We start from the raw sequence: 134,746 nt of genomic DNA on the forward strand, positions 1-134,746 counted from the left end.
AATGTTTTCAGTTAGTGTTTAAAAGTAAATGCAGTGGAAATATCTTGATCAAGTCACTGTTTAGGTCAATTACTGTATTAAAGGGGGACACAATGTGCTCAACTCCAGGTCCATGTTTTAGTTATTGGACTTTAATAGAGTAAATCTTCACAGTTTACAGTTCAAAACGATCCTTTTTGCCTTTTCTGTCCCTTCGACTGGCTGGCCTTCCCAAACAAAAGACTTGAACAGTAAATGGTGGGTCTTCTGTGTTCATACTCAATGCGTGTATGTGTCTGTCTGAGACGACCGTTTAGGGATGAGAGCATTCAGTGACATCATACAGTGCAGAGAGAATAACCATCTGAAACTGAACATTTCGAGCAGTCTAAAGCCTGAGGGTCTGGACCACTGTGCAAATATTGGCCTCATTATTTGAAACTTTGGCCATGTTTAAGGATCCACCATGGACAGCTCAGGTTGAGTGCTTTTGAGACAAAGTTAGAGGGGCATGGTTGAGATGGTTTGGACATGTGTAGCGGACGGTTAGTGGATATACTGGATAAAGGATGTTGAAGATAGAGCTGCCAGGCGGGAGGAAAAGACGAAGACCACAAAGAAGACTCGTGGATGAAGTGAAGCAGGGCATTCATAGGGTTAGTGACAGAAGAGGAGGAGGAGGGATAGGGTGAGATGGATGCAGATTCATTTCTGTGTCAAACCCTAAAGAGAAGAGCTGAAAGACTAAAGAAGACAGACACCAACGTATAAGCATATATGTGCGAAAATAAGGAAAAGCATATCAGGTAACCCTTAAGTCAACATGCAGATTACTAAGTAACTGCTTTTACTGTTTTGCCCAGGCACAATATCATTACCATTAGTTTGGCCTCTGGAAACTTCAAAAAAAGTTAATAATTTAACACCTATCAAGTATTTACTTCCCAGGGAAGGCCAAATTGTTGCTGTCTACCAATTATTAAAAGCACATGATAGAACCTTGCACTGGCTCTCACGTGTACATTTATTACAAGGCGGTTTATTATAGTTCAGTCGACATACATCACGCTGCTGCCGTAAACGATCAGCTGAAATAAAGAGTCAGAGCTGCGTTTATTGAAAATAGTCAGCAAGCAGTGGCGCCAGCAATCATAATCTTGACCTTGAGGTGCCTTTAGAGCTGCATCTTCTCTTACGACGCACATTTGAAGGGCAATAATTAATGTTAACATCAACAGTTGTAAATCACTGCATGGTTGACATTTCTAGAGCTTAATCGCTCTGTTTGTTGGATTTTTTGCTTATTTTGTGTTTTAGTAAGCAAATAAATAGTCTTTCAAATAGAAAGACAGCTGTTCTGTGTAGTGAAAAGAGTAGAGATAGTCTGAAAAAGTGCTGTTTGAATTATTATGTGGAGCTTGAGCCACCGAGACTGCCATCACTGGCATCTGCCATTCTCCTAACAATGGTCATATCTACTTCCATTGCTGTCAGCGCTTTATGACACTGAATATATATTTCAGGAACATGACAAATGAGGTCATGCTTACTAAATATACTCTGGCCCAGCACCGCTATAAATTATCAGAAAAAAACAAAAATGTTTTAAAAATGAAGCTTTATTTTGTGGCCTATTTTATATATTTACATCTTCACTCTGAACCAATGAGTGTCAATAAAGTCACAAAGATCCTCAAGGGACTTGTTAACATTTATTTGTTGGCCTTATACTTCTGTCATTTAGCTGGCCAGTGCTTTATATAAAATAAATAAGTTGCAGTCGTTGTGCACAACATTTCTCTGCAGTCAAAGCGTTAGTCCTCTGCAGTTGCCCTTGTTCAATGTCTACGCTATCAGTATGCAGTGTGAAACTCTGCAAGTTGTCAATATGTTTGTACTCCAATGTCACCAAGGCAAATCAGTCACTGTTTTTTAACTCTCCGTGTTTAAAGCGCATCAATAAAGTTTAAGAAGAAGACACTATTTTCTAATGTGTTCTTGTACAGTATGTGTGAGTTTGACACCTCCACAGCAGATTTCTCCTTTTGGATGAGCACCCACATCTTTTTTGTGCTCTATCACTTTGTGTTTAGAGCGGCAACATGATCAGTGTGTAATTGTCCAAAGAGGCACATTTGACACCTCTGACACATTCACAGCAAAGAACAATGACCATTATTCAGATATGAAGTCAGCACGGCATTTACTCTAGCCAGTCTCTGTGTTTGTCTCAGCACTACAAATACGAGTGTTGACCTCTGCCTCGCTTAACCCCACCACATCAAGCACTCAAATAAGAGAGCAGGCGAAAGTTTCACAGGAGGACCACATAAAAGTGGAAAATAAAAGCCGTCCTCCTCGGTTTTTGTTTGGCTCCAGCAGAGAGAGTGGACTCCCTTTTATGTGCGCACGCTATTAAACTAGCAGAGATATTGGTGTTTTGAACCCGGCTGTTCAATGAAGCTCAGCATCAGCCAATGAGCGTCAAAAAACAAACAAGACCAAACAGCCGCCTCTATGCCTTCTTGTCCTTTTGACTCACACTGACCTCTGCTCAGAGTGCTAGTCCACTAACTGAGCTAACTATAATGCTTTCAATCAGCTCCTCTCGCTTAGCCTTTCTACTCATTTTCCTCTATTACCTCCCACCCTCCTTTTCTCTAGCACTGTCTGTTCCTTTACTTGGCTCCTTCTTTCCTGCCATCACTCCCACTTAAACCCAGTACGCAGGGGGCCTGACCGAGCGGATTGATTTCCAGTAAGGCGGTGTCTGGAACACATTTTGGAGCTTTCCGAACGCGTTCATCCTTCTTTATTGCACTCTAATCTCAGGGGGCGACCGTGTCTGCTCCTTAGGCTTTGCTGTAGACATGTGCACATTCCCAGATACGCACACACAAAATACATATAAGCCTATGAAGAGAGCCACATACACAGGCACATGGAGCCCACAGGACAGTAATTTCACATTTTGTGTCTACCCTCCAAAGAGTCCTGCTTAATAGCTAAGTATTCTTATTGCCTTCCCTGTTTTAATGGCCCTTCACAGTCGATCTAGTCTTATTGAATAGATAGGCATTTCATTTAATAAATACTACAATCAGTATCAGCACTCGAGTACAGCAGGCTCGGATGCAGGTTTCACAGATTGGGTAACCAGAGAGTGAAAGGAAATACAGTCTACCGTGGCCAAAGCACTGCAGCCATGAACTCTGACCCGTCAGTCCCCTGGTACTCTGCCCACGCTCCCCACCAGCTGCAGTGGGGAGGAAAATCCCTCGCAACAAAATCCCTCAAGCTCTTCCAGTGCAGGCACCCAACAAGTCATGCCCAATTAATGCTGGGGTCAAAGTTTTAACACGCTAGCTGGCCATTATTATTCAGACCGGCATGCCAAGATCAGGACCTGGAATAATGAGATTTCATCGCACCTGGTGATTACACTGAGCAGTCAGCTAGAAACAAAACACATCAGGACAGCAGGACATGCTCACTGATGGGCTGGTTGCTTAGATCGACCCTCCTAGGGCCGATCTATTCTTAGCAGTGTTGTGCAATTTCCTCCAGGGTCAGGGGTTTGGGGAGTATTACAGACAGCTTGAGGTTTCTTCCTTTAAGACACACTCTGTACGACACTGCAGAACAGACTAAAGAAGGAAGGCTTCAATTATCTCCCATTTTCATTACAGAATAATATGTTGATTACATTTTGGTAATTTAAAAAAAGGCTAACAGATTCCCAGATCCCACGCTAATATGTTTAAACTGCTCAGGTTAGTTCCTTCTCTATTAATCTTGTCATTAATTCTATTTCCAATTACTGGATTCATAGTTTGATTTGTTAAGTAGAATGCTTAAGATGGCTCGTATATTTTATTGCAAAAACTCACTTAAAGTTTGAGGTAATATTTACCAGTTTAACAAGTGGTACTACCAAAGACAATTTTTACCACCAAAACCTATAAAAGCAAACTTTTTAGTCCAAACCTGAGAGAAATTTCTTGTTATCATTCCAAACACACTGTGAAGAGCCTTTCATCTAATGTCGCTGTGTCTGATCCCGTGCACCATGGCTGAGTGAAAATGCTGGCAGTGTCACATGGGTTGATGGGGTGCCGGTTCTCAGCAGCTCAATAATGATGAGATAGATGTATGACAGCCAGTCACCGGAGAGTGTCAGCCTATTTGTCTTTCTGTCTCCACAGAAAGATGGATGACCCTTCAACCTCGCGCCAGTGGAAATATTCACAGTGCTGCCATGTCATGAGAGGCCCATCATCCTTCATCCTCATGCCAGTCACCTCTCAAGACTTCAGGACTTGTTTAGACTGAATTAGTGAGTGGATTTTGACATTTTCTGTAGTTTTAAAGTTACTGACATTCAACGGGAAGTGTTTTCAGGAGGATATTCTTTTCCTTTTTGGATACCAATAAAGCTGAAAGGAAATAAAAAAGACAGCGATGGAGAATGACATGTCACCAAGGTCCCCAGCTGGAGTCAGACTATGAATGCTGCTGTGTATATGACCTGTGCTAACCCTCCCTGGCCTCCAGGATGCACATTTGGCTCCATAGTCAATATACAAATATTGATAAGTGCAACACCCTGACATTTGAAACTGCCATTGGTTGGCATATGTCTTCTCCCTCATGAATAAACTGACAAAATAGTGCATATTTGACCACATTAACCACATACCCTCTTCAGGCTGAGATATAGGCCACAAAACCAAATTAGTAGCAGGAGCACATTAAATATTACAAAGCATATTCTTAGACAGCACGATTCTGCCTTCACTTGTAAAGTTTTGCGACTGACGCACGTTAGGCTGTGATGCTGTAGTGCTGACAAAATCTGTCTACAGACAGACATAGAATATAAAGACCTGCCTAAACGCTCAAATCTGCCTTTGAAGAACTTCCCCTCTAGAGGAGGGATCGTTGGGATGGCGTTTAACCACGACGGCATTCACAGACACGCACGACACAGATAGGCTCACTCACAGGGTGACAACAATATCAGCCAGCTCTCGCATTAGGCAGCATATTTACCTACACAAATATAACCTCTGCCAAAACCTTTATATTAACAGATGTATAATACTATGCAAATATGTATTAAATGATTAATCACTGAAGAAGAATTGACAGGAATTACTGAAAACTGAAAAATATAAAATATTGTAAAAATATATATATATATTTTTGGTAAATGTAGTAAATAAAAACAGTATTTTACGAATTACTTTACTTTTTTTTTAATTATATTTTTATTACATTTGCATTTGTTTCTTTAGTACCAGTACACATGCAGTGGAATATGTAAAGAATCTCTCTGTGTTTCTGTCTAACACAGACACACACACACACACACTGATACAGTACATACATACAAACACAAATAGCAAACTGGCAAACCTCTGGGGAGCGGAGCCTAGCCAGAGATGGGATGCAGAGGACCAGGGAAATGGAAAGACCGGAAGAATGGAGGAAATAATTATCTCTATACCTTTCAGTCCCTCATTTCCTTCGGGTAATGCAACACTATCATTCACAGCCTTTATTCTACATGTTCACATCACATAAGAAGGCTTTCAGCAGCGGCCTTGTTAAAAAAAACATCTTTTTCTCCTTTCTGAAATTTAGGATTTTAAATTTTTTTAAAAACTGCACCTGAGGAAAGTTTCAGTTGTGCATCTGACTTCAGTGGCTTGCATCCTGCTTGGTGTAGTCTCCTCTGATGGTGTACTATACTCCAGTGGTTACCTTGGTAACAGGAGGTTGCGCCAGAGTGCAGAGAAAGTAAGAACTGAGTTTGTTAATGCAGTCATTGCAACATTTATTAATGAGATGCACGGTGGGTGAGTTTCCTCGTCACAGATCTTCAGCCTTGACATGTCACTGTGGCATCCAGTGCATCATATTCATATTATTCAAGTATTTTATGAATAACTTTAGTTTGGTCGTGTCATTTAATCAGTTGTTTAAATTCATCAAGCAGAATTAACATACGAAGTGGTTACATTTAGTAGCACTGTTAACTAAGGGCTTATACTCTATTTAAAGCCTCAAACCTGTAGTGTATCTCATCATGCATTTGATCTTCTTAACACCATAGGCTGCACATAAAGTAAAAGCCCACTTGTGGCTCGATTTGCCTTTCCCTCATTTGATTCATGTTTATATAGCTAGACAATGTCCTTCCATCTCTGGCACACATTTATGATCTAACTGTCACGGTCGATGCTGGCCGACCGTGGAGATGTGAGGAAGGAGGACCCAGGCGCGGAGCTCTGAATGCAAGCAGTGCGTTTATTTACAGTGAATGGAAAACATAACAATAAATCCTCCATGCGTTCCCGACTTCTGTGACATGTCCTCTTCCCAGTGCTAGTGTTCCTTGTCTCCGCTCCTCAGTGTCTGAGCACCCCATGCTCACTGCCCTCTCCTCTCCACGCTTCTCCTGGGGAAATAACAGAGAGACAGCCATAAGACACACACAATGCAGCAGACTAACCGTACTGACTGGCCGAGAGACTAATGTGAAGTCACGCAATGACCTAGCATCGGAGAGAGCTCCACCGCACCGTAGCTCCTCCGATGAGGCTTGATCAGCTGTGTGATGGTCTTCAGGTGTGGTCAACCACCTGGCAGGGCCACACCCACCAGGCCTTTGACTGTACACCTGTAACAGGTGCTTTCAGTCTTCAGTCTCATTCTTTAATGAAGAGGGTACAGCACAATGTTGGATTCTATTATGAACTTTAATTAAAAGTTACATTCTGTTTACAATTGTACTTTTAATTTTTCACCTGTATGACTGTACATCAGTTTCACATAAATCAAGAGACTTAATGGAGCAGGAAGCACACTCTTAAGGGCTTGTGACCAAATTCTCCTTGATTCTATGCCACTTAAGACCTGATTATTTTATTATTATCTTATATGATACTTATACCTGAGTGTCTTATTCTTATTGTATTCCAGTGTTCTCTAACTTTTGCTATATAACTTTGCACTGTCCACTTTCTGCTGTGACAAAACAAATTTCCCACATGTGGGACTAATAAAGGTTATTTTATCTCATCTTATCTCATCTCATCTCATCTCATCTCATCTCATCTCATCTCATCTCATCTCATCTTATCTTATCTTATCTTATCTTATCTTATCTTATCTTATCTTATCTTATCTTATCTTAGTAGGGTTTGCCTCAGTCAAAGTAACATAAATTTCACTATCAAACAGTAAGTATGAAGGTTGTCCAATAGTTTTTTGAGACCGCTATGGAAAATGTATTTTACAATGCACCAAATACAGATGCTCCCCTGGCAGCAAACATCAAAGAAGTATAACAGGAATAACTATACTGACTGTCCATGTCTGTGTCTACAATCAGTCTAATCTGTAATTAAGTATGAACGATGGATGACAAACTGAATTAGGAGTATGGTTAACTTTCTGTGACAGACGACTGAAATATGAATGAGTTTGGGATAAAAAGACAATTAAAATGGTAATGGGATGTAGACACTGCTCATGGAATCCTTTTCTTTCTCTCCATCTCCTCATTTCCATCCTGTTTCTACTGTAAGCCATCTAGATTAAAACACAAATCCCAGCAACAAGACTTGATATACAAATCAATAACTAAGGTGGCGTTCAAATTGTTGCCTAAAACACTAAAAAAAAAACACCAGCAGTGGTTAAAGTGTAGCAGCACATCCTTTTTTTCTACTGTTATTTTGTTTCTGGGGTCTCCAGTCACCCCAGCCAATAGCCTTTGTACATTTAATACCTGAGTGGGATGACGGTCAAACGTAGATCACTCATGGATTGATCTTTGCTTTTATCTGAGAAGACCACAGCTGCTTTTAATGAGCATTTTAAAGAACTTTCTTCCTTTTAGTACAATTTTCAAAGTGGACTGATACTGCCTCCACAGCGTGTTTTACATGGTTTAGACCTCAGGAGGATAGAGTGCCCATTTACTTCCAAAAAAAGCCAACTTGCAAACGTGACAAAAATTCGCACGAATCCCTCCATCCCACCGACGCTGTAATATGGAAACTTTTTCAGTCCTCCGTGTGAATCATACAGTTTGAAGAGCTGCCATCGCTCAGTAAAACAAAGCAACTTTTTGAATAAGGAATAACTTATTTCACACGTGTCTCACTGAATTAAAGGATTGTGGCTTACAATGCTGCTATGAACTCCAGAAAGATTACAGCTCCAAGAAAGCATAAGTGAAGTTCTGCACTGTGTGTTGTTGACGAGCCATTTCCTGTAAACAGAGGTAAAGTCATGACATGGTCTTATTTACTTGGGAAAGATTTGCTCATGTTAACCTTTCCCACATTTCATTTTAACAGCAACTTAGAGGAAGCAACATAATATACATGAAATTCACCACAAAACTATTTCTAAAGATCTGGGTTTAACTTTTACACTAAAACTGTCTGAATCAAGGGATTTCATCAGTGTTGTTACTCTGCCTGGGAGTGAGCTAACTGCAAAGATCTTACCAAGAACTTTCAAAGTGGTGTAAAGAAACCCAAGAGAAACACCTGAAGCAGTCAAATCCATTACCTATTGTTCCAAAAACTCCAACGTGTCCAGAATAAGAGAAACACTGAGTTAAAATACCATTTGTGGAAGTTCCACTTCATTACTTGATTTGTCTTTTGAGGCAGTTGTTTTTTGCTGCAGTGGGATGCTGAGACATGAAAATCATAAAGATTACAAAAGGAAAAGAAATACAAAAGTTTAGATGAAAAAATAGAAACCAATTAGCATCCTTAAAAATATAGAAAACAGATTAGTTAAATTTTAAAACTTAACAACTATTTATTTAGGAAAGAAATGCCATGAAACTAGGAAGAAATGACTGAACATATTGGTTTTAGTTAGTGGAACTCTTTGGAGGGTAGCAGTTGTAAAGAATAGGAACAATCTGGATGGATATTGCTTTCTTATATAACTGTTTGTTGTAAAGATCCTGCAGGGATTCTTCTGTTGAACCAATTGTTTTGCTGCAGATATCGACCGCTTCATCGAGTACATTTGTGTTTGACCTTGAGATACTAATGCCAGCAGATAAAGGTGAAAGTGAGAACAGACTCAATAAAAGATTGATAAAACATTGTCCGGAGGGTCTGATCAAACAGGAACTTGGAGAGTTTTCTGAGACAAACTGTAAGAGACACCGCTGACTTTTTTTGAAAACCTTATCAATATTACAGTCAGATCTCAGGTTATTATCCAGCATGATTCCCACATACCATTATTTCTATATTTTGGCCATCTATCACTGTCAGGATAGGCGTGAGAAAATTTAATCTTGGTGTGCACGGCCTTAGTCTTTGACACATTCAGTACTAAAAATTACTTTTGACACTATCTGAAAAAAAGAAAGCACCCCATAACAAAAACTACTGCTCTCTTAAAGAAAATCATGACGCCACATCTTTTGATAACAAAAGAACGACTGCATAAACTTCAGGATACAATACTTGGGTATTTTAAGCAAAAATACTATATGATATTCACTGGGAACAATTATACTATTCTTCAGGATCCAACCCCACTCTGCTCTCCAATGACTGGGTGCGTTTGAGACCCCGGGGCTTCCAGGTTATACTCAGCACAGATGTTTCTGTATACTATGCCGGCCACTTGGTTATGGTTAAGATCCTAGCAGGCCGGGCATACATGGAACGTATGCCCTGCCTGCTAGGATCTTGCACCCTGCTGTTATGTGCTGGATTGTTTCAGGGGCATCTTTACACAGCCTGCATCTGGTGTGATAGACCCCAGCCTCTATGGATCTTGTGTCAGAACTTGTTCCTGTGCTGCGATAATTATTGAATCTGTGCTGTCTTTCAGTCCAGTCCAGATAGATAGATAGATAGACAGACAGATAGGCAGCAGGAGGTATGATTGATGTTTAAGTACAGACAATATGTAAGTATCCCAAGTGTTTATCAGAATCACTGGAAATAAAATTAAATGTAAACAATGCTCACTTTATACTATGGGACCCAAAGTGTATCCCCAACATTACACTACCAAATTCTGATCCATCTGAATTTTGCAGTTGAAATTGACTCATAAATCCAAGCAACATTTTTCCAATCTTTTGCTGTCCAATTTTGCTGTTCCCATTTTAACTGTAGCCTTAGTTTTCTGTCCTTAGCTAACAGAAGTTGAACCCGGTGTAATATTCTGCTGCTGTAGCCCATCTGCTTCCAAATTAAACGTGTTGTGCACTCAGAGATGCTCCGCTGCATACGTTGGTTGTATCTGGTGGTTCTTCCATGCAGACACTGAATTTGACTTTTGTGTATATTGGAGTAATGCATTAACACAGCCATTATTCAGGGTGAGCTGCATCTTCTAATGCATCTATGCCTGGAGGGGGGAAAGAGTCTATACATCACAAAATTTGTAATTACAAAATCTGGAAGATTTTTCAGATGGTTTGGATAAATCTAATTACGCTTATAATGAATTTGTGGTAAAGCATCCTTGGTTAAATTCTAAAGTTGAGATAGGAGTGAAAATTATTGCTCTAATGCTTAAAATTAATATTTAAAATGCAGAATTTGAATAGTTAAAAATCTGTTATCATTTGCACATTCACACATAACTGTATTTGATGAATTCCCGCTCAATCTGGATGCACCTGGGGTTAAATACATCATAACAGTAAACATATCCGATTTCATCTTGTGTGTTATTGCTGTTTGTTTTACTAAGAATTATAGATCTGTTCGAAAAATGCTAAGATTATAGGACTAATTGTCATTTTTCCCCAGTTTCCAATGACACTTTCTTTACAAGTAGCAATATTTTGGGTTTATATTGAGTATTGAAGTTCTTGGTAATAGCAGGTCACAACACATCTATCAACATGCAGGTGATTGTTTTTTTTGTTTTTTTACCATTTTTACCCTTTTCACTGTAAAAATTAATAAATAAATGTTAGCTCAGGAAAGCAATTTCCCACTCAAGTGTTTGATCACAAGCTAAACAGCCAATTCAATAACAGATTTTGCCACAGCTGGAGTCTTGCCAGACTTTTATATTAAAATACAATCCCTCTCAGTCAGAGGTATTGTTGTCATAGTTGCTCCAATACTTTGCCATTCACATCTTTACAGTCTATACAGTTAAACCAAGTCTGTCGGAAGATATGAAACTATTATTGGCAGCAAGGCAAAAAGACATCACTGATCACTAAGAGAAGTCAGCAGAAAATCTATTCTACATTAACATTTACCAGCCTTATTGAATAGATCGTCACTCATCAGAAGGAAGGCAAACACAAAAGTAATTGGCTAGGTTGCTTTAATAAAGTTTCTAAAAGTACAGCTTGGATCTGCTTTCACACTCTGGGGAAATATTCTCTCATTACGCTGGGTGTGGGGGAGGAGGGAGGCAGCAATAAGGTAGATTTCATTCGCGGCTCAGGAGAAAATGAAACCTTCCGATGACAGTAGAGCATGTAATGTTTTCATCTTGTTCCACCCATGGAGGAAAATTAAATGAAAATTACCATTGCATGGTTTTTTTTTATCCTTTATCCTATTCTTTTTTACTCACACTGTAACTGATTGTTTGCTTCACAGTACTGAAAATGGAGTATGATTTCTGCCTTAATAGTTTTTAACGGTACGACCACCTGACGTGCTTTGAAATAACTGCTGCCTTTTGTGCTGAATGTATGAGAATAATCATTTAGCTTATTTCAGTAATCATCGTCCACAAAACTGAATGAGTGGTTCATGCATATATTAATAATCTATGATTTTTGGATTCACAACTGACAGGCTATCAGCTAGGTATTAGCTAAATAATTATATATTTTTAAAAAACAACTGTGGCATTTGAATCAACTAATGGACTAATATATTCATTGCTGTTTATTGTCTTTATTTATTAATTTATAAATAAATTTGTCTGTAAAATATCTGGCATCAAGCAGACTATCAAAGCTACATTTTCAGAAAAGCTTAGGAAAACAAGGAAAACTCTGAAGAGTTTTTCTGCTTTGTGAGGGGGAAAAAAGCTGCATCTTTGCCTCGTGTTGTAGTTTCATCTGATGATGTCTACACAGACATAAAATGTGAACTGATCAAGGTAGTACTACAGAGCTTTTGGCTGCTGTTTTCAAAAACTGCCTCACTGGGGCAAAGTCCTGAGGGCAAAACATTTGAACTTTTAACAAGAAACACCTAACACATTTAGGGGAAAAGAGATTTGGGTTTAACAAGCCAAGATGGTACATCGACTGCTGGAACAAAAACATTTTAAGACATTTTTAACACAAACTATTTACGCTTTAAGATGCAGAAATAAAACACAGTGTGCGCTAATTATTGATCAAGCGGTTTCCTGTCTTTTATTCTAGTGCAGGGGATATACCTGCAGTTGTTTATTAAGAATCCTGCAGGGTAATCCTGATCAGCCAGATCTGACTATAAAAAATTGTTCTAAAATAGAATTTTTAGAAAATTCATTTAAATTTTCTATTAATTTTCTGAATTTTGGATTGGATTGGTGAACTGCACTAGTAAACCGGTCTGCTATTTTTTTCTTTCTACTCAAGCTGAACACCCAACATACTTTTTACAACAAGCTACATTCATCCATTCACACAGAGACAGACAGATAAATAAAAATGCAATACACTCACTGCAATAGATGCATCATGGCCAATTTAGAGTCCAGCGTCTTACACAAGGACTCTTTGACTACAGGGAGGCAGGGATCAAACCCCTAAACTTTTGACTATGTTTTTGTACAATAACAATATCTCAGTCAAGATCCAAGTTTGATGAGATTTATTATCATTCCAAGAAAGGAGGTAGTATGAGATAGAATTAAAGTAAGCAATATTATCCAAGCTTAACTACTAAGAACTATTTTAACAGGTACAAACCTCCAGCAAACCCATGCTCAGGGAGGGGCAGTAATCTGCCACGACTGGCTGGGGGTGAGGGGAATTTGTACCTTTCTAAAATACAATTTAGAAAGGTACAAATGAATAAATGACATACAAAAATTATCTAATTCTATATTTCAAATTTGATGTTATCCATCTATCTATCTATACAAGTGAGCCGGTGAGGAACAATACAACAACATCAACTGAGTAGAAGTTGAGAAGCAAAAAAATCTTTGGCAGAATTGATAGTGTCAAACTTCATGTACTTTTGGAGAGTTCTTAGGTCAGCCCTTTCAAACTCTTTCTTTACCCAGTCTGACAATGCGATACGCATAACGTGTTCCTTTTATATTTGTTGATATGAAAACCTGTGTTAATACATAATAAAAACATTTAGAAAAATCTCATCTCAGTTGAATCACAGTTGCAAAATAGCCCTTATACCAAGAGATTTCTTCTTCTAACACCTCTTTACCCTAAACAGGTTTATGGAGCTGAAGCTGCACTGGGGCTTTTTATGCACCAATATTTGGACACATATATAACCAGTTTTGAAACACACTTGGGGAGTGAAATCTATTTCATACATGTTTTCAATACACCTGAATGTCAGATTAATGTTTTTTCTCATTTTCAAGAGTTCCTCTCTAAGTCCATACCCATTAGCATAATGTTATTCTGCTAAACACTGAACAAACCAATCCTGCGCATCTTCACATGGCTTCCATTGGCTCCTCATGTATCTAACTCATCTAACTCAAAGGTTTTTTTAACATATTTAGCATATCAATATAAGCGTCCTCGAATTGAAACCCCTTTCTATTTTAGGAGATTGCTTTCTGATGGATTCTCATTACAGGAATGTTGCCTGTGGGTCAAAGGAAAATGTCATCACGGGCTAAGCAGAGGCCCTTCAGGAGGAGTCCTCTTGGATACAAATGTCTCTTTGCAGTTAAGCCACCTTCCTGTGGGAGATGAATCATGGTAGGCAGCACAGAGGGCACACGGTGAAGGGAGGGTGACAAGAGGGTGAACGAGCATTTGACAAGGTGCCACTCAGCCAGTTTGTGACAACCTGACATGCTTCCTATGGTGTTACTCACAAGCCGTAATCACTTTAGGTTTAAGAGTGTTATGTTCAGACTGTGTCAGACTTGCTTCTTGACAAGTTGTCACTAATACAAAAAAAAGAAAAAGAAACCAGAAATACCAACATGCCAAATTTCTAACTTGAAAACCCATCACATCTAAAATATGCAATCTCCTAAAAACATATTCAGCTGTGGTGGCCAGGGTTGAAGAAAAGGAAAGACTTGCCAAAACTTTGAAATGTTCGAGGATTCTCTAAAAAATCAAAAAGGAAAGGAAAGGAAAAAAGTAAAGTATTAACCCTCTCAGGCTCAAATTAAACTTTTTGTTGCTAATGCACAACCAAGTCCTGCAGTGGTACTTCTGAGTAAAAAAAACTCATAAAATATGTATGTGGGGTAATCAGGTTGGAGCCAATCCCAGCTGTCATAGGGCCAGAGGTGGGGTATACACTGGAGGTGTCGCCAGTCTATGGCAGGGCTAACACGTTTGTGTTTTTGCTTGTTAACCTAACATGCAAAAAACCAAATCCAGTTATTTCTCATTAACTCTTTTTCTGTTACTCGGTCTCTATTTGCAAATCTTTAATTAGAGTTGTTTTTTTTTTCTTTTTTTCTTTTTATTTTTGCATTTGGTAGCATTACACTATTCCTTTCTGTGTTAACAGTGTCCTTGCATTTTTTGGCTATTTTTCTCATTATAACCAAACTAAATGCTGTCATGCTTCCATAAATAATGATAATGTCACTTATGTCCCATTATATGACTCAGACGTGTGTGCTTTCAAGCACAAAACCAATATATGACCTTTAAAAAAAAATCACGATTTACTTAAATTAACCATTATTTTTCAGTATACACAGGAAAAAAGGAAAGCTAGCTTTAAAGGCAGGTCTTTCTAGCTGACAACAACTGGTGCACTACCAAACTGTTTTAGCAAAATGTTACAAAATTATATAACATATATATATGGTGTAACAGAGGAGGTTTCATATAGATCCAAATGTCCTGTACCAACTAGAAATGAGTTTCCAGGTATATCTAATGTGGGGCTAACGTTTAAAATGATGAATGGGACACCAACAGTGTTGCATTGTTAAAAACTGAAATTGACTGACCTAGATGGTTCATTAATCTTCTAACTGATGGACGGAGAATAAATGACTAACTACACTAAAGTGTTTAAGCAAAGGAAATTCAATCTATGTACTAGGTTCTAAATATTGGTCAAACAAATTGATTGGCCCAACACACTCACTCTGATCAATATTGATGGACAGTTTTTGCCACTGACTGCCAGAATACATGATCAATCAACTGGAAGGATTATGAACAGCCTAGCTGCTAATGAAAACAATGATCTCCTGACATTTTTGCTTTAAATAGCTTCAGCAATGAGCTTTAATAATATTATAAAGAATGTAGTGAGAGAGAAATATAAAAGCCACTTTTTTTCAACAATTAAGATAATAAGAGTGATTAAATCACTGATCGCATATATAAGCTACGCTGTTTGGTTCAGTTCAATTCATGTTTATATCAAGCAATCCACCTAGGAGAAAATGAAAACTTGTGCCAGTATTTAACATAAACAACAGCTGCTACAGAGTAAAGATTTGCACCTGTTTTCAGTTTTGTAAAATTAAAGGTTATAGTTAAAGTTTTGGACTTTCAGTCAGGCTGCAAAACTTTGGGCTTCAGGTAAAAGTGATGGCCATGTTGCACTTAATGAAAAAAAATTGTAGCTGCTCAACAATAAAGCAGCTTAAACCTTTATGATGTAGTACCTTTCTCTTTGTTCTATATTATATACTATATTATAGCTCAGGTCTTTTAAACTCCCTCCCCTCTTGGTGGCATTGAGCATTTGAATAGCGTGAACTCACCGAATCATCTTTTTATGCCTCTTGAGCTGCACATTAGCGTTATCAGAGTCAAGGTTAGGAGCCAAAACATTTCAGTAACTTCACCTGAGTCTCCGTGGCAACGCTTTTACTGTTAACGCAACATACAGAGCTGCTGCCTCCAGACCTTTCACATTCCACAGCCGAATGCTGGCTTCAGGTATGCAAAATATGAGAAATAAAATGTATATCTGCTTGAATAGCCATTGCTCTGTCATATATCTGGCATGATGAGGAGTTATGATAAAAGGGGGGAGCCAACTGCCGATGGAGGGGTTCAAGCCGCAAAGAGAAAGTCAAGCAATAACGAGCTACCTGTCGCGTCGTGCCGCACGAGTCTGCTTCTGGAGTGTCAATTCAGTAATGAGCTTTTATTGTGGCAGAAACCGTTTCAGGACATCAGCCCCTTGTGTGTGTACCAGTGTCTTTGTTTGGAACTATGAACTCTGTGTATTTGTGTTTGCGGCCTAATGATGAGCAGTGCTGGAAATGAGACAGAGAAGTGGGGGCGTAATGAAAAGGGAGAGAGGTGGGGGCAGCAGTACCGCACACAGTTGTTCCAATCACTCATTAATTAGATCATTATTCTCTCATAGCTGTAATGTTCATCTTTGAGTGTGTGTGTGTGTGTGTGTGCGTGCGTGCGTGCGTGCGTGCGTGCGTGCGTGCGTGTGTGTGTGTGTGTGTGTGTGTGTGTGTGTGAGGGGGGGTCATCTAGTGTTTCTGGAGCTGAGGTCAGATGGCCGATGTGGAGCTAGCGTGCTAATGCAGAGAGACATTAACCCCAATCCCTCTGAACGAGAGACCGCTTGGCGAGCATCCGTCCCCAGAGACTGGTGGCATGCTTCTGTCTGTCTGCCAATCTTATTTCCCGGATAGCTTGCACACTTATTTCATTTTGGCCTGTTTCACAGCCCCATATTGATTTTTGAAACATCATGTCAGTGTGAGAAAGGAGGGCAATCTTTCAAACGCAAGATTCTCTAATACGTTTGTTGTGTCTGGTGTTTCTGTGGTGTTTCCTACTCTGCTGCTGATAAAAAAACAAGTATTTTCCATAATGTTACTTGATAAACTGCGGAAAATTAATTTAAATATAGCCGTTTAAATTTCTTTTCCACTTTTATTTTGCTGCACTCCTACAGCAGCTTTCTCTGCACTTTAAAGCTCTTTTATATCTATTTGTCTAACCTTTCTCTTTCCCAGATTTTATTTCCCCTGCTGATTTTCATACCTCGTGTGCTTGCTTTGGCTGTGTCGAAAACCAGCGGATATGAGACAGCGGGCTGGGTATCAGACACGTCACTGTCTGTTAGTCCCTGTGGTACATTAGCCATCCCTTACCATGTATTATTGATTCCTTCTCTCTAATCACTGTCTCCAGTGTTGAAGATTAGCCTTTACTGCCAACAGCGTCTGCACTCTATAGAGTTTATGGCAACCCGGCTGAGGCGCATCTCTGCAAAATAACAACAACAACAACAATAATAGGTGAGGGATTCTGAATTCATGACAACACCTAACAGTTAAGCAAAATTCAAGCATTTTCTGCCTGGACTTACTCATAACTCTGGCGCTTTGATTTATGAGTTCATGCTCATTTGCACTTGCCACCTCTGATATAGAGAACTCTGGAAAAACACTGTGTGTGGTGCCAACCAGAGTGAGCTTCCTAGAGGTTTCAAAACAATAATAATTTCAACAAAACTCTTTTCAAATGCTGGCCCGAGTCAGGCAAAATGAAAAGCACAAAAATCAGGTTCATGGGGAAGTTACTCTACCTAAAGCATACAGATCAACTCTAAGGGTAACATACAGGTTAACCAGTTTTTCCTTCCTTTTGTCTCCAAATGCTTACTCATGGCAGGTGGTCTGATTGTTAGTGTTTTCTTTTATATTATTGTAGGGTCTTTGCCTTACGACATAAAGCACCTTGAGCTGACTGTTGTTGTGATTTGGTGCCACATAAACAAAACTGAACTTGTTGGTTTGTTTTTGGCTAGGTTCCCATCTCCCTTATTAGTGTTTTATCTTCATAAGTAATTGTTTAAAGCTTTAATAAGATGCAGCAATGCAGCCCATGTTTTGGTCTCCTTTAAGCATTGGGTTTAGGAACCTTAACGCATAGGCGCCATGGCATGATTTATTGATTAAATCACTTCTTCACCAGATTGGCTAAGCTGCTTAAAATATGATGGGTAGTTCCAAGGATTGAAATAACAGTTTATCTTTTCTCAGAGCTAAACCTTAAAATATTTCTTTCTTGCAGATCTCCAAACATTTTTCTGAAAACAGTGATTTTCGTTCTGACAAGCATCACGATCAACTGTGAGATCTTATATAAACTAATATCTTACCTGGGCCTGGGTCGTGGGGGGTGACAGTCTAAGTGAGGGGAACCAGAGACTCTTTCAAGCTCTAGGACATAACCGAAACACCTAATTTAGGAGCCACCCAGGAGACATCCTGGTCAGATGTCCAAAAAACATCAGCTAGCTCCATCAGGGTTACCGGGACTCCGACCATGAACCCAGGCTTTAGGGAGGGTGCCTGGTTGCCAGGGCTTAGTCCACGAAGCTGGCCAGATACAGACCAACAAGTGGTCTGTATCTTGTTGGTCTGTATCTGGCCAGAGAGTCCACAGGAGGTGGTCGAGAGTCCACAGGAGGTGTGTAGGAGTTTAGTGCCTTGTGAACTGAGCGGTGGTCAGAGCAAAGCGAAGACTCTGGCTTTCCAATCTATGATTGCTGATGAGTGTCTGCCTTTTTAATTATTTCTGGTTAGTTTGAGTATTTCCTGCAGACTTGCTTGAAGCAAACATAACCCATTTCTAAATTAGTCTGAAAAATAAAGTATGGAAAACATGAAAGGGTCTCAGGGTTTGCAAAATATACTGCAAACCTTCAGTAAACACACAAGGCAAACCAGCACATCCTGCATCTTAACTTTGACTTCTGTGAGCTTGTAATACTGTTTAAGAATGCTATGTTTGAATTGCTCTGGTTGTTACTTCGGTAATATAGAAATGCACAGTAGGTGGGAGATGAGGAGATTTGTTGTCAGTGTAAGATTCAAAGTGTGAGGCTGTCACAATTTCCTGAAAACAAGGAGAAACGGTGCAAATGCAGAACGTCTCTGATTTGTTTTTCTTATTCAGTATTTTTATTGTAGCAGTGTTTTTATTGCTCCATGCATCTTTTCCTACTGAGCTCTATATTTTTATATATATTTTTAAGACCCATCTGTTCCTATAAAAATAGACCTTAAATAAGCATAATTTGCATACAGCTTTATCAGAGAGCGATGTAATGACGCTAAGATGTCTACCCAAAGGCCATGTGTGATATACTTTGCTTGTGAGTTTGACAAGGATATGCAAACAGAGCTTTGCGATAAAGCCCAGATTTTCTCTGCCCTTTCAACTATTCAGCCAGCGTTTGTTCTGTGATTCTGACAGATTCCTCACAGCGGGAAATCAATTACATTCACACCAATATGGATCAGAGACCACTGGTTATCTGCATTTTCTTTCCTCCTCTTCTCTTCTCTCTGGGCCTAGCTGAAAAGTAGTCATCTTTTTGAAAAAGATGCCTACTTTTGTGTAAATCTCTGCTGGGTGCTTTGGCACAGAGTGAGACACTGCACACAACGGGGGATGTGCTGCAGGGGAGGAAGAGTGGGGACACTGATGGAATATGTACGGTAAAAGGAGTGGTGATACGCAAAGTGGGTCATAGCATTACGGGACCATTCTGACATCATCACTTCCATCTCTCCTATTTACAGAACAAACATTTACTTTGAGTCATCGCGCAGCATAAGATCAATACTCTACTTAAGTCATTAGAAAGACTGACAAGCATAATTTTTAACTCTCTCAGTCTACCTCAAACTTCATGTCCAAACAGGGGTGTCTGCACCAAAAAGAGTCACGCTCTGCTTCAAGTCTGAGGTGCAACCAAACTTAAGAGAATGTGTCAGATTTTTTGGAAGCCTGTATGCCTTTTTCAAGAAATGCTGCGGCATTCAAGCCAAAGCTCAGGGTTACTTCTTTTCTCACACGTTTGCACAAAGCACAGATGGAGAAGTGTTTGTTCCCTCTGAATAACAAAAGGACAAACTCTCAAATAGGGTTGCATCACTTAGATCTGATTCAGTCCAGTCCTTGAATACGTGACATTAAGATGGAGCGTGTGTCTGCCTGACAAAGCAGTGAATAGAAAGATAAAGAATTTAAAACATGAAATGAAAACATTTAAAAGGATGAAAGGTAAAAGACAGAGATGGACTTTTTGCTTTGATTAAAACTCCTTGAGAAGTTTAAGAGATGTCAGAAAGACAAATTTCTCAGTGTGAAAAGATGAACTTCATCAACTCGGATAAAGAAAACTAGTTGGCTTCGCTGGAATTGACTGCTTTTTCTTCCCTATGTGAAGTTCAGCCCTATGGTTTTTACAATCAAAGCTGCTACAGTAATCTCCTGTGCATTTGTCTAATATAGTTACTGAATCCTGGACTTCAGTACAGGTTTGTGAGTAACAGCCCAGTTAGACCACTGTAGTATTCTTTTACTATGATCAACAAAATCAAATATTACTCTTCCTTGCTCAGTCTAGTATTATATTTCTTGTTTGAAGTTTCCAAACAGGGCAAAAGGAGTGTAAAAAAAGAAAACCCTGTATAAATTTATTTCATCTACTAATATATTTTAATGTATGAAATGCAAAGAAAACATCTAAATGGATGAAAGGTAAAAGGTCGAGATAGACTTCTCTCATTGATTAAAACTCCTTGACAAGTTTGAGAGATGTCAAAAAGACAAGTCGCTCTATGTCGTATTTGTTCTAAACATAAAACACACAATACATGAGGAAGCTTTACAAGAAAGGGCCCCCAAAGTTACTTAATGGAAAACAGAGTACAGCGCAATCCTGTGAAAATGAACTACATTCTTATTGCTGTGTGGGAATTAAGAGGGTAATCACCACCATCGAGTGCATGTGATGATGCTGCTAATCAGTTGCACTTCATTAATTGATCATCAGCAAGTGTGAGCACCACTGTAAAAGCAGAGGCTTTGGCAGTTGGTGGTTTGCAGCATTGTGTGAAAAGTAATTGTTGCTGTCCATCAATCAGTGAAGAGCCATGTTGAAACAATCCGAGCTCCATTATTCTACACTGTGAAACATTATTCACAAGTCATAAACATTCACAACAGTTGCCAATCTTCCTAGGAGTGGATATCCAAGTAAATTCCCTATGACATGATGCTGTTCTCCTGGGCTTTTTTCAGTTTCTCTGAGCATTGCATGATCTGACTGCCAAACTGCCAAACATAGTGATGAAGGGGTGATTTGGGTTTGAATCTAGGCTTGCCCTGCAACAGTCGACTTCAAACTCCTCTGTATTATCAAAATATTTGAGACTCAAATGTGGGGCCATCTGTCTGACAGCTAAAGCCGAGCCAAAATTGGGTCATACAACAAATAAGCAACAAATCAATACAACAGAATGGCTAAAAAAAGAAAAAATAATAAAGGTGTTGTTTAACAATGACCATCTTAAAGCGAGGCAATATTAAAGTCTGAATATATTGTTCTGGTATTCATTATACAATGTCTATGTGTATAGCACTCCTGCGTGATATGGTCCAAATCAATTACAAGCACAGACAGTAATATTATTGCAGAATTATTCATTATTCACTTTACATCCCTCAGGGAGAAGTTGTCAGTCAAATTCATTCGGCAGTATAAGACAGCAGCCCCACAAATAGAGTCAGGAGGAGTCCTACAGCAAATGGTGTGAGACCCAGAGATGCCTGATCACAGCATCATTGAGTCAGTCTGCAATTACATGAAAAGCCACATATGGGTACAGGCTGTGGTGGGTTGTAGAACTTGCCACAAACAGGAACAAGTTACCTCCCTAACTTGAAAAAACTGCATGGGAGTATATCAGGAGGAAGTGGAAGTGATTTATTTATTTTTCTCTCGGTATTGTATGACCTTAGCTGAAAGAAAACTGATTTAAACTGTTAAATGAAAACAGTTAGTCTTGAAAGGCCAAAATGTACTTTGATCACAAAACCAAATAAAAAGACTTGTGAAAAGAAACAGACTCCGAGCTGGTGTTTCACCTCCAGGCTCTCAACTCATCCCTCCACCACGAGCTCAGCGCAGTTCACTAAAGATTACCAACCCTACCCAAAGTCACATTATAGTCAAAGCTTAATGCCAGCCAGTGTGTGGAATTCACCTTGTCCTAGTTTAACACAGGAGTGTGGGGGACACTACTGCGCATCTCAGACCACAGTGTGACTAGTATTTAATGAACACTTTCTATGAGTGGGCAGAAGCCAAACAGACCGTACAGAATAAACAACCAAAGAACTTTTACATGTGCTGGAACAAAATAAACAAATATTTTAAAAAAACAAATTACAACAGCAAGAATTTTCCTTTATAGATAGATTTGCATAGCTCTCCCAGAGGACTGAACAGAGGAGTGAACAAGAGGCTTGGAGGTTTAGATGTAACTGGGACACAAAGCAGCAAGCAGCCACCGTAATCCCATTATTGAGTGGAAAAAAGTTCCTTCATTGTCAAACTAAATGTCAAGTGTATGCAAAAAAAATGTGATTGTCATAGTTCATCTTGAAAATGACAAAACTTGGTATAACCATATACTCACAATACACTTAAAGATGAAGAAAGCAAAAGAGACAAAAAACACCCTAAAAACAACAACAGCTAATTTTTCATGAAGCATATTCACACGAGTGTCTGCATTAATCTGCCAGCTAGCTGTAACTAACATCCATTACAGCAGTTAAGCCAATTTCATATCCTAAAACTGTCTTAGAGAGATGTTGTAGAGTATTACAGCTTCTAATATTTTGTCAACCATTTAAATAAGGAGATGTGTGGACTCTGAAATGTCTTTGTGAAGCCATCACTTATGCAAAACTGCTGAATACGACTGCTCTTATTTGAACAACTCATGCTTAATAAACTGGCAACTGAGTCTGGATTTCACCACAGGAATAAACCTTGTCAGAGTCAAGCAACAACTGAAAGAAAGATGACCTCAGACAATCCAAATTAGGTTTTCAGAATAAGCCAATAGTTGAAAGGCAATAATTAGCCACTAACACATATAAAACCTTTAGGATGAGCTAAAGACCATGGCTCATGTCTCTATTCACTAACTTGTTGTATAAACAGCAAAAACTTGGATCAGCAACACAGGAAATCTCTGCTCTGATATTATTCCACATGCTCGCTCTTCCACAGAGCCCTCCCTAAGCATCATGAATGAACTTTTAACAGGTTACCTTAGGCAAACCAGAGGTGAGTGTTCATAAATGATAGGCCTGAGTTGGCTAACAGGAGCAGACAGACAGTGTGTTTAAGAAATACACTCACCTGCCACTTTATTAGGTACACTTTTTTTGTCATTCGAGTACAAAAATGGATTAGGGATTTAATATTTTACTGCTTTGCTTTCTTTTTCTAAGAAGAACCATGATTTTTTTTCTTTCTTCTAATCCTAAATCCAAAAACAAAAACAAGCGTATTGTAAATATTAATCGGCTATACTGTAGGCTATACACGTAGCTATATTATGAGACTGGCCCCTTGGCGCAGACATGAAAGCACACCCCCAAACTCATACAGAAAGACTCAAAGAGACAGAAAGTCGTTCTGTGTCTCTGTGTAGTGGAGCTGGTATCTGTTTTTTTCAGTCTTTGATATTCCGTGTAGCGGTTTGATCTACCTTTGCAACAAAACAAGCTGACTGTCACTCTTCACTGTACAAAGACTCTGGCCAAGGAGGCCTCCTGTGACTTTTGTCCCCTGAGAGTCTGTCCATTGCAGGCCCAATTAGTAATCAATCCATGTGTATACAATTAGCGTTTATTTAATTCAGAGGCAGACCAAGTCTCATTTGCAGTGGGACTCAAGTAGTGTCTAAACAAGCTTGCAAGTTTATTTCTGCTTGTTATAGCAGAGCGGAGCAAAAGATTTAGTCAAGAACTGCTTTAACCGTGTTGTGTTTTGTTTTTAAAAGCGCAACTGAAATTTGACAGGACTCTGTCAGTAAGGCTTGTTGTTGGATTTCACGTTTCACTTTGACACAACAGATTTTTATGACAAGCTGATTTTTAAATATCATTGATTAACCCGGCCTCTCCTATAGCTGGCATTTCAACTAATCAAACACAGATGCAGTGAATTAATAATTAACTGATTGGCTCACCGCTGCCCCATTCTCAGCCTTGGTGTTGGTGTTTGACATCCAATTTTAAAGTTGAACTCAAAGTGGATTAATCAGGATGGAGCCTGGTTAAGGTACTGCTGAAGGCGCTGGAATTGCCTTACAACAGTGACATATAGCAGTTGCCTTCATTCTGGACTATTTTAGAGTAGAGTGAAACTGTTTTATCACTCACTATTATCACAGATCATCTCATTTTTACATTCTCCTAAGTAGTAAATAAACACTAAATACTCCTTCCAGTCAGTCAACTAGTACAGGTCACTGTATATACAGGCTGGTGGTGGATAAAAATAGATCATATTTATCATTTTCTCTCACTATTGCAGCATTTAATTCTCACATTACTATTCATTAATTTAATTACTCTATAACCAAATGGGCACGACCCATCTCAGGTGCTGTCGGCCTTTCCTATTATAGTGTGCGTGGAGGGAGGATGGTGGCTGATAGTGGCTGATGGTGGGGGTGTTGGTGAATTCGGCTCATCTGTTGTCTTTGCTCAGTAGCTCACAGAGACCTCTTGGCCCTGACGCAATCTCACCTCATTAACATTTTAGGTGACGAGCATGTCAAGGCCTTAATTAACAATTCATGAGCACGGCTGATAGCTATATTAACATTTTACAACCAATAAATCAGCTTTTCCAATCTGCTGTGTGTGTTTGCGTGCACGGGCCCATGTCTGTGTGCATGTGTGTGAGAGATTGAATGGGGGCTTGGGGGGGGGGGGGGGGGGGGAGGATTCTGCGTGTGTGTGTGTGTTTGTGTTTCTGTGTAGGGGAGGCCAGTGAGTGGGTGGGTGGTTGCATTATTTGTGTACATCCACAACAGGCAGCTTTGTCTCTCTCCCTTTGTCTCCGCGCCTGTCTCCCCGTCTGTCTCAGACCATGACATTTGTTTGAACTTTCTCTTAATCTTATGTTCTCATCATGGCTCTGTAGTGAATCATTATGCTTTTCCTCAAAACAAGAAAAATCCAACAACCTCCAACCTGATCCGGAGGAGGTCATTCACAGTGTTATGCCAATTAATAACCTAAAAAGATCAATCGGGCTAAGCGCCCACAAATGTAAGTGTCACACATAATGGAAAGGTTGACTAATTAGGGTGCTATTTTCGTTTAGTCAACCATTACAAAGTGACAGTGATACAAGTTGGTTTCTGTCAAGTCTCCCTGTCTCTCTCTGTTTCTCTCTCTCTCTCTCTCTCTCTAGGAGGTGGAATGGAAGAGAAGGAAATGGAGAGATCAGGAGACTGGAGGGGTAATTCTGAAACAATGGGGGAGGAAGATCAGCCAGAGCTGAATCGCCAAGGTTTCATAACTTCTATGTTCCTTACAACGAATCCACATTGAAAAAGCCTTGGAGAGTGGGAGAGAGTAATCATCTGCTTCACTGTGCCAAAAAATACATTTATGTGTGTTCACGTGCCTTCTAAAGGGACAACTCCCGAAGCATCTCTTCTTTTTCAAATTCTCTTCAGCACAAAACCACCCAGGAGTGAGAGAATCTAGTAAACTGTGTGATCTGAAACACTGCATGTCTTTCTCTCTGTTTCACTGTGTGGAGCGCAAGGGAGAAAAAGGAAATTTGAAGCAGCAATCCCACTACAGCACCTTTGGGCAGCCCCTTGACCCCACTTTGAAAAACACCTGCGTAGGCAGTGTTTGCAGGCCTCGGCTCTCCCACTGAGTCACCCACTGGTGTAATACGCGTGGTACATAGCTGCTGCTTGCTAAATGAAAGTGATCTCTGCACCACTGCTCACTCTCCCTTGGTGACACAAAAAGCCAATGTTGTTGTTTTTATTTATTCTTTATTACTTATTTTTACAAAGATATTTTAGTGTAAAGACAAAAAAAAAGAAATCCACAGGGTGCCTACATGAACAATAGCGCTGTCTGAATTTAATCTGACCCACGTGCTTTGAAGCAGAGTGTTTCAGGACACGAGTCTGCAGTGGAGCACGCATCTGATCCTTCCAGTGAGAGATCTGCTTTGTGTTGCCTCTGCAGCGGCAGCCCCGCCCACAGGTGCACCGCCGCATTTATTATAGGTAAAGGAAAAGATCAAGGTCGCATCTTCGGTGAGTTTAGGAGGATTCAAAAGGGGTCACGTGATGGGTTGGGCCTGCAAAATGCATGTCTCCGTGACAAATGCATCGGCTGTAAATGATCCTCCCCGGATTCAGTGGCGGCTGTTCCATTTCCAATCAGTCCTCCAACTTCGACAAAGTCAAAAAAATAAGAAATTGATCCCGAAGAGGTGCAACGAGGAAATATCCCAGGATTTATGGGTCTTCTTCTTCTTTTTCTTCTTTCTAATGAAAAATGTGGCTTGGTATTCTCCATCAGTCATGACCCTTCATACTTCCTGTTCTGTATGAATGTCAGGGCGTATATGAAGTTAATGACTATGAAGGTGTAAGCCTTGATAATGTCATCATGGAAAATGACAATAAGCACGTGCTCTAATCCGCATACAATTAAAGCAGTGAAAACAGATTGGGCGATGTTCTGAACTCGTGAAACTGAAACCTGTTGGCAGCACGCTGTAAATGTCAGTCGTTATTAGTTATAAAATAAAGAGAAAGAGTATGATGGCGGTAAAGCTGCTCACGGTAAAGAGTTGATGGTTAATTCAGAGCCCATGACGAGGATGACTGACATGAAGGCAACCCGGCAGGTGATGAAACTGGACATTTTACACTCATGCTGCCTCAGTAATGAAATGTCCTTTTCTCACTCTCGACACTTTCGGATAAGAATTGCCATGACTACAAGGAGCGCCTGCTGTTTTTATCGCTGCTGTGCTGCCCTCTTCTGGACACTAAAGAAACAACAGTGCCTCTTCACAGCATCTTTTTTTCCTCCCCTCTATCTGAGAAGCCCTAACGTTGAAGTTTGCTGACTTTATAGTGTAAGTTATTTTATTTTTTATTTGTGAAGTGCAAAGATGTTAGCACAGGAAAAGGAGGAAACTCTCAGTAACCCCATTAAAGGGATCTTTCCCGTGAGGGTGGTTGTTAATGTCAGGCTTACCTGACATTTGTTGTTTATTAAACCATTTGAAAATCAAATCCTCAAGAGACTTTTTTTTTCACTTATGTAACACACTCCGGCATCTTTCAGTTGGCCGACCTGGTGCAGGCTGTCTGATGAAACACTGCAGTCTTTATTTTTAGGAAATGGCTATCTGTGGTCTGAGAGACCAGACGGAGAAGGGTTAGATCTGTGCGTGTAGATCCATTTGCGTTGTTATTCGTTTCCCGTTCCCACGATGCTTTAAAGAATCCCTCTGTATCCTCACAGACGACCACATATTGCTTTGTATTCTCACCCTGTCTTTATTTAAGTCTCAGTCTTCCCTGGTCGCTGCCACCACCACCACCACCACCACCCTCCCCCATTAATCAGTATTGCGTTAAATGACAGCATCTGTCTGATCAGGGAGAAGAAGTTATACAGTATTCCCTGCACCACGGCAACATGGGCAACAGGGTATCTGCAAGCCATTTCACACAAAGAATCATTTTCACAGCAGCACCATGTTGAGCACGGAAACTCTCGCACTTTTCGCACAGTGCAAAAGCACCGACAATGAATTTCTGCCTCGAGTGCTGTGAATTGAAGCTCTAGTGCAGGCCTATTTAGTGCTGTACATTTTGTCTCTATTCACGTTAATAAATCAGCAAATTGCTCAGTTGGGCTTTAAAAATACAATTTGCCCAACAAGCTGATGCAGAAAGGAACAGACTGCACACCAGAATATATATCCTCCCCTTATTCCCATTATCCAACGGAATGTAAATTACTACTGTTATCCCAAGTCATGAATATCATCAACTCCACCACTTCACACGCGTCTTTCAACTCTGGTGGTTGCATTCAAATGACATTACCCTATTATCAGTGAGGTGTGACTTATTGGCTGTTGACTGACTTGACTTGATGCCCGCATCCCCCCTCGTCCCTCGCATTAATTAATCATCGAGTCTTAACCACCAAAACTTAAAAGAATAATTTAATTAAAACTAACCTCTGGGGCTACAGACTGTTTTTTGAATAATAGACTTTGCCCCCCTGGTGTTTTTGGGGGGTGGAGGAGGAGGGGGTGGGCCTTCAACGTCATTCCAAGGGAGTTGCAGTGATTGCGGACTTCCCTCAAAGTTCAGTTGCCGGAGTCAAATCAGCCACAGGGGGAATGTAACTTTGGAGTTCGGGAAATTTGCGGATGGTAATAACAGGGTAGTTTTTTTTTCTGTGGTAGAAATATTTATTTTAATGCGTTTGTTAAGTATGAAGCACAGGCGTGGAGAGATGGACCGGCGGTGGGCAGTTTTCACACTGATTTTAAACTTTCAGCTCACTTACGGGACCCCCTCCTCTTACGGCTTGTTCCACGGGTCTGCAAACACTGGACCGGTACACAGACACAGGACTGGGTAAGCAATGACTTTTGTACAGTTTAGACGAGCTCTTTAAAACTGTCTGTCTTTCAGAAACTAATAAGTGCTTCATGACGGGTGTTTCTGCTTAAAGGTAACGCTGCGCTTTTTTTCTGCCAAACAAAAAAAAAAAAATCCATCCAGGCTTCTCAGTTACCTGAATGACCTGAGGATTTAGCCTCTTATGGTCATATGTAGTTTGATAGCATTCCCCGTTGTTCTATCAGCCTGTGACTAAATTTGGCTCGAGTTCGCCAGTGTTGCCAAAAGTTGGCGATAAGGTGCAGATAAACCCTGGAACGTCGCTGATTACCTCCAGTCTCTTATGTACAGCAGACCACTGCATTTCCACGTTTTCTGATAAATGAAAATAGACTGGGAATGGACGCCTGACAAAGATCACTGCAACGACGCCTTTAGGGAAAGCTCATAAACCATATGGAGCTTGTTATGAAACTTTTATAGTCCAGCTGCGTTCTTTGGTATATTGCTCTAAATTAATTGCCACTTCTTGCTATACATGCTTAAGTCTTTGTTTATCTCCCTCCTCAGGAACTGGTGCGCCTATATGGTGCAAAAGAACGTGAGCTGCGCCGTGCAGGGGAGTGTGGAGAGCTTCGAGGAGCCCGTGGTGGCCCCCTGCCCAGCCTACCAACCCGACTGCCAGCAACAAGTGGCGTGAGCATCCGGGGAGAAGGGGTTGAGGGTTCATGTTTAGATGCATGTGGCAGAATAGATACAAAATGTTTATTTGGGAGAGAGCTGGAGGCAGAAATGTTCACAGTGGCTGCAAAGCTTCATGGGAAGAAGCAGAAAAAGTACAGCTTTTACAGCAAGTTAAAAAGCCCACTGAAAATAGGCAAAGGGAGGAATCTGTGGGTAAAGCTAGTAAAGAGGAGAACATTACCCATAGTTTACTCATTTCTGTCTGTTGTTGGACTAAATGACAAGCCAGGCTGAAGCAAGTGTTACCAGAAAATCCCCAAAAAGTTCAAAACGTGATGCAACCATTAAATGAGACAACAAAGCTGCGCTTCTTCCAACAAAAAAACTTATGGTGACATATACTACGTAGAAATTTATGTTATGTTGCCATTTTCCATAAGAAGCTATTGTTCAGGTTCACAATAGTGCACACATGGGCAAAATAGGGCTTTACGGCCACAACTGGACTGCAGAGCATCTAAATCCAGCCTGCAAATTGGCAACCTGTCCAGGGTGTACCCAGCCTCTCGGTCTCACCCAGTCCCCTGAATTCAATAACTGAAAGAAAATGGATACATGGATGGATGGATGGATATTTTCCTTGTAATGTGTAACCATGCTATTTGCAATTATAGGCCCTTCTCTTGTCTTAAAAACTCAAACTCAGTATCGGCCTGAAAAAAAAAAGTTGTCCAGCTCTGCTACAGTAGCTGGACACTGCCATCAGGTCTGCACACACCCTGGTTAGTTTGTCAGTATAAGTACTGAAACTAGGCCCAGAGGTTTTCCCAAGCACAGGTGTATAAATGGGATTAACTGTAACTGCCAGCTGTCCAAAATAAAGACTAATATGATGAGAATAAGTAAAATAAAAAAAAGGCTTATAACAGGCAAGTGCTAATATTAATATATATTTGAGCCAGTTCACATTTACTTTTTGATCTATTCCTTTTTTAATTTTCTGCATGTTGAGGTTTGACTTTGTGTTTAACATTTCACCTATAGAGGACATCTTTATGTATCTGCATGTTTGTCCATCTAGTCCTTTGTTCAAATGAGTTATGAGACTCTAACAGATGGTTCACAGTTGCTAATTTGTTAGCATTAGAAAGAATTTAGCCCTGATTAAAACATAACTCAATGAGTTGCTGTAGCTTTCATAACTATTATGGACAAAATAGACTTTGCTATGAGTTTATCTGACAGGCAATTAATCTGGAATCGCATTAGGGTGGCATATATAGGTTATATATATGTATAGGTTATACATTTATATATAAGTGTATAACCTAAATACCCATGAACCTTTGACAATATGAACATATCACAATAAAAATAAAACTTTTCCCTAACCCATTTAAAGTTAAAAGACTTTGATTACCACATCCAATCCCCAAACTTCTGCACTAAACAAATCATTAACTGATCATTGTAAATGGGAATGTCGGCACCAGTGACTGGAATACTTTTAATTTTGTACTGGAAGATGCTGTGTTGCAATTTAATTCATTTTTCTTAGTGAATCATTGTTAGTCCTTAAACACATGCTATCTGTGGTTCTGCTTTGTGATCCTCTTGCACAAACACATGGATGAGAGCCCCTGCTCTGTGGAAAAGATTCCTGGAAGCTGATCATACTTAGGTCACCAGATTTCCAGGCAAGAAGAGCTGGTCATGAGAGGAGACACCTCACCTTATGATACACAGCACTGACTTCATGTTGCCACATGTTAGGATTAGATTTACTTTGTAGATCACAAGCAGACCTTAAAGTGTTGTTGTCACTTGCTTTCTTCTTTTGTTCCTGCTTATTGAGAGTGAACAGTTTTACCAGTGACAGTTGGGAAATGTGTAAAGATGATTGTTTCAGATAGTAACTTTCCAGATGTTTTGCATGACATGACCCCTGGCTTCAGGGAAGTGATATCATCCATTGTTTCTTGGGGAAATGCTTTCTTTGGCTGGAAAGCTGGAATTTTGACGTAGTGAAGATTGAAGGAGAAGCTCTAAAATATCTATGTTAAAAAAAATCCCCCAAAACAGATGTTTTGGTGATTGCAAGAGTGAACCAATTAACAGGTTCTTTTCTTTTTTTTAAAGTAGTGGAGCAGTTTAGCACGGAACATAATAACACTGATAACACTTTCCAAAAGGTCTGGATGTGATTTTGAGAAAGTCTAGTGTTTCCCATTTATATTTATATATGCTCAAGACTTTGAGACTACATCCATATGCGTTTGAACAACAAAACTCATTTATTTCTCTGCTTTTTGTTTACAGGTACAAAACTCGATTTCGACCCACATACAAGATTGCTTATAAGACGGTCACAGAGTTAGAGTGGAGATGCTGTCCTAATTACCAAGGTCCAAACTGTAAAGACTCAAAACCAACCCCTAACTGGCAAACAGTTCAGGGAACGCAGCCTTACCGCCCACCAAATCCTGGACATACAACCAGACACATACAGAGTGAGAAATCAACTTTATACTAACAGTATTTTACTAAACATTAGTATGTGCCACTAACAAAGTAACTCTTACTTATTTATGTTATAATTCATAAGTTATTTCATTACTCCAGGGCCGGAGCGAAGAGAGACCCCGCAGCATGTGACAAGGCCTGGTGGGACAGATAAAGTGCATCTTCTGGAAGGTGAAGTTCAGCGTCTGTCTCAGACAGTCCTGGATCTCCAGTCTGCTTTGACAGGGTTAACTGCAAACCTGCAAGAGGACACAAAGAAGATGCTCATGACACTTCTAAACAACATGCGCCCACCAGACAGTCCCACAGATGCAGCTACGGAGGAGAACCCGGCCGTTTTGGATGGTCATCAGGCCACCAGAGGTGGGATGCCAGGACAGAAGGACATAGAAAAAATAGTCGCTCGTTTGGATGATATCAATAACGCGCTGCAAAGCAAGGATGAAGCTTTGGAAGACCTAAGAGGAATCACAACAAGTCATGAGGGCCAGATACGTGTCCTCATGGATGCCTCTCAGTCTCAAGCTTCACCCATACCGGATTTTGATGTTATACAGACTTACATTGATGGAAAATTTGAAAGCCTAAAGAAAGAGATTGACCAGAATTTGGAGGAGCAAATGGCCAAAGCTCAGAGCTCATGTAATGACAAGCTCCAGAAGCTGCAGAAGACCTGTGAAGATAGCCATGATGAAGTTTTGGACAGGTTTACCAAGTTGGTCAATTCCAAGGAGGCTGATCTGCGAAAGGAGATCCGATCGCTGCGTCTAGACTTGGCTGCTGCAGATGGACCTGTGCGAACCCAAAGGCAGACGGATCCATCCAAAGAGGAAAAAGAACACGGTGACCATAAAGACCTGTGGCGTGAGATTGATCGCATTGCAGAGGCTCACCGCATCCTGAATGTCCGCATTGACAATGAGCTGGAAAATCTGTCTGCTCCACAAGAAAGCATCAGCGATTTTTCTTTATTGATTGAGGAGCTGGAGGCACGTATAAATATCACAGAACTAAATGCAGAGACTCACTGCTTCTACATCGAGGAAAAGCTAACCCGTACAATCACAGAGGAAGTGGCAGCTCTTCGGACGCTTCTGGATGGACGTCTGAACGGCATGGAGGACCAGTTTACGAACATGCTGGTGGAAATGAGCCAAAACAATTTCCCTGGGGAGTTTAGTGACTCTATTAATGCCATCCAGTCAGAAGTTAACAACAACAAGCTCCTCCTCCAAGGTTTGGATGACAAGGTTAACACTGTTGGAGAGTTGTGCTCTGCAGGATGTTCAGGCTCACAAAATACCGCAGGACAGGTAACTTCTGCACCTAAACTTAATGGTCTAGAAAACATTTTGAAGGACCTGTATCGGTACAGAAATGACCTGGACGTCCTTCACACAGATGTGAGTTCCAACACAGCCAAGCTCAGCCAACTTGAGAATTTTGTTCAGAGGTACTCAGGAGCAGCAGAGAGAAGTGTGCAGACAATGGATGACTTCAAGAAGGGACTGAATAATCTTGAAAACAACGTACTCGGTCTGTCTGGCGCTGTTACTGGTTTAAGTGATTCCTTAGGCAAATACAACCAAGATATGCAGAAAATAAACTCAACATGCTGCTATGCTGAGCAGAGAGGCGAAGGCAGTACAGCACAGGACAGCTGGAGTACATCTGAATCCACTCAACGTAAGGTGGGGGAGCTGGAGGACAGACTCGATACGCTTAGCAGACAGGTGTCATCTGAACTGGGTGAATGTAAACAGAACACACAGGGTGTTTCTGATGGCATCTCCGCTGTGGATGGACGTGTAACCCGACTCGAAAAGGTGTGTGGAAGGTTAGACGGAGTTTCTGCTAACATCAAAGACCTGAAAGATGGGCTAGAGAGACATGTTGCCGGCCTGCGGGACTGCGTCGACAGAATGAACATCACATGTGGAAATCACGGAGCAGAAATCAATGCTCTGCAAAAATCCTTGCAGAAGTTTCAGGGACAGCTATCCGCCATGGCCAAAAGTGTTTTGAAGGACGGCGGTGACAAAGAGCCAGGTGAGTTGATAGCAATAAAACAGTTCAGTCTTTATTTTTTTAAAAATCGCAAACAAGCCTTTAATGGACAGCTGTGCCATTCCTGTCCACACATTAATATAGTCACACCCAAAATGAAGCTTAAAAGAGCATAGTAACAAGCACTCTGGTCATCGCATCAACCAAACACAACAAAAGATGAAAGCTTTTTAAAGCGTAAACACGCAAAGGCTTTAAAAAAAAATGGCCTGACAGAGTCAATCACTTAAACATGAATCCAGATGCATTCTTCTGGAAGTCTTTCCTGGAAGACATTCAGTGTTGCACTCATTTTCCCAAAAATAATGGAAATAGCTGTCTAAAGAATGCAAAGTCAAAAAAAGATGAAGTTCAGACACTGATTACTTTAATCTCTGCACACCAGTAGAGTGCTGCTAACATGGACTAAATGTCAAAATATGAGTTCCAAAAGTTGCCTGAATCATCCCCCCCAATTCTGACTTGGAAAGAGACGGAGAAGGAGATCTTACAGACGCCCTGTGAACATCTGACGCGCACTTTGATAGAAGCACAGTGACACTTTCAGAGCCTAAAGGTGAATACGGGCATGTAGGTGGTGCTTGTGAAATGAAACAACAGCAGCTGTGGCAGCAAATGGCTTTCGTGTGATCTGTATGGCAGCAAAGGAGTGATACTATCAGATTAATGAGGCACAGTAATGAAAAGGGTGTGCTGGAAGTACAATATGAAGCAACGAGAAGAGTACGCCATGTGCCTTTTGTAGCATTTACAAGTCGACTGTCTCAACTAGCTAGCAGGCTTTGCTTCATTAGCGGGCAGAGTTATCACGATAGGGAATCATGACAGTAATTGGAGTCAGATTATGGCACAGTTTAGCCACTTAAGGGTCCATTAGTTCAGGGGATTCCCACATTAGTGCAGTCAAGCACTGAAATTAGCCAGAAGAACCCAAGTAAAAAAGTAGTGGCTACATGCACATAATCTTTTTTGTCAGCGTCCTGCCTAGTTTTCACTATCTGAGTTTATCAAGTATGATTAACATCTGTGTAAACACAAACTTTTCCTGTGGATAATCTCCACATAATGCTGGCTTGGTTTACGTGAAGGCTTGAACAGCTACAGGGTATTTCTCAAAATGGGAGGGCACAAGTTCACTGAGCCTCCCGTGCTTGCCTCCAGCATGTCATTCAATATGTCCCAGCACTGAGAAGCAGAGGCCCACATTAGAGACTTCCTGTGGCTTAGATTTGTGTTGTCCCAGGAATCCCCCTTTTTTGTACAGGCAATGAAACATGCAAATGAAATCTGAAAAATTTTACAGCCATTCCAGTGCCTATGATGATTTACTCCCAGTGTTACGTGCCTTGTTACTCCGTGACGTAAATATCACTTAAACACTCAACAGACTGCTCCTTCTCCCCCAGTCCTTTCATGAGTTGTGAGGTCTTCTTTCTTTCACCATAATTCCCCTTTATTTGCAATACCACAGAACTGCGGACCTCAACCTCAGCTCCCAGTCCCTCAGTACACATACCTCTACCCCTCCCTCGTTTCTTTCTCTTTACACATGTACACATACCAGCCTCGAGAGATTCCCGCAGGGTGACCTAAGCCCGATGTGTGGAGTCTGGTCCTCATTAAGGGCCCTGACTCACCGCTGGAGTCAGTCTTGATGGAGAGGGGAGAAGAAGGGCTCCACACCCAGGACCAGATGCTTCAGCTACCCTCAGCTGTGATGTCATGACTGGGGCCCCATTACCAGTCCCTCCCACATTATTCTCCAAAACAATAGAGCGATAGGGAGCTGCGGAGAAAAGCGGGCCGATGAATTGTACCCATTTCAGCATTTGCCAAATATGGCCTGTTATTTCCAAACAAGGATGTTTGATTTCATTATCTTACCAGGAACATTAAGCTTGGTTTATAATCAGAACCCCCACTTCCCACCTTTCCAACTTCAGATAGAGGGTGGCTGTGTCAGCTATTCTTTGCAACTTTCTGAGACAGGCAAGCTGGCATTCACAATCACTTCTTACTGTGATTGGCCTCTTGAGGTGAGAGAGGAGCAGGGAATTTTAAGCTACCCAGCATTTTCTTTAATCCCTCAAGTTTGTCTGCTATTTGTGGCATTTTTCATATGTCCGTTTTAGCAAAGAGACATTTATCGCTTGTGTGCACCATTATTTCAGTCTATACTGTAGCAACCTGCTAACCTAACTCAAAGAGGGAGAAAACGGCTAGCTTGGTTCCAAGACAAATTAACTGCAACTTCCTGGAGTGTCAACTTGTTGCCTGGTAACTGGTAACTGGTTTCCCCCCATAACATGCTAAAGTGTCACCGAGTTGCCATTTTTCTACTGATTTAACAAAGATACAGCTTGTTAAATAGAACATTTCTGAGAAGCTGGTCGGCAGGACACCAGGCAACCTGTTTCAAATTTTTCTTCCAGCCTACATTAGCAAACTGCTCGAGGCGACTCACCTAAATCTCAGCATGAGCAGAGTAAATAAGCTTACTGTATTTCTAAAAGTGTCAGAATTTTTCCCTTCAAAGAGTAATCTCATTTTCTTTTAGTCCTAAATCCCACAAGAGAGGGAGTTGGACTTTGTGGCTCGAGATTTAATGGTTACTTCAAGTTTGGAAAGGAGAGAAATTGTCTAAATAGAGATGAAATATCCACAAAAAATCCCTGCTCTGTGGGTGTGGTGGTGGCTGAGAGCCTACTGAAATGTTTCCTCTCTGTGTTTGAGCTCATATTCTCCACACAGTCATATGAGGACCCAGAGGAGGCTGCAAACAGATGATGTGTTGTAATAACATAACTGAAAGATTGACTGGAATAGCTTTGCCCTTACACAGCGTGACTGTTGAATTGGAATTGTGTGACTTTAGTTTTAAAGTGTTGGCACTGCTTAGCCCTCAGCAGCTGCTCCTGCTGCAGAGGTCTGCCACTACTGCTTTTGTTTTTTATATCTAGTTGCTTTCCCTCTGAGAGGGAGTTGTGGTTAAGAAGAAATTACTCTGTGGAAACATTCAAAAGTCTGTGATCTACCAACGAAATCTGAAATTACGCAAGAGATTTCAATCTCTCAAGAATTGGCAAACTAGTTTCATACAGTCATGGTTAAAAAAAAAGGAAAAAGGAAAGTACACCCTTTGTTAAGTATAAAGTTTTACATATCAAGATATTTAAAAAAAAAAACTCAAGTACTTATCAGGTCTTAAAATAGGGTAAATACATTCTGCATTCTGGCTAATGACATGGTGTCGTTAGCCAGAACTTGTTAAGTCACCTTTAGCAGCAATACCTCAAATGAAAGATTTCTACGTGACTTTATCAGACTCTCACATTGTTGTGGAGGAATTCTGGTGCATTGTTCTTTTCATTGAGGTTTTCATTCATGCACAGCTCTCTTAATACAAGCCACATCATTACAATCTGAACTTTGACTGGGTCACTGGAAAACCTTGATCCTTGTCTTTTTCAGCAATTCACCGTCCTGTTGCATGACCCAGTTTCAGCTAAGCTTTTATCTGTCTGACAGATGGTCTCACATATAACCAGTGTTGGTCAAGTTACTTGAAAAAAGTAATCAGTAACTAATTACTGATTACTTCCCCCAAAAGTAATCCCGTTACTTTACTGATTACTTATTTTCAAAAGTAATTAATTATTTACTTACTTCGTTACTTCGTTACTTTTTAAAAACACGATTTACAACCTGAATAGGTGATAAAGCGATAGATCTTTCAGCCCAATTCTACTTTTTCTGCATAATCCATCATACAAAATGTAATCAAATGGACAAGTCCCTTTTTTTTAACTTGTTTTATTAGTTTTAATCTTTTAACTTTATGCATCAAGCAAACATTAAATGATATGCACCATTCTCTGACTTGAAAAAATTAGTTTAACATTTAAACCTATTTTCTGCACATCCCAGCATATAAAATAAAATATTTTTTGTGTTTACACTCAGTCTTTCAAATAGATGCAAGTAAAACACAGCAGAAAATAAATAAAGTCAAAGACTAGCGGTCCTGTTGCTCTATTTTCACCTGTAAAGCAGGAGTAGGGTAGGCGGAGGTGTGCCCTGGTGCAGGTGAGCCGCAGCGGTCAGTTGAAGAATCCGCGAGTTTCTCTGTGAATTTCCCATTACGTCATTGCGCACTCGATGCTTGTTTAGGGGGGGTTTTCGCTGTAAAAAGAAGTTTTCTTCCCACGCACAACGAACACTAATGTTTTTGTCACTTTTTATGGAATCAAACTCAGAATAAGGTCAGTACACGCTTTAAACGCTGCACGCTCATACTGTCTCCCGTACTTGATATATTATCCATTGTTGATCTGCACACAGCTGTTGTCTCAAACGTCGCACTCGCTTACGTCATTGTCATGAGACATTCTCGCAAAAAAATCACGGTTTTAGTAACGCAATAATGCAGCGTTCCTACAGGAAAGTAACGTTTTTTTGCAGTCACTGCATGGTCTGACTTGGGGGAAATTTACTGGACATACACTCCTAGGAAGATTGGCAACTGTCTTGAATGTTTTCCACTTCAGACTGAAGAATAATGGACTTCAAATTATTTGGAAATAGCCTTATAGATCTTCCCAAATCATCGGGTAGCAACAGTCACTTTTCTGAGATCACTGCTGATGTCTTTCCCCTCTTGGCATTGTGTTAATACACCCACGAATACTCCAGACCAACAAACTGCCAAAACCTCTACTTTTATAGAGGCGCTTACACATGATCAGTTAATCAAGTGCATTTGATTACCAGCACTTTTGTGCTACTTATCCTCTTAATTCCTGTGGAAGCAGAAAGGGTGTACATAGCTCTCTGCGCATTCATAATGATCCTTTCATCTAAGGTTTTATTTACCTCATTTAAAAGACTGGGTTATTGAAATGATGTCCTAATATGGAAAACCTTAGAAATGAATGAGTGTTTTTTAAACCATGACTGCATATGTTATTAGGAAATTTTAAAATATGAAAAAAATACTTCTGTTTCAAATTTATTTAGTGACTAGCCAGAATTTTCATGCTGAATTTTACAATTTAATGTGCAATATGTTTTTTTCCTATTCCTTTTTTTGGAGATAATCCCAGCCCAGCTCAAATCACATCCCTGTTATTTCTCTCTGTTTTCTCTGAGTTGCTCACTTTACTCCCTTGTCGCGCTGCTTCTTTCCAGCTTTTACTTTCAATTTGTCCTTCCAAGAAAGCCAGAGGACTTTCCACCTCTCTCTCCACCCTGTCCTGTGAGTGTCTAGCAATGGACAAAGGCAACAGAAAATGAAAAAGGAAAAAAAATCACTGTTGTTTTAAAGCAGGGATAAATTAAGGGCTTTGATTTCATGGATCAATGCTTTGCAATTGATCATTTAGGCTTTATATTGAAGAGACAGGCAGGAGGATTAACTGTCTGCGGTGATGAGGAAATACACACACACAAAAAAGACATAAAAGGCCTTTTGAAGTCTCAGGTTGTCTGATGGGAAAGAATGGAAAATTGTAATTGACACCAAGGCGCACACTCACACATACGCACTGTATAATTTTAGTCATCACCAGAATTTTGAGGTGGTGCCACAATTTCCCCCGATGAGATATCTGAGTATGTGAGGTGAGGTGTTTCCAACTCTGACCCAGGAGCCCATCTGGAAGTCTTCAGAGGAGACTCTCATACACAAGAGGAATCCCAGAGGTCTGCCATGCAGCGCACAATTTGAGCCTCCCATCATAAATATTACAGTAGGAAAATGGGGTGGAGAATGAAATTGTGTCCATGTGCATAGCAAGAAAGATTAGACTCTGAGTGATGCATTATTGTAAGTGTGTAACAGCCACTCCCTGCATCATGACCCTTGGCACCATTGCACGATCAGACTGTCTGCCACAATATCCCATGACGATTTCAGTCACTTGTGAACACTCACGAGATGTCACCCAGTTCTGCAGAGGCGCAAGTGACTAAAGCATTACCCTTTGGTGTCTCAGTCTGCCTGTAAGCAATAACATCTGGTTTTGGTGACGCCTTTGGTTGTACCAGCATGCATATGAATGTGTGCGCTTTTCTCTGTGCTTTTCGAATTCGCGGTTTCCCCCTCAGTGAGACACAGGCTGAGAGCTCATGGGAAATATGCACTCAGGCAACCGGCACCCTGGAGAAGGCATGGGGAGGAAATGAATGAGAGATTTCTGATTATCTCAGTACAACATGATTGCTGGGTTTAATTTGTTTTTGATTATACAGTACATGTGGTTTCTGAGTAGCTTGGAGTAAGAAGGACGAATTTTGTTGACAGGTAGATGATGTTTTATTTGATAAAACCAGAATGCCTGATTACTTTTATAATCCAGAGTAACAGCCAGGCTCTAATGTAATATAGTTGCTTTCAGGTAGGATTGATCACTGGCTGAATGTGCAGTTGAATTAACAGTTGACTTTTGATTTATTATATTTGGCTGCAAGAGAACTTACAACTGTTATAAATGATTTTTTTAAAGCTATGGTACAGTACTGTACAAAAGTATTATCTTTACACATTGCTAGGAAAAGATAGCTGCAGAGATTTATTGAAATAGGTGCAAACATGGAGATATAGTACATAAGGCAAAAAGACAGTCTGTACATTTCTAATAAGCCTGAAAGTCAGCAGAGCAGGAACTTTCTTAGGCAAACCTTCTGGTAATTTCTTTAAGTATCTTCAGGAATACTTCTCCAGGCTTCTTGAAGGACATCCAAATTTTAAAACATGAAAATCAGATGTTCTGAAGGAGGCATTGAATGTTGAAATGTGTTGGTATTTTTTCTGCATTCATAATTTGAACAATTTGACAGGATCCACAACACCACTGGCTAAAATTCAGCTCCAAATCATGACAGCGTCTCCATCATGTTTTACTGATGGCTCTCAAACTTAGAACCCAAATTTGAAATTTGGATTCATCACTCCAAATGTCACTACTGATTTTCAGTCCAGTTCTTGTGTAGTTTGACAAACCTCAGCCCCTTGCTTAAGATGGATGGATCAACTGAAGTGTCATCTCTGAGATTCTTGGTCAGGTATTTGCTCTATTTATTTTCCTGTTTCAATTTTTCATAGCTTCCACTAAAGAAATGCAGCCGACTGCAGTAACAAGGTGCCTAAAGATAAACTGAATATCAGTTATTTGCTGGTTATAAACACTGGTTCTTCCCTTGAATTAGATTCATTTTTCATCCTTGTATGATTCATAGGTCAGTATTAAGTGGTTCAGCAAACAAAAACAAACAAAAGTTCCTCGGAAAATGTCAGGTACCAGGACTGGACTGTTAATGAGTGCGAAAAGGAGATTTATATGTCTATATGTCTGAAATGTTTTATACTGTGATGGTCAACATGGGGGCATGTTGCTAAATTGGTATTTAGCTCAAATCCTTACAGTGGATAAATTCACCCATGAAGCTGCCAGCATGGCTGACAATGCCAGGAGGAGCACGACAGCTGATCTGACCATTAATCATGATCTCTGTCTCTTTTTTGTTTCATTTTCCAAGGAATGACCGTAAGACCAGGACCAGAGATGCCTGCGTCTTTGCCAGACAGAAACAGAATCCAACAAATCCACATTCCTATCATCATCGACCCTGTGCAGACCAACCCCAGAACACCATACAGCCCAGGCCAACCAGTGCAGCCAAACACACACAGAAAAAACATCAGCCCGCCAAGACAGCCTTTCAGTCCTCGGCAACCAGGTGTGCCGACTGTGCCTGAGATTTCTGTTGTGGAGATGGGAGAGGCAGGACCTCCAGGATACAGCCGCAGGGTGACTGTGCGAAGAGGGTCTGAGGACTCTTCCAGAGACCGTGTTAAAGGGTTTGCAGGAGCACCAGGCGAGTAGTCTTAAGGTCCATGATGACCTCTGGTATCGTCTTAAGCATACAGCTGAAAATCCACTATGAAGGTGCAGGCCTTATTTTATGATGTGTATGAAAATCTGCAATCTAATTAAGTCTAACTCAAGGCCTCTCGAATTTACAGCACAAAACTAATTCAGTTGTATATGAAATACAAATCCAACTCTAAAATTCTAAGGGCAAAAAATCATGCTGTTTTTGTTGCTTCTGCTACATGCAAGGTAACAGACCCAACAAAGGTGCATCACTCCCACATCACTATTTGAAACATGAAGGATTACTGCAGTCAAGGGACCTTTTTTAATCAAAAACACAATATTTTCCTAACCCTGGCCAAGTGTGTTGTAATGCTGGGCCAGGGTTAGGAAGTCAAAAAAATGCAGCAACAGCAAGTAGAAAAAAGCAAAGCCAAGTGAAAAACACAAAGTAAACTCAAGTCTAAGTTGGAAACTTAGATGGATCTGTCCTGCTTTGTATCAATAGTTGAGGCTGCTGGTGGTGTATTGACACACTTTGGACCCCTTACGACTTAATGAATATTATTTAAACACCACAACCTATCTGAATATTGTTGGCTCAAATCATCTCAAACGGGTTTCCTGAACCTGACAGTGACGTCACTGTACTCAGATCTCAATCCAATAAACCACCTTTGGGATGTAGTGGAATGGTAGCCAGCATATCTGCAGCAACTGTGTGATGCTGTCATGTATATATGAATCAAAATCTCTCAGGAATGTTTCCAGCACCTTGCTGAATCTGTGCCATGAAGAATTAATAATGCGTGGACAGTTGTTTGTCATCTATGTGAAGGTTTTCATTGGGTGCCAAACCAAATCAGAAGGAAGAGGACGCCGAACATAGATTTAGGCAGTTTGGGGTTTAATTATTTAAGCTGTATGTAGAAAGATTAAATAAAATATCAAACAAAACAAAGGCTTTGTTCTAGCCTCAATGCTTTTTGGCAGTAAAGGAATAGAGAACAGCCTACGTTAGTCATATTGTTACTGTTTACTGGTAGTGTGGGAGAATTAGCCAGGGAAATGCCAATTAGTCTTACCCCCCTTACTTGTAAAACAAAAAAACTTAAAATTCACCCACATCTTTGGGCTTTTGGATGGGATGTGAAATTTGTTTCAGCTTTTCAGTTCTTTATTGTTGCATATTTTTTCTTTACTGCCATCTGAATGCTTGTCATAGGTTGGTTTTTAATTCAGTCTGTTTTTGGTTAATAATAAATACATTTAAATGTCAGTCTTTGTGGAAACTACGGATGCTTAAATCTGATTTTAGATGGCATTATCTTGAAACAGCTGGGAAAAACAATCTGCTTCCAAAAATCCACAATTACGAAGTCTAGAGTTCTTGAAGTTTTGTTTTGATTTATACCTTCTCTTGGAATCTCTCACACAGTGTGCCATAAGATCCAGATGGAAAACCAAAGAACTGTATTTGGCAATACTACAGATCGACCCCGTCTCTTCAGATGACAATAAAACATAATATTTTTGTCATCTGTTTCTCTTGCAGGCTATCCTCCTCTGAAGCCTGTTTCTTTCATGCCTCAATCAGCCAGACGCCAAGGTATTTTACCAGTTCATTATCAAGTTACATCACATGCATCTGCAGGCTTCTTCTACTGTATCAATGTAAAAGAAGAAGCATTGGAAAAACTGTGAATAATTTCTAGTCGGGGAGTGCGAGGGAGTGGGAACTGGATGTGTTTCTTTAAGGGTGTGTGGGCAGATTGTGCAAGGATTTTAGTGCGTCTGCAAGCATTCACCAGAAAGTTTTGTATTTTCTTTATATATATGTACACACACACCAATGACAGATTTATAAGTATAAAGATATAATAATAATAATACATGATGTATTACGTATTATGTAATAATACATAATGAGTTAACATGTACTGTGTGTGCCTTGTAGCTCTTACAGCAGTAAAGGTGCCCTGGAACCCGGTTTATCGAGCTCCAGCTGATTCACCAGGTAAACCTGTCCATGTTTCAGCAAGGATTAAAGGCATTACAAAAAGAATTGAATTTATGATAGATACATATTACATACATATTGATTCTGATCAATTTAAATGCAGCAATCATGTATTCATTTATCCATCAGTTGAAACACTGATTGACGACATTCCTGTCTGTTTGCATCCAGTTTCAGTCGACAATAGCGCTTTGGCAGACACCTTCTCCTTCTCTGCCGGCCTCACTCAGCAACGTTTCTCTGGAGATTTTGGAATCATTCGCTTTAACAGAGTCCTAGTAAATGACGGAGGACATTATAATCCCAGCACAGGTAGATCCACACATAAAAAAACAGATTCAGTATTAAAAGGATTGTAACATTTGCTGGTATCATTGTGATACGTTGATAATACGCAGATATGTCGTCTTTTTGCATAAAAATGTGCTGTTATTATGAGCCTGGGCACTTAGTTGTGCTTTGTACAAACAAACAAATAAATAAAACATTAGTTAGGGATTATTTTCAGTTGTGGATTAATACGAAATGTGTTCTCTCATGAGTATTTGAAGCAGGACTGTGAATATAAAGATGATTCAAAATAAACTGCAGGACCCGTGTTTGTTATAACTGAGGAATGACTCACCCAGCACAGCAGAGTGGCTAATTGATGTGTTTTTAATTCTTAATTGGGTAACAATGAAGTCCTGTGACACAGAGGAATTGGATAATTCAGGCTTTGGCTACAGAGCCAAAACTCATTAGGATCAATTCATTGCAGGTCCATGAATAGGGAAGAGACTTAGAAACCAAGAGTACTAATCAGTAACATTATTGATTGAACCCAGGCTGAATCATTCCTGTCCTCACCCTCAGGGATCTTTACTGTACCGCTGGATGGCCGATACCTGATTTCAGGTGTGCTGACCGCAAAGCAGGGCGATCGTGTAGAGGCCGTGCTGTCTGTGTCTAACCGCAGCGTACAGAGGCTACAGAGCTCAGGCCTGACTGGTGGTAATTGTGGCTGCGGGGGTACAGCATCCTTTAATGTAATCCTACCGCTGAGGAAAGGAGACCAAGTGGCTATGGTAAGAACCGAAGGTCAGCTGGCCACAACCGAAGCCAGGGAGATCCTGTCCACCTACAGCGGCACATTTCTGTACCAGCCACAAGCCAAAAGATAGCTGGAGCTCAGGTGGAAAGTAACGACGAGGACTACTTTGTTCCCAGACATGTGGACTGGAGGAAATGTTGAAGTGTTGAAACCACATTTTTAAAACAAAAAAATTATTTGCTGTGATGCAGCTGTTTTACCTGTGTGAAGATCTTTAGTTATAAATTCAGTTAAAAAAGCTGTTATATGGAATTTGTAAGCAATTTTCCAAAGACACCTGATAACAAGAAGCAGGATTTGTATCTAATATATTTATCAAGATGAATGTTTGTACCACCTATTGTAAATGTCTTGTGTAAAAGTATAAATTAACACTTTTGTAAATTTTGTTTTAGCAGCAGCATTCAGAGACTTGGCATACAGCATGGTCAACAATCATTGGAGCATATTTGTAGGTTAGCTGTAAATATGGACTCACGTCATCTTAAAAGTGCTCTGGGTGATTAGGAAATCTGCACAGAGAGATTAATGAGGAAAGGAAAGACTTAGCAACACAAGATTTTATTAATAGTACAAACTTGGCTGGCTTCTACTGAAGAATACATGGTTAGTGAGCCCCCTCCTTTTTTCTTTTTTTTTTTTTGGTGATTATGTAAAGTGGGTGGGGATGATAAATAAATTCCCCCTTTCTCACTCCTGAGACTGACTAAAATTTTCCAGCATCAAACTGTAAGAAGTATTTAGCTTTCAGTTCAGCCTTTGTTAACCCTTAAAAAGGAAAAACTGATATTTTAATTAAAAGCTGAATAAATAAACACTCTGGATTACCATTTTGTATGATTCTTCTTATCTTTATATTATTTAATAAAACCAAGCAAAACTTCTAAAATGACATGAGGGACTTAACCTGCAGTACCCTCATTAGCGTACTGTTACTTCAAAGTACGCAATAGGGCAGGAGTTACTCCACTTGCCTCTGGTTACTGTTGAACTTTTGGACTCAGACTGCAGAAAAGAAAAATCACAGCACGCACATAACTGCATTCATTTAGAAATTTTATTTCATACAAACAAGACCATAAGCCACATGTTAGCTTCATTAGGCCTGATTTTTTTTTTTTTTTTTACTTCTTCTTACAGTTGATTTTGTTCTTCAAACCACATTTCTATTCAAATGAAACACAGCATACATTTAATGCATTTTCTGCTGGTCGGACACAAATACCAAGCATTACATCCAAACAAAAACGGAACAAAACTTAAGTCACACAACAGCTCATACACGTTATAAGAAAAAAACAAAAAGGCATCAAAGAAGAATGTGATGGTCAGCATATATACTCATTCAAACGTTTATTTACCACATATCCCAGGATCAGAGAAGATGAAGTGTGATTCTTTCACACAAGATGCTTTACTTTCATAGAAAGAATGGAATTTCTTGTTGATTTTAAGATAGATCTATTTGACTTCACCACTTTGCAGAGAACAAGCAAACAAATCAAAGCGGGGCACACTGTATTCATCAAAACAAAAAAAAAGAAAAAAAGAAAAGAAATCAGCAGTGCATGTAGCTGTCACCATAAATTGTGCTTATTTTTATGAAATGATCTTGGCTGCTCCTGCTTTTTTAGTCCACACTGGCATACACAGTCAGTTACACTTGCATTGGAGATATGATCCATCTGATCAAAACTCCTTTCCTAAAATCATACATAGATAATGCCGGGGAAGTGCCTTAAACACTTCCTGTACAGTCAAGTATTTCCTGTTTATCTCCAAAAAACAGTTTATCCTCCTCTGGTCACCAGAGGCACGGGAATCAGGCTTTTCTGTCTCTCACGCTCTCAAGCACACACATTAAGGGGTAGCTCTGATATTACCTTGCTGCCTGTTACCCCAAATTATCATCATTTTCCTCTGCCTTAAAAACATACACACAAAAAAAGCTACTTGAAACAAACTAAGCTTCTCAAAACTCACTAATAGACAAATTTCAGATTAACTGAATAGTCAAGAAGGTAAAACTCAAACTCTTTATGCTCAAACGCTGCAGTAATTGCATACTCTGGTCTACTGTCTACTTAGACTGTCGGTGAAGTGCATGTGGGTGGGAGATGTGCTGAGTTGTAAGTCTTGAGTTTCTGGGTGCAACTTTGACAAAGTGTGCTGGATAAAGCCACCAAGGGAACCTAAGCAAAGGGTGCAGGATGCTGCCACCCCAACAGCAGCAGCACTCTGTGATTAGGTACACACACACACTACCATCATCCTGAAGTCCATCCTACAGAGGACCTCACAAAGCAATATCCTTCATTTTAAGCTCTTCTCAAATTTGCTTATATCCACTGTTCCATCTCAAGCATCCTCTCTCACATTTACACACATCTGGTAATACTACAGACTCTGAGGTTTTGCTCAGGAATGTCTACGTGCCTTACATGTTGAAAAATTCACTGTTAATAAAAGAAATACAGGCTTGTTGCTGGAGACGTGACCAAAGAAAGCTTGTACAAGGCCTAGCAGTTACTGTTAAGTGCATGTTAGTCTGTGATCAGCCTCACAAAAATACTAATCTGAAATATTGCATTGGTGATCAATTATCTTTTCAGACAAGCAAAGGCCTCACAATAGAAATCAATAACTTAAATACATTGATCATCATAAATAATGACTCCATTGTTAACTAAACACACGTGATTTGCCAGAGCTTGCATAACAGAACAAACATATTAAAACAACAGCAAGACAATACACCATGAAGCTGCTTCATTTTTTTTAAGTCACAGCAAACTGTGCATCCTCACATACTTGGTGAAAGCATATCCGAGGTACGACCTTGGATATTAACAGTACCAAACATGGCTCGCTGTGTAGCGGCCATATGAAATCTGTTGCACAGTCAGGCAAGAGTCAGGAACGAGAGGACAACTAAACACTTACTGTGGCGAGTTCCTGAAATCTAACGGCTGTGGACGGTTCTGTGTTTGTGTTATTCTGTTATTTGCCAACCTCTATCACGACTGTATTTTTAGAACAGAATAAAGCCTCCAATTAAAGGCTGGTTACTTGCTTCTGGGCAAACACAGCACCTACAGTAAAATATGACTGCCGCATAACAACTGCCCAGTGTTAATTGCCTGTCCTGTTTTAATTAAATGTGTGCCTTTTCCATTTAAAACATTACGTTTCACTTCTTCGGGGCGTTTCTTAAATTACTTCTGCTCAGCTCGGAATCTAGCTCCTCGTGAGGGACTTCTGCCTGCGTCGTTTATGGCTTTCTACAAGTTTACCGAGATACTAGCTGGATCTTCAACTGCCAAGTCTGTACAAGAACATGGACTAGAAAGTTATCACTGGGCAGGATGCCTTCACACAGAGGCATACGTGGAGTGTCTCTGTGAAATAAACACTAAGTTATCACTCATCAGGATTTACTGTTCTGATAATCTCCACTCATCTCTCAAGTAAATACAGTTTACCAACTTTTCTGAGTTCATGGTTACTGTGTCTGTGTGTTTTGTAAGTCTATTTTAGCAGGAACAGTTCTGGTTCCACTTCACATGTATTTAGGAGGTGCATTCAGGTGCACAGTTCATTTGAATGTTAATGTATAGCTGGGTATCAATACACACCGACTCAGAGCAGTTCATCTGGATTGATTTCTGGTATTGGCTGTCTCCAGTAACAGAAAGAGCTGTACTCTGGCATTACAAAGGCCTCGTTCTGCTCTTTGCTCAGCAAAGGGAACACGTGCTCCACCAGCTCACTCAGTCTGCCATAGCTGCGAAGGGGGAAAAAACGAAACCAGAGAAACAGAGTGAGCAAGAGAACGGATACAATATATAAATCTTAAAAAATATATACACTCTAGGTATTTAGTGATGAACAAAAAATAAAGAAAAACAAATATTTAAAAAATGGATTTTAGATTTGAAATACGTTGAAATGTATTGATCAATCTAAATACAGAAAGAACAAAAAACACAGGCCACCTGAGGAAAACATTGCAGACTAGAATCAATTTTAAGGTGTGTTTCTGGCCAGCTCTCTTTTTATTTCTGTTTTGTTCTCCATCAGATCCTGTGGGAAATATCTGTCGCTTGAGCTGCTAAAAGCACCACTATGTTCCCTAGTTTTTCTCTAATTTTGTCTGTTTTGCTTGCTGCAGGGTACAAAAGACTCTGTGACTGTAGGCTTTTATTCTTTTTACAGTAATGTGAGAGTGAAGGAAACAGTAATGGCTGGAAAAGCAAAACAAGAAAATAAAGAAAACAGAAAAACGTTCAATGATAGCAACGTCCTATACTTCCTGCTGGGGATTTTTGCTACGAAAGACAAACACAGACCATTAATGTACTTACGAGGACTTGTTGCCCTTGGTCTGCTCCTGGATCAGCTCTCCCTTTGGGTTAACTGTGAAAATTCTGCACACTGGAACGCCGACTTCCTTATAGGCAAACACATCCTGTATGAAGACATAAAGATTAAAGGCTCAATCTTCCCTCTAAAATACGACTGCTTCAAAGTTTAAGTTACGTTTTTTAAATGTTTCCGTTTATAAGCACAGCACAAGCTTTTATTTTGAGTTGGGATTAATTACAAACACATAAACCCCATTTTGCTTCCTCTAAGACAAAGCATGCGAATGAACCTGTCATTTACAGGCTGAAAAATTACTGACAGAGCTGTTAACAGCCATCTGAGAACACTCTTGATTATGTAATGTTCGGAAAGTAGCCTCTCATACATAATACATAATAAACTGAAATGACCACGTTAATAACATTAACCACAGATTTCCTGTTTGTGTTCCACCTAATGCATGTAATGGCAGTAAATTTCTGGAGTAAATGTTTTTGGTTGGCCAGAGGAAGAGTGAGTGTGTGGCTGTGTCTTATTTTTTTGTTTAGGGGAGAGACCGAGGCAGACTGGGCTTTGATAGCTGACCCTTCATGTGACTGTTAGTGTTTATGCAGCTGAAGACGGGATGCTGTGCCCGACTTGAGCTCTCGTCCACAGATGAAGTCACTCGCGATCACACTCTGACAATGACCTCAGCTCAGGTTCAGCCCAGTACTTATTTCACACATTCATGTCTGCTAACTCAAAGTGTCTGCCAAAGTGTCATGTTGCTCTTGCAATGAATTACAACTGCATCAACCTCTGAAAAGCGCACTTTTAAAAAAAACAAAACAAACCAAAAAAACCCCCAAAAACCCCCCCAAAAAAACAAGCACTCTAATGTCTGGAAGTCTGACATCTTCAAACATGCATTAACTCACATTAGCTCTATTCCCAAAGGCAGCATAAAATGGCTGCTTGTTATGCTGGAACAGGTTCTTGATGTCTGTAAGGCATTCAATCTTGAAGATCTCTGGTTTCTTCTCGATGACCTCTCTGAAGCAAACAGACAGTTTTATTAGAGGGCATACACATCCTTCCCGTGTGTCCAGTTTGAGTTAGAGGTAATTTGATCAAACATATTTCGTTTATCTCAAACCCGTTTCTCCGACTGTTTTTAGATAAGAATTTGTTTATAAATGACTTTTGTCCTCTTTACAAATCGTGTAATAGCACGGCCTAAATCCAAATGCATTTCAGCAATTTCTGTTTAAAATTATGACTCAAAACAAATACACAGATGGTAGGGGTGTTTCTAATTTAAGCAAATTAAAACAAGAGGGACACATAAATAATGCAAATATCTACAAGTGTTTGCACCACACAACTATCAGCAATGCTGCAGGTTGCTATGCTGAGACACTAGCCATTCTGAACAGGTTTCAAGGTCACACAAAAACCCTGCTACGTGATTAACACACTGAATAAAAGAAATCAACATTTTCAAGGGAACCATTAACAACACAGGAAAGTTTTACTTGTTCTGTGAAAGTGAGAAAAGGATACTTGCTTTAGCTGTATTAACATTTGGATAATATCTGACATACAAGGCATAACAAGCAAATATCACAAGAGTATTTAATTGTTTAATTAACATTATATTAACACAGTCATAATTCACTGAAACCAGTGTTGCTGGGAAACATGTTTGATGGGAGAAATACCGAAAGGGGTCATTTTAAAATCATGTAACTGTTAAAATAAAATCACATCAGTTAGTTTGGAACTTTTTCTAAAGTCATTTTATTCATCATACAGTGAATTTTGGGGTGTGTGGGATTAAATTATTGATTGATTTCCCCCCCCCAAATGTAAAACAACAATTGCAGCATGCCTGGTTGCTTAGCAGCACATCTTACATACTCAAACTTTAACATGAAGGTTACTGTATCATGAGTTAGCTAGAGGAGGCTGACAGATGAACATGTGTGGGAGACAGTAGGTGGATCTAATAGGTCATTCTGATGATGCTCTTCTACAATAATTAAAATATTAAGATGTGTCAGCAATTGTATTTTTGTTGTAGTCTTGTTTATTAGTAGACTCTGAAATATATTTTACCTTTACAACCAGGAAGGAAATAATTTCAATAATTTGTGAAACTCCTCTAAAACTGAACCTTAAATATTTATTTTGTCAAATATATTTAAATTTAGAAAAATGAGTCAAAAATAGACGTTCTGCTGCAAGATGTCTCAAATGATCCCACATTATCAAAAAAATATAGAAAGCTAGCAGCCTCCTTCTGGATCTCCTCACCACTTCAACAAAAGAATCATTCACACAAATCATGTCTCTAAAAATGCAAATGAGACTGTGACAGCAACGGGGAAATAAAGAGAATAGAATAATCCAAAACAGAGAAAATGCTGGCCATGAGCGTACTTTAGAGAAGTGACGGCACTAATACCAACACAGTTAATGCCTTTTAGATAGGAATTCATGAACTTGAGTTTGCTGTAGACTTAATAACCATGGCATATGAAAGACTTATTATAAAGAACGAGGCTCGGGAGAGTGGGGACGATTTTGAGACTGAGAATAGGGTTTTTAAAGTGAAACTAACTTTGTAGAGAAAAAAAAAGATTTAAGGGTGAAAAATATGGGGTGGTTTGAAAACAACATTAATATCTGGGGATAAGGAGGATTTAAATTAAATCATTTAATGTATATAATGAGCTTCATGATACCGAGACTGGTAACCATTTAGAGCTTATATTACCTGTGGAAAGCAGAGAAGAGGCTGCTGGGAGAGAGCATGAGAGGTCCTCGGGGTAGGATGGTGCCTCCATCATTGACCCACTGTAAGTAACCTCTTGTCATGTCCGCCATGCCGATTGCCCGGGCTGAGCAGTACAAGAACTTGTAGCCATTTCTGCGAATGGGAAGAGCAGTGCTCATTAATAATTGTTCATTATCATGACCTTAATGGCAACTACTAAGATTAGCACTTAAATTGGATGAGTTATTTTGATTGCGCTCATAATGTGGAGAAGTCACAACAATTCAATTAAAAAAAAAAAAAAAGAAAATCTTGCAGAGGAAACTTTTTATTTACTACCAAAACCAATACCCAGACTCACTACAGCTGACTTCATTCATGCAATACATTTTCTATTTTTTCAGATTTAAGTATAAAAATAAAACCAGAAAACGAAAGGGCTGGTTTAATGGTGTTTTTACTTTCTGCAATAATTCTGCCTAAACTACAGTTAAACTTACTGAGTCATCCACCTCAGAGCTCCCCACGCAAACACTGGGAGGAAATATCAACTCCACAAAGAGCCGATTGGGAATCAACCCCAGACAGTCCTAACCACTGACCAACCATTCATGCGTCTTCCATAATTAATCAGTGTTGCTGTGCACTTACTCAGCTACAGAGTGGTAGAGCTTGGCAATCCCCTGGTGGGTCCAGTCCTTCCCCAACTGTGGAAGTATCTGTCCAAATACATCTGACCTAAAACATTTAAACACATACAAAAATATCAATATCACTGACTATAAGATAGAAATAAATCAAAACAGCCACATCAAGTAGAGAAAGAGAAAGCAGAGTACTGACTGTTCAAAAGAGGTCACATAAAGCACGATAACACCGTTTTATCATAAATATAGAACATTATGGGCTGTTCTCCACTAACGAGCATTACTGGCCTATAGGGGAGAAACAGTCTCACCCTCAGCTGGCTGTGTGTCCTTACAGACTGAAATGTAAATGTCCTCATTATAGTCCCTGTGCTCTTTACCCTGTTAGCCAAAGAAAGCAGCATGTCAGGGGTTGGCCTAAAGGGTCACAGAGATAATAAGCTGCAGTCAATTTGGAGCCGTTTGATGTCGACCACCAATGAACTTCAGGGTGGGCGTCAGGAAGGCAGCAGGCATCAGTTTTGTTTCAGAAGAGATATGACTAGCTTTAAAGTAATTAACAGAGCGTGAAACAAATAGAACTGGATTACAGGCTTCATATATGCCATTTGTGAAGGACTTAAATGTGTCCATGGTAGTGAAGCTACTCTGAGCTGGAATCTTATTTTAAGCTTTTGTTCCTTTTTAAATTAACCGAACAATATTATGCAACAATTTAATCTTGTGTTCATTTACCTGCTCCCCACCTTATTTGGTGGATAATAAATAAGGAGCTGTATTTAAAGTATGCAGGCAGTTTATAGAAACACTTGAACACTGCACTATAGATTCCATCTTGGTAGCATAATAATTAGTTTTAGTGCAAAAATGGAGGTTTCCATGGCGAGTTTGCAACAGATGGCTTTAAGTGTTTTAACTATAAAATTAGATCCACATTTTATTACAAGAACTGAAACAGGATGCAACAAAAGATCTATCTAAATGTCGCTTCACTGATTGCTTCCCACCTATATGTTAAAATCAATATTTGTACACATTATTTTTAATTGTCGTTAAAGGATGCAACTAAGGTAGAGCACCCAAGGGAAATTCCTTCTAATAAGGTTTTCTTATTACTGTATATGTACAGGAAAATGTAATTGGATGCTACAATAACTGACTGATTTACTGCCCTGTCTATTACTGTCCATAATTAACATAGCAGCTAGCTTGCTATTACAACTGTGTTCTGTAATATGATTTTCTGAGTGACTGGAAGGCCATACTTTGTGATGGTGCCATCAATGTCAGAGATAATGACTTTGTCGTCCCAGTTCCACAGGTAGATTGTACCCTCACAGCGGCATGTGCCTTGGTATTGAGTGGTGATGCTAAATGTCACATCATTTGGCCCCTGCTTGAGTTTCAGACTAGCCTGGAAAAACAAACAAAAAAATGAGATATATATATATATATATATATATATATATATATATATTTTCAACAGCACACGCATTACTCTCTGGCATCATTTTCTTGCCACAGTACAATGACCATCTACAGATCTTTAGAGCCCCCTACAGACTACAAATGGAGCAAACACTAGTTGCAGTTCATAGTTAGCCAGCAGAGGGAGCACAAAACAGCCAAATAAAAACACTTGAGACACAAATCTCATTAAGAACTCAGCAAAAAAATAAGCTGATCTTCTGACAATCAGACACTTTTATATTTGAAATTAAATAATATTTTATGACATTTATAACAAATCCAGAGAAAGCTTTGTCAATGTGAGAAAGGAAAAGGTGTAAAATGAACTTACAATCTGATCAGAGGAAAGCCGTAGTGACTTTCTGTATGTGTGTGGGCTGGGATGGTGCTGACCATCCACTGGCTGCAGTCTCTCTTGACAGGATGCTGCGCTCACCTCCTTGGACTCTTCATCACTGGATGAGTCTCTTGCTTTAGGCCTACAGTGCAGTAACCACAGATATGGTAGTCAATTATCACAGACAAGTGGAAAAACATGTTTCAGAAAGATTCGACCTGAAGATCCTTAGATGTATAAATAAATTCAATGTTATCTTAGTTACATTATTAATATTCTTCCTCATTAAACCAAAATATAAGCTCCTCCCTATGTATAATAATAATATAGTTTTTGATTTTCTGGTATCACATACGTTAAGGCCAGCTTCTCCTGAGATGTGGAGGGTCCTTCCTCTCCCGAATGTGGTTCCTCCTTAGTTTCGAGCTTAGTCTCCGACTGGACGAAGTAGGCAGAAAAATAAAATTCCCAATTAGCCAAGTTTAAAAAATATCTATATGAAAACAGGACACTGCCCATGAAAAGGGAACAGAAACTAACTGCAGATACCACCTCAAATTTTGTTTTGTTCACTTGTACTAACAACATGCACACCTGCTTGATTGTGCTATCCGCCCTCTTACGCCAGAACCACCAGCGGCCTGACTTCTTTGGCATTTTCTCCTTCACCCAGGCCTCCTCTGTAGCCTGCCATAAAAAGGAAAACAAATACATTTAATGATGAGATAGCTGCCAGCTGACAATGAGTGAATGAACAATACAAAGAGTAAAGAATTAAACACACGTTACCTTTGGTAAATTCTTCTGAAATGCTTGAAGGCTTAGAATCAAAGGTGCAGCTAGGGTCCAGTTATAATATCTGAAGACAAAGACAATTACCAATGTGTAATCCTGACCATACGTTTGAAATGTTTCTCTAGTGCATTTCCAATGTGAAGTAAAAACAGTTACATACCTATTTCCTATCCTTACTACCAGGTTGGGGTTGTCTATAATTGCTGGATTTTCAGCAAATTCATGATAGGTAATGATATGCTCCATAAACCTTTCTGGAAATGAACAGGGGAGAAGAAGACTAATTAAAGACAGCTGATGAAAAGGTCAGTGGTGGTGAGAAATAACATCTTAGTAGACATAAAGGTCAGGAAACTTTTTCTTCTGATAACCCCAGAGAGCTTCTAAAGCCTAAATCCCAAAGGATTAATATAACCTAGAGACCTCTAACAGTTTGTAATGACTGCGGAGGTAGTCTGTGATCATCGTTTGTAATGCAATAAATGCAGGGCAAATTAACAACAACATTTAACCAAATATGGACATCCTGTTATGATATTAGTCCAGAGGAAATGAGCATGTTCTTGCTTTTTTGCTCTTCTTTCCCCTTAAAGAATTATGTTGTTATCTTTAAAATGAATGAGAGAAATGGCAGGACTCTCATATTTAAAAAAATAAAATAAAAAATGTGCATAAAAATAGCATAAGATAGAAGCATGTTGACTCGGATGACCAACGTTTTTTCTGCTGTTTAACAAGGTTATGACATCATATTCAGAGATGAAGACACATTTCCTGAAGAGTTAAAGTACATGTTAATTTGATGAGAGGGAAAGTACTTCTGGGTACGACATTTACACATCTGAACAAATATGTATCTGAGAACAGCTTCCTCTAACAGTAGCTGGACACTTTATGTGGCTAATCCAGAAGGTGCAACAAAGTTAGCTGAATGTTTACTGGCTTAAGACAAAAATGTTCACTTTATGATACATTTTGTTGTGAGTGTCATGCTCGTGTACCTTTGGATATTTCAGCATTTTCTGTCAGGCCTCCACACAGAGAAAGAGTAACATCAGGGAGGTCACTAGTTGAGTCAGAGAGACACTCTGTCCCGCTGTCAGCTGCAGCACTACCCACCGACTGTGGGGACTGTGAACCAGAGTGCATCTCAGAGTCAATCCAGTGCTTAGCAGCTGCCTCAGTCTCACTGGAGAAAAGAGAAGGAGAAGAAAAGGGTTACAACATGTCATGATACTGGTCTTTCAGGCTGTCAGTGACACTTCAGAGGAGAAATCGCTTTGGCTTTTATTTTATAATTACAAAGGTTAAGTAATTAGGCAGATCTTTAACCATCATACCTCTTAGGAAAATATCGTGCAGCAACATCAGGTTCAAGTACATTCAAGTCATCTAAGTAGATATCCTCAGGACCCTGATGCTGGCTCCTCTTCGGAACACCTACATACAATATATTTACAAATTACAAACTCATAACCAAGACAAGCCTTAAAAAAAGCACCAATCTGCAGCCACCTAACATACCTTTCTTCTTTGATGGTGAATCTGTCTGCTGGTTACTGGAAGAGGTGGAGGTTGCTATGCTTGATTGCAGGATATCAAGGGGTTCTGTAGGGGCTTCCGGACTAACAGATGATATGGTGCTAACAGACGATATTGGAATCACAGGTGTTACAGTGGTGACGGGGGTGCGTGGCTCGGGCTTGACAATGTTACACACTGAAGAGGAGGTGGCATCGCCTTTTTCAACCTCAGTCTCATTCTCCATGGCCTCCGAGCTGAGGATGACACGGAAATGGGTGCTCTCTGATGGGGTGATGGTCACTTTTTTCAGTGGTTCTGATTTCTCCTTCTTGGTGACCTAAAAAAAATTGGACGTAATGTTATTGTGATGATGAGTCAACTGGCAATGGTTTGAACTCCACTGGGAAGAACTGCTCACCCTTGTGGTTTCTGGAAATTCTCCCCATGTCCACTGCATGTGAGACTCAGCTCTGAGCAAACTCTCTGAAGGCCTCATCACCAGTTCTGAGTCACTCTTTGGGGTAAAGGCCTGAGACAAGCTATGGCTGCAGGGGTGTAAAAAGAAATGCCAAGTATTAGTAAAACAGGTGCTACTTACACGTCTGTGCTATCTTTGCTAACGACTTTCGGTTCATGTCAGCACATACCCATCACCAGCTGGCCAGTCCCCATCAGACATTGGATAACCATCAAGGCTGTGTCTGGCTGCGGGTAATTTAGGGTCAATGTCACGCACTGTAGTCACTGAAGGTGATCTAAATTCAGGGTGCAGAAGAAGCATAATAATTAACTGATCTCTTCACACAAATCTGGCTAGAAGCGTTGAATAAACATACCTTGATACATGAACTGTAGTTTCCTCGTCAGAGCTGAGATCCATTTCAAAGATCTCCTCATTTTGCCCAGTACTAGACATAGCAGCAGTGGTAGCAGCGGGTGCATTAGCAGCAACAGCATTACCAGTAGTGACTGACGGCGGGGTCAGTTCCTCTCTACGGGGGTCTCCTTTGTGCTTCTTTCTCCGTCTTTTCTTCTTTTTTGTGGCCACAGTGCTTGGAGCAGGAGGTTCAGGAGGGTCCTCTGGGTCGGCGGGGTCATCTTCCAGATCTTTTGGTGCCCTGTGCTCCACCTCTGAGATCCAGAACAGGTGACTCTCGGTGGGGATTGGGGAGGTGGCCAAATGGGCAGGAACAATCTGCTGAAATAGGAAAGCAGGACATGAGGATTAAGATATGTTTAAACAAAGATAATCGTAGTTTGAAACACAATATTGACTCAGGTCCTGCAGAATAAGGTAGAAGTCACTGCTGAGATGTCACAATAGCAGCCTGAGCAAAGGTTAACTATGCAATATGGTGGAGTAATCACTTCTTCCTACAAACACTGCCCTACATTTCTACTTCAAGAATGCTGTTAAGCAAAGGCAAGACTGTTGTTGTGTTGGGTCAACGAAAGCAAAGTGAAAGATGTTTTGAAAACATGTCTGAAGTTTCATTTCTTTTTTTCAACATGAAATATTTCATGACTTTGCTACATTAAAACTCAAAACAAGACTGCACAAAAAGGAGAATGAACAAATTATATATCTGGAAAAATGTCTCAATGAAACTTTGTGTCATTAGCCTTTAGCAGTTTTGTTACTTTATTTATTTATTTTAATTATGCTTATGGCTTACATTTTGTTGCTCAGCTTCCTGCACAAAAAAGGCCTCTCCATTGTCACCAAGCTTCATATGCAGGTCTACAGGCTCTCCATTCACTTCGATGTCGATCTGGAAAGAAGACACATAATTCCCTTTCGAACATGTGCTCCTCTCTTATTAGTCTGACATCTTCTGAACAATTTGTCACTTTTATCTGAATGAGCTTCCTGCTCACTTTCCTATAAAAGTCACAAGTAACAATTGTGCTTTACTTTTAACATGGCAAAAGCTTCAACAGCATGAAGGCACATTAACTGACAGACATGTACAGGACCATGGCTTACTGACTTAAGACACTCTCTCGTGCTTTTGACATTGTCATCTCACTATCTCAGTGTGGCTTTTGAATATGCCCACAGATTGATTAACTCGCTCTCTCTGTTACAGTCATGAAGATTATGTGATAAACATTAACATAAAGTGACCGGTGTCTAAATGCCAACACTTTAACAGACTGAAGAAGCCAGCAATGTTAAGTATGCAATTTTTGAAGAGGGCTGTATTGGCACTGCTGTTCAAATGTAAAAACTGCCAATGCAATAGTACAGAACAGAAAATAAAATAGGACACTGACACTGAAAACAGTTATTCATTGACGTCAATCACCCTGTGTATCAACCAATAAAAATCTTACATTACCCTTTTTAGTTGACTTTTAAAAAAAATTTAAAAAAAACCCATCACACTGGTTGTTTTATTATACTTCCATTATTTTGCAAGATCACATACATGGTCTGTATGCACTCAGAGACCCATCTTCCTCCAGAGCCTTTAAAAAAACCTAATAAGCGTATGGGTCTTCTGGGCTTGCTTTCTGTGGAGCCTGCCAACAGAACAAGGCCATTCATGTTTGCCAGATAAACCCCAGTGGACCAGGGGGCCATTCAGAAATTTGACACCGAAAACAAAAAACAAAACAAAAAAGAAAAAACAGGTCACGTCTGGCAGAGACTACAGGAGGAGACAGACTCTGACTCACAAGTGCTCTGCAACTTGAAACCAAATCATCAATATTAATTTACAACCAATGGCTGTAGAAATAATCAGTTTTTCTCCCTCTTGTGCTATCCGTCTGGTTGTACATTTGATGCTGTCCTTTACTGTTGCTGTGGGTTCTCTACAGCCTCAAGATTTAATTTCACCCCTTCAGGGGTGCTGGAGGAAATTTATGTGTGGTAGTGGCTGGTAATTTCAATGCCCAATTAATAATGAGCTAGAATAAATGAGGGTCCTCTTCAGCTGTTCACAGTGTGTGACAGGTTACATGCACTTGAATAGCTGAGATGTGGATTTGCCAACACTGTGCTCCATCACTGGAATGATTGCGAGGCACGGCCACTTACAAATGCTTGAATTAAGGCAGGATATTAAGATGTTTTGGGGTTTGGTTTTTTTTGCTTTGTTAAACACAAGTCTATTTCACTCTTGACGTTCACTTTTCAGATTAGAAGAACAGGAAAATAATATGTGTAAGTGCACTTAATTAACATCTCTAATGTTTTTAGAAACCACATAGTACTTGAAAAACTTTTCTGGTTGCCAACCAAAGTGACTGATGTACGGGAACAGACACACTATCAGCAGCCAAATTTTAATTAGTATTTGGCAAACAGTTATAGCTGAATTCCCACTCATAATTCTCTAAAATATCTGCATGTCAGTACCAAATACCACACAATTTATTGCATTTATCGCAAAAGCACAAGGCACTAATAACTGATCTCAGGGACAGACATAACTGTTTGTTACACAACAGCCCCTGTTCAGGCCTCCTTCACGTTTCCTCCCTCTCCCACACATAGAAGTTGTAAAGCTGCTGTTGCCATAGAAACCACTCATTCATTCCTCCCCTTTAAGCCCATCGGGATTCTGGGTAGGTGGTGAGACAGTGTCAGTTCCCCCCGCAAATCATTATCCACTCCGGTTCACCAGCAAGTAAATAAGCTCTCTAAGCTAGTGCACAACATAACCATACTAAGAAGTACAGCTGCAGCTATCGATTATTTTAGTAATCGAGTCATCTATCAATTATTCCATCGAGTAACTGATTAGAAATACCTTTGTCTTATTATCGAGATATATTCAAAAGTGAAAAATAAATAAGAGAAAAAAAATCTAATTGGTTTCCAGTTTGTTTGTTTTTTGTTTCATCTGCCATCTGCTTCACTTGTCAAAAAAAATAAAAACAAAATTTAATATGACACCTAAATACAAAGAATTGGTTTTTGGTTTTTCAAATAATACATTTTCTTAAATGCAAAAAAATTTAAATACTCAAATAAGAGGCATAAAACTAAGGATTTAAAAAAAAAATATATCTTTAGTCTGTCTTCTTGGAATGCTTTATGAGTTTTTGTACATGTTTCTGCGTGTTTGAGTCTGCAAGTTAATGAGTAAGTTTGTGTCTGCAAGCCTTTAAAGGAGAATGTGGTGGCTGTAATGAAGAGAAGCGAGTATATCAGCATTCTGAAGTTTGACCAGTGTGTTGATGCAAAGTTTTTGTGTTGCTGAAAATAAGATGATGGTGATGGTGCAGACATTAATGATATTAAAGATGATTCACCGTTTTTAAATATTACTGCAATTCATTGAGACACTATTTTATATGTATTCACTTGTGAATAAATGTTATAAAAATCTTGAAATAAACGTGGTGTAGTACACACCATGCCCCCCCTTTATACTCTCTCCTGTTCGCTTCCATGTAAAAACATGGAAGCGAACATGTAAAACATGGAAGCCCTTAGTCTTCAGCAAGATATATAATTGAACTATTCTGGAATCAGACTACGTTAACAGTTCCTCTGCATTTTTTTAATGTAGCCTTACTTCTGGAAACCTACTGCAGATTTTTCATTGCGTGAAACAAACGACGGTCGATGGAGTTGCTACAAAGTTTGCTTTTCTTCACATCAAGAGTTTGTTGATCAGATGCTTTGTCAATGACCCCCCCCCTCTAGTTTTTTCCCCAGGAAAGGCATTAATGTTGATCTCAGGAATATCACTGCTGTTTATGATTTTCTTTTTCTCAACAGAGCTCACGTCTCGTTAATAGCTCCGCCTCTTTGCTCTTTGCCGTGTGCAAAAAGACTCCTAGTTTAACTATCCCAGCTTCATCATCACTAGTGTTGTGTTATCAGTGTATACTGGCTTAACTTCCTTAAACTTTTTTTATTCACACGCTGCTCATAAATACTTTTGTATTACACAAATGTTTTCAGTCGTAAATGTGGGTGGATCGCTCGGGTTTGCGTTTCCATGGTAACAATGGCGCGCTACAATCATCGAAGCAAAGAATTTGTATTGAGACTTTTTTTATAATCTGATTATTCGTAATACTCAATACCAATCCTACTAAAAATAGATGTTAAGACAAGTTCACCATTCTTACTTGTGTTATGGAACAAACACTTAAAATAAATACATCATATATTCCATCCATTACCAATTTCTTGCTGAATACCAACATTTTTTTAAACTTAATATAACCCTATAAACTGAAAAAACCTCAATAACATAGACATAACAGTGAGCCATAGCATTTGCATCTACATCTCCCTACTACAATACACTAATACACTCAACCTACTCTCCCTGCTATAAGGCCAATGTAGAGGTGCTACAAAAAGTGAGAAGTGGACTCAAGTGCTCATCATCCATGATTAATTGGATCGGGTCTCCCAGGCAAGATGATATAGTAACAAATACCATCAATGAGGGAGAACAGCCCAGAGCATCCCGTCTATGTTGAGCAAACATAAAAGATTTCCCTGAATGATTCATAGCCTGTGATTTCGATGCTCAGTATTTGTTAATTACCCACACTGGGATTGGAGAGTCATATGCTTTTTTTGATCCCAGTGTGGAGGAGCTTTGTTCAGGGGAGGACATTATGACTGTGTCCTGGGGGAGATGTCCTTAACGCCATTTTGCGCATGATGGAATTGATATGAAATGCATTCCATCGATTAAATAGGTTGGCATCTTTTCATCCGCACTTTTAATTGAATTAAATATAGTTACATTTTTTAAGCCTTTGCATTGAACTTCCACATTAGCAAAACCTCATTGATCAGTTTGAAAAATGAATATTATAATCAGGAGCAGAGAACATTTTTAATATCCAATGTTAATCCAATGTTAAAACTTGGTACATATATTACCCACAATGCAACTCAACCACCAACAGTTCAGTCAAGTGATTTGGGCGTGTTGTGGGGAAACAAAACACAAAAACTTGGTGATATAGAAACATGCTTTCAGACCAATTTTTGATATTTGATGTTTGACACGTCTTTATATGAATCTATCTATATAAATATATGAGCTTTGTATATGAATCGATGTAAGCTTAATGCTTTGACACATCAGTGAAAGAAAAAACAAAACAAAAAAACTCACCACTTTCTCTTTGGAGCGCAGCACGCCCAGCTTACCAAAGCGCACATGGAATGGCGAGCACTGGTAGGTGCCATCTCTCTGACGGACAACCACAACATCGATGCAGCCTGACAATGTGGCCTGGTTAATGCCCTTATACAGTTCTTTGACAGTCACCAGAACCTGACCTGCTAGCTGGCCAACGTAGTTCATGGTGTCCGCCTGTACAGAGAAAAACAAAAACAAAAAAAACTAATATTAACAGAGTAAATGGAAAGACAAGCTAAAGGCATTGTTATTCAGCAAGAGTCCAGAAGACACAACCACTTATGAAATCTACAAATATTCCACTTGAAAGCTCCCTCCCTTCCTGCTTACCCTGTGGTGTCTGTTTATCTCCTGACCTCCATACAGACTGCTAGAGTTATACTGTTGTCCTATAACTGGCCATTGTCCCACGTGAACAACATTAGACAGAGGAAGGCTGCTATGGAAGCAGTTGACTTCCTGTTTACATCCATTAAACACTACTGTCAAAATCAAATCAAAAACTAAAACCACATTTCTGTGGCTTTAATATGAGCAGGATTAATGCTGTACATTTTGTCATAATGCTTTTAATCATCTGGAATAAGCAATTTGCAGGACTGTAAATTCCTTAACAAGCAAAGTGCTCAGTTTACTTGACCAAAGAAAAAGTACACAGGGCAGGGCTATCGTTGCATAATTACAAAAACTTTCCTTGGTGCACTATGGCCTCTTTACTGAACTAGATTATTTGTCCTCGATTGTCCTCTGCGACACAGAGTGTGTGTAACGATTAACTTAAACATGACTTTGGTTTGCCTGGGTCAGGGTCTAGTTTACTGGGGCCTGTAAACACATTGCCTCACTGACTTCATTGGGTTTACATAACCTGACATGTTCTGTCTTACAGTAACCTTTTGTTCTGAATCTAGTCATGAGAGCAGTGATGGAGGGTGTGGAGGGGGGTAAGGGGGTAGAGAATAGGGACATTTGTGCAAGGGTGGCATCATGGAATATGGCAAACAACTGTGGTATATTCATTCAGAGTAGGATGATGAGTAGAGAATATATGCACAGCGTATTCACTTTAAACCATAATCAGACAGGCAAACAGGACACTTTAGCAGCTATCACAGCCACCACAAAGTTCAAAGAGCAGTAGAAAGTTCAGATCATTTGATACCAGCAGGAATCCAAGAAACAAGAAGCTCCGCGTTCGCGTTTCCTCGAACTTCACCCCAAATTTGTACACAGTGACAATGTGAAAAACAGGTCAACTACACTCTGTTGGGATAATCGCATAAATATAGTAACAACCAGGGTTTACACACCTGACATATTTTCAGTACAGATTGTATGACTGAAGCGTTAGGTATGTGTTTATAATATGAAGGACCAGTGAACCTATATTTTTGTGTATGACACTTAAAAATACAATACACTTTAGCTCCAGCACCATCTTTCATATTACAGGTTAAAGGTACAAATGTGGTATGCCGATTTTTGTGTCTTTATCTACTTTCTCCATCTCTAGAAACTAAGAACTTTTACCAAAATAACACTTTAAAGAGATTTACAGTACTGTAGATATTTAACTTTCACTTTTATTTCGGTGTCAGAAAGTCAGAGTACACGTACACCGTGTCTATTGGACTGATGTAGGATTAACACTGAGCAAATTATCACGGGATCATTTGGAAAATGTGCGGCAAATGCTTCAACCTGCTTCTACACATTTATTTTTCCTTCTTTCAGGGTCAGCCCAGAAGTAGGGCAATGCAAAAGTAGACTACAGTCAGAAATTAAACAGGACGGCTCGGTATTTTAGATGACACATAATTAGCACAGGTGATGAAAGACTCATGAGCCAATCTGTACTATTTTGACTGGATCACAATACTATATTTGTCCCCCTCACTGCCCACTTCTTTTAACGTCAAATTACAAATCAAGGCAATCATGTGTGAAACTATTAGGCTTAGTTACAGTAACAAGCCAACAAACCAAGCAACCTGACAAAACCAAACAATAGAAGATGACTAACTGCCTATTTGGCCCTCTAGTTTCAGGCCCAAGCTGTGACTAACCAGAAAACCTGCCAGTACTGACTCACCAGGAACCAAGATGACCTCTGAGAGGATGGCTCATCCTGTTCACTGTTGTCTGTGTTGTCTTCTGTGTTGCTTCCCAGGAGCTCCCTGTTCCCCCAAGATCTCGGTCTCTTCATCACCATTAACAGAGCGTCAGCTCCAGCCTTATCCACCTCAGGACTAGACTAGCACCAATGTTTTCCTCTCTCAGATTATGGTGATAATATCCCCCTGTCATCCTGAATCAAATCTCAAATAAGGTCCACCTAATCACCTTGCAATGACCCTCCCAGGAGTAAATACAGATACACTACCTGAAGCCAGCTGCGGTTGTGTAATAGTAATAAAGATTGTCATTTTTCTTTTATTCTCTGCAGAATATGAACATATGCTTGTCCAGTCAGCTGACATGGCAGTAAGGGTTTAGCCAATGGGACGGCTTCTTTGGACTTGTGGTTTATAGCTGATAAGAGAATGCTAATTTCTGTGAACAGCTATGCAATGTTTTCCCCTGATAAGAGTAGGCAAAACCAAACAGCAATCCCCAGCAAGATGTTCTTTTACAGTCAGTCACGTATACCTGTCAGGTTCATTGCTGCAGGTGTTTGTTATTGTAGATGGCTCATCGAAAGTAGGACAGTAAGTACACTGGACTTCAATATGTTGATTTCTTTGTTGCCAGTTGTCACATGAGCTCAGAAAACAGATGGAATTTTTTTAAACAGCACCAATATCATAATCTTTGCACACTAAAACAAATAAATAAGTAATAAATCCGGTAGAGCGGTACACTGATGAGACTATAGTTCAAGCCATGATGAACACGTTTTTATCATCAGGAGGTTCTCTCTAGTTTGGCTTCCAGCATTCGCTCCTAAAATGAGCATAAAGCATGAGGCTCTTCCAAAGAGGTCTCAGCCCCACTGTCCCATCTGCTAAGCTTTTTGTAAACATGACCAAAGAAAACACAGGCCCACTGAGTTGAGGGCTGTGGGCTCTTCCTCCCCCTGTGCTAGGATCTGTTCTGTGTTCAAGAATTTAACAACAGCCATTCGGAAAATAAATGAGTACTTTCTCTTAGTGATAAAACATGGAGAAAAATTATATGTGCCATTTAACAAATAAGAAATCTTTAAATTACAAACTCGAGCAATTAAGAATTACAAGCACAGACATGTTGTATTATGGTCTACTCCACAATTATGGCTTTCATCTGGAATGATCTAGTCAACATTTGCTTTGACTGGGTAACAAAAGGAATCAGTTCTGCTAGACCACAAAAAGTTCATGTTACACACTTTCAAGTATTAAGTTACACAAAACCAGCCTGCTCATTATGTGCAACATAAACCAAACCCCACAGAGTGCCAAGCTGCACTTTTACACGAGAAAAGGAGATTTTTTTGGTCACAATCAAAGTGTAGTTCATTATTTTCCAGTGAATTGCAAAATCCCTGTGAATTTGACAATACACAAAGCACAAGTGGTCAAAGTACCAACACTAATTCTATCCGGAAGATTGAACGCTTTCAAAATGTTTTCTTCTCTTAAGTGTAGACGATAACCAACACACACATTCAAAGTTATTTTGCATTTATAGTCTATGGTCCGGTAAACTTGTATTGTGTTACATATAAGGGAACTGAGAACTAGTTAGAAATTATCCAATCTACTGGAAGCAGAAGCATCTGAGCTTATTTTTCATTGCAAAGTAGTGAAGTCACACTACAGTGTGGCAGTGTGCAACAGTGGAGTAACTGCATACCTGAGTCACATGAAATACTTTATATGTCTTTTGTTTCTACAGTGTGTCCAGACTCTGATCTGAAACAGTGTTGAGATTGTAAATGAATGCAAACATACTTTTCCACCCTGAAGAAAATTGAACAGGAGTTAATAATGGAATCAATAAAGAATCTGAGTTGTGGCCAAAACTAAACTAAGCATCTGCATTAAAAGAAAAATACTTCTAAAACCTGATTCTAATGTTTAGACTGTTTTAATTTAAAAGCTACAAACTATAACCCCAAATTGACCATTAATGTAACTAAGATTTTGCCCTTCAAATAGTTTCAGTAACCGAACATTTATGAAAATAAGGTTATTTGCAAGATTTATGTCAGATTGTATCTTGAATTTCTAATATTACCTGTAACTCAGAATGACTAAATAAGAGTATTGGTATGGGTTTTTCTAATATTACACATTTAAATTAAAACGTTGGGGGAGAAAAGTGTTGTCTCTAAGTTGATTGGTACCAAGATTCTGGTTACTAGTGTTTTCAAAGGCCACCCACAAGCAGGTGTTTTCTTATGTGAGGAGTCAGCTTACAAGCCAACGCTAAATACAAAACATGAGTTTATGCGATACACAAGCTTGCTCCAACGTTAGTCAGTTGAGTCATTCCGTTTTAATCTCAGCCTGAGCTGTTATAGCTATAAAAATGCTAATTTTGAAGATTAAAGCTGGTGTATGGCTTGACATACGTCCCGAGTACATACATACTTCGATGTCATTGCGGAAATAAATGAAAAGCGAAACCATAAATCTTAGTTGTTTTGTACAACCGTGCTTTAACTGGTACAAATCCAAGCTATAAACAGTGGGTGAAAATAGTACATGGGAGGAAAAAATGAATGGAGACGGAGCTCTGTCAGCTAGCTGCTTGCCAGCTTGTTAACCCTCAGCTAGCCACCGTGTTATCGCTGGGTTTACGTTACCGTAACAGCAAACGGTGAAACACGAGTCACTCACTAGGTCACCGCTTTCAAATGGAAAGTCAATATATTTCTGCATTATGTGATAAATACATTCACAGTCCGGTCTTTTTGGTGTTTTAATTAAATGAATCCACAGCAGCTTAAAACTGTTAGCAAGGTTAGGTGCTAGCTATGGTTAGCCGAAGGCAGATTCAGATAATAAGATGTTAAAAGCAGCTGCGAACCGCTTTGACAGGGCTCGAAATAATTTTATCACTAAACCCTTACCTTCTGGTTGCGGGATGCTGCCGATGAAGGACGTTATGGTTTCTTCACTCAGTCCCCATATCTGTACCCGTGAAACTCCTCAGAAGCCTTCTGACGTGTCTGGACCACCGTGACCGACTGGTGGTGGCTGCCAGCAGAGAGCTGAAGTTGATGGGACAGGGAGCCGCACAGCGGCGGTGCACTCACACAGCTGGTGGGATACTTTCGGTTTGTCTGTGCCGTACATAAATTCATTCACTATACTTGCAGCCAAAATTACAGCCCCTGCAGTGTATTTAATACTATAACTTATGTACAGTTATTATCATAATAAGGTTTGTATCTAGGTAAAAGTTAACTACTCTCCCTCCTAACGACCTTTCAGGAACTGGGTTACACACAATGACAACAGGTTCTTTTCATTTGACCATCATCAATCTCACAAGTGCTCTGCAACTTGAAACCAAATCATCAATATTAATTTACAACCAATGGCTGTAGAAATAATCAGTTTTTCTCCCTCTTGTGCTATCCGTCTGGTTGTACATTTGATGCTGTCCTTTACTGTTGCTGTGGGTTCTCTACAGCCTCAAGATTTAATTTCACCCCTTCAGGGGTGCTGGAGGAAATTTATGTGTGGTAGTGGCTGGTAATTTCAATGCCCAATTAATAATGAGCTAGAATAAATGAGGGTCCTCTTCAGCTGTTCACAGTGTGTGACAGGTTACATGCACTTGAATAGCTGAGATGTGGATTTGCCAACACTGTGCTCCATCACTGGAATGATTGCGAGGCACGGCCACTTACAAATGCTTGAATTAAGGCAGGATATTAAGATGTTTTGGGGTTTGGTTTTTTTTGCTTTGTTAAACACAAGTCTATTTCACTCTTGACGTTCACTTTTAAGATTAGAAGAACAGGAAAATAATATGTGTAAGTGCACTTAATTAACATCTCTAATGTTTTTAGAAACCACATAGTACTTGAAAAACTTTTCTGGTTGCCAACCAAAGTGACTGATGTACGGGAACAGACACACTATCAGCAGCCAAATTTTAATTAGTATTTGGCAAACAGTTATAGCTTTCAGGAACTGGGTTACACACAATGACAACAGGTTCTTTTCATTTGACCATCATCAATCTTTCAAACCCTTTTTTTTTTTTAAATCTTTATTTATTATTAATTATACTGAGGGCATTTCTGTTAATCAATGAGCTGAAGACGGGAGATTATGGAGAACAAAGGCAACCCTCTCTACAAGCAGGTGCAGTTTTATTGCAAGAGTGCCTTGAAGAGACACAAACATAGATACTGTATTCAGCCTCAGGCCACATGGTACATGAGTGTTTATCACATGGGGGTTTTCTTTATATTTTACCTGAAAAACAACATTCCCACCCACTACCCCCACCCCAGTTCAACGGAATTTCTTCATAGTGTGTGGTGTTCAGAAGTGATTCCAAGTTTTCCAGTTCTGCCTGTACTCCTTTGCGTTCGTACAGTGTGTTAGACACATCAGATGAACCTGTTCTGATTGCTGTGTACTTGTTTACATGGCATCAGTGCTTTTCAGCTCCACCTCTCCTACAAACAGATGTGATCACTGACTTGTAGCTCGCAAGCTGTACAGACATAACATACACACACAGTTTTAGCCATCATATCACTTTATAAGTTGATTGCAATAGCTGGTATAAAGTTAATGACATAATATTTTCCTTTTTTTTTGTTTACAGTGGGGAAAACCCAAAGTGATGTGGTCTGAAATGCCTAAAATTACTTAAATGTAAAACTTTAAATGATCAGAATAGAGTGTTTTGCTTTTGGAGGTCTTCAAGCTGTTTTCAAAATAAAATTGTCAAGTCAAATATCCCCCAAACATGACACATCAAGCACAAACTGCAAGCAAACAGTTATTCTGTTTCACATTCATAACCCTATCCTTAATAAGAAATGCCCGAAACTCTTTAACCCATGATTGTTTTTTTTAAATTCATGATTTATTTATTTATTTGCTGTGTTGCACCGGCACATGCCGGGGTAAAATACTTTGGAGACTGCCCTGTTGTTAATCTTCCTTGTGTCATTACGCTGTGTCATCCTTTAGTCTTTCTTCTCCTCCTTGCTCTCCTCTTCCTCTGGGTTGTACACGCTGACGGTGAACTCGCCGGCCTCTGTGCCATACTTGTTCTTCACCACAAGGGCGTATTTGCCAGAGTCAGCCGTGGAGACGGCGGCGATTGTGATACTGGCGAACTTGTTGTGCTCAAACTTGAGTTTGTAGTGGTCGTCAGATACCAGCACCTTTTCGTTCTTCGTCCAGGACACCTCAGGTACAGGCTCGCCCCAAACGTTGCCAGTTAGGTTCAGGGACTAACGAGTAAATATAAGTTGGCAGGGGATTGATGGGTGTCACACATATGCAACAAGAGAGCTTATCAGATTTTAGAGGTAAGACACACTCATAGAATAACACAAACTAAGAGAGAACAGAAAGAATAAGAGAGTGACACTCTTCATGAATAGAGTGAAAAATTGTTTATTTACCTTGCCCTCTTGGATTGCAACCACATCTGGCAAGCCTCCAACAACACGAGCACGGTCTAAACAGGAAATACAGGTGCAAGTGTCAAACATCAAGGAGAGCTCGTGAGCATTATACTCACCAATGCTGCATTTTTCAGTGGTGTAGTGAAGTGTGTTTTAGCTGGAAATTTCCTTTGTTCACTTTCATATTTCAGCTACAGAGGAGATCTATCCTTTAACCACGCTATATCCAAGTTAGAATTTAAGCGATATCCCAAAAGATGTTACATAATTTCATAGAGTGGTGTCCCTCGGGAGAAACCAGAGAATAAATAGGCACTTACTTCTCTCAGCGATTGCTGCAGCTCTAAGGGAGGAAGGAAGGACACAGACATTGTCAGAAGCTTTCTAAAATGGTATCGTAGTTATTTCTAAGTATGTTCACTACCGGCAAATGTATTTTGAGTGCATCCAAAACAGCCCTCATGTCTATTTTGAGTTTGTGATGGTTGCTGCTCTTTATTTCTGTAAACATCCTCTTCAGACAGAAAAGCTGAATTACACAAAAGAAGGATGGAGTCAGATGAGTTTGTTTACTTACTTGAGCCTTTGGAATTCTTCAAATGCCTCTTCCCATGCTGCACCAGGACAAATCACCAATCATAATTTAGTTACATAAGCACAAAAGATAGACAAAGTTAACAGGATGTGGTTCTTTCTGCGCCTGAAGCGTCTTGCTCCTTTTGACTTTAAAACTTTTACCCACCCTGGCCAGTCAGATCAAAGGCTCTCTTTACACCGTCCTTGCCATCAAAGATGTCCATGCTGTATTTGCCCTTGTCCTTCTCAGTAGGCTCATTGATCTTAAGCCAAAGCTGGTCTCCTGTGACTCCGGACTTAACTCTCTCTGAAGCAGCAATTTTGCCGTCTCTGGTGAAGGAATCAAGAACACAGACATCAAACAATGCCTGACTCCTAATTTATTGAAATGAAAATGTATACAATCCAGTACACCAAGGAATATGACTCAAGTACGGAGCAATACTTGCAGCAGACACTTCAATCTTGCATAATAATCCCTGTTTAGTTTTGTTATTTAAATGTCACATGTGGCAAGATTTTATCCCCATCTATACATATATAATCATGAACATCAACAAGAGAGCTGATGGTTTTAGCCATTTTTTTTTACTGTTTCATTTTCAATTTGATTTTCGAATGGCACAATATTACCTCATGTTGTGTACTGCAGGTCTCAGATATGCAAAAAGTGTTGCCATAGTGCACAGACCAGCTTTGAAGGTCTTATACAAAAAACAGTACCATGACTACTATTGTGATACTTTACACAAGTAGTAATGACAACTACAGTACAAAAAAGCAGAGAAGTGTTAAAGAATTTCATGAAAGCAATTAATTTAACTGTTACAATATGTAGATGAATGCTGGAAGAGATATATATGGATGGCTAGATTCATGTTAATTCTAAAAGCAATAGGTAATACAGAGAAATTAGTTGAAATAGCTGAAATTATGAATAAATATTACGCTAAATGTAATTGGCTTAGCTAACTGTGGCATGGAGACTATGTTAACCAAACTTTACAGATTTTAATTGAAACAATATTTAAATAAAATGAACATTTCTGAAACGTGACACGGTGTCAATAAAGTGGTACTTGCAGTGCTTATTTGACTGGTCGGTGTGGTTACATTTGTTACGAAAACTCGACTTTGTTCTGGGGGAGAAATAATAGTTCACGAGTTGCAGATAAGCATACAATTAATATCAACTAACATCAAGTACAACAGGTGAACCCATTTTACAGCAGTCATCCAATTCTCAAATTCTAATCTCACAACGTTTCAGATTGTTGTAGTTACAATCGGAAAATTGTAACTACAACAATTTTCAGATGTGGAAATACATCTCCTCACTATCAGCAGCTTGGCTGTCCTTAAGCCTCTAATAAAAGAAAAAACATGCAGCTGACTGTGAGACAGCTTTATCTTCTTTCCTTTCATGCAGGATTCTCCACAGTATCTCACACAAAAGGAATTAATGAAGGAAGCCCTAGAGCACCTTTCCTAAGGATTTAGAGAATTCAGCCAGGTCTTGTTATGGCTGTCTTGCAGCTCCTTCCGCATCACTTCCCCCAGTGAGGATTATGGACAGTATAAAAGATAGATGTAGCTGCTGGGTCGGAAAAGCAAAGCCAACTGTGGAAGTGCTTTTAATATCCATTCTTTTTAATAGCCACCAGGGGGCAACCCTGGTGGCTACAAAAGGACAGTTGTACTGTACAGTTCCACTTAAGCCTGAAGGGCAGCACAGTAGTTAGTATTGGCACCTCACAGCAAGAAGGTCCTGGGTTTGAATCCAGTCTGCGCCAAGATGGTGATGGTGAGAACATTTAGCTTGAGGTTTTATATGCAAAACCACTTTTTCAGTTCTGCCCACAAAGAGACTTTACCGCACAGATCCTTCCGATACAAAAAAAATCAGTTCAAACATCTGTTGTCTGTTTCAAATTGTGTTTATGTTTTGAGGTAGTTTTGCCTATTTTTTAATGACTTATTTTGTCTTTATGTAAAAGTGATTAGCAAAAATTCTGCAGATAAAAATGTTGTTTTTTGAATTAACTTGAATGATGGATGAGAGGTGAAACGTCTTCAAGCAACTTAAAGAAGTCCAGACGCTTTTCTTTCCAAGCTCCTTAGAATGAACTTGAATCATTTACACATGCATTTATCACGCACTAAGAGGTTTACCTCATAATTTCATGTACAGACTGTATGGTTATAAGCAACATTTTACAATGCTGGTCAGATAATTTTGCACAGTGTCGATAACAGTATGACATCAATCTAATTGGACACCTCTGAGAGTCAAGGTCAAAGACTGTTATCAGCTGCATTTGATTTTAAATGTAGCTTCATGATAGTATTGCTTTGTGTATTTTATAAGTGAATGAGTCTTAAAATAAAATAAAAGATTGCAAACCAGGACAATTTCACATACTTGTGGAGCCAACCAACACGCAGGTCCTCATGGTAATATGTGACCGTGGAGTAGAGGACGATGCCATGCTCGGTACTGAGAACTTTGATTTCGCTGGAAGAGTTAGCTGTAGGGAGAAAAGAGCAAAGACAGGCACTTATTTGCATCTCTTGGAGCTAATATCGGATAATGGTATGCAGTAAAGCATGAAATATTTAGATGTTAATTGTTCGTTCTCAGGAAAAATACTTTGAATAGGCACATTCTGCTTCTTTCTGTGGGCCTCTTTAGTGCGTGGTCTATGTGTTGTGCTTCATTACTGCCTGGTAAGTGTGAATTTTAATGACTCACCAATAACCCTGAACAGCTCATTCATTACAGCTTGGTATCCTGGGGAAAAGCATGACGACAGCAATTAATGTCACATTCGCTGATATTACTTTTGCTTTTCCGCAGCACTCATTTCCACTTTTCCACTTGATTTTCAGCTCCTAAAATTTCTGAGGGAGACTACCTGCATCTGTCAGACTGAAGGTGCTCTTATCTTTGCCTCTCTCATCCCTCAGGAAGACCTCGTAAACACCCGCGTCGTGCTTGGAGATCTAAAATTCAAATTAAAAGTCACATAAGTATCCTTGAAGCAATAATGAAATCCCCTTAACCTCAAAGTGAGGGGAGTGCAATATTATTTTTGGGACAGATAAAAGACAATCAAATAGCCAGACAGGGACCAAGTAAACCGAAAAGGCAAGCTTTTCTCCCGCCCGTGATGCTGCAGGCGTTAAAGGGAAAACATGGAAAGGACAGAGAAAAACATGGATATGGGAAGACAAGGAGGACACATGGAGAAATCAGGTATCAACTTATGGCAGAAAGATTATGTCCAGACTTTAGGTCTTGGTGGCGGGGGAACGTCCTCTGCAGGTGGTTTTTTCTTTTTTTCTTTCTGTTTCTCTTGCTTAATAACCCACTGTGAATTAGACAGATAAGCCAGTTATTGCAAATGCAGCTGACAGGAGCTCATGCAATGACACCGACCCTCTTCTAATGAGTAATGCTTACACAGTCTCAATGAAATATCAATGTAGCTTCCCTGGCACTGGGCCCTTAGCGTCAAACCAGATCAAAATTCTATCAAAAAGAGTTTTTTTCTTTTCTTTTTTGTGCATGTAAGGTTGCCAGAGAAGTTATATTGATTATTGTTAGAATGAAATGAATGAGTTAAAAGCGCATGACATGTACAATGGAATTACGTGGGTATAAATACGATCGCCGAGTCTCCAAGTATGAAAATTCAGAGAAAGCATTAATTGTAGCAGTTTCGGTACCCACTGCATCTATTCAGATCCCCACAGGGAACACGCTAATGTGCTGACTCCAGCACTCTACTACAACCTGGGAAGGTGAATATTTTCCATAGTGTTTCATCATTTATGAATGTATGTGTCAGAGAGGGCTGGTAGACAGCGCAGCAGCTGGTAAGGCTGTACAATGGAAGCAGAGCTGCATCAGCACTCCTGATAGCTCTTTACTCATAAGCTCACAACTCCTCGCAACATACGGCCTCCATCTAATGGCTGACCTTTCCGATATTAAAGGTCAGCTCGCCGTCCTGCCTCTCGATTTTCTTAGCATCCTCATCATCCTCTGCAATCTCAATGCAGTCCTTAGACCAAGTGATCTCAGTCTCTGATCTGACATTTCCAATCTATGAAACAAAGAGAGAGACAGGAAGGAGTCGCTTTACCTATGTGCTCCACCTCTGAAGAAATATCAACAGCGCTGTAATTATTCACATTCGTTTCTATTACCTTGCATTTCAGCAGTACATCACATTCAGGGGTAACACTGAAGTCAAGGTACTCGACAAAGTGAGGACCTGAAAATAAATGGAATGATTACACAAAAAAAATTATTTGTTTAATTATCATTAGGCTTACTTGAAGAGGCGTGAGATTTCTTACCTTGTTTCCTGACCCATTCTGCCCTCGCAAATTCTGACTTCTTTTGAAGCTCCCTGAATTCTGGACAAAGAGAAACGTAAATGCTAAAAAACAGATTAAACCCTTATTTTTCACTTCATTCACTCACAAGTGTATTAGAAAATGCGTGCCATAACAAAATGAAAAGGGACAACTGTAAGTAAACGTTGCCTTCTGCTGCCCCTCAATGGATACATAATTAAACTGCAGCACTGGCGATACACCTAGCAGACTGGGAGAAGTCTATATTTACACTGACATTTGCATTGTGTATTTTTACAGCCTTCATTTTCATGCTGTTCTCTTGACTTCGTCTTAACTGCTCAGTACTTTTATGCCATTTTGTCAGTCCTTAAAGTTATAAGTTAGGCTAATCCAAGTTATTATTATATCAAAATGGAAGTCAAAACTGTATTAGCCATTAAAGCTGCTTACCATCTCCAATTAGCACCAGACTGGTTGTACCCTTAGCTTTGCCATCCACCAGGTTAAAGGTGAACGTCCCCTCATCTGTGACTTCCAAAGAGTCCATGAACATTTCAATAATACCGCTGGACTTGTCGAAGTTCATTATGTATTTCTGAAAACAGTGAGGCAAACAGAAAACCTCTGATCCATCAGCAGTAAGGTTACGTTCAATTTAAAACTGGGGGGGGGAGGTGTCGGCATTATTATTGCAGCATTATTCCTAACCTTTCCCTGAGAAATGATAACATCGTTGAAGACATACTCCACTTGGCAGTCAGAAGTGCATTTCTCCACCTGAGTCCAGAATCGCACGCGACCCTTCTCGAGCAGCTCCATAGCCATTTCGTTCTTAAAGGGAATAACTAGAGAGCACCAGATTTATTAAAGCTCTTGCAGAACAACTTCTATTTTCTTTAGGATTATTGCATGTAGGTATAGATGTAGGGCATAAAGTCACAGTGGGTATCAGCAATAACAGAGTTAAAAACAGGCTTGTAGGCTGCATTTGTTTGAGAAAAGAAGTCATTTTCAAACCATATTTAAACCAACATCTACATTTATTACTAAATAAAACTGAAATTCTGGTCTTGGTAACATCTGTGCTTTGTCCCAATATTCACCAGGGAACTTGTGATCATGGCTGATGTCCAGAAGACGCTTGAGACCTGTCAATTAAGAAAAGAACAACAAAATGGATGAATGTCATGACCTCTGTAAACCGACAGAAGTACTGCACCATGTAATCTGAGACAGCCTTCAAAGGGCGTCTCACCCTCCTCAGTGAGCGTGTAGCTGGAGGAAATGCCGTCAGTGTTGGTGACTACACAGGAGAAGGTACCCAGATCCTCCAGAGAGGGACTATTGAAGATAGCTCTGGATCTGCAGATGATGACACAGCAAGGGAGGAGAGTGGGGACATTTTTTCTCTTTTTAGCTGATATCATCTGGTGACATGGATTCTAATGCTGGGGGAAAATGGTGGTAGTGAACATTTCCCCTTGTGGGACAATTAAAGGATTATTCTATTCTATTCTATTCTATTCTATTCTATTCTATTCTATTCATTAGTGGTACATAATGTGTACTTACTTTCCCCGTTCACTGATAATAGTCAGACGAGAGGTGTCTGTGATCTCTTTGTAGTTCTTGGACCAAACAAACTCAGAGCCCTCCATCATCTCAGAGCACTCAAAGACCATGGAAATCACACCGTCATCATCAACATCCACGTAAATCTCTTTGGTGCCTAAGGGAGAGATATTAAATGGTGAGAGGATCCCCGATATTAGTATTTTCAGTCCTCAAACTCAGAATTTTAGTCATTAAAAGAGTAAATCATCAAAATAAAAAGCCTGGCCATCAGTGTAGAACTGCAAAAGAATGTCAAGTCATGTGTGAGGACAAATTTTCCACATTTTTTTAAGACTGGATAGGAACACTCTGTGACTGACTGCATCAGTTACATAACAGTCTCACTCACCAGGGCGAGTCTGGGCCAGGATTGGACCTAAGACTGCAGAGGGCTTTCCAACTCCAGCAAGATTTTGAGCACGCACGTGGAACACATAGGATGCGCCACCCTTCAGTCCAGTCACCTGATTTAGCACATAACAGGCAGGGGTAAGAAAGAGTCCAACCACCAACTATTAAAACCAGTATTTCACACGTCGTATTTGACATTAAGATATTAATGAACCAATTTTATTCAAACTGAATTATATGCATCTTCCTCACCTTCATGTATTTCATCTTGTTGACCTTTTCATGAACACCTTTCCAGCATTCCTCACCAGCAGAGGCCTCCTTGACGTCCAAGTAGTAGCCATTGACAGGCGAGCGACCATCAAACACCGGTGGCTCCCACAGGACCACCACAGAGGTGTCACGGACCTCCAGTACATGAAGACCAACAGGAACACCTTAAAGATAAAAGTGTTTAAATAATTAATATCAGGGGCTAAGGTCTAATTATATAGACAAAAACCTGGCTTAGCACCAAATTATAATGCTGAGAACTGAAAGCAATATAAAGTGATTTAACTGACTGTTGTCTAAGCAATTTTGCATCAGTCTCTGTCTTGTAAAACATTGGACATAGCACAACTAAAAAAAAAATCATACCAGATAAGCATTTCTGCTAGATAAAGAGAATAGCACTTTTAATCAGTGTGGCTGCTCTTAAAAGTACGCTGAAGTTACCCAGAAAATATAAATATTTTGTCCTAGATATCTGGTAGCATATGATATGGATGTTTTTTCACTTAATTGTAGTGTGTGACAGTGTGTGATTATTAGTTATCATTTCCATATTATTCTTGGTCAGGTCACTGATTAAAAATGCTTTAACTTTTAGTAACCCCCTTACATAAGTTTTTCCTTTCAGTGGATAGTCAGTTATTGGTTTAACCCCTCTGTTACTAATATCTACCAGCTCAATTTTCTGTGTTTCGGTGAACATGTGGTCAGTGATACCTGGGACAGTAATGGTCCATTCTTTGCACTCCAGAGGTGCACTGGGCAGAGAGGGTTTACTCACACCAGCCATGTTCACTGCTCGGACTTGAAACTGATAAAAGAGCCTCTCCTTCAGGTTCTCCGCCTAAAAGAAACAAATGCAAATAGTTAGAGACTAAAAAGTGCCTGCCAGCTTCATTACATGCAGTGATAACATTTTATGTTTTATGAATGTGAGGCTGAAGGAACTTGAAACTTACTTTATAGGAAGTTGTAGTCAGTGCCTGGTGGTTCATTTCATGCCATTTTCCAGCAACGCCTCCCTTTACGGTTCTGTAGTCCACAAAATAGCCCCTGATGTCAGCTCCTCCGTTGTTAGCAGGCGCGTTCCAGCCCAGGACCATGTAGTCCTTGAAGGCCTCCTGCAGGGTCACACCGGTGGGCTTACCAGGTACGGCTGTGATGAGAGTAAACAGGCCGGTCAGTTTTAATTGTGAGAAAAAAATGTGAGTAAGCGAGTCAAAACAGTTAACACTGAAATATTAAAACCCAAATTATTACATGGAAAATTAATAATTGCACACAATTTCATACAGACTAGCATTAGCCAAGTATCATACAGGTGTTAGTGGTAATCAGTGTTAAAATATCATGTTAGCTGCGACGGTACAGATGAACATCATACATGCAGCTGCATTACACACACAAGAAACACACATTTGTTATTTAGTATCACAATAATGGAAAAAGAAATACTTACACTAAACGCAAGCAGCTGTGAAACTTTCACACTAAGAAATTCTTCAAAGCCAGAACTCATTAAGATCATGCTCTTTAAGAACACAATAGTTTAGTCTTCATCTTGGCCAGGCACTAACAGGCACCCCTAAAGAGTTATCAAACAGCAGAACTCAAGCAAAATTAAACTTACATGCTTAAACCCTCAAACCCTTCACACGAATTAGAAACATTGTAAAACATGACCTGACTGGTTTAACCAAGCCACAAAAAAATATGTAAATACAAAAGTTAAAGGATGGGAAAGTTTCCAAATATAGTGGTAGCAATGAGACTGTCATGCAGGCACATGCAAGTTATCAACTGCACTTTTATAAACATATAATTCATAACCTTTAATAAGTCATCCAAGGGACTTCTTCAGTCTCAGCTGACTGCAGGTTTCCCCCGAGAGTACAAGAGTCTCTTTGTACAGTACTCATGGCCACTGAGTAATGGTCATAGCAGATCATGAAACTGAGCTTATTGTTTTCAGGTAACAGTGCTAGTTTTGGTCATATTGCAAATGGGCAGGGATAGCTCAGTAGGTAGAGTGGTGGCCCCATGATTGGAAGGTCGGGGGTTCGACTCCACTGAACGGCTACCCTGAGGTACCCCTGAGCAAGGTACCGTCCCTACACACTGCTCCCCGGGCGCTGCACTGGTAGCTGCCCACTGCTTCACTGGGTGAATGGGTTAAATGCAGAGGAACTATTTCCCTATGAGGACTAACACGCACACTTAAACTTAAATGTACTACTTATAATGTAGGGGAAACCTGCAATCAGCTGAGTCATTTGGATAAGTGATGAAATGTTTTTCCCACTGAAAATGTTGCGTTCCAATGGACAGAATCAACTTTCTGGGATTTTCTTATTAAACAGGCATCAAGACATAACTCATTAACACATGAGATTTACAGGCAAATATCTGGTAGATTAATTGTATGAGAATAAAATCTCAGCAAGTAAATAAAAAAAACATAAAGAGGATTTTGAGTTAGGAGTGGTGAAAGACTATACGTGGATAAGGGGGGACAAAGGGGGGAAAGAACTGAATACTGCGGGCAAAGTGAACAATGAGAAAGAATTATGACACTTACAGATGGCAGCCTGTACAACTACAGCGTCAGAATTGGGGGAGCTCTGGCTGTATCCAGCAGCATTTACTGCCTTCACTTTAAACACGTAGTTTGCACCAGTAATCAGGCCATGACACACAAACCTAAACAGAAAAAAGAGATTCATTAGTATTAATCAATAGGTGGGATCTTTTGTAATATCACAAAAGGTTGATTTTGATACAAAATACTTTAAGCCATTCAAGTTACATTGCTTTTTTTTTTTTTTTTTTTTTTTAAAACAAAACAAAACAATAACAAACTCGAAGTCAGGACCTTCTTGCTAAATCCAGATTAAAAACCTATTTTTATTTGCTGGCCTTTGACCTCAGTGGGTAACTGACCTTTTTTTTACTATTTCTTTTATTTATATTTTATTGTTATTACTACTATGATGACGATGATGATGATAAACAGCTCTCTGAAGGTCCTGCCACATCACTTCACTCAGGTTGAGGTCTGGACTTTAACTGGGCCATTGCAACACCTTGATTCTTTGTTTACCACTGGGATCATCCTGTTGCATGACTCAATTTCAGCCAAGCTTTAACTCAGTGACTGCAAGGTGCTCAGGTCTGTGGGTACAAATCCAACCTAAATCATTAAACCTCCAACATATTAAGAGTTGGGATAATTAGTTTATTCTGGCACCATGTGCTTGGTTTTCTAGAGATGTGGAGCTCTGCATTTATGGTCAAACGTCTCCACTTAGGTTCATCAGTCCAAACGAGATTGTTTTTGTCCAAAGGAGTCTTGTGGTTTGTTCAGATGCAATACATCTAAGCCATGCTGCCATGTTCTTTTTGGAGAGAAGAGGCTTGCAACCCTTTCAAACAAGCCATACTTGCTCATCCTTTTTCTAGTGATACTGTCATGAACTTTAACGTTTAATATGGAAACTTAGACATGTAGGGTTTGAGATGTAGCTCTGGAGTGATTGTGCTGGATATCCACTCCTGGAAAGATTGTAGCGTTGTCTTAACACACACCTGAATGCTTCAGATCAGTAAACTGGCAAAACATCTGCTTTTATAGAGGTGGTTACACTTTCTCATGTTCAGTTAATCAAGTGCATTTTATTAGCAGCACTTGACTGCTACTTATCCTCTTAATTCCTGTGGAAGTATTATAAACAAGACATAAAAAGATGACATATTTACATGGAAAAATCAGTATCCTCCATGTCTTAGAGCATGCATTAATTGCACCTTTAAACCTGCCCACCTGGTCTGCCTAACAGGCTTATTGTTGCAAGGCATCCAGACATCTGTGCCCACCACACTGCATTCAATATAGTAGCCCACCAAGTGTTGCACATCCTTGGAGGCCCCCCAGGAAACCACCACAGATGTGTCAGTGTTCCTGGTGGCAACCGGGTTGCCTGGAGCTGATGGCAGGTCTGTTAGAGGAAAAGGAAAACACAGAACATCCTATAATGCAGAAAGGCACTGCAGCAGACTGTAAAATAAACCAGTGACATTGTGATTTTAGAGCTACTATTATTCAGTCCTGAGCAGGTCTTTTTATATGCAGCATTAGTTTTGACACACTTGGTTTGCCAGCTCACCCAGTTTATCTCCAACTATGACTTCTCCTGTGGATTCAGAGGCTTCACCCACGCCGGCAGAGTTGCAGCAGCGTACACGGAAGCTGTAAGATTTACCCTCCGCCAGGTCAAACAGGGCAAAGCGAGGAGATTTGACTGGGATACCAGTGTTCACCCTCTGCCAGGTGTCAGTGCCAGAAATACGCTGCAGTTGACAAAGAACCAGAGAAATGTTAGAGACTGAAACAGATATGAAATTTGACTATATGAAACTAGAGATGGACCGATCCGATATTACGTATCGGTATCGGTCCGATACTGACCTAAATTACTGGATCGGATATCGGAGAAAAATAAAAAATGTAATCCGATCCATTAAATATCACGAAAGCACCTCACAAAACTTGCAACACACCGTAACTCACCTCAGAACGTTAGCAGTTGGAGCAGTATGCATCACGTGATAGAGCGGCTGTGGCATGCGGGACCTGTGGTGGTCTGGATAGCATGTGGAGCTTCGCTAGCAACCTGGCATTTCATCTCCGACAAAGTTATCCCGAGAGAAGTAAAGCAAGTGTGTAAGTCCATCTCTGAATGTTTGTAAAGCATTCCCACGTTAAGCTTAACAAGCGACTGCCTCTCGCTCTCTGGCTGCTACTTCAATCGTGAAACTGCTTAAATGATCAGCTGATCGGCTTTTCTGTCGCGAGTCCGTCTCTCTTGTTTGTTTTTGGTCCACTTTGCACCAGAAAGAGGAAACCAGCGGCTGAACAACAGCAGCACGTTTAAGCTTGATAAGCTGTTGTTAGAATTTATTTATTATTACTTTCTACTCCAGGATCTTTTTCTATGTAGCTGACGGCTGGTAACTGTGCAGGGGCGGATCTAGCAAAGTTTAGCCAGGGGGGCCGATAGGGCATTAACTGGGAAAAGGGGGCACAAAGACATACTTTTCTTTCTTATTCTCATTTAAAATGTCGAGCTTTTAATAAATAATTATCTGACACCCAAAGTTTTAATTTGATGTAAAATGAATAGAAGTCAATTACTGTATATAGTGACTATTAAGTCTAATATATATACCCTAGTAAGCTATAGTACTTTTTCCTTTGGGAAGGTACCATCTGTGCAGTCTGCAATTTTGTTGAAGAAAGATGTTGAATCTATTTAATATTTCTTGAAAAATAATTGATTTCTGTGCATTTTTTTTTCACACTGCATCAAATTAAGGTTGATTACGTCGATTAAGCATCATGAGGTGGAGCGTGAGGGGTGGTTCCCTATTTTTTATTTATTTATTTTTGTTGTTGCTGGGAGTTGGAACCCTATTAGTTAGGTTGCTTAATATTTACGCTAAGTACTCTTTAAAATACCAGAATAGGGAGGATGGTGTAGGTCTAAGTTTATTCGATTGATCAGTATTGCTGAACTATGAAATTTTTTTTTGTATACAGGTATAACAGAATAGCTTTAGTGTAGTTGTTGTTTTAAACTTGAGTATGAACTTGCAGACTTGCAAAATGCAGCAAGATATTTTAAAAAACAGTTTTGTTGATTAAAAAACACTATATCGGATTCATATCGGTATCGGCAGATATCCAAATTTATGATATCGGTATCGGTATCGGACATAAAAAAGTGGTATCGTGCCATCTCTATATGAAACAGGTGAGGTATGATTATTTATATAATGTCCCCATATGCTTGCTTTCACATATCACTATTCTAATAATAAGTCTGTAGGTCTTTGTCATTGTATTTGTTTAGAGACAAATTATGGGGAATTCAGGTAAAATATAAACATCATTTTGTTTTCAGTTTTCTTTTGCATTATTGTTTGTTTTGCATAATGCACTGTATGACCAAAGGAAATCAATTAGAAACGAGCATTTTTACACTGGTGTATTTACTGTGGAGCTTTCATTTTGCATTGTCTCTGCAAAATATGTTGACCCCTCACATTTACAAGTTAAATTGTTGTAGCTATCAGCAGTAAATAGTTTAAGAGCGTCAAAGGAGAAGAGTTAAGACTTAGCTAAGTGATTAGAAACTTTGTTTTATTTGCCATAATGATTTTAAATATAACAAACGATATAACTGATTCTTCTCATCAGTCCAGTAGTTTGACTCATATATATATATATATATATATATATATATATATATATATATATATATATATATATATGATACAGTGCTTTCGGTTCGGTACGCATATGTATCGAACAATACAACATTTGTAATTTCTTTTATCAACTTTCCTTCTGACAATGCTGTCTGTGTTGAGCGCTCAGTGAATCTGCGTTCGACTACTCCGCCTAGGGTCGACAGTGCAGCCTAGGCGGAGTAGTCGAACGCAGATCCACTGAGCGCTCACAGACAGCATCGTCAGAAGGAAGAGCGCAGGGCAAGCTAGCGAGACAGAAGTTAAGCTCTCCTTACAACATGGACCTCCCCCACTCTCATTCAGATCTGGCGTTTGGAATTATTTTGGTTTTCATGTGACGTATGACCCTGAAGGTAAGCGAGTCATGGACTAAAGTAAAACAGTATGTTGGATGTGCCACGCAATGCTCAATTACATAAGATAAGATAACCTTTATTAGTCCCACACGTGGGAAATTTGTTTTGTCACAGCAGGAAGTGGACAGTGCAAAAGTTATGAGGCAAAAATTAGAATACAATAAGAATAAATACATAGGTGGGAACTAGTGTGTTAGCGCAGTTAGCTCGTTAACGTGTTGGCCGTCTAGCCCCATGCACGGGGCGATCGGCGGTAGCTCGTTAACGGAGATTTGCCGTGTTGTGGCGTTAAGGTCATTTCAACGAGATTAACCTGAAAGCACTAGTGGGAACACAACGAATATGACTGCACATTTACGCCGACATCATCCTAGTGCAAAGACAAGTGGAAGCAGAAAAAAAACAACAAGCATGCTACTAACTTTAGCCGAGTCATTTAGACAGCTGTTAGCACATGATTCTCCTTATGCTGCTGAGAATATAGCCCAGAAGAAGCGGATAGTATAGCTTTTATTATGGAAAGAGCCATTTCTCTGTAATAAACTCTCTTTTCCAAAGATGAGTGATTCCTCAATCAGATACAGGGCTCGCAATATCGCTAGCCCAACGTCCCGGGGCTAGCAATTTTTTCAGTCGGGGTACCAAAATCTATCTCTTCCCTGCCCGTCGGGCTATTGTAGGAAGGAAAAATATATGTCAATGCTTTTGCATTCTTTCGGAAATGTAGCTGGGTAATTATGTCATTGGCATCGGTGAGCCACTGTCAATATGTGACATATTGAAATCGCGTTTGAATTTGCGCTTGTTTTTTTGCTTTCACTTTGCAATCGCGCGAACTGTGCATAGAGAGCGACAGTACTGATTGGTGAGTGATGATAATTTGTGCACCAATTCCTCTGACATCGTCTTATTAATCGTTAGCTTACTATGCAAACATGACAAGTGAAATCTCCCGCAGCTTAAACATGTGAGAGGTTGATCGCGCAGAGAATCGCTGAGCTTATGTGAGTGCGTGTGTAAAAGCAGCAGGATTTATATTTGACTACGATGACCTGGATGACTGAGAACCTTCACAGACAGATATATATTTTAGTTCTGCTGAGCCAAATAAGACAGGTCAGGGTGAAGAAGTGACAGCCAAAGAAAAGCTTACCACAAAACGGAAAAGTTATGACAAATCAGACTATAAGGCAAAAAGAAAGTGCAGCTTTATGGTTTCATGGACAAAATTATTTCTGTGGCTGCAATATGACGAGCTAAATAACCAGGGCTGCACATAAGTGGTCCGCAGGTGCGCATTCGCTGTCAAAATAAAAAACACGCACAAGGGTTAGGGTTAAATTTAAAAACTGTACTTTTGAGTTAAAATATATATTTATAATTTTAATAAATGACAAATTAAAAAGGCATGAACATTTTTTTGTATCGAAAAAATATCGAACCGTGACACCAAAGTATCGAACCGAACCGAACCGTGAATTTTGTGTATCGTTGCACCCCTAATATATATATATATATATATATATATATATATATATATATATATATATATATATATATATATATATATATTTATTTCTATGGGACAGTTTTGAATGTTTTTCTCACCTTCTCAATGTAATACATGACTCCTTCATGACCCCTCTGGGCTGGAGGCTTCCAGGCAAGTACCACATAACTTTTAGTTGCCTCAGTAACCACAACATCAGTTGGTTCTCCTGGGACTACACCGACTGAAGAGGCAAGAAGATACTCATCATTTAGACACGACAACTGCAACTAGGTAAGTGCTGAAGTGACTGTACTGACACCAAAACGCTAATAGCAAAACCACATGATCTATGCAGACTGTTCTCTCAGTACAAACAGTATTTTACTATATAAGCTTTTCATGTATTAAACATAGTCTAAAGTTATAAGACTGACCAGATATCTGATGCTGATATTTGACTGATTGGATGTATGAGGTTGTTTATTCCTACAGTAATGAGTCTGAAATTTACAGGAATGAAGCAACTGTTTAAAAAAAATGGGGAAAAGAACTGAGACAATAATAAACCAATACCACAAATACCATATCCCAACCTAACCTATTACAAAGACTGGGGTGGTAGTTTTCATAATCAGACACATGCAAATTCCTGATTTTGACAACTCTGAATTTTTTGTGAAGTTTGAATTTCTGATTAAAAATAGCACATTCAACCCCCTTAAACATTAATGAAAAATAGCTTACAGTTCCCCTTGATTAATGAGACAGGCATCACTCAGGAAGCCGTGTGATGGCTATAGCGGTTAAAATCAAAGAAAGGGAGCCCACATCTCATACGTGTTTGAGCCATATGAGAAAATGTCTAAAATCAGAGTAGGAGAGTTGCTTGACTGTTACTGTAAACCTAAGAGATGTGCAAGCAGCTGAGTGGGATGGTCAAGTCCATATATTAGACCTGTTTGGCCAAAATGAGAAAGATATTGAGGTTCAATAGCTTTTTAAAACCTTTTTGTAAAGACAACTAAAATTAAAATTCTCTGAAACTAGACAGCAAAAAGGTGCCGTACCTGTCGGATCCTCCTCTGTGAACTTGATCATTCCAGTCCAAGGAGCTGAGGGTCCAGCTGTTTGGAAAAATGAATTAAATAGATTTAAATTTAAAAAAAAGAAGGTTAATTCGTTTACATGGCTGAAGTGTGTCAGCAGGTGATGTGTCTGTGTCTCACCTCTGAGGCGTGCTCTGTCAGAGGGATCCATGGCTACCACGGCCTCAGAGACGCGGGATGGATGGCTGACTCCGGCCTTGTTTACGGCACGCACCCTAAACACGTAAGACCGCCCCTCCACCAGTCCTGTGACAGGGAAGCGAGCGTACTTGACTGGGACTTCATTACACCGAGCCCAGTGATGGGTGCCCACCTCACACCTGGAAACATTTAGATTAGTGAATGCTGTAAACCAGGTGTTAACTTGGATTTCCAACACAGAAACATCCAAAATTAAACCAGTTTCACTGCATATGCTGTACACAGTATCATATGCCCCCCATGAAAGCGGACTATTCTTGTTTTTTACAATTTCATATAAAATGGTAGCAAAATGATGTAAACCATAAGAGAGGAGGCTGACTCACCTGTCGATGTAGTACCCCAGGATGGAGCTGCTGCCTTCCACCGCTGGCTGCTTCCAGGTTACCACAACATAGTCCTTGTTGGCATCATGACAGCGCACATCCAGGGGGGCTACGGGTACCCCCTCAACCTCTACATCGGCATCTGGCATAGTGAGACACACACACACACAGTTACTTGTGTTACTTGAGTTACTTGTGAGTGGTGCTGTTTTTAAAACAAGCTGATCTCTATTACATATCCAGTTTCCATTTTCTGACCTACTTGTTTACAGTATGAGTGGCAGGACTGCAACTAAGATACATTTATATCACTAAATCCCTATATTTTTAATCTTTATGCTGGATTTCCAGAAAACAGTCTCTGGAGCTGGTTTTCTCACACAGATATAAATATATATAGATATAAAAATTCTCAGAGGGAACCAAACACCTCACTTAAAGACACAGCAGAACTTAGCACCTCCCCACCGCATCTATGACATGATGCAGCAGTTTGAACATAACACTTGCAACAGTTTGGTTTAAAACAAAACTAAAAGTAACTTCTTTTGCAAAAAAGTAACCTTTAGATGAGGATTTTAAGCCCTTTACCTCTGACAAACACGTAGGCAGCATAGGTATCATAGCCAGATTTGGTGTTGACGCGCAGGGTGTACATGCCCTCATCTTCTTTGTTAAGGTGGACAAGAGTGAGTACGGCACGTTCCCCAGACCAGTGAGTGTGCACCCACTTAGAGGGCTTTAATGGGACAGCTGATGAGACAGGAGATTACCAAAAGAAGTGGGGTTTGATACCTTAATACTCAGAAAGACAATAACACACAATTTCCATTTTATTCTTTCACTTACAGTTTCTGTACCACACGACTTCAGGCTGGTATTTTTTCACAGTGGGATAAATGATGACAGTGCAGCCGAGGCTCAACGTCTCCCCTTCAGAGCCAAAAGCCACTTCAAATTTGTCAATAATGGTGGTTTCAAAGGTAACACCATGCTCAGGGCTAAAACCATCTACAGACACAGAAAAGGATCTCAGCATTAAAGGGTCACACCCAGCAGACATTTTTATTCAATAGTCCAATATTCAACCTCCTCGCAATTTTCTTTTTGAACTCCACTAACGCTTATTTGAAAATATACTGATGTTGACTTTAATCCAAAATAGCTAAATTTACCATCTCTAATAAAAACAATTCTTAAAAAAGCTCAAATAAAACTGATAGTGAACAGAAATGTGTGGTTAGAGCTACTTTACTTTATATAATTTAAAAAAGAATGTTTGTTTATAATATATAAAGTGATCTCACGTGGTTTAGGATCGAGTGGGCCTGGTTCAACACCCTCTTGGAACCCTATGGGGAAATATTATACAACAAAGTTATTAAAACCTATAAAAGGGATGTTGACCTCTGACCTCTGGAACTATAGACTCAGATATAATTTATATTATATGTGAAAAGTATTTGTTTCAGATCATCAAATACATTTTAACATTAGACATAGATAACCTGACATATATATATATATATATATATATATATATATATATATATATATGCAAGTTCCCCCACCTAAAATGATGACAGAGGTCAGTAATTTGCACCAGAGGTACACTTCAACGGTGAGAGACAGAATGTGAAAAAAAACATCCATGAATCCACATGGTAGGATTTGTAAAGAATTTATTCGTAAATCAGGGTGGAAAATAAGTATTTGGTCAATAACAAAAATACAACTCAATACTTTGTAACATAACCTTTGTTGGCAATAACAGAGGTCAAACGTTTACTATAGGTCTTTACCAGGTTTGCACACACAGTAGCTGGTATTTTGGCCCATTCCTCCATGCAGATCTTCTCGAGAGCAGTGATGTTTTGGGGCTGTCGCCGAGCAACACGGACTTTCAAACTCCCGCCACAGATTTTCTATGGGGTTGAGGTCTGGAGACTGGCTAGGCCACTCCAGGACTTTCAAATGCTTCTTACGGAGCCACTCCTTTGTTGCCTGGGCGGTGTGTTTTGGATCATTGTCATGTTGGAAGACCCAGCCTCGTTTCATCTTCAAAGTTCTCACTGATGGAAGGAGGTTTTGGCTCAAAATCTCACGATACATGGCCCCATTCATTCTGTCCTTAACACGGATCAGTCGTCCTGTCCCCTTGGCAGAAAAACAGCCCCATAGCATGATGTTTCCACCCCCATGCTTCACAGTAGGTATGGTGTTCTTGGGATGCAACTCAGTATTCTTCTTCCTCCAAACACGACGAGTTGAGTTTATACCAAAAAGTTCTACTTTGGTTTCATCTGACCACATGACATTCTCCCAATCCTCTGCTGTATCATCCATGTGCTCTCTGGCAAACTTCAGACGGGCCTGGACATGCGCTGGCTTCAGCAGCGGAACACGTCTGGCACTGTGGGATTTGATTCCCTGCCGTTGTAGTGTGTTACTGATGGTGACCTTTGTTACTTTGGTCCCAGCTCTCTGCAGGTCATTCACCAGGTCCCCCCGTGTGGTTCTGGGATCTTTGCTCACCGTTCTCATGATCATTTTGACCCCACGGGATGAGATCTTGCGTGGAGCCCCAGATCGAGGGAGATTATCAGTGGTCTTGTATGTCTTCCATTTTCTGATGATTGCTCCCACAGTTGATTTTTTCACACCAAGCTGCTTGCCTATTGTAGATTCACTCTTCCCAGTCTGGTGCAGGTCTACAATACTTTTCCTGGTGTCCTTCGAAAGCTCTTTGGTCTTGGCCATGGCGGAGTTTGGAGTCTGACTGTTTGAGGCTGTGGACAGGTGTCTTTGATACAGATGATGAGTTCAAACAGGTGCCATTCATACAGGTAACGAGTGGGGGACAGAAAAGCTTCCTACAGAAGACGTTACAGGTCTGTGAGAGCCAGAGATTTTCCTTGTTTGAGGTGACCAAATACTTATTTTCCACCCTGATTTACGAATAAATTCTTTACAAATCCTACCATGTGGATTCATGGATTTTTTTTCACATTCTGTCTCTCACAGTTGAAGTGTACCTCTGGTGCAAATTACTGACCTCTGTCATCATTTTAAGTGGGGGAACTTGCACAATCGGTGGCTGACTAAATACTTTTTTGCCCCACTGTGTATATGTATATATATATATATATATATATATATATATATATATATATATATATATATATATATATATATATATATATATATATATAAAAGAAAATAAACATGCTCTTTTTAAAACATCACTGACATCTGTCTCTCTGGAAAGGGTTACAGAGCCATTTCTTAAGCTTTGGGTCTCTAGTGAACCACAGCGAGAGCCGTCATCCTGTCAATATCTGCTCAACAAAAGAGGTGTGCAGCTAATTAACATTACAGCTCAGATGATGGGTAAATGTGCACTTCATTTTTCAGTGACACGGTTGGCATGTGTAGTTTGGTAAAAAGAAAATAGCGGCCGTTTAAAACTTCCCCTAACGAGGTTTGTAGATTTTGAGCAGCAGACTACTGGGAAACAAAACTGCTGCTGAATTCAAATGTAATTTTTGGCTCTTCCAAAAGTGTTGGCTACTATCTTTACACTCAGGAGAAGGCAGACATCTTTTTGGCGGAAAGCTACCAAAACTGGCAACTCAACACAAGAGTACAGATGAAAAAATAGACCTACAGGCCAGAGGGGTGAAATGCCCCTTTGACGCTCGTGAATGAGCTTTAAGACCTTCCTGTGGTCCGCGAGTTGGAGGGATTTGTCTCCTGAAACATACTCAGGGCACAACTGTAGGACACTGCTGAGTTTTAAACCTCTACTTTGAACTTTGACCGCTAACTGAAATCGACTAGAGCTGCTGCAGAGAGGGACATGTGGAAAAGAACATTAAACGAGTTACCTACTTTTCACAACCACAGAGGCCACAGCAGAAGCTTCCCCTTTCACATTGAGGGCAGAGATATGATACTTAGCAGTGTCGAAGAAATCACAGCTGGAAACAAAATGGTTATCACGATTAACTATTAACGGCATGAATAGATTCGGCGCTGCAAAAAACAAACAAACACTAATACCGTTTATCTTGGGTGTGTGCTGTTAATTCAGAGGCCAGCTGAATGATTACCTACTTCTTGATCTCCAGAGAGTGCATGTTGTAATTGCTCTCAGCTGTGTACTTCTCGGAGTGGGCTTTGGCATCGATGAGGACGTTGTTTTTATACCTTAAAAGCAGCAGAAAACCAATGTTTATTTTTACTCTTGTCTTCAGAGTTTTTAATTGCCATGGTGCATGTAGGTGTTTATGTGGCAACTGTGGAAAATAAACTCGACTGACGTGTTGGATGGAAACTTCTCTATGACACACGCATGACAGACTGTTTTCATCAGCCTCTTTTTTTGTGACTCAGAGAAGAAGGGAACTTATAAACCTGGAACGTACCAGGCAATCCTGGGTTTGGGCCATCCAGCCACGGTGCAGTGCAACTTGACATCCTTGCCCTCCCAAACAGTCTGTCCACGGGGCTTGACAATGAACTCTGGGCGGTGTGTCAGGCTGTCTGGGTTCATTTTCTTACGGAACTCCGACCATTCCTCCATCTGTAGCGGGAGTGTGTGATATGAAGCCCATCAACGCCTGTATGGGTCATGTGAAAATGGTTAAACCTTTGCATTCACAAAACTATGGAAAGGATTTACCGTCCTGCTCATTTCCAGGCGTTCAGCAGATTCCCTGACATGCTTTGACCTGGTTTTCTTCTCCACTTTCACCTCCATGGCCTCCCTGGCCTCCCTGACAAACAGGTTCCTCATGGCCACATAGTTGATGCCCTCCTCTGTGACCTCCTCCTGGGCCTCCATTAAGCCCCGAACTACATCATGACTAGAACGATACAAACCAACCAAGATGTGAGAACAGAGAGGACACTATGAATCTCAGAAATTATACTGATTACTTGCTAAGAAATATCCACAAACTCAGATTGCATACTCACTTGGCTCTAAACACCGGAATAACATAGCCGATAACTTCTTTGTCCTTGTCCATTGCCAGGTAGGTGCGTTTGGCTCTCTTGGGTAGTGGGCTCAGTTTAACCACCTCCTGCCCCTTCTCTGTCTTCACAGAGAGCTTCTTGCTAAGAGGTAAAAGGCATAATTGATCTTACTAAAGCAACAGTGTAGCTCCAAATAAATTGCATGATTATTTTTTTTAATTATTATTATTTTATTAAATAATGATGTGCTGAGTGATTGTGGAAGATTCCTTGGCTTTTTTCAAAGAAAAAAAAAATTTTTCATCTTCAGAAGAAATAAAATGCCAGTTAGCTGAGTGCCAGAGAAACAACCTGAGCCAGAATCAGACTTCTGCATCCGTTTGTTTTCTTGGAACAAACAAACAATAATAGTAAATGTGGTTCTCAGTCTTTTCTTCCAATCACACAAACTTTTATAAAGTTTTCTTTACCCAGTTACAACCAATGCAAAAATATTCTTGGTGGAAAATATTAAGAATCACATTACAATAGAAACACACCAGGATTTTGACAAAGACAGAAGGGCGATATTGTGCTTGTTTTTGATGTTTCTGTTTCACTCAAAACTAAACATTTAAATAAATATGGTGGTTACATAAAGACATATTCAGCTGGTGCTATAGTCCAGTTACTCAGAGAGGAAGATGTATTCCGGTCCGCTCCCTAAGATCCTGACCCATTTACAGTCTGTTTCATTAGCCTCTTAGTCCTCACTATTGTCAGAAGGCTTTGTTTTTAATGGAACTGGGACTGCTGTACATAAGACTTGTTTTAAAGCCTCACTCTCACTCATGATCTCTGCCAAGTCAGCGCTAGTCTATCCATTTGGCATGAAAAGGAAGCAGGAACGCGTGGCTTTGATGAAGTCTGTTATGTACTGGTGAAGCAGGACACAATCTGTGGAAGGTGCTCAATGCACAGCAGAGACAGACAGATGAAGTCTCACAAAAGATGCTGTAATGTCAGGACGTTATTTCTATTGCTGACTCACCAGGTGAGCTGAGAGGATGCCTGCTTCAGTGTGAAACAAAGTCAAAGGTAATAAAGTTTGATTGCTGAAAAAGAGCACTTCTTTTCCGACTGACAAGCTACAGAATGTCAGTCTGAAAATCAGAATCAGTAAAGTACAAATTGATTTATTTTTTTTAGTAAATAAACAAGACACAGATGCTTAAAGTCAACAACAGCTATCCTGTACTACTGGCCCGTGAGTTAATACCTATCAGACTACTGTGAAAGCCAGCCTGCAACCAGCTACAATATCATCACTTCTTTACAATGTCTTTACAGTTGGCTTATAGGCAACAAGCTCATGTCGCATCTTCAAAAATAGCTTGGCTGTCCAGGAATATAACTGGCAGCCCTTCACTACAGCTGAAATTCTTTCCTTGACCTCATTTAGAAAGTTATCCCAGCTCCAGCATGTACACTGAGCACCACAGCTTAAATGACAAAGAAATGCTAACCATACTGCATGTTGGTACGGGAAGGTGCATGTTCATAAATTTCAGAGACAAAAGATAAACAAAAACAAGCCCAAGAAAAATCACTGGCTTAAAAATAGAACCTGACTGATATTTCTAATTAGGAGGAATACCGATACATTGGCTAATTCTTTTTTTTTCAGACACATGAAACATATGCAGATTTTCCAGTATTTGATAGGTGTAGTTATTTACATAGGCTGGTTGTGTTTAAGGGATTTGAAAGACTTGCCTTAACAGAAGTTACAGAGTGCCCTCTGGTGGAGAAACACTGCAACATCAACACTCAAATATGGCTGAAGGGTGTTTCTCCGATCTTCTTTCCCTTTTTTAAATGTTTATTTGTCAGTCATTATAAATGGTGATGCTGACAGAGCAGCAGACAGTTATCATTGTCCAATAGTATCGACCTGTCAATAAATCAGTCAGGCTTTATTTAAATTCCTTACAATATTCACTAATGTGTAGTTTTAAAGATGTCAAGGTAAGGCTGTAAACCTTTTGCCATTATTAACCTTTTTGATCAAATTGAAATCCTTAAATTGCATATTTTATTCAGCTTGTGGCCTAATAACAATAATGTGCAATTTAACAGAACAGAAAACAAATGAACAGAAGAAAAGAAATTATTTCATTGAAGAAATAAATGTCTTAGCAATGTTGTTGTATTCTAATGCTGTTGTTGTATTGTTGCATTCACTGTTTTTCTGTATTACTTCAGTGGGTTAATAGATAAAAGTATGTCAATATATCAGCTCTAACACAGTGGAAATTATTTTATTTAAACATTACAGTCTGATCCAACATTGCAAACATTCTCCCACAATGTTTAACTTGCAAAAGTACATTTATTTGCTGGCAAAATGCCTCATGAAAGTCTAGCGCCAAAGCATCACAAATAAGTAGTTTGTCCAAGTTAGATAGTGTGTGGGAGTCTGTTTCAAACATTGGATCAGTTTGTCCCTCTCCTATGCACCTGCCTCCTTAAATAGATGTTATAGCAACAAAACTCATGTATAAACACAAACACATGAGAAAAAGCCTTTGGATATGAACTTAGAAACATTACTTTAAGATATAGACTTTATAAGTGGATTACTCTCATATAACTGGACAATTTAGGAGGTTCGATATTGACATGTCTGCTTTGACACTTAGAGATGAGATTTAAAATAAAAGTCAGTTCACAAATCTGAGCTATAAAAAAACAAGGGAGAGTGGCTGTTGTTTTACATCTATCCTTCTGTTTACCTGGCAGCCATGTGTAATGGTCCCCATGCTATTACGCCAAGACTCCAGGCCCTGAACCCTATTGCTTTCTTGTACTTGTACTTACACACTTCTTCAGCTTTTTCCTATTTGAACAACTATTACAAAACATTTTTTCCTTCAGATTAAATGTCTAATTCCTGATTAAACCTACCGTATGTAGAGAAAGAGCTGGAAGGAAAATACGTTGTCACCCTCATGATTTACCATTTAATACACTTTAAAACTTTAAAGGCCATGCTACAACAGTATGTTAACATTAAAAAGTGCTATATTTTCTTTTTTAAAAATCTATTACCGTAAAAAAGAAAATCAATTAATAAATTATAGCATAAAAAAGCACCTGCTCTCGATGAAAACCCTTTTTGGTATGCACGCACTCTCCTTCCTGCTGCTAAACCCACTTCAGACCACAAGAACAATGCTGAATATTTGAAGGGGAACATTCATCATTTCTGAAGTACTAGGAGTGGCAGGTTACAACCTTGGACTCTGCAACCCCTTCACTCTAATCCTCTTACCGATGCCTGGTGGTCTTGAAAGTTGAGAATGACTGCTTGCTAACAGACGACTTGCTGCTCAGGTAATAGCTGCTCTCATAGAGATGCTGCTGCTGCTTCTCCTCATGTTGATGTTGATGCTGATGCTGCAGCTTCTGCGTCACTTGTAATGATGCTGACATCCTGACGGCCACTCCGCCAACTTATAATGACTGTCCTTTACTTTACCCGCTCTGTGAATCAATCTGACTGTTATTATTAAAGACTGGTTTCTCTACTGGAGGTTAGTCTAGTGCAGAGGCCGGTAATAAGGTAGTAGGAGCAGGGATTAAGGGATAAGAGAATTGGTTGCTTGTTAAAAATATGTTTTTAAACTTGTTATTGTGATTTTTTGTTTGTTTGTTTTGGGCAAGCAGCTTATGTGTTAGCTCTGGTTAAGATCTACTTTTGTGTTAAATGAAGCAGCAGGTGATAAACTGGTGGTTTTGATGATTTTTCAATTCAATTTAATTCAACTTTATTCACGTACTGTGAAATCACAGCAACAGTTGCTTCAAGGCAAAGTGAAGACCCTACAACAAAGAAAACCCCAACAATCATATTACCCCTTTGACCAAGTGCTTTGGCGACAGTGGGAAAGGAAAACTCCCTTTTAACAGGAAGAAACCTGTTAAAAGCCATCTGTCGTGACCGCTTAGGGTGGAGGGAGGAAGAAGACGGAAGGAAGTCTTGAACAATAATATGTAAATTTACAGTCAGATCATTTCCTGCAGTGGGCTTTTTAAATGTTTTGTGATGAACTGGACACCAAGCGTGGACAGATGGCAAGAACAAGTTAAAATATACTTACTGATTTTGCAGGTTTTGTGTAATTAAGCTACCAAATATCTATGTTCAGTACTTGCTTAATTGAGGGTTATTTAGTTATTCATATATCCGAGTTATAAAATGTCAGAATATTGTGACAATGGCAAATTCCTAAAGCCTAGATGGTTGTTTCTTCAAAATAAAAGTCCAACTTCAAAGGTTTTATGTTTATTGTAAGACAACATAAAGCAGATTGGAATGAATGAAATATTGATATTTTGTCTAATAATAATAATAATAATAATAATAATAATATCATCCAGCTGACCTTTCCCCATGTGAGGCCACTTAAGTTATTTTAGATATGGCTCAGGTTAAAAAGAAGAGCAGCTCCAGCTGGGAGGCAGGCAACAGTAACTATATGATCTGCAGTTTCTCCCAAATTACACAAAACTATTTTCTCCTTTTTATGTGCTTGAGCAACATCTACTACAAGCAGACTAAGCCATCCAGAGTTACACACTGAACTGGACTGTAAGCCATGAAGGCACAGAATGCATTAAAAACATTTTAACAAGGCCAGGTCATAAAAACGTAAAGTTTTGTAAGGTAAGGCTGGTGTTAATTGGAAGATTAGGATGACACTTCACTACAATGACACATGCAGGCTAATATACCAGAGCACTAGTTCTCAAAATGAACAAAACCCTGTTAGTAGGCTATGTAATAAAACTGATTAATTAAAACACATTTATAAACAAACTAAGTAAAAAATAAATAATCATAATCATACAGTGGAAGCCGGCCTAGGGCCTTATGGAGTCATGGTTTTAAATGATAACCAGAGCACATAAGTACTTCAGCTTATTTAAGAAAATATGCACACTCACTCACCACAAATTAAAAATCCACAATCGCTGAAAATAAGAGAAAATGTGTGTTAATCCAGAAGTAGCTAAAGCAAGTTGAGATCCAGGCAAAGCAGCAGGGTGAGGGGCAGTGGACAGGGCGGCAGTCCACAGAACAAAAATAATGCTGCCACTCGGCAGAATGCGCAAGACACCGTCAGGACCTTTTAAGGCTGGGGCAGCTTTAAATTTAGACCATGAGACCATGAGACAGGCCAGCTGAGCTGAGGAGCTTCTTTTTGGCCTGGCCCTCCGCTGTGTACTGTACTTCAGGGGCATATGCAGGACTCCAGTGGTTTCACCCAGTTCACTGTAATAAAAGGCATATGAACTGCACCACAAACCGAAAAAAGAAGAAGAAAAAATGCCACTAATAAAAGAAAATACAATAGAGGACGGGTTCTCAGTCTTAAAAAACAAAAACCTGCTAACCTAGTACAATCATATCATCCACCGACCAAATTTAACACCAATGCTGTTAAGTTTTAAACTTCACTTTCCCTTAGATTATAGTTTAGCTTATTTGTTTGAAATCGATCCGTTATTATTCCGCTGCGCAAAAAAATATTTAGTGGTTCAACTTCCTTATTAAATATTGAAAACAAAGACTCATTAACCATTTTGGCTAATTCAAACAAACGTCTTGGACATGCAAGTAATTGCTGCCACCTAGTGGTGACATATGTTGACTACATTATTAGTCGTCCGGACAAATAAAAAACATGATTCAATTAAGGCTGTACTTATAATCGTATCAGTGTATAAATCATGGATTTATTATTACCACAAGCAGTACGTAGGTCATTTCATCCAAAACAAGAAGAGGAGAGGGACGTAAACAAACCCAAGGCGTGGAATATTCCAGACTGTTGGTTTCTTCCAACTTCACTCTCATTGGTCAGTTTAGGCAAGAGGAAATAAAACATTGATGTTCCTCTTCATCAGCTTGTGGATGCTGTGGTAGCTGTGTGTGCAGCTTTTTGGGCCTAGAAATTATACGTTTTTTCTAAGGTAGGCGATTTATTTTATGTTTATGAAGCTGCAGAGTTTGAGGACTAAGGACTCGTTTTTTTCTTGTGAATAAATCTCTGCTAGCTCGCTAAGGCTAGCCTGGTCAGTCAGTTATTTAGGTCAGCAAGGGGCTAGCTGGCAAAGCTGGCAAATAATTAAGGGGTTTTCTTCGCATTTTGTGTGATTCCTGCATTGCGCTATGTAGTGCGTGTGTGCTACAGCTCAAATATGAGTGATGTAAACAACATGTCAATACCTATATTTGCGTTATTGTTATGTTATTGCGTGACAGGTGAGCATAATTTGAAATTATATTGATCTAATAACATAAATATCCAGTAAACAAATTACAACTTAAGTGCTTTCGTATCACAAAACAAGTACCGAGTGCATATATCCGTTGTAAGTGATCATAGACTGAGCTAAACTCGTCAGACTCTTTAGTTAGGTTCACCCATTACTGGATTGGACCCCCTTTTGTCATAATTCGTTTAAATCTTCAAGGCATAAATTGAATAAGGAACTATATTTGACATTCCTAACCAAGTCTGCTTTGTTAAGAGACTGCACTGAGTTGGTGGCACATGATGTTCTTGTTGACTACGTACTTGTGTTAATGTAAAGTTGTACCTACCAAAGTGGCCACTGAGTGTATAATATTTAGCTGCTTTTTAAAAAAAGGCAAATTAGGAGGCTATATGACAATGTGATAGTAGTGTCAACCAAATTGACTTTAAATTGAATTACCAACATCTTGTAACCATGTTAATAAGTTTTCATTAGTATTAAATGCATTGCCTGAACTCACCTACATTAACCTTCCAGTTCATAGCTTGCACAGTAAATAATCTAAAGACACTTAATAGCCAGTGTAACCAAGGAACTTTCACCAGATGGAGAGCGTCAGTAATGAAGTCAAGATAAGAAAAAAATGTGAATGAATCTTTCATTTGAACGTGTTGCTTGATCCAAGCTGACAACTTTCATGCTCCTGTATTACAGGAGAGGGACTAACAACCTGCCAACATGTCAAGCAAAAGGGCCAAGGGAAAGAACACCAAAAAGCGTCCTCAGCGTGCCACCTCCAATGTGTTTGCCATGTTTGATCAGTCTCAAATCCAGGAGTTCAAAGAGGCTTTCAACATGATCGATCAAAACAGGGACGGCTTCATCGACAAAGAAGACCTTCATGACATGCTGGCCTCATTAGGTAAACTTGATTTATTTACACATATTTAGTTAGTGATAACGTCTTATGGAGTTAAAACTGCATTATTTGGGGCTCGTATTCAGAAGTTAAAAGATTTCAATCTTTTTCTAAAAACAAACCATTAAATGTGGTTAGCAGGTTAGAGTCACTCTGACCTTGAGCTTTTTCCCAGGTAAGAACCCCACAGATGAGTACCTGGAGGCCATGATGAATGAAGCACCTGGCCCAATCAACTTCACCATGTTCCTGACGATGTTCGGAGAGAAGCTGAACGGCACAGATCCAGAGGAAGTGATCCGTAACGCTTTCGCCTGTTTCGACGAGGAGGGCACAGGTGAGCTGATGTGTTCAACTGTTTAAGTTTCGCATCTTTTTATGTGAATTTGTCTCAGACTCTGGCATGTAGAGACATTGTTTTGTAGTAAGTGCTTAATTTGAAGATATCTGCTCAGTGCTAACATCAGGAAGCACCTGCAAGAGTGAAACTGTTTCTTCACACAGGTGTGATTCAGGAGGAGTGCCTGCGGGAGCTGCTCACCACTATGGGTGACAGGTTTACAGATGAAGAAGTGGACGAGCTCTTCCGCGAGGCGCCCATTGATAAAAAAGGAAATTTCAACTATGTAGCATTCACACGTATTCTGAAACACGGTGCAAAGGATAAGGATGACTAGTGGGTTCATTCTTTACTCCATGTCTATGTTTAATGAGTTTCCATTCAAGTTAGGAAAGCTATGTTCTGTAATTTGGCTCATGACAAAGCTTTACTGTGGTCTACTTTACTGAAGCTCATTTGTTTAAGCTGCTTTTTGGACCTCTGGGTCCCTCCAACCAATCCTACTTTGAAAGCTTGTTTGCACATCTGTCATAACACTACTAGGGGGTCTCTATAAGCTAGTGGAGATGTATAAAAAGACCCCCACGGATAAAGCTGGAAATAAACTGACACCAGATGTCTGTTATTGCAAATGAATCAGCTGTATTTTATAGAATAAGCGTGGAGATTAAAATGTATTCTGAGAAGAATCACCAGTGCTCTTTATTTTTTTTAAAGTTTTATTTTAAAACCAAAGAATTCGATGTGATGCATCAGTCTTAGCACAAGATTCAAAGATACATGAACACTCAGGATCAGCCACTGGATTTAGGTGCTTGATTTCTTAGGATTTTTGATGTTGAATATAGTACATGCGATTGCGATATATGGACACTCCTGCAGTACTAACCTTTTCTTTTTTTACTTGTAATTTTGCTGTTATTGCTCTGGGCCAATCAGTTTAAAACCCAAATAAATTTTGCTTATCACATATGATGAAGAAAATTTGCCAGTCTCACAAGTGCCAGACTCATATTGGAAAATCCACTCATCAGTTTTCTTAACCACTTTTCACAATTCATGGTCATGGGGGGTGGGAGGCAGGGTACGCCTTGTACAAGGTCGCTAGTTGATTGCTTGTTCTCAAAAGACAGCATGGCAGGTAAAAGCCAGGGAACAGTGACCCATTCAGACCCATAAGGGCAATAAATGTTTATCCCACAACATAATAAGCCTCTTGTGGCCCAATGGGAACAATCCACTATCCTGAGTGGATATTGCTTTTTGGAACTTCCCCAATTAAACAGTGTCTATATATTTCTGATCATAAATCATTCACTGCAGCTTGTGCACAATGAGGAACAAAACTCATTATGTTTTAGACATACAGGGCAACAAACGGGACATTTTAAGATATTTGGCATTGACAGCTCTTTTAGCTAATTAAAATGGCATGTGATCCATTTCCTGCAAGTTCATGGTCAAAGTTTCTCAGTCGGCACTTTGCATCTGTCTTGAACCAAGAGGATTTGCTTGTGTTACATATCCAACATCGTTCCTGATAACCAGCATCCTTCTTTCCACTTGATCATTTGCTTCACACCAGCAATAAATAAACCAGGATCTGCTTCACACGTGAAGCTTTCTGCACACTTTGCCATTGCTCACAGAGCAATGTATAGAATAAGTGACTAAAGAGACTGCACTATTCTGCCAAAGCCAGGTTTTTTGACTGGATCTTTGATAGATGGTCTGATATACAAGCCTCGATTTTGTCGCACTGGGCGAGGAAATCCTGTGGACATATGGTAAAGATCAGACTTATTTTGATTCTCAATAGTTTTCAAATAAAGCATGATTGTTTTGTCAGAGGGAAAAACAAACACTAACCTGCACTGTTTTTATTAGTCCTTTTTTCTTCATTCTGCAGTCATTGAAATTTTCTGGAACACTCTGTTAAAAGAGGAGCAATTTGATGGTTTGCTATACATGACACACACGATTAAAGCAGACACTCAAAACAGATGCTTACGCTTAAAATAGCATTACCATAGCATCTATCTCCTCCAAGATCTTCATGAACTGCTCAGCTGCTATTTTTACTCTGTGGTCTAGTTTACCCAAGGCCTCTGCCTGGAGATCTTTGGCGAGAAAGCCCTGTGATAGGATAGGATAGGGGTGACAATAATACATTAGAAGATGGGACAAAAGAGAGCTGTGTAATATTTATTTATTTTCCTATATATTATCAAAAAACAAAAAGACCTATGATTGCTTACATTTTTCAGTCCAGTCAACTCCCCGTCTACCTTCTCCAGCTTCTTGGCCATCTGCTCCACACATTTCTCAATGTCTTTGAGTTTCCTCAGTTCAGCTTCTTCCTCTGGGCTATTCTGTTTAGAGATTATCATCAGTGTTTTGCAAATGCACATATTCAGGCACCAGAGATGTAGCACATGTATAAATGTGCTTTACCCTCTTTCCAATCATCATGAGTTTGCAGCCTTCTTTTATTCCATAGCTGGAAAGGCTCTCTTCCATGTCTTTCAGTGACTTCCCTAAAATTAAAAAAGACAACTTTAAAACCTGATATTTTACATTAGGCCTCATTTGAGTGTGTAAAAAAAGGAAGACTAAAAGTCTACCTTTAAAGATAAGTTTCTGAGAGGCAGGTGGGACTCCGGTGGCTTGAGCGAGAGCATCTGACAGGTCTTTAACAGTGGGTCCTTTTCCATCCTCATGTCCTGTTAGCGTGATGCTGTGCTTAGAGGATCCTGAAATAGGAAAATAAATAAATATTACACAGCTCTCAAGCTATTAAGGATTGGGAGTTATCATTGTCACCCTTTTGTCTTCTATCGGTGTTATTCAGAAAGTAAATGTCACCTACCAGGATTAAAAAAACAATAATAAAAAAAGTCTTTAAAAGTATTTGCACACATCCAATTACAGAACATGCGGCATATCTCGGAAACTATCGCGCACGTTTGGTTCAGTTTTTAACGATGGGTTGCAAAATTTTGTTTCACTATCGTGTGAGGAAAAATAATTACAAAACATTTAACAAGCGATTGGCAACAATACAATTTCTCTCAGCAGCCCTCCTGTTTCCCAAATGTGCTGTAAAGTGTCTTCAAACGAAACTAATTACAACAGCTACACAATTCTTCATAAACGTGTTTAATAAATGCTGATATTTACAGTAGTTTATATATTTAATTTGTTATTGAAGAACAACACATAACCAGCGGGATTCAAGTAACATAACCACACAGTCTGTGGAGAAGAGCTACAGAAGCTGAGCCGTTTCTAGCTAGCTTTAGCCACAACGAAACCCAATTTTTACTTATATTTTGTGGTGATTAAGGTGTAGTTTAAAGCCGAAATCTTATTACCGTATGCGACTGTCATAGTTATCGTTTGCTCCGACATTTTGCTTCCCGGCGACCTTTAATCACAACATCAAACGCAAAGCTAACTGTTGCTTATTGCTAACTACTTCCGGTGTTACAGTTTAACTGGTGATCGCGTTAAGTGGTGTTATTCCATATGTTCCTCTCGCAGAGAATCCACGAAAAATAGCCCAGGGCTACCAGTGTGTGTAATGTTTGACTGGATTAAAAATGTGGCTTACCAAAAATAATTTATATGTAATAAGTTAATTAACAACAAATAAATAAAATCACCAGTTCATGCAGATACACACGCACATTGCTGTTCTAAATACATCTTTGGGGATCTGCCCGGGGTCATCAGGGATTTGGGGTCTTTCAATATCCTACACCCTCTCTCAGGTGACCAAGGCAAGATTATCTGCTAAAAAATGATTTCTGATATTTAAATTGTTGGCCTATAATCCATTCATGAGAGACATATCTCAAACACGTCTCTCATCAATGGTATCAAGTAATTTTGAGCCTGAAAGAACATTCCTGTCACAACAAAGAAGCTGTAAGTCACTTTTACATATTATTATTTATGCTGGAATAAAGTGTAATTGAGACTCCTAAATGTCTTTTTCAAGAGAAATATGGCCAAGAGTGCATCAGAAATTAATTGGATTAATTATATTTTACCACACAGAGTAGATACAACAATGAGAATATCTTGATGCATGCTCAGTCATCCAGGTAGGTAAATCCCCAAAAGCTTTTCAGTAGGAGAGCCGTTTCGTCACTCATCCAAGTGACTACTTTAGTCTCAGCTGACTTTAGGTTGATCAATGGTCATGAGAATTTACATATTAATGATCAATTAACTGACCTCCTAGCCCATTGTTCCTTCAGTGGTGCTAGTTTCAGTCATTATGCAAATGTACTGTTTATAAGATTGGGGAAACCTAAAGTCAGTTGGGACTGAAGAAGTCACTTGGATGAGCGACCTTACAAAACTTTGGTCATTCAAACCTTTTACAACAAGAGGTGTCAATGTATGTGACGAATCTACGACTAGACATATCTGGACCTACTACTTTTGTGGTTCTTCACCGATCAGCACGACCACCAGTTCAGCTTGAACACCGGAAGTACCCCCTTTTTTTCTTTTCTTTCACTTTTTTAAATGCAATTTTACTTATTTAATATTGAATTTATTATTTAAATTATTTGACTTTTTATTTATTTACTTGTTTAAAAAAGCGGAACAGCAAATACAAACACAACAGCTGCACACAAAAGTGATAAAACGCGAGCCGAAGTCTACAGCGCAACTTGAAACTCTTCGATGAAACTCTGCTGACAGAGGAAAATACATTTAGCTTAAGTGTGTAGAGTTTTCCTACAGTAAAGCTTTTTAAAGTCTGTATAATTGATGTCTGTATGTATAACATGTCAGGTCATGTTGCGCCAAGGGGGCTCTCCCAACCGGCTCTGTGGCGCAATGGATAGCGCATTGGACTTCTAGTCAAGCTCTTGAGAGGTGATTCAAAGGTTGTGGGTTCGAGTCCCACCAGAGTCGCATTTTTAACCTGACCATCTGTCCTCCGAATCCTCTCAATACCGTTACTAGTCTAAGTCACGGTTACTCGTTAATTGCTGATATCATGCTTACATGATGTTCCTGAATATGTCTTTGGTTATGTGCCCGAGCTCATCGGTGCTTTCGTGTCTTTCACATTATCTCATTCCAGTCTACCACATCTGAGGATCAAGGGCTAAAAACAAAAGTGTCATTGAGATTAAAAAACGTGATGACAGACGTGGCCAGTGGGGGAGCAGACATTGCAACAATTATAACATTACAAGTCTATAATGATTTTTTACATGGCCAAAATAGGTCTGAATTCATGATGTTAAACAACACAAAACAGATAAAATAACGCAGAGTCGTGATATGTTTAGCTGTTTCGCAAATGTAGTTTCTGTATCAGCACTAACAAAGGTTGTAGGTTCGTGTCCCACAGAGCACATGTGTAACTCGATTGCTGGTAATACCAGGCTGTTTCCAAATCACTTCAATGATGTCCTTATAAGTGAAGAACAGTTACTTGTTAACTGTGATTATTTGTACCAGGGTGAAAATCCTTTGTAAGGCACTTTTAGGGATTTGCTTGAAGTGCTGAGGTTTAAAGTAACTATATAAGATATTTACAATTCAAGTCGATTTAGTTTTATTTACGCATCACTAAACCCAAACAACAGTCGCCTCAAGGCGCTTTATATTGTAAGATAGACCCAATAATACAAACATCCACTGGTCACTTATGTGGTATATATTAGGTATATTAGGCCATTGTTTGTGAATGCAAATATGTAGTCAGCCAATCAAATGGTAGTAATGCGAAAAATGGCCTCAATTTAAAAAAAAAGACTTCAATCTGAAACACAATTGGAAACATAAATACATTTTGGACCTTTAACTGTAATTTCTATTTACATGACAGTTTGGGCAGAACATTTCCCATAATTAGATTTTTCTTTTTCTTTTTACAATTTAAGCCCAAACAGTTGTGCTGACACATTTGCTTCATTATGTACAGCAGATTTTCTTTATCATGGAGAGAAAAACAAGACGCATTGTTTAAACTGCACTTCTTATACTGAGATATCTCAGAGAAGTTTAAGTAGTGCACTTAAACTACTTTATACCAAGAGAAAGGGGCGTTTCACTGGTATGGCCCTACTTAAGTAAATTTGAATGTGGTATGTTGTTGCTGCCAGACGGGCTAGTATGAGTATTTCAGAAACTGTTGATTCACTGGGATTTCTCCACACAACCATCAGGGTTTATAGAGAATGGTTCAAAAAAGAGAAAACATCCAGTGAGCGACAATTCTCCAGGTGGAAATTACTCAGTGATGCCAGAGGTCAGAGGAGAATGGCTACACTGATCATAGCATGGCAACAGAAAAAATGAAAGGTCCACTTCTTGCCATCCAGGTATGGCCAAGAGCTCTCAAGCCTGAAGCAGATGGGTTACAGTAACAGAACACCACACCTGGTACCATTCCATGTCACCTAAGAACAGGATAACAAGATATTTTCTTGACACACTTATCGTTTAAACACCTCAGCCTACCTGAGTATTGTTGCTGACCAAATCCATCCCTTTATGACCACACCCACAGAAAAGCATCCATCCTTTGATAGCTGTTTCTCACAAATCATCTCAAACTAGTTTCCTGAACATGACAGCAAGTTCGCTGTACTCAAATGGACTCCAGATGTGGTGGAGCAGGAGATTCACATCATGGATGAACCACATCTTTGAGGAATGTTTCCAGCACCTTGTTGAATCTATGCCATGGAGAATTAAAACAGGCTGACGGCAACGTGGTACTAGCAATGTCTACTTAAGAGCTAAAAACAAGATAGAGGAGGATGAACAAATACGCCATAAATTAAGAACTCACAGCTGATTTAAAACAAACATTTTTATTTTGCATGTTTCAAATAACCCTGCAGATATTTTAAACAGCCCAAGTGTGAATAACCTCCACTTTTGAGAATGCAGACATGATCTTAGTGACTAAAAATCACACAAAATTAATAACAAACAGAAATAAATAAACACTAAGGAACACTAATGAACGACACAGACAAGCTGTTGATGATGAAAGAAAGAGAAGATGAAGGGAATTATGTTAAAAAAAAAAGGTTTAGTATGTTACAAGGCCACATGCCAGCACGGTAGAAGTAACAATACACAACCTGAAACCAGAACAGCCTCCAAATTGTAGTGTTCTCACATCAAATGGTTTTGCATGTATAAATGTTACTCTACATATAAAAGTGTTTTCAGTTCGAGTGCAGCTGTTTTTATTTGCTTCTTGTTTATGTGGCAGGAATCTGAGGGAGGCCGAACTCATCCACGAGCACACCATCCTGAACACAAAAGAAGAAAAAAACATCAGCCACGAGCAAAACACTTACATTTCAAGTGTTACTCACTTAGCAGGTTTGTGTTTAAACAATAGAGTGGACTGGAAAAAACTTAGTTTTGCACATTATAGTTAATCTACCAAACACATACACAGGATTAGAAACTGGCACCAGAATTCGTGGCAGGTTTAATAGTTTGCTTACATACACAGTCACACCCCAAAGGTCCATTTTGAAGTAGGAAAAATTCTTTGTGATTACTTTTTATTTTACTTTCATGTATTTTCCACAACCCTGCCCTTCATGTCATGAAAACTGAGCTCTGTAGACTGTCACCTTATTTGTCTTGCTGTCACTGGGGATTCCCTCAGGGATAGACGGGGCAGCTGAGGCCTCATCCAGGTAAGAGGTGTCATCATCCAGCAGCAGCTCATCACCCAGTGCATCCAGCTCTGAAACCACAGTGGTACTGTCACTGTAATACTCCAGATCATTGCTCAAATTACACACTAGCAAAGAGGTCTTAGCTTCAATAAAAAGAGATCCAAGCTGTCCTGGAAGCTCCACATCGTGGATGCTGAAATCTGAGAAAGAGCCCCAGGAGGCAAAGAAGGCAGAGAATGAGTGTGATATAAAACAGAATTCAAACAACAGTGCCAGTGTATCTCCTGAAAAAGAGATTTTATGTGCCTAAATACAGGATCATAAAATATTGCCTTCCCAGAATGTAACTAAAAAGGCATTTTAGATAGGTTCTAGCAACCCTCAAGTGGAAGGAGTTGAATGAATGGGACAATAGAGGAACCCATGGATCCAGAAAGTCCAGACTTTGTTTCCTCTTTTTTCCTTTATATAAGGGAAACTCAGTCCACATAAGCTCCTCGGATTCACAGAGGAGTCAGATTTCACAACAAGTGACACAGGACAACCATTCACATGTGGCACAATGGCTCGCACATTGGCCTTCTAAGAATACACTTAAGGAGTGATTCAAAGGTTGTGGGTTCAAGTCCCACCAGAGTTGAATCTTTAACTTTCCCTCACTATAGAAGTTAGATGCATCTAACGAAAAGGCATTTTAGTTACTGGGTTAAGCCTCAAATAACAAGTCGGCATAGACAAGGCATGTCTATGCAATAGCTAGCACTTTTAGTAGATTTTTAAATTACTTTAGTCACTATTTACCACATTTTTAATGGACGGATCACAATTGACAAAAAATGGCACAGGGCATCTTCTCGCACCTGGCAATGGGCAGTGCATTGAACTTCTAAGCATACACTTCAGGAGTGATTCAAAGGTTGTGGGTGTGAGTCCCACCAAAGTCAACACTTTTAACCTCTTCTTAATGTAAAAGTTATGTAATTCTTAAGAACGGAACTACAAGGCAACTTCTAACTCAAATAAGAAGTCCTCATCACTATACATGGAAGCTAATAACTTAGCATTGAGCTCTGGGATTTTAGCATACAAGAAGGGATTTCCACTCTCCAGTTGCTTAAAAACCAAATAAGAGATAAGACAGTTTACATGTACATGTTTACATGGGTGCTTGTATGTGGTTGACTGTATCTCTGTGATAAACTGGTGACAGATCCGAGGTGTACCCTGTGTCTTCCCCTATCACAGCTGGGCTAGGTTCTAGCAACAATCCAGAAAGTCTAAAATATATTCCCTCTTTTTTTTATAAGGGAAAATTATGGAGGAGCTGTTTCAAATTGACAGAGGAATTAGATTTATGAACATATGACACAGTACAACCTTTCACATCTGGACCGTGCATTGGACTTCGAAACAAGCACTTCAGGAGTGATTCAAAGGTTGTGGGTTTGAGTCCCACCAGAGTTGAACGTTTAAATTCTTAATGTAGAAGTTACATGCATCATCAGAAAGTAGTATTGGCTTTTTAGGCCCAATATAAGGAGTCTGAATATATAAGGTGTGTCATTGACAAGCCAACACTTTTAGTAGATATTTACATTACATTAGTTACTATTTCATTTAGAGATGGCACGATACCACTTTTTTATGTCCGATACCGATACCGATATCATAAATTTGGATATCTGCCGATACCGATATGAATCCGATATAGTGTTTTTTAATCAACAAAACTGTTTTTTTTAATATCTTGCTGCATTTTGTATAAGTTCATACTCAAGTTTAAAACAACAACTACACTAAAGCTATTCTGTTATACCTGTATGCAAAAAAAATATTTCATAGTTCAGCAATACTGATCAATCTAATAAACTTAAACCTACACCATCCTCCCTATTCTGGTATTTTAAAGAGTACTTAGCATAAATATTAAGCAACCTAACTAATAGGGTTCCAACTCCCAGCAACAACAAAAATAAATAAATAAAAAATAGGGAACCACCCCTCACGCTCCACCTCATGATGCTTAATCGACGTAATCAACCTTAATTTGATGCAGTGTGAAAAAAAATGCACAGAAATCAATTATTTTTTTCAATATATTAAAATATTAAATAGATTCAACATCTTTCTTCAACAAAATTGCAGACTGCACAGATGGTACCTTCCCAAAGGAAAAAGTACTATAGCTTACTAGGGTATATTAGACTTAATAGTCACTATATACAGTAATTGACTTCTATTCATTTTACATCAAATTAAAACTTTGGGTGTCAGATAATTATTTATTAAAAGCTAGACATTTTAAATGAGAATAAGAAAGAAAAGTATGTCTTTGTGCCCCTTTTCCCTGTTAATGCCCTATCAGCCCCCCTGGCTAAACTTTGCTAGATCCGCCCCTGCACAGTTACCAGCCGTCAGCTACATAGAAAAAGATCCTCGAGTAGAAAGTAATATTAAATAAATTCTAACAGCAGCTGATCAAGCTTAAACGTGCTGCTGTTGTTCAACCGCTGGTTTGCTCTTTCTGGTGCAAAGTGGGCCAAAAACAAACAAGAGACACGGACTCGCGACAGAAAAGCCGATCAGCTGATCATTAAGCAGTTTCATGATTGAAGTAGCAGCAAGAGGAGGAAGTCGCTCCATATATCGCTTGTTAAGCTTAACGCAGGAATGCTTTACAAACATTCAGAGATGGACTTACACATTTGCTTTACTTCTCTCGGGATAACTTTGTCGGAGATGAAATGCCAGGTTGCTAGCGAAGCTCCAAATGCTATCCAGACCACCGACAGGTCCTGCACGCCACAGCCGCTCTATCACGTGATGCATACTGCTCCGACATGCTAACGTTCTGAGGTGAGTTACGGCGTGTTGCAAGTTTTGTGAGGTGCTTTCGTGATATTTAATGGATCGGATTACATTTTTTATTTTTCTCCGATATCCGATCCAGTAATTTAGGTCAGTATTGGACCGATACCGATACGTAATATCGGATCGGTCCATCTCTAATTTCATTAGCGTATTAGAAGCACTGAAGCATCAAAACGAACCAAATAGTTTGTTGATACAAACTTGGGTAGATAGATCATGATGTGCATAAACATCAAATGTTTGAAATGGCGTGCACCAAATTGTCTAACTTCCTAGAAATAGTAGAAGAAGAAACTGTTTTGTTTGATGGAAATAAATGCCACTGTCTGGATTTCTCAGAATCTTCCAACTGGTGTGTTTACATGAAGCATTTTTCTTGAGGTTGGGCTTTTAAATCGGTTACTGTAGTTCATGTTAAGATTGCTATTGTTATCTCATAGTAAAAAGGCTCTGAATTCCACTCCAGCCCGTGGCCTTTCTGTGAGGAGCGCTCCCTGTGTCAGCGTGGGTTCTACCACAGTCCCAAGTCGCACATGGGGTGACAGATTGGTGACCTGTTGCTGACCAGGGGTAGAACCTGCCTCTCACCCCATGACAGCTGGGATAGGCACCAGTGCCCCCAGCGACCCTGAATCAGATAAATAGAAGAAGTTGGATGGATGGCTGACAACTATGGAGGAATCAATGGATCTTCAAAGTCCAGATTTTCCTTTATTCAAGGGAAACTCAGTCCATAGGAGCCACTTCAACATACATTTTAACATACCACTTTTTTTAAATGGTCAGATCACATCTGACAAAAAGTAAAACAGGTGAAACCATATCTGGCTCTGTGGCGCAATGGATAGCGCATTGGACTTCTAAGCAAGCACTTCAGCAGTGATTCAAAGGTTGTGGGTTCGAGTCCCACCAGAGTGACTTCTAAGCAAGCACTTCAGCAGTGATTCAAAGGTTGTGGGTTTGAGTCCCACCAGAGTCTAACCCTTAACTTCTTAATGTAGAAGCTACATGTGTTTTCTTAACTTTAAAGTCATGTACATCTTAATACTGAAACTACAAGAACATTTTCTGTCTCAAATAACAAATCTGTATAGACACCACTATCCATGGAAGCTAATCACTCAGATGTGATGTCATCACATAATCTGAGACTTTAGCATCCAAGAGGGAATTTCCACTCTCCAGAACCAAAAATAAGAGATGACTGTGGGATTACCTGGAGCATCCAGGTATTCTGCAAGTTAGGTTAATTAGTGTGAAAGGTTAATTGCATTTCTGTGATAGACTGGTGAGAGAGAAGTGGAAGAACCTGAATGGACGTGTGAAAACAGGAGGCAATTATGGATCCAGAAAGTCCAGACTTTGTTCCGTCATTATTCCTTTATTCAAGGGAAACTCTGAACACAGAAGCTGCTTCAAAGTCATAGAGGAATCTAATTTGTCAACAAGTGACACAGGACAAGGTCACACATCTTGCTCTGTGGCGCAATGGATAGCGCATTGGACTTCTAAGCATACACTTAAGGAGTGATTCAAAGGTTGTGGGTTCGAGTCCCACTAGAGTCAAAAGTTTAACTTTTCCTCACTATGGAAGTCAGATGCATCTAAAGAGTTGACATCTCTGTGGTGTAGTGCAGTGGCAGGGTGGTTAGCATCATTGTCTTATACCACAAATGTCCTGTGATAAACTGGTAACATATCCAGGATAGATCCTGCCTCTTGCCCTATAACAGCTGGGCTGGGCTTACCGTGTCTTGGTGGTTAACATCATTGCCTCACAGCAAGAGGGTCCTGGGTTTGAATCAGCTGGCCTTCCTGTGTGGAGTTTGCATGGTCTCTGGATGGATGCTGATACCATAGGGAACGGCTATATTTTCATTACATGGCTATATTTGAAGTTCGTCGCTCTAGCTATAGGTAATACATCAGTCTGTTCCACAAAAACCAAACAAAAAAATGTCTGGTCACAATGGCTCCACCCACAAAATATGTCACTGGACATATTTATGTGTCACAACCAGAGATGGGCAGTAAGGCGTTACAAGTAACGCGTTACTGTAATCCGATTACTTTTTTCAAGTAACGAGTAAAGTAAGGGATTACTATTGCAAAAAAGGTAATTAGATTACTGTTACTTTCCCGTAAGCACGCTGCGTTACTAAAACCATGATTTTAGTAACACAGAGAGTATGAGTGTGCAGCGTTTAAAGCGTGGAAGTACTGACCTTACTTTGAGTTTGATTCCGTAAAAAGTCACAAAAACATTAGCGTTCACTGCGTGGGAAGAAAACGTCTTTTTACAGCGAAAAAACCCATAAACTTCCGAGCAAGCACCGAGTACGCTGCAACGGAATGGAAAATTCACAGACAAACTCGCGGATTCTTCCACTAACTGCTGTGGCACACCTGCACCAGGGCAAACATCCACCTGCTATACAGGTGAAAATAGAGCAACAGGACTGCTGAGTCTTTGATTTTATTTATTTTCTGCTGTTTCACTTGGATTTATTTGAAAGAGTGAGTGTAAACACAAAAAATATTTTCTTTAATGTGCTGGAATTAGAGATGGACCGATCCGATATTACGTATCGGCTATCGGTCCGATACTGAACCTAAATTACTGGATCGGATATCGGGAGAAAATAAAAAATGTAATCCGATCCATTAAATATCACGAAAGCAACCTCGCAAAACTTGCAACACGCCGTAACCTCCCCTCAAACGTTAGCAGTCCGGAGCAGTATGCATCACGTGCATAGCAGCAGCTGTGGCAATGCGGGACCTGTCGGTGGTCTGGATAGCATGTGAGCTTCGCTAGCAACCTGGCATTTCATCTCCAGACAAAGTTACCCCGACGAGAAGTAAAGCAAGTGTGTAACGTCCATCTCTGAATGTTTGTAAAGCATTCCACGTTAACTTAACAAGCGACTGCCTCTCGCTCTCCGGCTGCTACTTCAATCGTGAAACTGCTTAAATGATCAGCTGATCGGCTTTTCTGTCGCGAGTCCGTGTCTCTAGTTTGCTTTTGGCCCACGTTGCACCAGAAAGAGGAAACCAGCGGCTGAACAACAGCAGAACGTTTAAGCTTGATAAGCTGTTGTTAGAATGTATTTATTATTACTTTCTACTCGAGGATCTTTTTCTACGTAGCTGACGCTGGTAACTGTGCAGGGGCGGATCTAGCAAAGTTTAGCCAGGGGGGCCGATAGGGCATGAACAGGGAAAAGGGGGCACAAAGACATACTTTTCTTTCTTATTCTCATTTAAAATGTCGAGCTTTTAATAAATAATTATCTGACACCCAAAGTTTTAATTTGATGTAAAATGAATAGAAGTCAATTACTGTATATAGTGACTATTAAGTCTAATATATACCCTAGTAAGCTATAGTACTTTTTACTTTGGGAAGGTACCATCTGTGCAGTCTGCAATTTTGTTGAAGAAAGATGTTGAATCTATTTAATATTTCTTGAAAAATAATTGATTTCTGTGCATTTTTTTTCACACTGCATCAAATTAAGGTTGATTACGTCGATTAAGCATCATGAGGTGGCGCGTGAGGGGTGGTTCCCTATTTTTTATTTATTTATGTTTGTTGTTGCTGGGAGTTGGAACCCTATTAGTTAGGTTGCTTAATATTTACGCTAAGTACTCTTTAAAATACTAGAATAGGGAGGATGGTGTAGGTCTAAGTTTATTAGATTGATCAGTATTGCTGAACTATGAAATATTTTTTTTGTATACAGGTATAACAGAATAGCTTTAGTGTAGTTGTTGTTTTAAACTTGAGTATGAACTTGCAGACTTGCAAAATGCAGCAAGATATTTTAAAAAACAGTTTTGTTGATTAAAAAACACTATATCGGATTCATATCGGTATCGGCAGATATCCAAATTTATGATATCGGTATCGGTATCGGACATAAAAAAGTGGTATCGTGCCATCTCTAGCTGGAATATGCAGAAAATAGGTTTAAATGTTAAACAAATTTCTTCCAGTCAGAGAATGGTGCGTATAATTTAATTTTTGCTTGATGCATAAAGTTAAAAGATTAAAACTAATAAAACGAGTTTTAAAAAGATACTTTTCCATTTGATTACGTTTTATATAATGTATTATGCAGAAAAAGTAGAATTGGGCTGAAAGATCTATTGCTTTATTACCTATTCAGGTTGTAAATTGTGTTTTTAAAAAGTAACTAATTAATTACTTTTGAAAATAAGTAATCAGTAATGTAACAGGATTACTTTTTGGGGAAGTAATCAGTAATTAGTCACTGCTTACTTTTTTCAAGTAACTTGACCAACACTGGTCACTGCGACTGTTCACTTTAATGCACCCTAAATGAAAAACTGCCAACAAAATGTACATTTACCTGCTTCAAGATCCTCCTCATCGATGTCTGGAGTGCCATAGCTGCGGCTCAGGGCTTCTTGTACCTCATTGGCTTCATCCATCATGTCCTCCAGCTGGTCCTGTAAATCCTGGAAGTCCAAATACTTGTGTTCACTTTTAATGCCTCAACTGTGAGATTTTAACTTTTATCTTGCATGTAAAATCATAATTTTAATTTCATCAGTTTTTAATCGACTGCTGCACAAATAGGAAGAGAGAATCACATAACAGCAGGGGGCACTGAAAATAAATGAGACCTATTAAGTGTGTTGATTAGAACTCATTTAAACAAAACTATTAACTCATTTTGTTACTGCAGGGTTCTGAAATCAGAGCAAGTTTAATTATACAGTAAGAGCTGATAAATTGCTGAATCTGGCTGCTGATAAGAGTACAGTGTAAGTGTTGCAGAAATGTGATGTAATGTGAGGTGATTTTTCTTACAATTGATGCTTTGCATGCAGTAAGCAATTCTCCTGGCCTCAAGTATCTCCCCATTTTTGGCTAATGACTGCATTCATAGTATAGACCAGTGGTTCCCAAACCTTTTTTGCTAGGCCCCCCTTTGTTTTACAAGAAAAATGTTCACCCCCCCCCCCGCGCACGCACACATCCTCCAACCACACACGCCCATATTTTGCTCCATTGTGGTTTATTTCACACCTCAAACATTTAGTAAACAATTAAGCAAATACAAGTAATCTGGAATAAATGACAGGTAGTAATAAAATAACGCTACGTCCACGCCTACACGGGCATTTTTGAAAGCGCAGCTGTTTCGTCCACACGTAAAAGGCGTTTCGAATCACCGAAAACTGAGATTTTTTAAAACTCCTTTTTTGCGTTTATGTGTGGACAAGGAATGCAGAGTTCGTCACGCAACGTCAAAGGTGTGTGCCTTTTTCTGACTATCTGCAGGTTTTACACGCTTACATACACACACACGCAGTTACTGTCCCTCCATTTAGAAAGGCAGAGGCGTCACGGTGTGATTATTTTACGTGTAGTTGTTTTTTTCCTGTGTAATAATATTCAAATCAAGAACGTAGGATCCTGTTTGTCCGTGATTTGAACAGCCCAGCGCTGCTCCCGACGAAGGGAAAACCAATTCTGCAGGGAGACCTACCTCGGCACTTGTGCAGGTGAAACCAAAGGGAAGATATGCTTCACCATATTTTTTAGTCATTGGCTTAGAATGAAGTTGGTTTGGAAACATATTCAGCTATGCTTCATGTCTTGCTTTGCGTTTGTGTGGGCGCCCCGTGCTAGCAGTGTCCAAGCGTTTTGTTTTTTTTCCCCTTTTCATACCGCACCCCCCCTGCAATGGCTCTGCAGGGTCCCACACTTTGGGAAGCTCTGGTTTAGACAAACATACATCAATCTGATCAAGTCTGACGTCCTTGTAAGCCTTTTTCATATCCTTGGCACCAATCTTCATGGCCTCCACCTGGGGACAAAAAATACATGTGGATTTAGTCGCTGACAACATTTTCTCATCAGGTACAGACAATCTGAACACATCCACTACCACAACCAGGGAACTTTCTAATGAGATTTGTTTAATGAATGGACAAAATCAAAAGCTTAGCGATACAATATAGTATGTCAGAAATCTAGATGTTTGGTACGTATGAAAGCTGTGATTTGGAAAAAAGTGCTTAACAGCAACTAAAAAGTTGGAGTCTTGGAGTCATGCTGTGTGACTCTTACTGTTGTTTTGGTGTCCTTTAATGTCTGGATCGTGTAGTTTGCCTGCTCCATGTTAAAGGATTGTTGAGCCAGCTGCTCCCTTTGACCTTCATACCTATGTAAAAACAATACAGATGCTTTAATACATTTGAGTCTTTACATACATTATTACACTCCTATGTTACCGTAAAATCAAGAGCTTTTCACACCCCAGCCGTCTGCAAAGGGTTGGTGCGACAGAGTAGGGTGAGACAGTCGGCTGCAAACTGCCCCAGTGCGAACTGGAGGTCATCGCTTGACAAAGACAACAGAACCACATCATCTGCAAAAAGGATAGATTGCATCTGCAGATGGACCTAATACCCTTGACTTCTTAGCTGCACCAAGAAATTTTGTTTGTGAAAGTTATGAACAAAACTGGTGACAAAGGACAAAACTGGCCAAGTGAAACACCACTGGGAACAAGTCTGCCTTAATGGAAGCAATGTGACCAAGCTGCCACTAAAATAAGCTGCTGCTTTTTGAGATAATTTGGTTCTGTTAGTTTCATCGAATGACGATCTTCAACTTGCTTACACTCTTTGTTGCATTCAGTGTTAGCAAGCTTGTTTGCTCTGAGGTACTGTGGCGGTGAGCCTGATTGTTTAATATGACATGTGAGCTGTTATGAAATTTTACAGCTCCAATTAGAGAGCCAAAAATATTTAGCCCTAGGTTTGACATCTATGATGTTAATAATCAACAGTTACAGCCCTAAACAAAGCAGTTTTTATTATTACGATAGATATATGACACAATAATTCGTGTGTGAGACATTTAAATAGTTGACTTCATTTGTCTCTCCACATTTGCCTGATTTAGTTCACTTGCTCACTCCTTATATAAGAACTCACTTTTACTACCTCCTCACGATGCTTTGGGTTGGCAGATCTGGTAGGAGGAGAGTCGTGTTTTGTTTTCTTTCAGATTCAACACTTCATGCATTGATGTTTTCGTCTTTACCTGTAACGGCTTCTTCTTCTTTCAGATGCTCCCTTTAGCGGATCATCTGCCTCTATCTCACCCTACTCTGTCACACCAACCCTTTGCAGGTTCTCTTTCATTAAATCTATAAACCTCCTCTGTGGTCATCCTGTTTAACTCCTTCCTGGAAGCTCCATATTCAACATCCTTTGTCCAATATATTCAACTGGACCTCCTTTGGACATCACTCAACTATTGCAACCTTGACGCTTTAATTTCACCTCCAAACTGCTCAACCTGAGCTGTCCCTGTGGTTACTTCCAATACAAACCCTCAAAATCTTTAACTCTGCCACCTCCAGCTTGACCTCTTGTGCCACGATCTCCAAACCACACATCATAGCGGGTCTTACAACCATCTTATAAACATTCCCTTTCACTATTGCTGTTATCTTTCTGTCACAAATCAGTACCTGCAATTCACTTAAATCGTATGGTGAAATAAACCTTTGTTTAGATGATTTTAGTTTACAGGCTTAATTTTTTGTTCAACCTAATCTCCAAAATATTAACATATTAAAACTTTCCTCTTATTTGCCAACATCCACACTATGTCTATCTATCTATCTATCTATCTATCTATCTATCTATCTATCTATCTATGTGTGTGTATGTATCAGAGAGGCTATCGTGCTCACATCTTTGAGATAAAGCATACAGATGTTTGCACAGTGAAGGACTCACATTCTCTTCTGCTTCAGGACTCTCATTGCCTTCTGCTTCACCATGTTCTGCAATTGAAAGCAAAAATAAATAAATAACATCGATGTATTTGTCTTCTAGCCTTTTAAACACCCAAAGTTAACATCATGTGTCCTACCTTCGAGGGCCCATCTCTCATCTTTTTCAGCTGATCCTTGTACTTCAAGAGTTCCGCATCTAGCCTGCCAATTTTCTTTTCAATGGACTCAGCCCTCGCATCCACCTGGAGCGAGGAAGAGATCAATTAGAGGTAATGATTTCCAGCGTCCTGGCAAACAAAACACTGTGCTAAAACGCCATGCCTGTATGTGGGTGCATTAGAAGAAAAAAATTAGAGAGGTAAAAGCTTGGAACATAATTGAGAGCTGTGGTTAACAAACACATCCCTACTTCACAGTTCAACCGAGGCTGAATGTCTTTTATTCCAGCCCAAAGTGCTGACTAACTGTAGCCTCTGAGCTAGTTGGCACGGATGCTGTTTTGACAAGCCTTTTGTAACCATGCTAGCTATGCACCGCTACCGTTAGGTCGCACAATATGGACATAAACAACAAAAGCTCACAGGCTGACAGTACTCACAGTGCCGATACAGTCCGACAGGTTCGCAGGAGGCGCTTTGGGTTTTCCTCGTCCGAATATTCGGTTCATTTTCTAAACGTCAGCCTTTAGCTTACCTTAGAAAACACAAAAAGCATCAAATGCAAAGAGATTTTTTCATTGAAGACACCCGGAAGCAACGGTTCAGACGCAAAATATTTCCATTGGTTGGTGCAAACGCTTGTGACCAATGAGATTTTAGACGCGCTATTGCCACTTAGCGGTGAGCAGAGGCACTGCAGCTTCCAGGGAGAACCTTTTGTCCCCACAGATTGCATCCACCATCAGGCTTTGTTACTCCCCCACTGCAAATAAAATGGCAACAAATGTAGGTTTTACTTAGAGTTTAGATTTTATCTTTTAATCTGGTTCTTTCAAGAGCATGTTATTATTTATTGATTTTAATGTATAATCCCCAAAGACTAAAAACTGCTCTCTACGGAGTAAAATTCCATTGAAATGAGTAGTTATAGAAAGGTTGGTACTGCGTTATAATATGGCATCTTTTATTCAGGATTTGTAAGTTGTAAATTTCATTGCTAATGCTTTGCATATCTATTCTCAGAGGTAGAAGTATTTAGGTCCTGCATTCCAGTCCATGTAGAGAAAAGGTGGAAGTCATGCAAATTAATTCTTCCTGGTTCCTGTAATAGTTTTTAGACTTTTACATGTTTAAAAATTCTTTCAAAGAATGGGCCATATGTAACTTTTTATAGAGTCGTTACTCCAGACAGAGCAGCATGCTGGTGCACTTATTAGCAATGCCTACCCAGAGCAAGAATTTGAACCTGCTAGTCAGCTGTAGTCACTGCATGTTTACATTTTCTCCATGTGCCTGAGTGGGTTTTCCTGGGGTGCTCTGGTTTCCCCATACAATACACAGACATGCATGTCAGGTTAACTGGCTGTGTAGCTGTGATGGACAATCCAATCTGTTCCCAGTGTCATCTGAGGAGGATTAGGGCTTAAAAAGATGAATGGATGAATGGTGACTCCAATGGACAAGGCAAATCTGAGGGATTCTGAGATGTCTTTTCTTTTTTGATTAATTTAATGATTTAACTCTGGGGTGTCAAACACAATGTGACGGAGGCTAAATGCTGTTTTGGGTCGGCAGGTTTTGAAAAATGTCTCTAGTTATATTTATGATGGATCAGCACGCATGACACTTGCTTTGACATTTTGGCTCCTTCCTTCCTCAAAAACTCCTCCCCAGCACTCCATTTACCTTTCATAACATCCCAAAACCAGTCTTCATGTAGTAAGATATCTATATCTATGTCCTCACTGGGTTCTATTTTAAACAGTTGTTAATAGCCTGTTAATATGACATAATTACATCTAATCTAATACACATAATTCTGTTTTCCCAGCACTTTCATTTTTAGTATATGGCTTATGAGGCAAGCAATGAGTAGGCACCTGTTCAATCCTTATTAGAAGGCAGAGCTTATTACTGAACCTGGCTAAATGTAATGGCTTGCAAATGCACTTGCACCTTGGGAGACAGTGAGTAGAAAAATGCAGTAATCTTTGTAATTATAGCTGTCAGCTTCAACAATCCACGTAAGGACCGACTGATTTAATTTGCCTCTAAAATCCTTCAGAATCCCTTTTATCTGTGCACCATTATATTTGTCAGCTGCTGTAAGGAGGGGCACCTCATCTGGAAGCCTTTCACAAATGGCAACTGTAGAAATAATGAAAAAACAAACAAACAGTCCTTTTGTAATAAAAAGTAAATAAAAACCTGCACAGCCGATGATAGTGTTTGAAAAATAAAGTGGCTCATTCTTGGCTGTGTGGTGGCTGCAGTTGGGGAGCTGCCTTTGTCGCTCCAAGCTCATTCTCAGTGTATTTAAGTTTTCCTTTTTAGCTACGAGACAATTTTCTTATCTCTCATCAGCAGGATAACATTTTTCATTTGTGTCTATCCAGTGTTCCAAATATTCTTTATTTTTTTCTCATCTGTTGCAATTATTGATTATGATTTGCATTACAAAGCATTACAAAGTTATATATTGTTGAATCAACAACATCCATCCCAACCTCTTAACTGTCACAGAATATCTGACTTTATAAGAGCAACATAAACAGTTTTCACATTAGGCAACATTTTATTTCAACTACCATAAATAAACAGCGAGTGGATAGTTAAATTGTAGTAGAAATGGCTTTAAGCCAACTTTTAACAACTTAGTATAATTAAATAGAATATTGTTAACAATTTAAAAACAAATTAAAAAACCCAAAATATTGGTTTGTTCTTTTCCCCACACCTTCAGATAGTAATAACCCCGTCTTAATCACAAGCTCAAACACAAATCAAGACAAATCAACAAGATAAATAAAAAGATAGGAAGGTCACAGCAGTGCCAACATATCATTAAAGTCCTCACACAGGGGCTGAACTTACAGTCAGTGCAGATTCTTCCACGAGGCCGACTACACAAAGTGCCATACAATTAGCACAACAAGCATGGACCTCTGCCTCTCCCTCAGTGTGTTCACCATGGAAACATTAACATTGTATCTGAATTGAATTTACTTAATAATACCTTGAAAAATAGAAGCACTGAGGAGGTGGGCTATACAGTCTTCCTACCACTTTTTTGACAAATAAGCTTTAAAAAAAAAAAAACTTCCTTGTGCCCACGCTGATATAACTGAAGACTGAACTGAAGCTCTCCTTTGTATTCACCTTGAATCTCACATTTCTCAGCTTTATTGTGACTTAGTTGTGCATGTGTGAAACATGTTTTTGACATCCAAAGCTCAAAGATACATCAAAATATGTCCAAACATCCACAGCAGCAGCAGCATTAGACATTAATGAGCTGATATTGTGCTGCATCAAATAATGTAATAGCATTAGAGGAATAATTAAGAGAAACATATCATAACAACACATATCCTCTGTAAGATGTTAATCCTCTTACATAATGCTACAGCTACTAAGCTCATATGGGATAAACTGTACTTTAAGAATAACAAGTCTTAAACTGTAAGTGCTAAAATCTACCTGCTATTTTATTTTAAACAAGCATAACAGCTGAACTCTGGTGCAGAAGATAAGGCACACAAACAAGGCACAAAACACAACTTCTGCTATAACACTATATCTTTATCAGATTTAAACAGGTAAATATATTACATTACATTTAAGAGTTTATTTGATTAAATCTGGGTGACCTGATGGCTACTAGAACAGCTACAATAATAAGTTCAGCAAACAAGGACGAGTCAGTAAATCGTTTTACAAAGATGAAAGAAAGACTTATCATAGACCATTACGAAGCACTTTGAACCATCTAAAATGGAAGGAATTTAACACACCATAAAAAAAAAAACTTTCAGTATTTGTGTGCAGTGAAAGAGCGATGGCCATAATAACAAACTGTTTCATACAGAATGTCTGCGGCTGATGAAAAATGTATGTAAAGCTGAAAGAGCCGATGTGTTGCCATTAGAATATAATGCTCCGTGTCACATTTCAGCACATAAACTCACAAACACACATTTACCAAGCCCAGACTATGGTGACAGGTTGAGAGGAAATTTACAGTATAGACATTAAATTGCACTAAATGCTGAAAGCACTGTTGTGTAGATACAATACACTGTTGTCCTGATGGCGGTTGCCTTAAAGCCCTCTGCCCATTTTTTTCCTTTTACATGCGGTTCTAGTTTCAGAGTAGATGAGAAAAGGCGGACACTGTGTCCTGTTATCTCAAAGAGACTGCAGCATCACAGCTCTAAATGTTCAAAGATGCAGTTAATACAGTTCAGCTTCAAACTGAGCCTACAACTGAAGAACAATACCTACTGACGTTTTGACAACAAAGCTGTCGTCAAAGTCAAGCAGCGGGTCAAGGAGAAAATACTTTGATTCGCTCTCTTTAGCGTTTTAAGTCGTGAATATCAGAGGATTACTCCCTGAGAGGCTATTAAATATTCTACATTAGTTAACTGTCAGAGTGAAAGGACTATTCACACACTTTTAACACCAAAGCACCAAACTGCAATGCACATCTATAAAACAATGACACACAGTAATGCACATTGTTCCCAACATCATCAGGGATAGTCCCTTTTTTTTTAAATCCAGTTTCTTAAAGAGCTTTGATCTTATTCATGTTAATATGAAAGCCCAGACAGTTTACAGGTCTAGTTAAAAAACGTGTTTATCTTCTTTAAACATCTGGCTTCATCTTTGCAGTGTTGCCATCAACAATGTGAAAAGGTGCAAAAATTGCATTTCCTCAATTGGCCACTCGAGGCAGTCTCCAAAAGCGAGTAGTTCTCCACAGACTGCGGTGTCAAAATACCTGACTTTAATGTCTTGATGCATGCATCAAGTTACTAAATCCCAACAGGTTGATTCACTGGGCTAGTTTCAGTCATTGTGCAAATGTACTGTTTATTAGGTTGGGGAAACCTAAAGTCAGCTGAGACTGAAGAAGTCTCTTGGATGAGTGACGAAATGTTTCTCCCACTGAAAACGCTGCGTCCAGATGAACAGAATCAACCTTTTGGGACTCGACTTTAATGTTTGCAGTAAAAATAATGATTTCAATTTCTGTAGCTAATTTCCACATTCACAGCAACTAGACAGGGATGGGTTTTTGTCTTAGTTGTTATCCTGTTTGTAACTAACTCATTTTATTTTTGCATTAAGGCTTAAGGATACAAGGAGTACTGCAAATCCACTTCACAGACCTGGACTTCTTGAGTGTGTTTGTGGGGTCAGTGTTATATTTTTGATGCAATTTTCTGGCAAATAATATGGCTTTCTGAAAAGACTTCTGATTAATGTAGTATTTTGCCTGTATACGTCTTATCACTATTTAGCATGGGCATAATGATGATGCATCCCACTATCCTTTGAATATGATTTCTTTTTAAAAAGAAGATTAAAAAAAACACAATAAAAAAGTAACATCACGCTTATAATGATAAACTTGCGAGTGGGACTTTAAACTCTTTTATACTTAAATATCAAAACCACCAACAGGTTCATCTTTCTGTCAAGAATTTTTTTTACATAACTTGAACTGAAGCCTATTCATGTCCGTGCATCTTTTAAAAATTTAAGTCGTCTCTGTGTACTATTACATACAGTTCATTCTTTTAAGGCTTAATTATCTGTGTTCTGTGGTCTCCAACACGACTGAAGTCTATTCCTTGGTGACTATTTTTAGTGAGGAATTAATACTTTTTAGCGACTTTAGTGACTCATTCATTGCAGCAGAGTAGCGTACAGAAAATTAGAAGCTCCAATCTTTGTTGGTTGTGGCCTTTTCATGGGATTTGTGTAGTAAGAATAAAACATAGATTAGCACCAGGCTAATCTTTTAAGTGAACATGTTTTTGGCTTATTTGACCAACGTGCTGGATACAGAGCTAAAAATCTGGCCCTGACTCTGGCTTTTATCTCAGATAGCTGTAGTGATTTGAGTTAAGCCCAGCTCATTGGAGTCCTCCCAGCTCTGATAGGGCATAGAGGACATGTCCATGGCTAGTCATACGGGCCTGGCTTGCTTTACGCCTCCCCGAGCTTCTGCAGGGCAAGAATGATCCCGCAGAGTGCTTCTCACACGGCTCACTCCATGACAGTCACCTTGTCCTTGTGTTCTGGGACAGCAAAAATCTCTGAAGCATCTCTTGAAGTTCTCATCCAGGAAAGCATAGAGGATGGGGTTAAGGCTGCTGTTGGTGTAGCCCAGCGCCACGCAGAAGAAGTAGGCGGCCATAACAGCCGTGGTCTCGGGGACATTTGTTGACAGCGTCTTGACCAAGATGAAGATGTGAATGGGTGTCCAGCACACCACAAAGACGGCGACCACCACCAGCACCAGACGGGTGATGCGACGCAGGTTGCGGTCCTTCTCGCGTGAGCCTGACAGCAGCCGCACGCTCTTCAGCCTCATGACCATCAGAGTGTAGCAGACAGTTATAATGATGACCGGTGCCACAAATGCAAAGATGAAGACACAGATCTTCATCAGCGTGTCCCAGTAGATGTAGGGATCAGGGAACTGTAAAGCACACTCTGTAGTCCCTGTTAGTTACAGAAGAATGCAGTTATAGGAACACACAGCAGGAAATGCTCAAAATGACACGCTAATGTCAGATTGACATGTTCAAAGTTACATGTCAAATTGACATCTTTAAAATTGCATAGAGATGTTTAGTGAATGGTTTTCTTGTGTTTATTAGCATGAAGGTGATGGATATGAAGGAAGTGTTACTCTCAGGGCATTAATAGCAGTAAAAAAAACATATGACTTAACCCTGTAACTCCAAATGCATTATATCTGACACATGAGTTATTGTGAGTTTTTGAGACCTCCATCGTCAGTGCGATTTCTTTTCCCCCCTGAACACCTAATGCATTTCACAAAAATGCTGGATGTAGTGAATATGATTAAAAGTCATATATGCAAATAGGTATGTAAAGTCTTTTTTTTTTTCTTTTTAATTGTCAGAAGGCTCTAAACACTCCAGTTTAAAAAACAAATTGAATTTTTCTGGAAATTATTTCCCTGTTCTGGCTTTACTGGGTTAAAATTTAACCGACCCGATTTAGGTCAGTTAAACTGTTTGTAAACATTAAAGTCTGGCTATAAAACACTAAAATACATTCATAAACACCATGAAAAACTGTTTAGTTTCTCAGACATTTTACATTCACAAGCCACTTGTTTGGATAGAGCTGTTTATCTCTTTGTTAATGTAAATATATAATCAGCTGATCACCATTTAGACATGCAGACAAGTGACTTTAAACATGCTGTTTCATTGAGAATTTCAAGGACAACCATGGCTTGTTTTATGAGAAAATATCTCATAAATATTTTTGCAACACATTGGAGAAAATATCCAATGTGTTGCAATTCTCTGGGTGAAAATGCTTTTTGATGTCAGAAGTCAGAGGACAAAGAAAAGACTGCTTTGATCTGATGAGACAGTAATTCAAATAACCACCGATGCAACCACTCCTGCAAGCTAAGACCAGGTAACTGAGGTGACAATATGCATGAAACTAGCAGACTGAAAAAACTGGTGAGTCTGGTGGGTCAGAGTTTGGTATAAATGACATGAAAGCATAATCCTGCCTTGTATCAACGTTTCAGGCTACTGGTGGGGTATTGAGGTGAGAGATATATTCTTGGCACACTTTGGGCTCCTTAGCACAAACTGAGCATTGTTTAAACACCTCAGTCTACCTTATTATTGTTCCTGAACAACTGTCCCTTTATAACCAACGGTGTAGTCATTAACAAATTTCCCACATGTGGGACTAATAATGGTTATCTTATCTTATCTTATCTTATCTTATCTTATCTTATCTTATCTTATCTTATCTTATCTTATCTTATCTTATCTTATCTTATCTTATCTTATCTTATCTTATCTTATCTTCTGATGGTTGCCTCCAGGAGGATAACACACAATACCATCATCCCAAACTGATTTCTTGTGTTCGCTGTGCTCAAATGGCCAGCAGCAACTGCCTAGTGCTATCATGTCAAGATGGACCAAAATCTCTGAATGTTTCCAGCGTATTTTTGAATCTGTGCCACTAAGAATTCAGGCAACTATGAAGGCAAACAGAGGTCCAGCTCAGCAGGTGTACCTAATAAAGTGGTGTGTATTATGTTCTCAGTAGACATAGTTTGAAAAAAAAATTTCATGCTATTTTATCCTTCGTTCTGTATTTGATTATGATTATGATCCTTTTGGGCTCCTTTAAATTCCTGTCCTGCCACCAGCATGGCTTAGAAATGACAATGTGAGAGAGATCCTGTGATGCATAAAAGTTGTCAATTGAGGAAACTAAAGTCCAGAATTAGATTCATGAGCAAGTCTTTGGATAAAGTGTCTTGTACTCAATAGAATTTCATTGTAACGATGAATTTCAGACATTTGCTGAAAGAAAATATGTTCTTCTATTATAACCTTTCTAAAGGAAGACCCATTTTCTCTGTCATAGCTTCAGCAAATCAAGTAGCTAATAGGCTGTCATCAGACCTATAGAACACCCTGTTCATTGAATGTGAAGTAGCCAATTGAGATAATTCTCAGCTGTAAATTATATAGAGCTTTTAGCATGAAATCGCATATTAGTCTCCTTAGTACAGAACAAGGTAATTTGTCTCTACAGCAGACAGACTATAAATAAACTGAAATATAACCAAAAAAAAAAACCATATAAAAATTAGATAAAGAACAGAGGTAGGGTCATACCAGTGCATGAAATGGTCATACCGTTATTAGTATTGGTGCTGCCCAGTATCATGGCAGGGATCCCAGCAGCCGACGACAGCACCCAGATGATAACATTGATGATCTTGGCCTTGACGGGGGTCCGGAAATCCAAGGCCTTAACAGGGTGACACACAGCTACGTATCGGTCCACGCTCATCATGGTCAAGGTGAAGATGCTGGTGAACATGTTGTAGTAATCGATGGAGATGAAAACTTTGCACGCTATCTCGCCAAACGGCCAGGAGCTGAGCAGGTAGTCGGTGCTCTGGAAGGGCATGGTGGTGGTGACCAGGGCGTCAGCCACGGCCAGGTTAAAGATGTAGATGTTGGTGGCTGTTTTCATTTTTGTGTATCTGGGGGGGAGGAGTGGGGAGAGTAGAAGTAAACACGATTCTCTTTGATTTTCTTTCATCTGGGGGGAAGCGAGAGTGATTAAATCATGTGTTCAGTATAATAAAGGGAAGCAACATGGGGGAAAACCCTATCTATCTATCTATCTATCTATCTATCTATCTATCTATCTATCTATCTATCTATCTATCTATCTCTGTGTGTGTGTGTGTATGTGTGTGTATGTGTGTGTGTGTTTGAAACAAGAAAACACACTATATGCATGCACTATACAGTTGCAGAAACGACAAAAATCCAACATTTGCTTCATTTTAAACCTCATTTCTGTTGATGTATGTCCCAGACCCGAGTAGAGGTGATACCAAACTTAATGCTTTTCTGAAAACACATGAGCAAACACACTGCAAAGGACTTGATCAGTGCGCACCGAATTCCCATTTTATGAGCTACTCCTGCAGATACGCACTCGGTTTCAAGCTGATGATCATGCTCTTTCACACAACAGATAACACGCTTTCAAAGCTGATAGCTCACCTTATGATGACATACATCACCAAACAATTGCCGACTAAGCCCACCACGAACACTATGGAGTAAACGGCGACTATGATGGGGATGATGGGCGACATTGGCTCGGGTTCAGCATCCCAGGTGGCGTTGGCAGTGTAGTTGAAAATATCCAAAGGTTGCCAGGTAAAGTTTGGGATGCACTCCCCCGGCTGGCCCGAGGGACACCGGTCCTCTTTGAAGATGTGCACCACGTTGCTCTCCATGGTGCTGAAAGCTGCCGCCGCCGCTGCTGTTGCTGCTGCTGCTGCTGCTGTTGGGCGTAAACTGACCGTTCAACTTAATTTGGTGCAGACCAAGACAGCAGAATATCTGGCGACTGTTTAAAAAAAACAGGGCAGTTTTTTCCATTAGCACATACTGTGGGATCTGTGTGAGAGAACAAGAGCCAATACAACGCGCTCAAGGACATAATTACACAAGTGTGACACCACCTTACCTGCTTTCCCGCTTCCAAAAAAGTTCATTGGAGTAAACCCAGGCGGATGAGCAGAAGTGCAAACACGGACTGAAATCCGGATGCGAGGAAAAACGTGAGAAACAAAAGGTTTCCGGGTAGTTGGCGAACGCACAGCACAATCCACTGGCTGTGCCACTGCTGCGTCCCCGAAGGTGCGCACTGGAAGCCCGCACTGCTCATTCAGTGACATCAGAGGTAGCGCCAACAGATATGACAGAGTATCCAGCCAGAATAAGGACTCTTACCACAGGAATAACAGCTAGATAGAAACACAGTCCGTTTATCACTCTTTTATCTAAATTTGGACCATTTTTGTTTTATTTCTGGTACTTGCATTACTAGTGACTAACGCACTTTGACCGTTAAACCACCCTTTAAGCTACACAAAATAACGAAAATAATCTTTAAAATGTATTTTTTTCCTCTGTGTGTTCAAACATAATGTTATGAATTCCTGTTTTTGCGGCCAACTGACGTGAGAGCTACCACCGCAGTGCAAAAAATACAGAGTCCTGGTTGCTGAAGGTTATAAGACATTTTAACGCAGACGTCAGGCGATCTAACCAAAAAATTATATATATGAATGCAATGCATATGAAACAGCCTGAGCGGAAACGAGCGATAACAAAGGACGCTACTTTGCGCGGCTTCACGGGAAAAAAGAGGGGGGAAAGTGATCGTCACCTCATCAACATTCTTGTTTCCAATTTTAACCGGAATTAGTTTTGCTGCAACAGTAGAGAAGTCTCATTTTTCAGCTTTGCCTTTAATCTCCGTAAAAACATTTTCCTTGCGCATTGTCTCTTTTATTGATTTAACTTTACCCGAAAACATGGATCTACTCGTCCACCCCACAATAACACAAAATGTAAAAACACTGAGATGTCAAACTAACGAATCACTACCATCGCAAATAAAGAAAGCACCAGTCCCGATATTACAGGCTATTCCCATGTAACCTGTCTCCCCCTTTCTCCCCCAACAGTCAGCAGACAGATTCCAACCAGCATGTAATTAAGCGTGTGCTGTTTCCTTTCCTTCGTTTCATGCATTGACAGTTGTTGCTTAGAGACCCATCATGGCCAGGTGTAACTTGAGTGACAAGGCCTTTTTGTAGGTGTGTTTCTATTGTCAAGGACGGACTTGACTTTGTGAGATGTCCTGTGTTGTTGTTGTTGCTTTTTTTGTACAAATATTTGATGCAAATCCCACTTGAACCTTGAGAATCGCATCGTTTTCCTCTGCGAGTGAAGGAAGGAGGCAGTTACAGTGTTTACCCTCAGTCTTATAAGTGCAGTGCCAAAGGTCTGTTTGCACATAGATGCAATCTGCTACTGTTCCTCTGGCACTTGAAACAGTTTTATATATATATATATATATGCATTTGCGTTCCAGAGGAAGAGAGGAAATGTTTGTTATGTAACTTCCTGTAGATGAGGTCAAGAGGGAATTCCTTTTCGCATTTTCCTCCACTTTGCATAGTGAGCCCAAGACCCTATCTCTTCAGTAAGATGCTTCACTTTAACGATGAAACAACTTTCAGTGAAACAACCTAATTTCACTTTTTGTTGGGGATTTCCCAAATGATCTATTTAAAAAAAATAATTCTTTCAAGAGCTCTTCACCTGCTGATTAGTGTCGCATTTTGAAATTTTCCATTTATTTAGCTCCATTTGAAAACTGTCCTTCCATATGCAGTATTAGTTTCCACTTTAGCATTCACTGAAAGATTGCACCAACAGAAAAAAGATAGCTACGGTCTGCGTGCAGCTTTTGGAGATTAAAAAAAAAAAGCACAATGTGCTTCCCAGACACAACCTCTTCCCAACAACAAAGTAATACTTCTTTAATCCTACAACTATATTATTGATTAATCTTCAAAATATCTGCCTTCCCACCCACTCTCGGTTACACAGAGGAAAAACACAGAGTAACACATGCACAAACTAGTTTTTCACTGTCACTGTCACAGAGATGAAAGAAAGAAATTCTACATATTTGTTTATTGTGCACACTGAAGGACATATCCTGGCCAAAAGTAACTCCCAGGTTCCTCAGTGTTATGGAGGGAAAGATAATGCCAGACAGAAAAATGGTCTTTCAACCCATTTCCAGCATTTTGCACAATTTTGTGAATAATAATTTAATGTTAAAAAATATTCTACATGCTCTATTTTGCACCACTATATACTCCTCTGAAATTGTCACTAGTTGTTTTTTGCAATGTGGAGTTTCTTTAGTAGTGTGTAGTCAAATATGAGACTTTTTTTTGTATTTTAAAGAGCCAGTACTCAAACATTTTTTGATGCATCTGTCCCAAATTACAGCTCCTGATTCAATTTAATGGTAGGAAAGGCAGGTGAAAATATCATGCTTTTATCTTTAATAGTTTTTCATGTTCATCATTGCCTCAGATTTCAAAGTGAAAGAAAAAAGGCTTGGAAGTGGGAGAACAGTGCTTTTTAAAAGTATCAATATCTAGAAAAGTATTCGATATAAGCTAAAAAAATCACAGGAATCATTATACATGTCTGGACTTTAGAGCATAATGTTTTTAGGCAAATCAGAGACGGTCAAGTAATGAATGTTTTAAAAATGTCCTGTTTCGAGATGGAATGTACCACTCGTTCATAGTTTAAGTGATTTGTGTTATTTGGCTTAATAACGGTCTGTGGCCAGGTATCCGCTATATAGCAAAGAAAAAAAAATACAGTATTTTCAAATAATGTTGGCTACGGGAAATAAAAAGATAATGGTCCCTGTACAGAACCCTGTGGAACTCCATGACTAATGTAGTAAAATGATTAGTAGTATGGAATGCTGCAACTCTTAAAATAAACAGTTCCTTTGCACATGATTACCAAGCTGTTTTATAACTACCGTATTTTTCAGACTATAAGGCACACTTAAAATCCTTTAATTTTCTTAAAAATCAACAGTGTGCCTTATAATCCGGTGCGCCTTATGTATGAATTCTGGTTGTGCTTACTGATCTTGAACCGATTTTATGTGGTACACGGCATTCAAAAATCTGTCAAAAAATGTTTTAGTACGACTTTAGTAAGATACGAAGCCATACTGCTTGCAGGGGTACCTCAGGGTAGCCGTTAAGTGGATTCGAACCGCCGACCTTCCGATCATGGGGCGACCACTTTACCTACTGAGCTATCCCTGCCCATGTTCTGACTGAGAGATTTCTGAAAAATTAAAACAGACAGCTCTGCTATCACTTCCAACATAAACGAAGACAGAATAGTAAACAGCAGTGACTTTTGTAGGGTTAATGAAGTTGGGCTAGCTGGTATATAAGGACGATCTGATTTCCTCGTGTCAGCATTGTTCCCACATCATCATAATTAATGTTGTTCCAGGTTCAACATTGCAAGTGACCAATCACCTTCTTGTGACGTCATTCCTTTGCGACTTCGAAATACCCGCCTTCGATTATTTCGAAATACAAGTGAAGAAGCGAAAAACCCCCTTTTTGAACGGATATAGTAGCATACCCCTGGCAGCAAACTCGACAAAGTTCTCGGGAGGATTAATTGTTTTCTCTCTGCAGTCTGTTTAATATCTGTAGTTTTGCAGACTTTTGGACTCACTCTGGTCAAAGGGACCCAATTAAAAATGGTGGACGCTGGGAACAGTGCTTGGAAAGCTATGGAGTAGTGCCAGAAAGTTATGTAACACTAGTGTCGGAGATTAAAGAAGGAAAAAAGTGCAAATTGACAAGTGATTGGGGGAAAGTATTGACAAAAAAATTACATTTATAATTGGGGGTGAGACAATAATTATTAGTTTAAATTTAACACTGATCAAGCAAAAAAGAAGGAATGGAAAAATACCCAACATCAGGATGAGGAGGGCTGATATGGCCCAGGATGCTTTTTTCCTGTCTGTCATTTCGTGTGTCTGTGCTGTTTGTGCTTAAACCCCGGGGTTCACATCGCTTTGCTTTTTTGCTATTATTTTGCTGTAAAATGTACTGTTTTTCTGTTCTGTGTATTAAACTCTGTTCCAAGAATTCTACTCTTTTGCACAGGATCTTTTTGAGTGATTTGATTTTGATTGGATCTGAAAAGCTGGACCTCCACATCGTTGGCATAATAAGGTTATCATATTGGCTTCAGAATTTGCGACTCAACAAGAGCCTTGTTAATTTTAACAATTTCACAATTACAGAGGCCACTGTGCCTTTAAGAACACTCTAGGCTATTTGCTGTCCATCACCTTACCATAGGTGGGCTCCACTAAAGTTTAAAACACACTTCAGTGAATATTAAATCAAACGGGATACATCTGACCACAGTATGAAGCATCACAGCAAAGGTTTACGACTTTTGCAAGAGAGAAATTTCCAAGAGAATTATTTTTAATAAATGAAGGTAAAATTGTATTAATTATTGAGTGTTTTGAGATGCCAAAAAAGTCTGTTTCTTTTCTTTGATATTAAACACAATAAAGTGTGCAAGCACCGAAGGGGTCTTAACACCTAAAGTTACTGTTCATGCTCAAGATCCTACTCTGATAGTGAATAATCTCAATTTATAGAAGTACTTTATGGGTTTTTAGCACTCTCCTCTCTTTTCCACTCTGGCCCTGGGGCTCAGCAGTCTCTTCCTATTGATGAAATGGGGTGTCATTTCCAAAACTACAGATTACTGCCATCAAGATCAATTTGCAATCACAGAGGAACTCATAATAATGTGTCATCACCCCAGGATTTATCCTCATTACAGCACATTGAAATCTCCTGAGAAAAACAAAGAAAAGCAAGCTGAAATGGCTTTTTGTTCACTGCTGTCCAGTCAATGTTGAATTTCTGCCAAATGTCCTTCTTTTTAACAGCATTCAATTTGATTTTGAAAACTTTAGATGAAAACAATTTAGAGATACAGGAAGATACAGATAGCCTGTTAATGATCTTGAACCTGAATGTGGTTTCTTGCCATCGCCAGCTCTTTTTTCTGCAACAATCACGTAATCATTGATTACATAGCAAACCTGCTGCTGGCTTTCTCATTTGCCAGTGTGTCAGTTCCAAACTATCCAGCCAATTATGAAGACCATTGTATGAAGGCGACAGTCAGAACTTTATATGCAGACCATGTCTCGCAAAGATCATCACCTGCATATCCAGATATCCAGATGGTGTGGTCCCTTCAGGTCTGCTCTGGATGAAAGTGACTTACTTTGTAATGATGTGATTGACGTGCACTGTGTTTGAGCATTTACCTGCAGTTTGAGGTGTTCTGGTTGTACTTTCGAAATGTAAATGTGTGGTTATTGGACAAAAAGTAGTTGCAGTGTCATCAGAAAAATGTTAAAAGAACATCACACAATTTCCTCAGATTGAGTCAATCTTACATGCCTGTTTGACTCTTTCTCTGACTTGCCACCGTGATCTTAAATCTTGTCATGTAATGCTGTGAAAATGCAGTGTTATGGCTGAAATATGTTTTGGGAACATTTTGTCCGTAAAGATGAAAGAATCTGGAGGGACTTTTATTCGATGAATAGAAGGAAGAAGCTACCAAAGGGCCTTGATAACTCAGTGACATGAGGAGACCTGTTCCTACTTCAAAGGGAATGGGTGCTCACACCAAATATTGTGGCTTTTCTGTAAACTGCACCCTAAAGTGAAGAAAACTCACCCACAGTATGGAAAATATGCAGTCAACACATTGTTTGGAGATGTAGCTGAGATATTTGAAACTTGTTCGATCAGTGTTACTGACTTTGATATTTTCAGAGATGAACACTGAACAATTTTGGGATATTTTCTACAGTTTCTAGTGCTTCAGATGTGCCCACACTTGTGGAAAAGAGCATACAGGAGGCAGCCCATCTAAGCTGGCAGGTTAAAGACCTTTAATGTCCAGTCATCGCCTCAGATATTTGAGGTCCTGCACACATGTCTGCTGGGTAAATCATAGAAATGGTCCATAGTGCATGTTTACAATAAATAAATAAATAAGTCTTGAGACTGTGCTGTAAAACACTGCAAATCTTCCGGAAATGGCACGTATTGCTGTGCCATTGTGGAGAAGTTGGATGACATGTGCAACCTTTAAGTAGTCTAGGTATCATCTCATGTTACGAGCAGTGAC

General features: G+C 39.5%; 7 protein-coding genes and 3 non-coding genes across 15 annotated transcripts; 5 read left to right on the forward strand and 5 right to left on the reverse strand.

Annotated features, from left to right (window-relative positions):
• Positions 1 to 28,338: 28,338 nt before the first annotated feature.
• emilin2a (elastin microfibril interfacer 2a) lies at positions 28,339 to 45,852 on the forward strand. The gene is made up of 9 exons (XM_026149459.1): positions 28,339 to 28,647; positions 29,203 to 29,328; positions 31,636 to 31,826; positions 31,939 to 33,888; positions 41,443 to 41,781; positions 43,336 to 43,389; positions 43,738 to 43,797; positions 43,972 to 44,112; positions 44,656 to 45,852. The coding sequence occupies exons 1-9, from the start codon at positions 28,487 to 28,489 to the stop codon at positions 44,961 to 44,963; spliced, it is 3,330 nt and encodes a 1,109-aa protein (XP_026005244.1). The 5' UTR covers positions 28,339 to 28,486; the 3' UTR covers positions 44,964 to 45,852.
• An 84-nt stretch (positions 45,853 to 45,936) lies between these two features.
• Positions 45,937 to 68,380, reverse strand: lpin2 (lipin 2). 3 transcript variants are annotated; one of them, XM_026149462.1, is made up of 20 exons: positions 67,980 to 68,380; positions 62,897 to 63,097; positions 58,469 to 58,564; positions 57,629 to 57,990; positions 57,440 to 57,547; positions 57,211 to 57,337; positions 56,793 to 57,129; positions 56,609 to 56,708; positions 56,270 to 56,457; positions 55,429 to 55,522; positions 55,263 to 55,332; positions 55,068 to 55,160; positions 54,829 to 54,911; positions 54,468 to 54,615; positions 53,932 to 54,080; positions 52,671 to 52,757; positions 52,020 to 52,172; positions 50,179 to 50,293; positions 49,258 to 49,361; positions 45,937 to 48,677 (listed from the first exon to the last, which is right to left on the reverse strand). In XM_026149462.1, the coding sequence occupies exons 2-20, from the start codon at positions 63,086 to 63,088 to the stop codon at positions 48,533 to 48,535; spliced, it is 2,751 nt and encodes a 916-aa protein (XP_026005247.1). In that variant the 5' UTR covers positions 63,089 to 63,097; positions 67,980 to 68,380; the 3' UTR covers positions 45,937 to 48,532. The 3 variants fall into 3 exon arrangements, with proteins under 3 accessions (XP_026005247.1, XP_026005246.1, XP_026005245.1); XM_026149461.1 differs by lacking the exon at positions 67,980 to 68,380 and adding an exon at positions 65,016 to 65,407 and having other exon boundaries at positions 57,629 to 57,987; XM_026149460.1 differs by lacking the exon at positions 67,980 to 68,380 and adding an exon at positions 65,016 to 65,406.
• Positions 68,381 to 69,216: 836 nt separating this feature from the next.
• Positions 69,217 to 97,764, reverse strand: myom1a (myomesin 1a (skelemin)). 4 transcript variants are annotated; one of them, XM_026149457.1, is made up of 38 exons: positions 97,457 to 97,520; positions 95,777 to 95,988; positions 92,464 to 92,604; positions 92,168 to 92,351; positions 91,911 to 92,068; positions 91,600 to 91,692; positions 91,375 to 91,463; positions 88,791 to 88,835; positions 88,333 to 88,494; positions 88,075 to 88,236; positions 87,484 to 87,625; positions 87,077 to 87,276; positions 86,918 to 86,974; positions 85,967 to 86,091; positions 81,857 to 82,040; positions 81,514 to 81,688; positions 80,272 to 80,393; positions 78,653 to 78,849; positions 78,411 to 78,537; positions 77,673 to 77,857; positions 77,419 to 77,533; positions 77,028 to 77,184; positions 76,711 to 76,817; positions 76,559 to 76,603; positions 76,164 to 76,300; positions 75,906 to 76,050; positions 75,453 to 75,512; positions 75,300 to 75,367; positions 75,071 to 75,196; positions 74,378 to 74,458; positions 74,003 to 74,090; positions 73,840 to 73,878; positions 73,510 to 73,615; positions 71,254 to 71,417; positions 71,089 to 71,125; positions 70,832 to 70,854; positions 70,509 to 70,564; positions 69,217 to 70,334 (listed from the first exon to the last, which is right to left on the reverse strand). In XM_026149457.1, the coding sequence occupies exons 2-38, from the start codon at positions 95,935 to 95,937 to the stop codon at positions 70,065 to 70,067; spliced, it is 4,533 nt and encodes a 1,510-aa protein (XP_026005242.1). In that variant the 5' UTR covers positions 95,938 to 95,988; positions 97,457 to 97,520; the 3' UTR covers positions 69,217 to 70,064. The 4 variants fall into 4 exon arrangements, with proteins under 4 accessions (XP_026005242.1, XP_026005240.1, XP_026005243.1 ...); XM_026149455.1 differs by lacking the exon at positions 95,777 to 95,988 and having other exon boundaries at positions 97,457 to 97,764; XM_026149458.1 differs by lacking the exon at positions 74,378 to 74,458.
• A 593-nt stretch (positions 97,765 to 98,357) lies between these two features.
• Positions 98,358 to 100,717, forward strand: myl12.2 (myosin, light chain 12, genome duplicate 2). Its single transcript, XM_026149464.1, has 4 exons — positions 98,358 to 98,481; positions 99,484 to 99,691; positions 99,864 to 100,025; positions 100,193 to 100,717. The coding sequence occupies exons 2-4, from the start codon at positions 99,508 to 99,510 to the stop codon at positions 100,363 to 100,365; spliced, it is 519 nt and encodes a 172-aa protein (XP_026005249.1). The 5' UTR covers positions 98,358 to 98,481; positions 99,484 to 99,507; the 3' UTR covers positions 100,366 to 100,717.
• A 40-nt stretch (positions 100,718 to 100,757) lies between these two features.
• bag1 (BCL2 associated athanogene 1) lies at positions 100,758 to 103,536 on the reverse strand. The gene is made up of 7 exons (XM_026149463.1): positions 103,403 to 103,536; positions 102,653 to 102,781; positions 102,483 to 102,565; positions 102,287 to 102,400; positions 102,057 to 102,164; positions 101,898 to 101,960; positions 100,758 to 101,802 (listed from the first exon to the last, which is right to left on the reverse strand). Exons 1-7 carry the CDS (start codon positions 103,437 to 103,439, stop codon positions 101,713 to 101,715), a joined length of 624 nt encoding a protein of 207 aa, XP_026005248.1. The 5' UTR covers positions 103,440 to 103,536; the 3' UTR covers positions 100,758 to 101,712.
• Positions 103,537 to 104,871: 1,335 nt separating this feature from the next.
• Positions 104,872 to 104,963, forward strand: trnar-ucu (transfer RNA arginine (anticodon UCU)). Its single transcript is given in 2 exon segments — positions 104,872 to 104,908; positions 104,928 to 104,963. It is a non-coding gene; the product is annotated as a tRNA-Arg (tRNA).
• A 1,897-nt stretch (positions 104,964 to 106,860) lies between these two features.
• Positions 106,861 to 119,152, reverse strand: chmp5a (charged multivesicular body protein 5a). The gene is made up of 8 exons (XM_026150004.1): positions 118,970 to 119,152; positions 118,509 to 118,613; positions 118,373 to 118,419; positions 116,688 to 116,781; positions 116,353 to 116,424; positions 114,958 to 115,066; positions 107,663 to 107,778; positions 106,861 to 107,329 (listed from the first exon to the last, which is right to left on the reverse strand). Exons 1-8 carry the CDS (start codon positions 119,036 to 119,038, stop codon positions 107,279 to 107,281), a joined length of 663 nt encoding a protein of 220 aa, XP_026005789.1. The 5' UTR covers positions 119,039 to 119,152; the 3' UTR covers positions 106,861 to 107,278.
• Positions 111,408 to 111,499, forward strand: trnar-ucu (transfer RNA arginine (anticodon UCU)). Its single transcript is given in 2 exon segments — positions 111,408 to 111,444; positions 111,464 to 111,499. It is a non-coding gene; the product is annotated as a tRNA-Arg (tRNA).
• Positions 112,056 to 112,147, forward strand: trnar-ucu (transfer RNA arginine (anticodon UCU)). The gene is given in 2 exon segments: positions 112,056 to 112,092; positions 112,112 to 112,147. It is a non-coding gene; the product is annotated as a tRNA-Arg (tRNA).
• Positions 119,153 to 123,486: 4,334 nt separating the features above from the next.
• On the reverse strand, positions 123,487 to 130,023 carry oprk1 (opioid receptor, kappa 1). Its single transcript, XM_026150003.1, has 4 exons — positions 128,616 to 130,023; positions 128,144 to 128,495; positions 127,259 to 127,611; positions 123,487 to 125,048 (listed from the first exon to the last, which is right to left on the reverse strand). The coding sequence occupies exons 2-4, from the start codon at positions 128,380 to 128,382 to the stop codon at positions 124,510 to 124,512; spliced, it is 1,131 nt and encodes a 376-aa protein (XP_026005788.1). The 5' UTR covers positions 128,383 to 128,495; positions 128,616 to 130,023; the 3' UTR covers positions 123,487 to 124,509.
• Between the last annotated feature and the right edge of the window lie 4,723 nt (positions 130,024 to 134,746).

The sequence above is a fragment of the Astatotilapia calliptera genome, chromosome 18 (genome assembly GCF_900246225.1).
Source record: "Astatotilapia calliptera chromosome 18, fAstCal1.2, whole genome shotgun sequence".
In the NCBI taxonomy this organism is placed as follows: domain Eukaryota; kingdom Metazoa; phylum Chordata; class Actinopteri; order Cichliformes; family Cichlidae; genus Astatotilapia; species Astatotilapia calliptera.

Bases quoted from the DNA above. Each gene is read 5' to 3' on its own strand.
- bag1 (XM_026149463.1), bottom strand. From the start codon at position 103,439: ATGTCGGAGCAAACGATAACTATGACAGTCGCATACG. The intron at 102,566-102,652 runs GTAGACTTTTAG...TTTTAATTTTAG, and splicing joins TCAGAAACTTATCTTTAAAG to GGAAGTCACTGAAAGACATG. The intron at 101,803-101,897 runs GTTAGTGTTTGT...ATATGTCCACAG, and splicing joins GACTAATAAAAACAGTGCAG to GATTTCCTCGCCCAGTGCGA.
- lpin2 (XM_026149460.1), bottom strand. From the start codon at position 65,135: ATGGTGATGAAGAGACCGAGATCTTGGGGGAACAGGGAGCTCCTGGGA. The intron at 58,565-62,896 runs GTGAGTTTTTTT...TCTTCTTTCCAG, and splicing joins TGCGCTCCAAAGAGAAAGTG to ATCGACATCGAAGTGAATGG. The intron at 55,523-56,269 runs GTACACGAGCAT...GTTCATTTCCAG, and splicing joins AAATGCTGAAATATCCAAAG to AAAGGTTTATGGAGCATATC.
- myom1a (XM_026149455.1), bottom strand. From the start codon at position 97,749: ATGCCCCTGAAGTACAGTACACAGCGGAGGGCCAGGCCAAAAAGAAGC. The intron at 77,858-78,410 runs GTATCACTGACC...TTTATCTTTAAG, and splicing joins ATGGACCATTACTGTCCCAG to GTGTTCCTGTTGGTCTTCAT. The intron at 71,126-71,253 runs GTGGGTAAAAGT...GTCCTGGTGCAG, and splicing joins CTTTGATCTGACTGGCCAGG to CATGGGAAGAGGCATTTGAA.
- emilin2a (XM_026149459.1), top strand. From the start codon at position 28,487: ATGCGTTTGTTAAGTATGAAGCACAGGCGTGGAGAGATGGACCGGCGG. The intron at 33,889-41,442 runs GTGAGTTGATAG...TCATTTTCCAAG, and splicing joins CGGCGGTGACAAAGAGCCAG to GAATGACCGTAAGACCAGGA. The intron at 44,113-44,655 runs GTAGATCCACAC...CCTCACCCTCAG, and splicing joins ACATTATAATCCCAGCACAG to GGATCTTTACTGTACCGCTG.
- myl12.2 (XM_026149464.1), top strand. From the start codon at position 99,508: ATGTCAAGCAAAAGGGCCAAGGGAAAGAACACCAAAAAGCGTCCTCAG. The intron at 99,692-99,863 runs GTAAACTTGATT...GCTTTTTCCCAG, and splicing joins TGACATGCTGGCCTCATTAG to GTAAGAACCCCACAGATGAG. The intron at 100,026-100,192 runs GTGAGCTGATGT...TTCTTCACACAG, and splicing joins TTTCGACGAGGAGGGCACAG to GTGTGATTCAGGAGGAGTGC.
- chmp5a (XM_026150004.1), bottom strand. From the start codon at position 119,038: ATGAACCGAATATTCGGACGAGGAAAACCCAAAGCGCCTCCTGCGAAC. The intron at 115,067-116,352 runs GTATGTTTGTCT...TTGGACTTCCAG, and splicing joins TCAGACTTGATCAGATTGAT to GATTTACAGGACCAGCTGGA. The intron at 107,330-107,662 runs GTGACAGTCTAC...TTTTGTGTTCAG, and splicing joins GTGACAGCAAGACAAATAAG to GATGGTGTGCTCGTGGATGA.
- oprk1 (XM_026150003.1), bottom strand. From the start codon at position 128,382: ATGGAGAGCAACGTGGTGCACATCTTCAAAGAGGACCGGTGTCCCTCG. The intron at 127,612-128,143 runs GTGAGCTATCAG...CCTCCCCCCCAG, and splicing joins GTGATGTATGTCATCATAAG to ATACACAAAAATGAAAACAG. The intron at 125,049-127,258 runs GTATGACCATTT...TGTAACTAACAG, and splicing joins CAGCACCAATACTAATAACG to GGACTACAGAGTGTGCTTTA.